General features: G+C 35.6%; 2 protein-coding genes across 3 annotated transcripts in view; both read left to right on the top strand.

Moving 5' to 3' along the window:
• LOC149795805 (uncharacterized) overlaps nt 1-47,758 on the top strand; it is a 52,081-nt gene extending 4,323 nt beyond the window's left edge. The window contains exons 2-8 of one of the 2 annotated variants that reach the window (XR_016422416.1): nt 2,786-2,926; nt 10,382-10,504; nt 14,734-16,326; nt 21,717-22,111; nt 35,970-36,187; nt 38,910-38,985; nt 41,665-47,758. Coding sequence is in view for 1 of the 2 variants with exons in the window: in XM_089965707.1 (XP_089821833.1) it covers nt 2,905-2,926; nt 10,382-10,504; nt 14,734-16,326; nt 21,717-22,111; nt 35,970-36,187; nt 41,665-41,743 (2,430 nt within the window). In the remaining variant the exon portion in view is untranslated. The remainder of the gene's footprint in view (nt 1-2,785; nt 2,927-10,381; nt 10,505-14,733; nt 16,327-21,716; nt 22,112-35,969; nt 36,188-38,909; nt 38,986-41,664) is intronic. The other variant, XM_089965707.1, reaches the window with a different exon arrangement.
• A 31,924-nt stretch (nt 47,759-79,682) lies between these two features.
• LOC149795804 (uncharacterized) lies at nt 79,683-138,328 on the top strand. Its single transcript, XM_089965706.1, has 9 exons — nt 79,683-79,727; nt 86,354-86,497; nt 93,128-93,871; nt 96,544-97,938; nt 120,017-121,027; nt 122,614-123,369; nt 124,432-124,976; nt 126,266-126,483; nt 134,422-138,328. Exons 2-9 carry the CDS (start codon nt 86,422-86,424, stop codon nt 134,510-134,512), a joined length of 4,836 nt encoding a protein of 1,611 aa, XP_089821832.1. The 5' UTR covers nt 79,683-79,727; nt 86,354-86,421; the 3' UTR covers nt 134,513-138,328.
• Nucleotides 138,329-144,179: the final 5,851 nt, after the last annotated feature.

Raw genomic sequence — 144,179 nt, 5'->3', positions numbered from 1 at the left:
AGCCAAGGGCCAGATTGTATTTTCTAAGACTACTCGAGGGCCGCAAACTCAAATTTCTTTAATATAATCAATATTCACAGGCCAGATTTCTGTGTTGTTTTAGTGAGCCCTGAGGGCAAGACAGAACACTTTCATGGGCCATGGGTTGTGCACCCCTGGTATATACAATTGATGCAGCTTTTTGATGCTACAATAGCAACACCAAAAAAGCAAAATAACAAAGTAAGATAATCAAAGACAACATCTTGGTCGTAGCATTCCTCTTTCAGCAAAGGGGTGCTCAATAGCCCTTTTGTTTTGCTTGGAAGTCTTGAGCCTCCTGTGTTGGACAGCTTGAGAAGAGACTACCACATTCCAAGCACAGGATATATAGTGGTGGGCAACTCTGTCCAGACAGTTCATTTAATTTGTCTCACCCAGACCAAAGGTTGTGATGGTAGATAACTTCAGTCTGAAGTTTAATTGACTCCTGCATAACAATCCATACCTTCTCCATCTTCATGTTTGCCAAGATAAGTATTTTGAGCACTGGGTTGCCTGCTGTATTGACTAGTTGAGAAGGCAATTCATTTCCAAGGTTTACAGCATCAAGCAGAGAAAATTTTGTAAAGGGTACATTAGGAAATACATTGGTCCCGTCTGCCTGTTTTAATAGTATTTGCTGACTTTCTTCTCTTTTGAGACAAATGGCAAATCAGTAATCAACTTTAAAAGGTTCCTGGGCAGCCCTCTTCAATATTCCTAAGATTTTTTTGTGGACTCATCATAGGGTTGGACCCTCATATTTCAGAAGTTATCAGATTTTTTGAGCTTCAAAGAGAGTTTGATGATTCCTCAGTGTCTAGATGGAACATTTTGTATTTCTTAGTTGCTGTATAAACCATCTTGTGAATCTTTGAGAGAATGTCCTTTGAGAACTTTACCCTCAAGGCAGTCTTCTTGTTTAGCATTGGTTAGAAGAAGGAATGGAATTCATTATCAGTGGAAAAGGGATGTTCACCATTCAGTGAAAACTATAGGATAATATATATTCGTTGTAAACAAGTCTTTCTGACCAAGAGTTGGCTACATATCTTAGCCCCTCATCCAGGTGAAATATCCAGTGATGTCTCATTTGCATCTGTGCTGGCTATGATCAAGATGTACCCCTAAATTCAAATATTAGGACCTTGGCTTATATTTGGCTAATTCAGATTGGGGGAAGATGGTTCAGACCATCCCTTTCCCCATTTCAGACCATATATTTCTCCCTCTTACTCTACCTGCTCTGTGTTATTCATTAACCTTTTACCTCACAGAGCATAGTGACAAAGTGCAGTGTGCTATAAATAGAACACCTGTTACCTAGTCGACTCCATACGCATAGGCCTGCCTGTGAACTGTTAAGCAATGTAGTATATGTTACATTTAACAGCAATTTTAATCATTTTACATTTTTGGTACACATCTATTGTATGTGGAAAAATTTAAGAGTAAAGTCCGATTGTTATAGCTGTGTAATTATTTTCCATGGAAGAATTTTTATGTGCTTTAAAATCTGGAGAGAACTCGTTCACCGTCATGTCAGTGAGGCCGCGTGACCAACCGTAGCTGCCATTTCTCATACTCGAAATTTACAAGTTTTTCGTCTGCGTCTACATCACAAAGTCATCTGAATTTGATAATTTATAAAAAAACTAATTGCTGCCTACATCAATATCAGAGCCTTTACCTGTGTTATTGAATCTTTCATAGTTGTGATTCTAATCGTGAAAACTTTGTAATTACTGAATGAAATCCTTGACTGCCATTTTGGAGAGTGGAGATTATGGCCCAGTTACTTTAAATAGCAAATATCGACCAGTGCATTAACAGTGACCATGTGATCTGACGTAATTGTCATTCACAGAAATGAATGGAGTATCTAATGGGGGGGTTTCCCCAAAGGTGGTGCTACAAAAACCAGTTAAAAATGGCTGATGTTTACAGCATGCGTCAAAAGGCGCTTCCACGTGAATGAAGTAGAGGCGTCAAAAGGTGCTTCCATGCAAATGGAGTAGAGGCGTCCAAAGACGCTTGCATGAGTGAGGTAAAGGGTTAAGGCCGCGTCATACTGGAGTGAAAGGATTAATGCATTAGATTCATTTGTGTCTGCCAAAAAGGTTGTCAGGCTGTACTCCAATCTGCTGTTGAGTATCATAATGAAAGGAAGTGATAGTTCAATCCAGTTTTTATACTGGGATCATCATACTCCTATTTGGCTGATAAATTCATCAATGCATTAGTAGCATATTATATATTTAGTGCCATTCAGATGTATGGGGAGGGGAGCTGGGGTAAGTAAACTAATTTTAATTATGTAATACCTACATGGTTAATATTGCCTAATTCCCTTTTCCCAATCCACACTGATGTCCTTTCAGTCTTGTTCAAGTCAAGAAGGATGACATTCCAGATAATTGAAGTAACCATCAGAATTCTGTCATGTTTTTATTTTAAGACTTCAAGTTACTAGTTGGAAGAGGGAATTCAGCTTGGGCTAATGACTAGCTCCAGGAAAATGACAGTAATGCAATATTAGCAGGTAATTAATAAAGTTTGTTTTACCCAAAAAACTTCATTTTGTTACACAAATATTTCTCAAAATACTAAAGCAATGGATTTCATAAGTGTCTGTTAAGTTTATTATTAGGTTTGTCAATATTTAAAAATTATTTTCAGTCTTAATTAATATATTAATAAATCAGGAGAAACAAATATTTCAATAAAGTTACAGCTTACATTAGGATCCTTAATCATTTTTCAGTCATTGACAGAGTGCTGAGTCAGACACACAAGATTGATGGTGCTGATGTTGAAGTTCACCTCCACCATGAGTGTCTGGGGAAAAGATCCTAAGCTAGGAGATCTCAGTTGTGCCTCAAGATGTCAAACCTAGGAAATAAAGGTAATCTTGTAAACAATTGTTCAGGTTTAAAAAATGTATCTGTGTATTATTCTGAATTATTGAGTTTTTAAAATCAATAATTACATGTCTTCAATACATATATATGATATTTCCCAGAATTTCTTGATGTGTCCTGAAAAATCTTTCAAGCGTCTTATTTCCTAGTTGTAGACTAAGACTCCGATTTTGTTAAAAATAACATTTAACCATTTTTTGAAATTGTATGATGTATTTAATATATTGACCCTAACATAACCTTCATACCAGCCTACAGGTTTTACATTGTGTTTTACAAATGCATCAGTTGATCAGTCTTCCAAATGCCAGTTACCAACATCATTCTTTAAATACATAGGACACACACAGTATCAACTTTTCGAGCTTGGGCAAAAACATTTTGGGTGGTGAACATGTTACACCAGCTGTTTTATAAGATGATAGGTTTACCACTCTCCCAAAAGCTAGCATAGAACATATTGATCCACACTTATTTTAGCATAGAACATATTGATCCACACTTATTTTATGTTAGATCTGGTGGTACTAGTGATTTTATGCTGCTGAAAAATTTGACAGTGATTATGCATGAAATCCATGGCCTATATATTGGTAGGGTAATTAGCAGGGACATGCATATTTCCGTGGCTAAGTTGCAGGTGCTTCATTCCTGTCTAGACAGGCTTTTCCTTCATGCCTGGCATAGAAAGACATTTAAACTGTCAGACATAGAGAGAATCTCACCAGGAAGACTGCTCATCACTTTAGAGGCTTAAATATTGGCAACATTTTTTAGGGACTGGTGCAGGGGCAATAGCATCATCGCTATGAGTACCTTAATACCTCAACTGACTAACTGTTTCTCTCTATCTGTTTGATGAGAAGATTTTATCTCCTGTTACTGTTACAGGTTTGGGCTCAATGATTTTTGACACATTCAGGCATTGTGTTAGAGGGGATATACACCATGATAAGGACATATCAGACTTGCTGGCCAACATTGACATAAATAAGTCCAGATCACTAACCTTGTTTTCTATATTTGGTCCTTGCTGATGACCTCGCTGACGCTACAGTCCTATAAAACATGTTTTCTGAACAACCTTAGGCATGCAGGGTGAGCAAGTTGCATGTCCCCTCAGTGGAGCTGAACTATCTCCAGATCAGGTAGGAAAGCTGTATGATCCTAATGATGCAGTCAGGCTTCATAGCTAAGAATTGGTTTTGCCATTGGCAGCACTCCATATTTGGTCATCTGCTTCCTTTCCACAACTGATATATTGAGAGTAGCCATGATGGATGACCTGGTTCATGCTCTCAGTATTATTTGAAATCAAAGAGAAGGATCATGGGGTTTGATGTTTGTTTATAGTGATGAAGGTGGGAAAGATGGGTCCAAAGGCCTGAGCATTGTGGCATAAGTGGGTAATACATGTGGCATGCTCTGAGGTCTCTTATGACCAGATACACCTGCTGAAAGTTTCAAGCCATGAGATTTAATTGATTTCTATGAGCCTCATATCTAAATGCTATGTTTCAGTCTGAGATATTATAGAAGCTGGTATGCTTAGTCAGCCTTCTCAAGTTTTTGCCTACTGAAATCTAGTTTAACAGTTGTAAAGATGATAATTAAATCTCATTTGCCCAGTGGCAGCAGCTCAGATGATCGCCAGATTTATTTGATAGTTGTTATACATTCTTTATCCGTATGGTTGACCCTTCATATAAAGACTTAAAGAGAATCTGTGGTATAGGTTTGATTCTCATGCATTTTCTCTTTTGCCTATTTTCTAATGTTAATGTTAATGGGGGTAAATTATGCTTCTCTAAAATTACACTTTTAATCCCTTCAACCTGTCCCCTTAAGCTTGAGCATCTTCATCAATATATTTCTCAGCTTAAACTGGCATACATCAATTGATAGATAGCCATCGGATGGTGGTGGTAAGGGGATGAAATGAATAAGTGTTTCTTCCCTTTGTTTTCATGTTGCATAGATTGAAAATAATTTTTTAAAAAATCTTTTGTGGAGAGCTGGTTCAAGAAGTGAGCTTATTTTCATCATGTTAATTGGTTAAATATTTTCTTTCACCAAATGAAAATGGTGCAGTAAGACAATGCTATTGATACTTCCTTTGAATGGATGGTTATATCAACTTGGAATTTTCATTAAAGACATGAGATTGTTGCTAAATAAAAATACTGCTGATCTGACATATTTTCACTTATGTCTTCTATGGTGGCCATCTTTAAAATCTTGTTATCACTATTTCTTATTAATGGATGGTTGTAGTGACATGGAAATTTTGCGGAAAGACGTGTCAAGTTGGTTCGAAATAAAACAGTATCTCTTGGACATCCAGTATAGCCCCCATGGTGCCAATATTGAAACATTTATAATCACTTCTTGTTGAGAAGGGATAGCCGTATTGACATGGTGTTTTCACCAAAACACTTCTGACTATATGTATTGGTTTGAAATGAAAATGATGGAAATATGACCTCCCTAAATTCTGAATAATCTCATGGCAGTTACTTATCTTCATGGATGACCATACTATAATCTAAAACAACAAAAATAATTTTTTTTTCTTGCAATATGTTAACATTCTATATATTCCTGTACTAAAATGGTGCTTGTCAGACCTCTAAAATGGCAGTCTGATGGCTACCATACAAATCATTACATGACTATAGGATCTGAGTCGATTGTGTTATTAATATCATTTTGTTTTCTTCAGCATAATTATATCAGTATATAGCTAGTTCTGAATGAACTTGATGTTTATCTGACCTCCAGCACAGACAGAAACATGTGCCTACAAAGGGAAAATTTCAACACATGGTGGGCATATAACACATCATTTGTATTACACTTGTTGTTTGGAAGAACTACTGCACTCATTTGATTTGTGTTATAGCTGTATGCAATGTGACAGTTAGTCTTACTTTTAATGATGGATTTATCTCTTTCTTGGTTTCAAATTATGATTATTTTCTGGAAATGTCTATTTTCTCTGTTCTGCTATCACATCATACACCATTTTTCAGCTTCTGAAATTAGTCAGATAATGTCTCCATCTTACTTTTGTAAAACTCTGTAACACTGAGTTTAGAACATCTGTGCATTTTCATATTAAACAGCAGAAAAAATAAAAACATTATATCTAGACCATTTGTCATTGATTTTTTAAAACAATACAACAATCACTTGGTTATTGACTTTGTGGACTCAAATTTGGTAATCTGAAAAAGGATAATGGCTGAGTCTTTCACACTTTTTAATGAAATTCTGGTTGATAATACTCCGATATGCAAGGTCAACAATGGATCAATCACTGTAGTCCCACTGAATTATTACTGGCTTCATATTTGCAGATTGGTGCACTATATGACTACACAATTGTTTGAATGCAATCATTTAGTCTAATTATTTTCTAACTGGTTATCATATAAAGATAATTTTGTTTTCATGATTTTCTTATTAGAGTTATTTTCCTTGCTGACTTGCAGCTGGAGACAACTTTTGCCACACAGTTGCCTTCTATTGAAAGCATACATTCAACTTGTCTCCATCATGTGGAAAAAGATGAGATGTGCAAGAGATAAGGGTTGGGGATGGGGGAGGGGTCTATATAATGTGAAAGTTACCATTCCTTACCACAATGACAGCAAATATTGGAACACTCTAAGCTTTGGGTCACTCTTAATTATTTTCAAAAGTAATTTTTTTCATGACCTATGAAATTTGGGACATGTAATTAAATAAAAAAAATTCTGTACTATAAGTCGTGGGACATCTTGGACATTTTTGTATACTAATTGATGTATGTATTTTATCAATTTTAAGAACCATCGACCAGCTTGCCAGTAGCTTCTCGTTGGTCGGTGGTTCTTACCAGGGTTTTCTCGGGTTCTTCCTCCACCATTAATACTGGTCGCCATGTATAGCCTATCGTGTGCTGAAAAATGGCATCAAACCCTACAACAACAACAACAACAACAACATCATTATTAAAAAGAATGATTTCATGGTTCTCAAGGAATTATCATTATGAATTATTAGATAGGAGAGTTATAAATTAATATAATTTATTTTACAAGTCAATAAATATGTTTAATTTTCTGTTTTCTAATTATTTCTACCTAATTCAAATGCAACAACATTTGCGCATGAGCAGGTTAGTGTATTTATAAAAGTAACCTGTCCCTTTTGTATCCAGCTTATTGTTGTTTAGTTTTACATTACTGCATTAGAATTTTATATCAACTCACACATATTTACATTTTTATTTTGCCTTGAATGTATATACCTAACTAATTAATGTGTGATGCCAGAATAACAGCAAAGAACAACAATATTGTTTGGTTCAATGCCTGCATTTAGGCTATAGTAGGTGACAGTGTTTGAGACACCCTGTCTAAAATCAGTTTAGAAATTTTAAATTGAATAGTGAAATAATTAAATTGGGTGCATTTTTTTTAAACCCCTGATACTTTTGTTTTTAAAATAGGGGTGTTACACACAAGTACGAGGCTGTGAAAATACTATAGTGAGCATGTTTACATAATGGCATCACCACATGTACATTGACGATTTTAACTTGTGCTGACTGAAGTACATTCCTTGGATTTTAATTATAGGTACCAATGAACTAAACTGAAATAATATCATCAGGAAGCAATAACAAAGTTGAGTGACCTTAAATAAGTACCTGCTTACTCAGCTATGGTTATTGTGCTAATATTATGGAGTAAAATACAATTATGCATTAAAGTACTGGCATTGCCACTCTTTACCTGAGTGTGGCTTGCCTTTAGAAAACAAGGACAAACCCACAATTATAAAGGAAGGAGATTCCAAAACAACAAGCTTACCAATTCAAAAATGGAAAGAACAATAAGTTTAAAAGTATGAGTTTGGTTAGCCAAACACATGTTGTTGTTGTTGTTGTTGTTGTAGGGTTTAACGCCATTTTTCAGCACACGATAGGCTATACATGGCGGCCAGTATTAATGGTGGAGGAAGAACCTGGGAAAACCCCGGAAAGAACCACCGACCCACGAGAAGCTACTGGCAAGCTTTCTCACATACCCACATTAGCCGAATCCGAGACCCGAACCCACGCAGCCAAAACACATACTAAATGACTCAATGATCTTAGTCAATATATATTCAGAATTATAAACTCCATATATATTATAATTGTTCCTTTATGACTATATGACAGATATGTGAATATATGCTGGTTATGTGCCTTATACAGTTAAATGTATCTTTCCTTATGATATGCTCATTTTTTTCTCTGTTAACTTTACATTGTCAGAATCGTTCAGTATTTTACGATATTGCACACCTTCATATTGCACTCATGTGCAGGACACGTGTGCCCAATAGTGTATTAGGAATTACTTTGTAAACAAATCATGTACACTCGTGTAGCAGACGCTTTACGTTTTGGTTGATTAAATCTGTTTCTGAATGAACTAAAGCAGATGTTTTGTGGACTGCCACATACCAGCTGCTTTGCCACATTCCATGTTAACTTTTTGGATACAATGTTTCGGATTTTGGCGATAGATGCCAGATTTCATAAAATTGCTGGGTACCTACAAATAACGTGCAAGTTACAAGGCATAAACTGTCTCTTTTAGCTGGTAATTAGAACGGCAAAAAATATACTTAGTTTTACATCCTGAATTTCCTCAAAATGTACTTTCTTAGTTCTGCAAATCTGAATTACATGAGCCATGTCATCATTTCTCAAGCTTGATTACACATTTCGAAATTGTACTGTAATGTCTTTATTCCAAGTGCAGTTACATCCTCCTTATTGCACTCAAAATGAAATAAACATTAAATTCAATAGCATCTTTTTGATAATTGCAATTGAAAGACTTCATATTTTTCCCACATTATGATTTCAAATAGTCAGTGACAGAACAGAACAAACGCACTTGCAGATGTCAATACGCTTCTCCCTGGCTGCTTCAATCTGATGTATTTCATGTACAATTTGCAAAGATGAATCCAGTCCATAATCACGAAATTTGTTAAAATTGACAAAAATACCAAAATCTATTCATTCCAGATGAAATGGAAAAGTTGTTGCAATGCGCATTCATTCACAATATGACTCCAAATTTCAATTTTAAGTAGAGAGAAACACCATTTTCTTTCGAAACTTATGTCAAGCATGTGACTAAGTTCAGATTTATCTGGGTGGAGTTATGTGCGCTTTAATAATGTTGTTGTGTAATGATGAATCTGTGCTTGTGTACTTAGTTTGGAATACGGCATACATTCAGTTACTTTGTTTCTTGTAGTTGTTTATATAAGTAAGCCTTAGGTAGAATAAGAAAATGTCCATATAATAAAAAGGTTACTGCATTTGTATGGGAAAATATGAACTTGTTTTGTCAGATGGATATACTCATGTACTGCAATCCCAAGGTCTTGCAGTATTCCATCCAAAAAAACTCGTTCATATTTTCCCATACAAATGCAGTAACCTATAAATATAGATTGCATCACGTTGTGGAATCACTTATGTCAGTGATAAACAGTAACTTGTGAGCACATGGATCAGAGAAACAGCAGTGTATGTCTAGCTGATATGTCATATGGAAAAATGTGAGTGGTAAAAAGAATGAATAAAGCAAAATCTGTATCTAATATGTTGGGGAATAAACAAGGTGATACGTGACACTATGCATGATTGCAGTATGTAAGTACCATACACTATAGTACATGGGCTCCTTACAAATAAAATTAAGAGTATCCGCCAATTGATAGAGGGCTGGGGCATCAAACCTGCAATATTACTACAGGTTTGACCCTCCCGCACTTCTTCTGTCAGTTGATGGATACTCTTAATTTTCTTTATAACGAGAATCTGTGCACTATAGTACAGGACTCCAGGGTAAACTCTAAGTGGCCATGAATTGTGAAGCATTTAGTTACCTTTATTTTACTTTATGTTGTGAAAATTGGAAAATATTTGCATGTAAAATAATGACAAAAACAATCATGGTAGTTTATAATACATGTAGTTTTTTGATGTGGTTATTGAATTAGCTGGTCATTGTAGTGTGATGTTGGTCAATATTGCCAATTTTATATTGACATTGTTTGGGTTTTATGTGTTGGGTATCAAAAATATTATATTTTTTTACATGCAGGTAAGTCCTGTCACAATGATTATCATACTGGTATTTCAAAATACAAACAATTTATAAATCTTTAATATTAGAAAATGCTTTGTACAATAAATTTCAGTAAAAAAGTAATTATGTTTTTTATGCTGTATGGGAATGTGCACAAATTACAATCAATGAAGTATACTAAAACAATTTTATTGCCTGGTATTTATATTTTGAGAGAGATACACCTATAGTTCTGATGATTAACATAAAGGACACTTTTAAAACGTAAACTTTGCTTCACTTTAATTTCAGACATTGCAAGACTTGACAGTAAAACAACAGAAACTCCCACAAATGAGACACCAAGCAGTGCTTCCAGTGACCATGATAAAGAGAGTGACTTTGTTGAAGTAACAGAATTGCAAGAAAATGATGGTAAACTACAATACATTCTTCTAATTCAGCAAGGGCCAAGGTTGGGAGTAGGGGATGTGGGTGTGGAAAGACTTTTACCTTTTTTATAATTCATTGTCTGAAAACTTTAGTGTTTAAGCCTTATACTTAACATTTATTAATGTTTATCATGTACCCCATAATGAAGCCATTTGATACCATTTTATAAGAACTATGATGGGATTGATAAGTGTTTTGCCTGCTAGGTATATAACTCACTCAGAGGCTAAAAATATGGTTCAGGGTCATTATGACTTAAAGAGGAAATGATTTCTGCACAATAGCTCCCAGTCTCACGGTCTACAGTTGTGAAATGTTATGGATGACTTGAACTTGAGTAAGGAAGAAGCATATAAATTTGGGGACAAAAGGTAAAAATTTGTGGTTAATTTGACTGAAAGATGAAAAATGGTTTCTGCTCAGAACTTCAACTCTCCGCCAAAATAATTTGCACTTCAGTAAGGAAGAGAAAGCTATTGATTTGGGGCGTTAAAACATCAAAGGTCAAAGACACTGATTTTAGCATAAAAATTTAATTTATCAGTTATATACCTTTACCAAAGCTAGTGAATCACTTAAAACTTTGGTAAATAAGAAACACATTAATATGGGGGTCAAAAGGTCAAAGATCAAGATTACATTGTCTGAAACAAGAACATGGTTTCTGCATGATAACTTCAGTTCTAGACCACATACCTTGACCATCATTTGTGGTGGGCTCGCACATAAAGTGTAGAATAAATACTCTGTTGACTTTAGAGTCTATAGGTCACAAGTAAAGACCATTGTGGTTCAAAGAAAAATTGATTTTGCATAATAACTTTTATTGTAAACTTCCTTGACCAAACTGGTGGCCTACACTCTTATGGTAATAAATAAGCCTATAGGTTCTGGATTCTTAAGGTCAGAGATCATAGTTATATTAAGACTAATATATAAATGGTTCCTGCACATTAAATTTCATTTGTGTAGTGACCAGAAAGTGGGCTATTAAACACAGGATGGGCAAAAAATATGCTGTGTGCTGTTCCTTTACCATTTGTTTCTTGTTGTTAATTTAAGGGCTATTGGTAATGCACTATTAAGCACAGGTGGTTGGTGATGATGTTCTGATTGTGAAGAAATGGCTGCAGATTATGGTAATAATGATGTCCCAATTCTTTCATTCAAGTATCCTGCAAAAGCTAGCAGGAGTTTGGAAAAGAGTAACTTCTAATAAAAGATTCCATGTATTTTAGCCACATAATTTGATGCAATGTACAGCAATATGGATTCTGTATGTTGTGAAGATGAAATGCCATGGCTGACACTTATGAATGTTCCATTTAGTGGCAACAAAAACTGGATTTTTTTTATAAAAGTTAGAGAAACTGAGCATGATGTGTTTTTCTTAACTTACTGTATGCAAATAGAATGGATTCTAATCAGTCCTGAACAACCTTGACAGTAGTTCCTGAAAAGTTATGAAGGCCTATATTAGCCATAATCAGTAATTTATGATAAATACAATAACACAATTCTCCATATTTTTTGGTAATAATAATAATTACATAATTTTTATTCCCAAATATTATGATGATCCCCAAAATAAGCAGTCTATAACATTTTCATATTCTATGCTCATATCTTTCTGTACATCTATCTATTCTAGCACAAATCAGTTTTGTATGCCTTATTAATTAATGAATCTTGAGCTAAAATGCCTAGCCACTTTCTTTGTATCCTAGTAATGGGTTCGAGGCAAACTATGACTTTAGTGTAAAACTTCCTCTTTTTGTGGACCACCAACCAATTAGGCTGCCGCCTTGAATCCTGCTTTCTTAAGCACTCCATGTCTTTGTAAATAACTACAATGTTTAATGGTAAAGGCTAATTTACCCTTGGTTTACATGTCATATATAAAGTGATATTATTAACTGCCTATAACAAATGCAGAAAAGTGTAACTAAATCTCCACTAATATGTATATAACTAATTGTAGAAATAAATATTGACTATTTCCCAGACTGTGGCATAGTCAACATACAGTATAATCCAATGCAAAAAAAGATATGGTTATATAAATAAATAAACGTGTGTGTGTGTGTGTGTGTGTGTGTGACTGGGGCATCATGCTGCAGATATGTGGCATAAAATTGTCCCACCCAGTCACATGATCTTGACACCAGGCCAACCAGTCCTAATACTGACCTCTTAATGCTGAGGGCCAAGTGAGGCAGCTGCTAGTACCATTATTATAAGTCTTTGGTTAGGTTCGGCCGGGGTTCAAACCTGTGACCTCCCACATCTGAGGCAGATGCTCTAACCACTTAGGCCACCAGAGAGGTCCATGCATATATACATCCATACATGTCATATACACCGTTAGTAACCATGTTGTGCTGTACTTTGTATAACATTCATGATTAGTGACAATTGTGACATCCAACAGAACTGAATGAAGTAAGATCTTGTAAAGTATGCAACTGCTCAAATATTTTGATTGATCAGTTTGTAATTTTGTTAAAATTTGTTGTTTCCTTAGTTCGAGGGACTCTAACTTAACAGCTAGTGCCTTCTCACACACTAACAAATTCAGTATTTATCCCATGTATGGATACATGCAAGGATTATATAGGATAAGTAGCTAATGACAACTTTTCTCCATTATTTTCAGACATGTAATTTAGAATGAAATACTGATGATACCTGAAGATTTACACTTTGATTAATATTTAGAGACCAAAGAGTAGTGAAGTAAGAGATGAAAAGAAGTAAAATGTATGCAAGTAAATAAGTCATTTTATAGTATGCATTTCCAGAATGTCTTGGAATTCTCTTTGTTATCGTCAGTGCTAACCACAACCGTACTTTCAGTATGGAGAGTTTGGTAGCCAACAGGTTTCAGGGATGCATATAATATTACTGTGAGTCAAGGGACCAGATTGACTGGATGAAGACTAATATGGCAGCCCCCATTACATGGCCTCATGGTTTTGTGCCATGTGCATTGTATACAAGGCCCAATATATATGAAACATGTAATGCTCATTGCATGTTACTTAGCCTTCATGAAACAAGATGATTATGATGAAATAGCTCAATACTGTTTCAGTGCTGTGATAAAATGCAATGTCAGGCTGCTCCATTTAGCTTATATAAATACATTTACCACAAAACAAATTGTCCATGAATATTTTCTATGACATTTATGCTAATCTAATTGATAAACTTCAAAATTATTATGTACTATACATCATATTTGGCTACACCACAACCACCCACCGTTAAAAAAGATTGTATTGACAATAGACCAATAATTACTTCCCTTCCTTTTTTCTACCATTACTGGTGCCACCAATAACATGAAAAATAAAGGCAGAGAACTACATGTTGGTCTATATTACCAACAGCCCTTAATATAGCATTGGTAGAAAGAGCATATTTTAGCATTTTGCCATGAACTGAACAAAAAATGCAAGATCTGCCATCAACTATTCTGAGTAAAACATCTTGAACAATGCAATAAGAATTAAAGATGACAAAAAATCAAAATATTTACTATAGTGTGCCTGACAATGTAATTTATTATGGTATGTCTCTCTGTCTTATCTCCTTTCCAGCAATGGTGTGCGGTGTGCCGAATTTCTTCAGAAGACCACTTTTTATTCCTTTATTACTCATAGCATCTCAAAAGTCAATTTGCATTTGGACTTATACTTTCCATATTCTAACAGTAAGGTAATCAGTTAATAGCTCATTGTACACATGTCAGCCATTCTGGAACATTTGATATGGCATGTGTCATTGCACCAGTTGTTCTTGTCATCGAACATTTTTGGTCCTCAGTAGATTGGTTCTGGTTGGTGCCTCTGATATCTTCACATAATACATATAAATGCAGTATTTGATTATATTTGTTAAATACAAAATATTTTATAACTTTTCGAAGTGGTAGAGTTCAACTGTAAAACATTATGTAAAGTAGAAGGTCTTACAAATGGTATTTTTTCTTACCACTAGTAGAATCACACACACATACATATGTGTGTGTGTGTGTGTGTGTGTGTGTGTGTGTGTGTGTGTGTGTGTTTGTATATATATATATATATATATATATATATATAATAATGATAATAATGCATGTAATAATAATAAAAACATGAGTAAATATTTAAATAGTTCTTAACATGGTCATTATTATTAATTGCAGTTTCTTTTCGTTTCTTTAGGAAATGCTCAAGTCCTTCATCTGTTGATTAAATATCTCAAACAACATGGAAAAAAAGATCTAGTTGATGTTTCAAAACACATGGTGTCATGCAGCTTCAGTTTTCATTTAATATGGAACTTTTACACTCAAACAGATTGTGGAAGAAAGATGTTAGATGACATAGTAATAAAACATGATTGTAAGGTATTTGTAGATGACCATTTCAAAGAGTTTTTCATAGTTCAAGTCTCAAATGCACAGTTTAAAGAAGAAACAGATGTAAAACACTTTGTTGATGGTGTGCTTGACAGTGTGTACATCTCTGCACAGGAATCTTTGTCCATTGACTCAATTGGAACTGATCCTAGAATACAAGATGATGTTAGAGATAAACTAAAAGAGAGAAAGGAATTAAACGGTTATTGGATTGAAGTGGTTGTTGAGGGTAATCTGGTAACTGTATATACTGTATGTAGCAAGGATCTTCAGCAGCTTGTGATGCAGATTATTACAGAGGTTATAACAGATGCTACCAAATCCTTCAACAGTCATAAAGAAATAGTCACTGTAGACTTCATGTGGCAAAGGGTGATGACAAGATTTGAATATCTTAAGGAACTATTCCTCAAATTTCCCAGCACAGAGATCATCAATGATAAAAACCTAAATGCGGTACTTCTGAAGGGTCCTAGGGATGAAGTCAACGCTGCTGCAGGACATCTTGAAGAACTCTTGAAGATTGCTCATAAAGAGGTTCATGAGGAAGTCTTCTCTCCAGGTTACCATTTTTTTGAAATTTTTGCTTCTTCAGAAATGTGTGACTATATTGACAACTCCTTACCAAAGCTTCCAGTGGTGTGGATACCAAACCATCTGACAAAGGAAATACATCTTTTTGCCAGAGATCCTGAACAGTTAAAGGGTATAGATAAGAGTATCAAAGGTTGTATTGAAGAAAGACTGTATATGTTGTCAAGAGACTGTTCCAAGCTGCCTTCTGAGAAAATCCTCTCATTAGAAGAGCTAAAGAAGCAACACAAAGGAAAAATTGTGATTTATCTATTAGAATGTCCTACAGGCCTGCTTGTGACTACAGCAGATAATATATTTAAATGTGTTGATGTTGCAGTCCAGAAAATTATCAGTTGTGAAATTCATCCTGAAACTTGTGTCCCAGAGAAACCCAGTGGAAGAGATACACAACCAGGCCACCAACACCAATTAAGTGCCACTAATCCTGGTATGGAAATGAAAGATTTGTTGTTAGAAAATGTTTCTGATTCAGCTAAAAAAATTACAAAATCACTTGAAGTGAAAGATAAAAATTTATTTAGAAAGCTTTTGAAAGAACACATGGAAAATTTTAATCAAATAGCAAAAGAACATTGTATCAGAATTAAAATAGCAGAGACACAAAGCAGAGTTGGATTTATGCTCACAGGCCTCGAGAAAGATGTGCTGTATATTTATGAAGTCATCATAAAAACAACAGAACAGCAAATACATCTCCAGCAAGATATCAGGGACATGTATGGTGCTGGTGAAAAAGTTAATAAACAGATAACACCAAGCTCAGCTGGAGCAAGAAGTTCAAAGAGCAGCAATATACCAGGTAAGAGCTATTATACTCCTTTAATAGACACAGGTTTCAGCTAAATTATTAAGGACAAAAGTTACAATTTCTGTAGGTTAATAATAATCAGGACTCCAGGACATTCACCCTCCCATAAACTTTTAAAAATTGGACATTTGTTCCCCAACAAGTTTGATGGGAAGAATTCATTTGCCTCTCACGCAGTTTCACTGAGCAGATATTTGCTGCCCATCTTTCTAATTTCAATGCCCTTCCCCGGAAACTCAAAATTAAATAAAGTAACTCAAGAAATACAATTAGTCCTAGTTCTTTTTGATTTATTACCAAAGTGAAAACATTTCAATAATTACTTTAATAAAATTAAATAAAATATGTAACTTTTAAATGATGATTCAATTTAAAACATTTTCTTTACAAATCATATTACTGTCACACGAGATAAAGGATAAGTTCTGTTTGAAAAATTATATCATGAAACTTACAAAATTTAATTGTGTTTCATGGCATGCACATAACAAACTCATGAGTCAATTTTTTCTCCATGGAAATGACTGCATTTCTTCAAGTATTTGCATTTGTATAGGTCTCTAATAAGGCAAAACATATTATGTTGTATTGTCCATTTGTCTGTCTGTTCCCAATTTAGTTTCCTCAGTAACTCTAATTTTCCACCACTTTATCTGACTTTGTGCATAGCTTACACTTAGTGTGAGGAAAAACTTTGAGTTGAAACATTAATGGTCAAGTTTCTTGCACTTGGAGAAAGGTAAAAGGCTATTGATTGTCTGATTTCTAGGTCAGTGATGGCTTTTGCATAATTATATTTCTGGATGCCATACCATGACCAATGTTTGCGGAGAGTTTGTGCTGCAAGTAGGGGAGAAGTCTATTGATTTGGGGGTCAAAATTCACGGTTATTGCAGCTCAAGAAAGAAAAATGTGTTTTGCAGATTAACCTTTGTTGCTGATTAATTTCCTTGAGCAGACTTTGTGGATGGCTTGCACTTAGTAAGAATTAAAATATATCCTAGTCTCTAAAGGTCAGAGTCACAGTTATGTTAAGTCTAATAGGAAATAATGGTTTTAGACATTAAGTTTAGTTCCAGAATGCATTCTTTGACCAAAGGTTTTGGACATTAAGACCCATTGGTCAATAATTTCTGGAGTCATCCATGCTGTCAGAAAAAGATTGGGAAAAAGAATAGATTTCATGTGACCTGGAAAATAATCTTTAGTTTGCAAGTATTGATTAAATTCAGCAGAAATGGGGAGTTTATAGGCTCCACTTCATTGCAGACAAAATATGTTGTTGGATCATAATTGGCAGATTGCCTGTTAAATGAGTACATAAAGAAATTATCAGTAATTTGGGAACTCTTCAGCCATTTGAAGTAAAATTGCTGCATAGTTCATTTGATTGCTAGCCTTAAACATAGTTATATTGTCAATGCAAACATTCAGATCATCAGATTACTCAAGTGGACTGGTTACCCCATTTTCAGCTCCAGAATGGTGTCTTTTCAACTGCAGAGGGCATTCAAGACCTGTGTGTTGTGTCTGATTGTGTCAACATGTCTGTGACTCATGATCTTTCCTAGCTTCCCTGTTGGTATGCAAAGTTAATGAAAATGTTTTGTAATATATATTTAGTTATTATTTGGTAGTTCACCTTCAAATTCACTTTTCATCTGAATAGTAATATCAGACCTGGCTAAATATATTAAAGTAATTTCATTGAAGAATTGTGTGCATTGTGTGCTCTTGACAATGGTTGCATTAAATATACAACCTATTAGTTGGATTACAGTGAAGGTAGTTGTTAGTACACAAAACAGATAGAAGTTGATTTTGTGTATACAAGAAGAAATACCTTCTTTTTAAATAACAATAATAATAGTAATATTGGCATAGTAAAGTGATTAATCTTTAAAAGCTGTAAGCATTTTACAATAAAGTCAACAGGTAAGGACATACGTAAACAAGAATACAAGAAACATCATACTTTGGTATTACAAAGTATGATAAAATTACTTAAGGGTAAAGAAACAGTGCTAAGTCTTGTTAAGCCTGTTCTTGCCACCGAAAGATGCAAATTTTAAGTGTGCTCTTGAATGAGATCATGGTATCATTGTGTCTAAGTACAAGAAAATTTGCTATTAGGTAATTGGTCCTTGGTATATACTGCCAGGCAGTATTAGGCAATAAAGAAGATGGAACAGATGTTTATTTAGCTTTCCTATATCAAAAGCATTTTCCACCTGGAGGTAGCTTAAGCATGTGCTCTGTTTATCTGGAATAAATACAGATGTATAAATACTGATGCATTTGAGGCTCATTCTTATCCTTGGGCATTAGCTTTTGCATCTTATAAGAAAGTGTGTTCCCTTGCAGACACTCACATACAAACAAACTGGCATTCTGGTAATATTATTACATGTACATGCATGGTTTAGAACCATCTTCAGTAGCAAATATGTACTTATACATGAGATGCTATACTGTAGGCCTGATCAAATTAATGAATTCCTCATCCAAAGACTTATTGTGCATTATTGGAATTAGGCCATAGAAGCCATACATGTATTACTATCAAATTATGCTTTTTCAATGTCATAGGTCATAGTATTTCTTAAAACAACCCGTTTTATTTTTGGGGGATTCCAGCTATTTGCTTTCAAGTCAACATGAATTACAATTATGACTAGTTTGACATTGTGCCATATTTATATAGTCTGGTAACATGATCCAATTTGTTTTTGGAATTTAAGTTTAGGCAGCAGTGTAATGTTAGGTCCATCTAGAATAACATGCTGCTTCTACATCCTCTGCCCTCTGCCTAATTCTAATAATGTCCTTGACCCATCTCAGCTAGTGTTTGGATGATAAATCTATTTTTCACGAATTTCTTCACTTCCAAAATTCAGTGTCATTTTGATACGTATATTCAGATAAATTTATATATATATATGCTGTTTGTATCTCTGGAATACCAGGTAATATTAACTTACCAAATTACATAAAATTACATATACAGTACACAAAATACACTTTTTATGACAATTTTGCAAATACAATTGCTTTCATCGATATTTTCTTTCCCTGTCACACAGTCAATGCACACAAAAGAAGGCACTGTGAATGAATGCATGTTTCATTTTATTTAGTTTCAGTTATTTAAAATACTTGAAAAACAAAATTGCATAACCATTGTCAGTCAGTTGTAGCTTCAGCAGAAATAGCTAATGTCACATTATTTTATATGCTTTTTGAACAGAATGTGAAAATCTTACAAAATCATTATTGAACAAGAAAAAGAAAACCCTCTGTGAAATGTTAAGAGCTGGAATAGCTTGAAGAATCTGTACTTGTAATATTTCACTTTTTATAGAAACTTGAGAAATTAAGGTTCTTATAATAGTTATTTCTTTATGTTTTTGCATTCATGGAAAGACCATGTGCATGACTATTGGAATCATGAGCAGAACATGAGGTGGTAAATGATATTTGTAATTAATATGCATGCGCTAAAGAATTACATGAATGGTAAATGATGCAACAATAATACACAATAAGATTGTAGCAAAATCTCAAGCAGTGCACAAATGCACGAATGGTAAATTATGCAACGATACTTGATAAACAATGGGAATGTACCTAAAATCCAAATGTTAAAGAAATGTATTTCAGGTGTATCTTTTGAGTGTATAACTGCTTCAGTGGCTGTAAATAGCCATTTAATCTCTTACAATTTCTGAGTATGCTTGATTTTGATGACAATCAAATTCTGCGGAATTCCCAATGTTTCTGAACTTTATTTTTGATGTATTATGTGACCTTCTCATCCATAATAAATGATTGATGATGTTTGCTTACATCTTTTTTAAGTTTTTCACTGCTTGGAAAGTGTGACTCAAAGGATAAGAAAAACTTTACATTTCAAACCTTGCTCTTTGACTTTTAGCTCAGCTTGTCAAAAACCAGTATGGTCACCACTGCAGTCATCTTCAAAAGCTTCTTATCACTGTGAGTATTAAATTGAAAGTCACATTGACAAAGGGGATTCAGCAGAAGACTTAGTATGATTTCTAGATGAGCTTAAATGAAAATGAGGTTGATTGATGTCCAATATGTCCAACATGGCATATATCTTGAACATCAAATTGCCACTTGTCCTGAATGGAAATTTTTTTCAGCCAGTAAAGCATAGCCCATTCCGGAGACTAATTTCCATCATGTTCTGAATTTTAGATGACACACCACTGCAGACTTGTCAGATTTATGTTCTGGTCATGTATCTATATCTTGCAGCGGCTGCATTTATGTTACAAAAAGCATTTGTTAATGAGTGTTTTCTAAAGATGGCAACAGTGGCCATCTAGAAGATACTGCAAAGCAAGAGAAATGCAAGAAAATAACATTAATACTATTATAAATAATGAACTCACTATCTTTTGGACACAATTGCAGGAAAATAAGTTTTATAATGAAATGTACCAATCACATTTAATTCAGAATTTAAACAGGAAAACCAGACATTTAATTTAAATTTATGGAAGACATTTTGCATTTCTTTTGTAAGTATTAGGCTTAACATTTGTTGTGTATGTTACGACTCTGTGGACACAAAGTAACTGAAAGAAGCAAAACCAACAAGTTTTGTGAAACTTAACAACTAATTTAATTATCAAAGTTATCATAAAAATGCGAGAGGAACTATGAAGTATTATGAAGTGAATTAAATATAATCCTGATAAAAGTCTTTGAAAATACAAAAGAATGAAAAGTTCCATATTTCATATGCCATGAATCAAGATAGTGTCAAGATGGCATTATTCAGAGCTCTTTTGAATTAGTCACAACAGGTTCAGAATAATATTATGTTCCAAATAATGATCACTTTCTTTTTGCACTGAAGAGTCTAAACAAATGTTTTTCCACTGTTTAATAATATCTGAGTACAATATAAACACATCTGCAGAGTTACAGAAGGAACAAAAGAAATGGGGATGACTCCAAAATAGGAATGAATCTGATTGCTCAGTTCTCTTTTTATATACATTTCTATTACCCGGTACTACTGTATTTCACAGCATACCCCACGTGACAGATCACACTACTTAATTTATTTCAGAAACTCTCCATTCATTAAGTATGATTATTAAGATCATTATTAGTAATTGTCTAAATATACATAAACATCTATATATAGATACTATGTAACTTTATGCTTTTAACAGACGCAGTCATATGGGCAAAATCTAACTAAAGATATTCTGGACAGTTAAAAAAATTATATCAAAATCATGTACCAAAAAACATAGATACAGGTACATAACATGATAAGTAATATCACTTTGATAATGTGATTTTATTCTAATGCAATACAGCAGCTTCCAAATGTTTTACAGATGTGCCTCAGGTGAATCTTAAAAAGGAAGGTATTGAAAAAGAAAGATTAACAAAAGAAACCACATCAGAGCGATCAGATTTTGAGTCCAAATCATATGCAAATACTGCATGGTTATCAGATACTGAGGGCAAAGAGGACTGTGTTCTTTGCATGGGGTTCATCACAAATCCTACAGTGCTATCCAAATGTGGTCATACCTTCTGCAGGGAATGCATTGAACTTCATTTCAAGTACAAGCCTATTTGTCCCTGCTGTGGAGTCCTGTATGGAATTATCACTGGTGCTCAGCCAGAAGGAACCATGAATATTGACTATGAAAATACTAGTTTACCTGGATTTGAAACATGTGGAACAATTGTCATCTTTTATAAATTTAATGGTGGTACACAGAAGGTAAGAAACAATCATGTCACCATAAATGTAATTGACACGTTTATATGAGGCAAGTGTATAGAAGATTTATCCTATTCATTTGTGCAGCATCTGCCTGATATATGCAGCCTTTGAATGCAACCAGATTACTATGAAACTAGAATATATTATGATTATAAATAACTATTCTCCAATGATTTTTGTCAGGGTTATCATCCGTTTCTTGTTTTTCTCTTCCAACTGGATGTCATATATGCATCTTTTGAATGCAACTATTCTCACGGGGTTTATTTGCCTGCCGTGAAACTTGGTGCTTATTATTCTTGTGAAACAAGAGTGAATCACGGCACACTTATGCTTCTCAGTTGATTGCAGCTGACGTATCTCTCTCAGGTTGTATTGTCATGGCCAAAATCAGCTTTTTTTAACTCCTTTCCTGCTCTTTGAGGCTCTTTATGATAATAGCAATGAATTTTGATTACATTTGATGTCTCAGCCCAGTAACTTTACAGCCCTGTCTTAAAGGTTATTATCAGATCACATGCTCCTGACCTATAACCCTTATGGAAACAATATGCCTGCTTAAAGTCACTTATATTCGATTAATACATATAAATGATATATAAGTGACATATGTGAGGTCTCTCTCTTTCTCTCTCACACACACACACACACATACGCCCGCGCTTACTGCATTAACTAAAACGTGATTTCAGGTTCTTAATTTTTTATTGCAATTTGATAATGAGTTTATTTTTAATGTAAAATACAAGTTGCACTTAATTTCATGACAATGTGGTCTCATATCGTTGCAAACAATTTACCAATAAATAATACCCATATCTATTACATGTTCAAACCATCTTATATCTTTTGCCAACATTACACAACATAACAGCTACATATGCTCTAAATGCAGACAAGTTTGCACATAATCCCCCCCCTCGTTCACTAGTAACAACAAAAATCATGGAGTACTTTTATTTTTATTGTAATTAGATTCATGAGTTGAGAGCAGAATGAGACAGAAAATATACGTTTACTTTGTACATTTGTACCGTTACATTGTCGAGTAGCATGTGTTCCATAGAAATTGTTCAGATACAATCCCTTTATTTTTCGTACATGGTCAGTACCACCAAATGATAATTATTTATTTTACATATAATGTTTTGTACACTGAAATTAATAATTATTTTTTCGTGTACAAAATATAACATGAAATATGGTAATCCCCCTGCCTCAGATTTGGAAATTGTGTCCCTATATAAGCACATTAGATTTCAGTTTTATAAAATGTATACATTTAAAGTGCTACCTATAAGTTCTGACCTTATTGAAATCTTATAAATTTCCATTTAAATTAAGGAAACAGATAATAGCAACAACAGCTAACTTTCATTTTCATGATACAAGACTTATTTGGAAACCTGATTAAATAAAACTTCACCATAGAAATTTGCCAGAAATGTATAATTATGTCTTATGTATATTTGCGGTAGTAAGTCAGCTTGTTGTTAACTAATAATTATCTTTTTTAAATTTGTAGAATGGAAAATTAGTTGAATGTTGTGGGGAGAAATTCTATAATATACTTTTCGAAACATTTTTTTAATAAATAAATAGTTTGAAAGGAAACCAGTAAATCATGGAAAAATATTACTAACATGAATTTAAATAAGTGTTTATATCAATGTTCTCTTTTTTGTCACAATTTATTATAACTCCTTTTAACGTTTTTTTCATATTAAATTTCACAGAAATATTACTGCCAGGTTAATATTCACAAAATAAATCTGGCAAGAACTTGGGTTGAAGCTATGTAGCTTGTTATTAATGTATTTGCATTAATACACATATTGCACTGAGAATATGACATTTCATCTTTACCGCTTGAACAGGAAGAGCATGACCACATCCTGGCAGACTGTATGGTGGAACAAAATGCAAAGCTTAACAATTGTTTACTTTACTGTTAAATCACTTATAAGTAATGTACAGATGATTGGTTAGGATTATATATGCAAATTATCCATTTCAAATGAAGTTTAATTTGGCTTATAAATTAAAGTATTGTTAAAATTGTGTGTGTGTGTGTGATTTGGATTTTTAACGTAGCTTTAACAATTTTTCAGTCATGTTGCTATGATTTCTGCAGTGTGGCAGTTTATAGCAATGTCTAGCACTGGGGCATCGTGCCGCAGACATGTAGCATGATGTCCCACCCAGTCACATTTTCCAGACACCAGGCCAACCAGTCCTAACACTAACCTCTTAATGCTGAGCATCAAGCGAGGCAGCTGTTAGTACCATTTTTTTAAGTCCTTGATATGACTCAGCCGGGGATCGAACCCACGACCTCCCGCCTCCAAGGCATGCGCTCTAACCACTAGGCCACTGGAGCAGTCTTTTTAAAATTGGTTAGCTTATCTGTCTCACATCTAATCTGTAAGTGTTATAATTTAAATATTTTATTAATTTGTAACAATTGTATGTCACTCTGTTAGTCACTAGCTGCACTTGTGTGTACTAGCAGGCATTCACTTTGGTAATGTCTTTCTTACATAAGGGATTAATGGTCATGGCAGTTTGATCAGTTTGGTTATATACCAGTAAATGTATATGAGCACATTAATGACTTCTTGGGAGTTAAGTGAAATGTTGAGTGAAGTGGCAATTTCACTGGAAAATTAACAGTTCAAATTCAGCCTTAAAACAAAAATTTGAGTTGCAAAAAAATAGATAAAATTCATTGATAAATTGATTCTTTACTGAGCCATTTTTTCCAAACCAAGCTACATACATGTGACAGGAAAGATGTGTTAGGTCAGGATAGATCATGAGATTTTATAAAAAAAAATTGTTCTGGAGATTTGACTTCCAAAACAGGATTTTCATCAACTGATTTTAGCATGCAAATGGAAAGAAATTACAACTATTGAACAAATTAACATTTTGTTATCATTAAAATATGCACATCATCTCATCAAGTCAGTCATTTCACAATAGCTTGTTGCCATTCATACTCTTCTTATATGTATCACAAACATTTTTAGCATTTCTTAGGAGATTATTGTGGATTATATTCTTAGTGGTATACCTGATCACTGCTGATCTTAACACTTAGATCTCTTCTTAGATGTACTGTTACTGGATCTAGGTTTCTTCTTGAGTCAGCCTGAAGTTTTTCTCAGAATGGAAAATGTCCATTATACTTTTATGAGATGGGGTTTCTTTGTGACAAGATGTCATTCTTTCTACAGTAATGTTTTAAAATCAGCTTTGAATTACAGGATGAGCAGAATTTATATTCATGTCCCCTTTGAACTTTGATTGCAGCCACTTATGATTCCAATTTCCACCCATTACTGAATTTTGTTTAATATTTCAGTTGCTTGGATTTTGGTATTTTGGCACTGGAAGATAATCATGCCCAATTACTTTTGATCATAAATAGTATAGACTCTACTCCATCTTGACAGCTTTTGACCTTCACTGTTCATTTTTGTAAACATAAGGCTGACCTGGTTCCTGATCTTAATTCTAAATTAGTAACAGCCACGTGAACAGGTTATTTTTAATTTATTTTTATTGTGGGAATAATAAGGTTGAGATTGAGTCTGTGTTGGATACGTGACCCATGACTTGTAAATAGTTTTTAGTGAAGTAAACAACTTTTTTTTTGGAGTAAAATGCTTGGTTCTTATCAAGGACATACAGGGGGGCTACGTGATTTTTTATATATTAACATGATCACGTGACCCTTATCTGTGCACCTGTTTTGCACAAATTTGAAGTTTTAAACCAATGTTTTAGAGAAATAATCTCAGCTGGGCTTCTAAACACTGAGATGTAAAGGTGTTTCTTTTGTTGTGTCATTTTGGGAAGTACATTTTAATGTTTATTCAAATTATTTGGATTCAAAAGGATTAATTTATTTTTCTGGAAATATTTTTGAGTGCTCATACAGAATTATTGTACAAAGATATTTCTTAAAAAATTTATTCGGATTTCAAACACCGGATTACTTCCTGTGTTTCTACAAGGGTTACTGTAGACCACAACACAATACAGGATACACTGCTGCATACATCATCGTCTTCCATTTTGGATTCTTTGTTGGGACTCGAACTTGAAATCATTGGAACATTTCAATATTAGGACTTATACAATTTTATTCTTGGATTATTTTTGGATTTGATTCTTTAAAAAAACGTAAGTTCTTATTTTTCATTTTTACAGTATTTTTCCAGAGGAATAAATAATTTGTTAAAATTTTTAAAGCTTGCTGTATTCACTCTTTCTTGTCTTACTGTTCATTCAAGCCTAAACATGTAACAATAGTCAATTAATATCTTTAATCCTCGTAGAATTTTTTTTGCTCACACATAATATAATCCACCTTGACAAACTTCAAACTATGAAGCCTCTCAACCGTGCCAACTAGTTTGGTGAAATAATTTGAAACTACATTGCCCTGTTTAAAGCCAATTCACTGTCAAATGATCATACACAATATTACTGTAAATATACCATACTGGAACAAAATTATTTTGTATTGGAGCTACTAAAATAGGTTCTTTGTAAAGTACATTATATGCACTGTCATCCATTGGATCTAGATGAGGAAAAAAATATATTTTCTGTCAATTTTAATTCTGCTTAAAACAATCTTGCAGATTCCTAGGTCTTCTGCTTGAAAGAATCAACTGGCTTAAATAATAAAAATATTGTATGCTGTTTTAATTTGATAAGTTGAGGAAATTGCAGTATTTATTAATTGTAAGGTCCGTACATGTATTAGGTAATGAAGGATTATATTGTATTGTTAAAGGCTTAATAGTGTTTTCTTGTATACATTCTACTGTGTTTAAAGTTTTATTTTGAGTTAGAATAAATGCCTGATTAAAAACAGAATCAGTTAGATAGTTCCTGCTTGGAAATATCTTTTTAAATCAGTTAAAGAATCCTGCAATTTACAATAATCTGAGAAGGTATGCCAGTATATTTTTGCCTGGTTAAAATGCATGCCATCTGCATGCAGTATGTTTGTGTGCAATGATGTTACATCTAAAGAAACAATGAGGAAATTATGAGATAGTTGAATAGATTTTGAGTGTTTAATGGCAAATCAATATTATCTTTAATGCTGGAAAGCAGAGCACCATACGTTCTCAATGTACAAATTATATCCTGATATAGTAGGTTGTTCTGGATTATTTCAAGTGTATAAGGTATGGAGGGCAGGACTTTTTTGAGTTTGGGGCAGTATGTAGAATTGTGAAAATTTATTGGCATTTGTGTTGTTTTCTCTTTCAACATTAGAAAAGATATTTAACATTTTAATGAAATTAGCAGCAGGGTTTACCAAGGAGAGCTAGTTAGGTCATTTTAGGATTGCCAGATCTGATTGTGTAGAAATAACCAAACAGAGATGATCAAAGTGATGATTCTACTTATTTTCTTTTGCATAGAAATGCCCAAGAGTGTTTTTTGTGTCGTATCCATGAGCGTTTATTTGCAAGTCAGTAACCATTGGTCTCTATTTCTTGCAAGATTTTGTCATGTATGATGTTTGTATGATTTATTAATCACCATTTTGCTAATTCCTCACAAATTATTACACAACTGATCCTTCTGCAAGTTACCTTCTATAACTGGACCAGCTGTATATATAGTATTAAAACAGATCAGTATAACAGTTTTCTGCATAAAGTGGTTGATCAGTAATGAATCATAAGAATAAAAATGGTTAAAAAATATGTATGTATTACTTAAGGACCCATATTGTATTTTTTCACAATAGACTTGACCATGAAAAGAAGCATTGCACTGGTTTGGATAATTCAGTTTAACAACCAGAATGCATCATAATACAGATAAAGCCACTAGTGATGTCTTTATCACTAAATCTACATACACATACACAAGCTCACACTCAGCTCTGCCGTCTCAACTGAATTTCACAGTACACTGTAACCATCACACTGTTATCACTGACAATGGCTCTCATTTGCCTGATTATATTAACAAGATTTCCATGGACAAATGAATTCTGTGTGCAGAACCAGGTACCAGTTACAATACCTAGTCATACATTGTCTGAAGCACCTCAAAGATTTAAGTTACTTTAACTTGTTTTGCCATCTAAGCAGCAGTTATCAAGGCTCAGCATCCACAATGGAAGCATCACAGAGTTATATATTATTTGGGTTTGCCCCTAATGCATCTTGGTTGATCTGATATAAATTAATCCAATGGCACTTATGTATCACAATACCTGGTTGATGCACCTTGTTTAACCCTTGTGGACCAGGATGGGCACAAATTAGACCTTGGTGGGGAAACTCTGACAATGCAGTTGTAAATTAGAGATCAACATGATATTTATTAAAGAATGACATTTTTATGTGGTCATGTGACACCAATGCATGTTGTTGTTCATGTATATTTAATTTGCTTTGTTAGGTTTTTAAAAAATATTCTTTATATGCTATTGTAATGTAATATTGTGTTTTAGACTTAACTTTGTCCAAAGTCAAGCTTATTTTCTACTTGATCTGAATTATTTTTTTAATTCTGTAAGCAGCGAATACAAAGCTAAAATATGCTTTATATATATCCTGCGTTTTATATTATCATTATTAATACAAGTCAACATGTTTGTTTGGGTCTGGGTCTAGGTTATTGGGATTCCCCTGATGTACCTGACATATTCCAGGTTATATATTATAATTTTAGTAAAAGACTTTCTAATTATACTAACTTTTTATTTTGTAAACATTAAGACGTTTCTAGATGTTTTTTGGTCATTATGCAAAAGGCTTTTCTTCGAAAATGCTAATTGTGACCTGATGTCAAGTAGAGGACAAAATAATCTTGTGAATGGACAAAATTATTCATTTGTGCTTTAAGACCCAGCAGAATAAATTTTATATTATTGTTTTGTCCCAAAAATGGACTGGATCTTATTTTTTTAAATTATACAATTCTGTGATTTTTTAATTTGGAAATACAGAGTTCTCATAAAAAAAGAAAAATTCTTGGACAGAGACATTCACTGATGTTTATAGTGAATTCTAAACTGGAATTATATAATTGTGTTTTAACAAAAGACTATTGGTACAACAACTTGATACAGGCTGCCACAGGCACATCAGTACCTTCAGCATTGGATTTAATTTGGATTTCCACTAATGTTTATTCAGAACTTTTATTATTTTGACTTGTGTCAGTAAGTCTATGTCTGTAATTCTAGGATTATTTTGGGATTTAAATCACAATACTGTAAATTCATTTTTTTTGTTTTCTCATTGTATCTTGGGGAGAAATAAAATTTGAATTCTACAAGCACGATGCTTGTCACTCTTTTCTATTACTTATTTTATGAGCATAGACTCATAACAGTTTTCAACGCAGCATATCTTGGAAATCACAATGACGACACAATCTAGGGATTGTCCATCAGAAGCCCGTAGGTTCTTGCATGCCTGGTCTAACACAATGCATGATTGCTAAGCAAGTTGCAATGCAAACTGCTGATAGTACCAAAAGCGCTGCTGCAGATCATTTGAAAAATCTGGATTTTGTCAATTGAAGATCAACTGCAACAATTGGAAACTTGTGAATAAAAAGCAGTTACACTTCAATCAACAGCAACAAGGCCTGTTCCGGTTTGTGAAATGATCGATGAAACCACTCAACAATGACTGTCAGATTCAGTTATTGCAAATATAGCAATGGATTGGATTACAGTTATATTGCAAAAGGTATTAAATGAAATCAAAAATGCATGAACAATGGCTCAGCTAAAAAAAGAACCTGATTAAGTTTGGACATAAACATAGATGCATCTGTGTTGCAAGAAATTATACACACTATTACAGCTAAGACGGGGGCCCTAAGTGGCCGAGTGGTCTAAAGCGCTCTCCATTACGGATCACTGCCATCTCACCTCTGTCTGCGTGGGTTCGAGTCCAAGGCTCGGCTAGTGTGGGTATGTGGGAAAGCCTGCCAGTAGCTTCTCGTGGGTCAGTGGTTCTTCCCTGGGTTTTTCAGGGTTCTTCCTCCACCATTAATACTGGCCGCCATGTATAGCCTATCGTGTGCTGAAAAATGGTGTTAAAACACTACAACTACAACAACAGCTAAGACGAATGACTTTCAGGTTCATGACATATTTTTTGTCCATGCAAGGCATTCTAGGAAATCAATGAAAAGCTTTTATATGCTACAGAACAATGCAGCATATAGCACTAGTGACAAAATCTGATATGTCAATAATGGCTTATTAATTTTTTTTAGCTGCAAACATTATCTTTCAGTGGTGTGGAAATGAAAGCAGCTCTCAACAACACTGATGCCACATCAACAATTTTCAGACTCACCTGTTACAATGATGGTTATATAGGGTCTAATGACTGGTATGTAATGGTCATCAAAGGCACAAGCAAACACCCTGATAATATGTTTAAGCTACATATTTACACATTCTGCTTTCGTGAACTTTCAACAAGCTGGTGTGCATAACAGAAACAGACTTGGTCCCAATGGTAGCCTTACACTAAGTGGCATCAAGCCAAATGTCAAGAGTGACTTGTACTGTGTCTGATCCAGTTTTAATGATTGAGGAGCTTTCCTACATGAATCTACGCACATATTTGGGTTTGTAGTGGCTTTTGTAAGGCAGATATCAGGGCTAAACACAGTCATGTTTAACTGAAAGGGAAACACCGATAATTCAATTTGATATGGTGATGTCGCTGCTGATGGTAAAGTTGAGTTATCCAAATTTACACTTTGGATGACATAAACGAATCCATCTGTTGCCATATAAGCATGTATAAAATCATTTGTGGAGTGAGCAAAACATGATTTCTAGCAATGACAACGGACTAAATACCCATCAACTAGTCATCAAAATAATAAGTACTGAGCAATGTGTCACTGCACCATGGCATATATATGTAGCCTTTCAAGTCAAAGATAATCTAAGGACCCAAACAGAAAAACCAAGAAAAGTTATCTCCATTCAGGTGAATTAATAATACATAATCCAAAAGACATCAGTAAAAATATGCTAACATATACGATGTTGAAATTTAGTTCTGAGGACTCAACATATTTCCAGTCAGGTTCTAAGATATCTTTGGCCTTTGTGTTGCTGGAATTGAGACTACAGCAACCATCATCATTATATTTGCCAGATTTGCTGCCCAGGGAGCTATATGGATAGTCAAGAAGTCCTGTCTGCCCCAGAGAGCTGCAATGGCTGTATTGATCTGACAGTGGCACCACATGGGAACTTAAGGCTTACTCGAGATAGAGTCATGAATGCACACTTATGCAACTATCTTTGGTATAGAATAGTCATGGGATATAGAAGGTGTTGAACCTTCTCAGTAACAAAACTCTCAAATGTCTACTATAATATTACTTGTAGTATTGTAGAGGGTAATGACAAAACGGTTCATTTGACTTCTTTATTTGCAGTCGAGTCCTTCTATTTGTACCATACTTTAAATTGTCACCTCAATTTGTGGAGAAATTGCATATTATATATTTATCTGATTTTCAAATATCCCTTTTGAAACTATGTGTTTGGTAGCTTATTTAAATGCTTCAATACTTGCAGTACTTATGGGTAGTTTTATTTGTCGGCCAGCTGCTTTCTTCATGTGCAATTTTACAGAGGTATTGTCCTTGTTTAGCTCATAGGATATGTGGAAACAATAAGGGCAGGATGATGATGATGCTGTGTCCACATATTATGAGGAGTTAAATTTATATTTCTAATTATTGACAACCTGTTATTATTCCCAAGGTGCAGACAATTGAATAGCCATGCGTGATGGATGGTATTCTGTATGATATATGTATATAATTTCGACCACACATCGTTTGAACTAGTCCAAACCACACTCACACTGGAGCAAAGGTCAGTCCATTTTTTCTGCCTATACCGCCCTCCTCCTAGTAGAAAAAACAAGTTGGCTGACTATCTCTTTTTGGAGCAGTTTCTGAATCTCCTGGACTATAGAAATTCGATAGGTGGCAACCTGGTTATTCTTGGAGACTTCAGCTTTCACTTTGACTGTCCCGGAAATCCAAATACATCAAAACTCATAGATTCCATTAATGTTTTCAACCGGAAACAGTTAACCAACCCACCCATGAACACAGTCACATTTTAGACTGGATTCTTCATAGACCTGATAATAACATTCTACGGTCTTCCCTGGTATCCCATGACCTTGCATCAGATCACCTCTGCATTATATGCCATCTTGATGTATCAGTCACTAACCCTCCACCTTTATTTGCTACTAAGAGAAACCTTCATATGATAAATAGAACCAAACTAATGCACGACATCCAAGCTAACTTAACAACTTGCTTACCTCTTACCACAGAACAACTTGATAACTGCCTGCATTCATTGCTTGACAAACATGCACCAGCTACCAAGTGCAGAGTATCAATTCAAAAGTGTTCTCCATGGTATAGCAGTGTTAGGGACCAGCTTCACGCTGCTAAAAGAGACCGCCGTAAAGCTGAGAGGCTTTGGATTTCCACCAGACTCACTATTCATAAGCAAATTTATGAAGCCTCTAAGAAGAATGTCACAAATATAGTCCATGCAGCGAAATCAGCCCACTACACTATTAAGATCATGGAAAGTTCCTGCTGCAAAGAGCTTTTCGAGATTACTAACAAGCTAATGTCAAGGAACAAATCTACACCACTTCCAACTACCTTCTCTCCAGTCGACCTTCTGGATATGTTTGCAAATTTCTTCTGTGACAAAGTACAAACCATTAGAGATAAGCTTCACACCACAATTTCAATTGACTCGTCGTCACCATACATTTGGGATACAGAATTTGAGTGGCAACCATTAGCAGAATTTGAACCTGTCTCTATGGATTTCATATGTACAATCATGATGAAGAGTGCACCAAAGTCATGTGAACTTGATCCAATTCCAACATCACTGCTGCTTGAGTGCTTAGATCCAGTATTGCCTTCACCAACTGATGTTATTAAAACCTCTCTCTCATCTGGGGAATTCCCATTATTTTTAAAAACTGCCATTGTAAAGCCTCTGCTGAAGAAACCAACACTAGACCATAATGATTTAAAGAACTACTGCCCAGTTTCTAATCTCCCATTCATATAAAAAATCTTAGAAAAGATCATTCTATCCCAGCTTGTATCTCATCTAAATTTAAACAGTCTTTTTAGCAATGTACAATCTGCATATCGCCCTTGCCACAGTACTGAAACTACTCTTCTAAAAGTAGTTAATGACATTCTCTCTGTGTTGGATAGCGGAAAGATTACAGTCCTACCCTCCTTGATTTGTCTGCAGCATTTGACACAATAGACCATGATATATTACTTCACTGTCTCTAGCATGTATCTGGTAGTCATGATACAGCCTTACTGTAGTTCAAATCCTACTTGGTCAACAGGACACAAATTGTATCTGCAAATGGAATACACTCCAGCCCAGTTGATCTATGCTGTGGTGTTCCACAGGGGTCTGTTCTCTTCATTCTGTACACTCGCTCTCAAGTGTCATAGATCATCATACAGTGTCTCACCAATTGTATGCTGATGACACCCAAATATACAAATCTAGCCACCCAACTGAAGTTGATGCTACCATCCAAGGTGTAGAGAGGTGCATTTCTGATGTGAAATCATGGATGACATGTGACAAGCTGCAGATGAATGATGATACAACTGAGGCCATTCTGATCACAACACAAAGACTTTCTCATTCACATCCTTTACCTCAAACAATAAATATCAGCAGCACCAATATTAAATTCACACAATCAGTACAAAACCTAGGTGTTACTCTGAACAGTACTTTCACAATGCACCAACATGCAGCAAGGCTGCATATCTTGAGCTGAGACGCATCAGCTCAATTCGCAAATATCTTTCAGTTGATGCCACTAAAACACTTGTGTGTTCATTAGTACTTTCAAGACTGGACTATTGTAACTCAATTCTGTCTGGTTCATCTCAATATCTGCTCCAGAAACTTAAAAAAGTTCAAAACACACCTGCTCGGATCATACTTAGAATACCACGATCAGAGCACACCTCCCCACTGCTCTGTACCCTACACTGGCTATCCATTCCATCCAGAATCAAACACAAAATTTCTTCTGTGTGCAACATTTCACTGTCAGACTCTAGTCCAACATACCTATCCGACCTCTCCCATTTGTACACACCAGCAAGATACTTATGCTCCTCTTCTGACAATCGTATACTCATTATTCCCACTATGAAAACAAAGTCATATGGACAGCATTCTTTTGCATACCAAGGCCCAGCAACATGGAATGAATTGCCCACTGAACTTAGACACAAAGACACAGTGATCACATTTAAGAGGGCTCTCAAAACTCACTTATTTCGACTGCAAGAACAAACTTAAAGATCTAATAATGTTTCCTACCTTAAATATTTTCAGCATGCTTTTTAATGTTTTTCTAATTTCATGGTGTTTGTTTTTGTAATCATATCATTATATGTTTTTTATCTTATAGGTAACCGCTCCAGTGGCCTAGTGGTTAGAGCGTCTGCCTCGGATGCGGGAGGTCATGGGTTCGATCCCCGGCCGAGGCATACCAAAGACTTACAAAAATGGTACTAACAGCTGCCTCGCTTGGCGCTCAGCATTAAGTGGTTAGTGTTAGGACTGGTCAGCCTGGTGTCAGGATAATGTGACTGGGTGGGACATCATGCTACATGTCTGCGGCATGATGCCCTAGTGCTAGACATCACTATAAACTACCACATTGCAGACATCGTAGCAATATGACTGAAAAATTGTTAAAGCTACGTTAAAAATCCAAATCACATCACATCACATCTTATGGGTGTTGTCTAATGTTGTAAAGCGCTTAGAGCTTCTAAAGACTAGGTGCTATACAAAGTCCTCATGTTGTTGTTGTTGTAGGGTTTAACGCCATTTTTCAGCACACAATAAGCTATACATGTTGGCCAGTATTAATGGTGGAGGAAGAACCCAGAAAAACCCCAGAAAGAACCACTGACCAACAAGAAGCTACTGGCAAGCTTTCTCACATACCCACATTAGCCAAGACTCGAACCCACGCAGACAGAGGTGAGATGGCAGTCACTCCGTAATGGAGAGTACTTTAGACCACTCTGCCACTCGGGGCCCCCAAAGTCCTCATTATTATATATATATATATATATATATATATATATATATATATATATATATATATATATATATATATATATATATATATATATTGATAACGAATTTTCTGAGTGCATACATTTAGTAATCACCTATAAAAGACTTTAAACCCTTGGGCTTAGTCTCTTCTTGCATACTCCAAAAACACACATGATGAAGTATGATCTATAAAATTGTGGTACATTTGTACTGAAAGAGCTCTATCACTGATTCTGAACTATATCATTCTCTCATTTTGTTAAATACCAGAACTTTGCAATATCATTATTAATATTTAGAAATGTACCTAATATTTATATATATATATATTCATATATGCAATAAATGTTGTATGATTACCATAATGACTTCTTTAGTAACATTGCCATCAAACTTATACCATTATTACTATTCAATGCCAATTATTATTCCCAAAATAGGTGACTACATTGCAGGGGACCACTTTCTACTCAGAATATTATATTTGTAAAATAGTGCACAGTATTATGTAGTAAACAATAAGGGAGGGGTTCCATAGTTACATTTTCATTTTAAAACAAAGCTTTCCAGCTCTTATATTTGCACAGCATTCTCAGAAAATTAATTTGCATCTATGCAACATTACACTTGTTACATGTCATGTTGCAGGAAGAGCATCCAAACCCAGGAAAGCCCTACCATGGTACCAGGAGACATGCCTACCTTCCAGACAATACAGAAGGACGTAAAGTGCTGGTTCTCTTGAGAAAAGCATTCGATAGACGCCTTGTATTTGCCATTGGTCGATCAGTCACAACAGGAGCAGAAAATACAATTGTATGGAATGACATTCATCACAAGACAAATAGAGCTGGTGGTCCTCAGAAGTAGGTGTCTCTTTGATATCAATATTCTCAACATTTTTAAATGTCAATATTACTCAATTAAATTCCAGTATTCATTGGAGATATAGTATTAACTATAATTTGTCTCAAAAGCAGTATGTATCTAGTATCTTTGTTATATTTTGCACATTTCTTAAGGGACCTGACTAAAGTGAATTTTCTTTGAACAATAGTACAGTCCTACCCACTTATATCAACATCACTTATTTATGTCGACAAGCCGCCTATTTCAACAAAAAAGCAAAGTCACTGTCCCTTTGTCTACTAATACTACCAAAATTGGCATGCTTATGTCGACATCGACATAAAAAAATAAATGTATATGCCAACAGAAGCCCTTGGTTCCAACTTAAACAAATCCTTTGTTTTCTAATCATTTATGTCGACAAGCTGACTATTCCAACCCATACTTTGTTCAACAATTAGTTAATCTTGCCGACAGGCTTTAATTTTCTCACCTAATTATTTATGTCAGCAAGTGGCCAGTTCCGACCTGTGCTTTATTCAACAATTTGTTGATCTTGCCACCAGGCTTTAATGTCACGGTTGGATAAAAAATCAAGCTTTTTTTTTCCTATAAAGTTGGCCTCTCGTGTCGACTTAAATAAAAGCAACAAAATCTAATTGATTCTTGCATTTTCCAAAGAGATTGGTGATTAAAGCAAGTTTATTGTGCTGTGACAGTTTCCTTTTAATTTTATTTAGCATGTGTCATTGTATACAATATTATGCCTTCATTAATCATATCAGCCGCATATCTCTTGTTGGCTTTTATGTACTTTTCATGATGACTTCTGTAACTAAATAAATGTTCTGTTTAAAAACAACTTGTTGATGGGTTTTCATTTCCCTGTTAAGCCCCATCCCCTTGGTAGCCTCAATAAGATGGGAACAGACTGACCAAACTCAAGGCCAATTTAAATACATGTACTTGAAGCATGTAATTAACAACTATGCAACCATGTGCTAATGCCGACATTGAATATCAACATTGAATATCGTAATGAATAGTAGATGCTATTATAGTGTTACTATATCTTTTCTTGGTGCTAGTCCCCATATCCAAGGATAATTTTATTACCTCATCAAGTTAGTAATGGGAAGTCTAGAATAAAATCCAACCCAATCCCAAAAACACATGCCATATTGTTGTGCACTGCAGAGCTGTAAGGCTTCTACCCAGTATGACAAGACCAGCAGGTCTACTCCCTCAGCTCTCCTTAAGCTCATCAAGCCTAATTCAGATTCACTGGTACAAGGAAGGAGTGATAATCCAGAGCATGACTTAGAACTTTGAGCAGAAACTTGTCCTGTCTTCTCTGCCAAATTAGATTAAGATGAAACTTGGATCCTATGGGGAACCAAGCAGACAGCAGTCATTTGATATCCACAGTTTGCCATAAGTAATAACTACAGGGTCCACATATAAAGAGTCCCTTTGGGAACTGTGTTCAGTGCAATACAATTCATCAGAGTCAACCATGCTTTCCTAGTGCCTATGTCGAAGAGTATTAAACATGGGGGTGGGTGGGTGATGTACCATTCATTGTACACTTGTTCAGACATTGATGGGGTATCTGTGAATACAGCAAACTACAAACATATATTATCAGACTGAATTTTAATAATCCAGATGTATCAGGTGGCTAGTTGATAAAAAACTAGTTCAAAGTGTGTTCTTAATATAGCTCTCTTCGGCTCAGTTTTCTCGCAGTGACCATGTATTATTACTTTAAATATGCATACAACACCCAGAACATGTCCTATCAACATTGCTTACATTGATCAAATGTATCATCAATATAGCACTGATTGCGCTAATAGAAAACATCAGAGTAAATACTTAAAGGTCAAGTTCAGTTTATATACAATGTATATTATATGAACTTCTTGGACTGTAAATATTTAATTTTTTCATGAGTTGGTTTGAATCATCAAGTGATATAGCCATTAAAACATGTTTTTATACAGTACCTTACCCATGGTTGAAATCAGGTTCTTTGTTTAATTCTGGCATGTTAAATATTGCTCTAAATCATCATTATGGTGCCACAGGGGAAATCATTTACTATAATCTGATTTAGCTATAATTGGGGGCAGCATCTTCATGAGTGTAGCCCTAAATTATTCCTCTACACACTAAATTGCTCCAATTAAGAAAAAGGAGATAGGCACAAAGGTGTAGGCAACAGGAGATAAATTATTTCCCTAACCAGCAACTTTCTAATCAAAGTGATGCTTAATGACTTTTAAAACATGATTGTGTATGCTGTTGCTGCATAGTTTCAGTAAACTGAGATAAAGTCACTGTAAATTACAACAGAAGAGCAGAGTACTTGTTATATGAATCCCATTAATAAAATGAGTGTTAGATCCTTTTGTAGTCTTTTAAATTTATCACAATCTCCTTTACATGAAATCTTGAGTTGTGATAATTGGTTCAGATATAGTAGAAGATAAAAACTGAGACAAACTTTTATGTCACTTTCACAAGTCTACATATTTAATCTGGCATCTGGTATTTTGTATATCCTTGTTTCATTTTTGTATACATTGCAATTTAAAATAGTGAAAAGACGTTCAGCATGTGAATATGATTTCAATAGAATCAGTTTATTGATTGTATTAATCTTTATGGAATATACTAATATTTGATGAAATCTATTGAAGGTGTTGCTTTCTACTACTGTCATTTTATCATCAGAGTTCAAACAAGTTAGTGTGAGAAAGCTTGCCAGTAGCTTCTTGTGGGTCAGTCATTCTTCCAGGCTTCTTTAAAGGTTCGTAATCCACCAGTTATATTGGCTGTCATGTATAGCCTATCTTGTGCTGAAAAATGACATTAAGACCTACAATAAAAACAACAAAAATCAAACCAATTAGTTTTGACATCAAAATAGTTCAAACAATACTTCCATTAGATATACAGATATGTAAAGTTTTGTTTTTGGTTTTGGTTTGGTTTGGTGTAACAACACAAGTAGGTTATTTAGTGCCCAGGCAATTGGAATGAAGTGCCTTGCCCATGGAAACACCATGGTAACTGATACCGGCTGGTCCCATGGGCTGATTTGAACCAACACTCTTTTGGTCATGAGTCTTTCACACATTCCAATGAGCCATCGCAGCTCCCGTAGAGTTCTGTGAATTCTATGCTTTGTCTTGTATTTATTATCTATTCTGTTTTTTGTAATTGTCTTCACCAAGAAGGTGGTGACACTCAAAAGTATTTAAGCTAGCTTAAAATGGTTATGTGTTCTTTGTTGTCAGTTTGTTGTTCAGTTCAAGTTTGTTATTGTTAATCCTTCTGAATGGATGGTTATATCAACATGGGAGTTTCACTAAAAAAATCCCAAACTTTTATGTAATGTTATGTTGGTTCTAAATGAAAATGGTGCCAATCTGATATCCGGTATGACTCCATCTTGAAAATCTTGTCACTTCTACGTATATCGACATCGGGTTTTCACCAGAAGACTTCTTATAATTAAAATTGTTTCAATCTTAAATCAATTGTAGCGGCCACTGTGGTAGATTTGAAAATCTTATCACTCAAAATTGCCATATTTGCCAACCTATAAGATGATACTTTTTGACCAGAAAATCTTAGCTTCATCTTATGCTCCAAATCGACTTATATATCAAATATGTCATCCAAATTGTTTTATCAAATGTCACGTTTTTTCCTAAGGAAAAAAACTCTTCAAAAAGTAAACCCCCCCCAAAATATGGAACAAAATATTTCATTTTGGGGAAGAGATTGTGTATGAAAAAATACAGTACTCCACATTAAGAAGGATTTGAAACAATTACATGATCGTCAGTATTAAAAATTAACGTAATCAGATGAATTGCACTAAAGCAGCGTGCACTAGTAATTTATGTTGTTTAAATTTGATTACATATACGTGCGTTAAGATTGACAAGTTAGAAGATGAATAACCTTGACAAAGATATTCCATCACATTTTTCTTTTTGCACCTCATGATCTAATAAAAGTTATGCCCCATTAGAGAGAGAGAGAGAGAGATGTTTTGATGATTGTCTTTCACTTGCCTGATGACTGTAATTTTTCTCATGTACATGAGTGCAGTACTCTATATTTCATTATCAATTATTACCACTGGGTAAGCAGTTTCTTTTAGTTTTAGTTACCACTTCCATTTACCTTGAGTACATGGTTTTGTAGTGGTATTTACATGCTAATTAAATATGCTACAGCTGTAGTCAGATCTTCCAAGCTAGCAGCTGTTTGAAGTCAATATTCGGAAGACCAGATCAGTTTAGTAAGGCCACCAATACAGAAATGAGGCTACCCATAGGGCATTGTGAATATGGTACCATATAATGAAAACAAATGCTGGTAACTTCTCAACCAGTGACGTCTTTAGAACTTACTGATAGAACTGAGCAATTTAAAGTATGAGCAAAGATCAAAAACAGTTGCCACCTAAGTACATGAAGAATACATGCCCTGTTAAAAAAAAATCCTATTTGTTGGGGATGGAGAGGTCATTGCGTTTGCCAAGAAAATTAAAATGTGAAATGGTCATTCTTGGGATTTAACCTAAATGGAGTGTATATGGATATAAATATTGTGAATATTTAAACTTTGAAGGAGTATGGTATGAATTTTCATAGTTTACATTTACTATTTAATTTATTAATGTTTTCTCTCTTTGACAAAAGCTTCAGATATACAGGGGCAGTAAGGTACAAAAAAAAACATGAAGTGCTGAAATCTCTCTCACTTTCTCTCTCTCTTTCTCATATTGGGCAATAATATTTTATTTTGATCACAAGGTGCAAGAAGAAACATGAAGTTACTATAGTTTAATTCCACACAGCATCATGAAATTTATCCTATCTGTCATTCAATACATTTTCACGTCAGCATCATTTTTTGTAGCTAAAAGTACATAATGCATTTAAAATATTTCGTGTGAAACAAATTAGGTACTTTTAGTTACACTTAATCATTCTGATCTGAGAGGTTACAGAGTTGCAGATAGGGTCAAATTCACGATGCTGTGTGGAATTAAGTGAAAAAGACGAAGCCAAGTTATTGATCTGGCCTCGTCTTATAATCGGCATTGACTTATATAAGGATGAAAGATGGAAAATTTGCCAATTTGCTCATTTGACTTATATTCCACATCATCTTATAGGTCGACAAATATACAGTATTTGGTGCAGTTTGAGCACATTATACAATTTTGTATGCATTTTAGTCTGTTTATTAGCTTAAAATATGCAGATATTATGGTGAAACTTTACCCAACACTTTCAATGAAAATTTTTAACTCCAGACTTGGAAATGTCATCTGTACTGACAATTGATAAATGCAGATATTGATTGGTCATAATATTTTCAAGTGAGATTAGGAATCCAGTCACATTTTATGATGAAAGGGCCCGGCAGCTTTATATATGTTTTAGTCTGATCCCTTTTGTTTCAGTTATGGATACCCAGATCCTGATTACTTGAGGAGAGTCCGGGAAGAATTGGCAGCAAAAGGGGTCACTGAGGACACATAATACAAAGTCGTCATGATTGATATACGAACAGATAATTATCGCTGATAACGTTTTGTCAAAGAAATGTTTTTTTTAGATGAATTAAAACATTTGCATCAGATTGAATTTCTATAAATCTAGTGCATTTAATATTTTTGGGACAAAACCTTTGTGCAAATATTAAAATATTTGCTGATACTATGATCCTGGATTGAATTTCATTTCAATATTTGTAAAAACAGGTTCTTTCCTAAATGTACTATATTTTCATGCTTATAAAAACTGTGATATACAATACTTAGATCTGCCAGAAGTTGTTTTGGTATTTTGTTTTCAAATTTCTGTCCAGCAGATCATTTTTGTAAAATATAAACATCATGTATCTCCACGCACATCCAAACGTGTATGTAGCAAATAAGCTAACGCTCTAGAATGCAAATTTTAAATACTGGTAGATAGTGCTGCATGGCTAAATTTCTAGATTAAAAATAAATGTTTCCAGCAAAAAATGCATAAGAAGATGAATATCATGGAGTTTTCATGATGCATTAAACTGCTATCACCTTTTCATTTGTTAGATAATAATGTTATTATTGCCTATAGTTTGTATGACATTAACAAAAGTAAAGTCATGATATCAATTACTTTCTATAATATTAATGCATTATTGATGTACAGCAATGAAGGAATACATCCAAAACAGTTGGTAGGGCAGTTTTAAAGAGCTTTTTCTTTTATCATTGGGACTACTGCATGATCAGAAATAAATATTAACCACACTTTTCATTATTCAGCAATTAATTTAGTCAAACATTCATAGGAATATGTAATGAATGCTTTTCTAACTTGTCTAAGCTGACAAATATAAATTTACATCGTCTTTATCCTGAAAATATAACAAACTTAATGTGCACTACATTCTTTTCTTCCACCTCACTTCAGCAGATTCGTAATTATTTATGCTTTGATGCCTAGTAATTGCCATTGATGTATATAAATTAACAGTAAATAGCACAGCAGGACATGGATGTATTGTAATGCTAATATTGTTAATGTACTTGGTAGGAATTACCCAACAACCTCCCTTCATTAGCATTTACTAAGTTATCTTTGAGAAACTAGATGAGTGATGCAAATGTTCATTGCTAGTTTATGTAATTTTATTGAGTTGATAAGGCCTCTAGCTTTTGATTGATACTATGTGCAACATGTTTATTTACCTCTTCGCTAGCCAAGGTTCGGATATGTTAACTCTATCTACATGTTGATAATTTATTGCTTTGTCCTAGCAACATCTGTTTTATTTCATGAGTTGCCTCCCTTAGTATGTAATGCCAACTAACCAATAGATGTGTAACAGTGTTGCACTGTATATCAACTGAAAACAGTGGATTCAGTTGACTTCAAAATGATACTTTGTTAGTGTAACATTGTAAGTATGACTACTTACCAGAGAGAAGTCATAACAGGTTTAATATCTGAGTTAAAGGTATTTGTACAAACACTGACTGGCAGTGGAAAAGTGCTTATTTGTGAATCCATTCAAGCTGTGTGCTCCCCTTGTCTCGATCTTGTGGGAATAGTGTCCAAATCTGAACAACTTCAAAATTTGATTGGATGTGGTGGCTTGCCACTATATCCAGTGAAATTCACTGACCCAAAGCACAGAAATATCTGCTCAGTCCGCCAAGGTGTCGATAGGGTTAACATATTGGAACTTTGGGTAGTAGGATGGTTTATGTAAATAGCTGCAATTGTTCTCAGTTAGTTATCAGTTCTCTCAGTTGTTTATCAAGATACAAATGTTATTTCTCCATGTAAAGAAGTAATTATGTACTTATTAGGAATTTGTGAATTCTCTGAAACTTGTTTTCCCTACAGTTGTCCGTATCTGTGAAACAAAGCTTTTTATTTTACAAAGTACTCATTTTGCTTGGATGCCTTGCTATCTTTAATTGGCTAGGGTTGAGTAGATTAATTTAAGGTAGTTTTATTAGATTACATACTAAATTACATTTATAACAGCGTTCAGTTGATCGACTGAAATGAGTTACCCGACATACGACTTGGGCCGCTGGTTCTTAAGCATGTAGGATTTAGTTTTTTGTTAATTCCACCGCCTTTGATTCGAAAGACGTAAATAATATGATAATAGAAAAGTAGGCCTGCTTTTTATTTAGTGCAACAATACAACAAATGCTTCTGCTAGTCTGATATCAAAACACGGTCGGCATTTAATAAGGTTCTCTGAGAAATGCTCACAGTGAGAAATGCTCACAGATATAGCTGTTATGGTAGATTGACACATTTTACATTTATTTACAAGAGGACACATTGCACTTATGATGATTACACTGAAAAGGAACTAAAAGATAGAACCAGAACACAAATTTCAGTTAATAAAACAAATATTTAATTGGTATTTATTTTCTAAAGTACTGCCTCCACTAGGCGTGCCATTTTCATTGATTGAAATTTCCTTGAATATCGTTAATTACGGTGTACTAAGAATCTCATTTAAAAAGAAAATGTAACAAATTTTATGACTTCTTTTTAATGTTGATATTTCATAATGTTGATTCAAATTTTCAGGTCCTATCTACCGTTTTTGACGATAAAACAAGCGACATACCAGTTTCTGTTACCAATTTTGATTGTGATTTTCTTCAACAAATAGGGATCAGTTTTGGGGTATTTTCTGATTTAAAAATGGGATCCATGCCTGACCCTGTGTTATAAGTGGGTTTGCGAGTAATCAGGGCGTAATTATCGAGGGAGTGGGGTGTGTGTGTGTGTATATATACATGTATATATATATGTGTGTGTGTGTGTGTGCGTATATATATATATATATATATATATATATATATATATATATATATATATATATATATATATATTAATATATATATATTAGTTTATCCCATGCTTTGAACATAAATCAGGACAAAGGAAAATTTATATGTGTGTGTATGTTGTATAGAAATATAAGTTTAGTCAGTGAAACCCATTGTATGAACCAACTCTGCTTTACTACCTAATAATGCTATATAGCCAGTGTACTTGTAATAATGCCATTTTGTTAGTTTACTTGTAATACTTTGCTTTGTGTATCACTGATTTATTTACCCTTTGCTTTAATGTCATCACATCATACAAACATATCATTGGTTTATTTAACTCATTGCTTTGTCATCATCACATCATGGAAACTTGTTATTGAAAAGTACCTAAATATACATCCAGAACATATATGGAAGAAACTCAGGTGCATAAACATAGCACACTGATTCTCAGATTATGATTGTTATGAAAATAATTACACAGATATTATTGAATCAGGGTTTCTATGGATCAGGAAAGTGTCAGGGAATTTTCAGTTATCAATAAAATCCACATAAAGTCAAACTTATTGGAAGAGTCAGTGAAACTTGAAATTTTAGTGTAAATTCAGAAATTAGTTAGAGAAATGTTTGCGCTCAGCAGAAATCTTGTATGAATTAGCTCATGGGGAAACATGTTGTATAGTCACACTATAGGTATCATTTCTTATCCATGATTTGAAATAAGCTTTGGTACAAAATATTTGGAATATCGTCAGAATTTGTTTAAGGGTATTAATGTAGATTCTTCTCCCATTCTGTAGTCTTATACTGTTATTGATAAGGAAAGAGACAAGGTGTAGTGTCCAGTAGACTTTTGGTTACCATGAATAAGAAAATACCTGTAGATCTTTGATTACCTTGAATAAGGAAACACATGTAGACTTTTGGTTATCTTGAATAAGAAAACACCTTTACAGTTTTGGTCACCTTGAGTCAGGAAACAGACAGGTGTAGTACACCTTGCTTTTCTTGCATTTTGTAACGTAAGCATAAATTCTATATTTTGTATAAATGTATTTGTGTTGATTAACATTTCACCATGCGCAGCATTTTTCATTGTTTTATTGTGAAACATGGTATAGGGTTGAATGGAGAGGAGGTGGAGGCCAAGTTTAATGACAGGGTCAGTTCCATTGTTCTATATGATTGAAGAAAGAATGAAAGTAAGATTTACATTTTTTCTTGATAATTGAAAGATGTATTTAAAGTGCCTTGAATTGTACAATTATAGTTTTTCTTTTGAATATATATTATTATATTATACTTTTTATTATATATTATATTTCATTATCGTATTTAATATTTTCTACCTGCCAGTTCAAATGCAGCATCGAGTATTGCTGATTTATGCATCTGTCCATCAACCCATACCTACAGTATATGTACATCAATATACAGCTGGTTCTGTTTTTGGAAATTCTGGCATGCAGATTGTTTGATTTTCAATTTATTACAAAGTGAAAATAAAACAAACAACTGTATGTTCAACAATACATAGCAACAGTATTCATGCTCGGATAGCACCGTCCAGAGACGTTTGAACTTGGTAGAGTAGCGCACGCTCAATGTTTCGTTTAAAAAAGAAAACTTGTTTTTGTCTACTTAAAATTCAAAGTTGGACTCTTAATGTGAATGATTGCGCTTTGAAACAACTTGTCCAATTGACCTGGAATCAAAGTAGTAAGTATATTTATTACCATTGTTATTACTATCTATAGATGACAATCGCGATGTTTATGCCCTGTCACTTCAATGATCTTTGTTGGACGGACACCAACTATTTACATGACCCGTGTGACTTATATCGCTACTATAAACATTTTCTCAACAAAGTAAATCTGGGAAAATTGGAAAGCAGCTGGGGCGTGAAAGCTCATTTCACTGGTGGAAATAAAGCTTCTTTATCGTTTTGACTTATTCATTATGAGGCTTTTGCTTTTGCCAAATCCAGCCTTCTTCAGCTGCCATTTTTCTAATTTAGTGTTTGGACTGACTAGTAAAATGGGTTGTAACTGAAGGAGACGGGATAGCCCTTGTCCTTTATATGCTTTTTTGTAATATTTCTAAAGATCCCAGATAGTACTGCTTATACTCTGAACCATTCAGATTTTGCGAATAGTTATGAATATTTACCATAAATAAGTGTTTTAATGAGCAGAATAGTATTATCAATATTGAAAACATCGAGGATATCACGTTCAGCCATTTGCCAGGTCGAAAGTTACTTTAGTTTATCATGTATACTTTCAAACGACCAAACAACTTGGGATCTTCCACATAGAAATCTAAAAAAATCAAACGCTCCATCGTCTTCTACATGAGAGTATTTTTTTTTTTACTATCAAATGTAGTTCCTAACATACATAACTATTTTTAAGCAGGTATCATGCGTATGAGGCTGTCTAGTATGTAGAAATATTGTACAATTCTAACAACGTCAAATTTATGTGGGGGGAAAAAATGAGCGTATCATAATAAACCTTCTCCGTCAACCTTTCAGTTTTTGGTGAACATGATGACATGTCGTCTAGATAATGGCAACGCGTATATAAATGACATCATCATATACAAAGGGGTGCTCTACATATATTATTAACTTCTGTGCTTGTATGTGTCTGATTTAGATTTTTAATGTAGCTTTAACAATTTTCCAATTATATCGCTACGATGTCTGCAGTGAGGCAGTTTAAAGTGATGTCTAGCACTGGTGCATTATGCCGCAGACATATAGCCTAATGTCCCACCCAGACACATTATTCTGACACCAGGCCGACCAGTCCTAACACTAACCTCTTAATGCTGAGCGCCTAGCAAGGCAGCCGTTAGTACCATCTTTAGAAGTCTTTGGTATGACTCAGCCGGGGTTCGAACCCACGACCTCCCTCATCCGGGGTGGACGTTCTCTCCGTTGGGCCACCGGAGCAGTCCCTTCTCACAGAGTGACACGTGTAAGGTGAAGCTGCTTGCATTTACAACATGCACAATGGAAAGAATGTTGGTATACCTCTTTGTTTTTTTCTTGTACTCTTGCTGAAATTTCTATGAATATTGTACGTGTGGAAATTGTACATTATCTATGCACACAACTAACCAAACTGAATGATCCAATATGCTAACAAAATCAACATGAATAAATCTAAAGTACACTGTCTTCAGAAGGTATTAAAACAGGTAAACATAATTTTGTCAGGAAAGCAATTACCAGCTTCTGAAAGTGCAATGACTAAATTCCAATATATATAAAAAGTCAAAAACGTTATCTGCCTTTTCCACTATTTACCGTATAGGTCCAGGAAGAGAGAATGACCAAGTGGATCTAACAGCATTTTTATTGGTGCACATATGAAATAAGGCCAAGATGAATGCTCTGTAACCCATGTTACACCCATCAATAATACACCAAAATAAAGGAAATTAACAGGTTTTTCTAACAATACATAAGATACACAAGGACATTACATAATATACACAAGGTAGTTTTTTGAAAAGCGAATCCAGTGAGGAAAACCTGCGAAATTCTTTATATTTAAAAATCTAACCCTATACCAAACTGAAGAGCGTCATCAAATGTAAAAGTGACCTTTCCGTGCTCGTGTTACTTATGCAGGACATACTGCGCGACAATGTCAAGATAATTCTGTAGTAATTAAGATTAAGGTTATCTACAAATTTCCAATAACAGTTAGTAAAATGCAACTGATGGGATTTTGGGTATGGCCGGATATTATCAGAAAGTTTGCTCCGGTTTTTTTTTTCATAATTGCCGAAACTCTGACAAAAAGAAATGCAAGTTTCTTTGGTCTGACAAGTGTCATGAATCTTTTGAAAACTTAAAGGCTATTCTTATAAGTGCATCTGATTAGTAATATAAAAGGGGAATTTGGCTCCACCCCCTCGACTCAGAATACAATTTCAGGATTTTTTATATTTTTGTACTTGTTTCAAGATTTGTATTTGTGTACCCCCCCCCCCATAAAACCCAAAAGAAATCAAGTTGTTTACACCATAAACTAAATCAATTACCGTACTAAACATATAGTGTTTACATTTTCTTTTACTAAACAAGCACCAAATTATAATCATTATTCTGTAAAATATCCTGAAAATATACTTGATTATAAACTTGCCGACAAGGGTTAAACCTAATCCCCTTTATCTATTACTATTATTGTACTTTCTTTGTTGACTGATTATGTCTCAGCGCTATCATTATTTTTATCATACTACAACTTAAAATAATTTTTCATATCTTCTCTTCAACAAATACAGGTTCACTCTCGTCCTCAATTTCAATAATAATAGGCTCAACAGGGCTTTTAATGTTCTCCAATACCTTCAATATTTTTTCAATCTTGCTAGTCAACATCATGTTCAAGATTCTTGGCTGCTTCTTTGTTGATTTCCTGTTATCTTAATCACATGTTATACTTGACCAGAAAAAATCTAATATTATTTTCTCCAGATTGGTTAGTCAATCGCGTGATTTTGCAACATCATCACTTATCTCAATAAAATGTTCAGCTTGCTTTGCAAACTCTTTCAAGTGATTTTCTATCTTGCTCATTATTTACTTGATTCGATAAAATTTACCCGGGCCTTTAACTCAAATTCTGATTGGTTTAGCTACTAGATAGATCATGTTATCAAATTTATAAAATTTGAGAAAGATTGGGGCGCTTTTCCTTTTGCTCTCATTCAACTCTTCAAGAACCTCTGGAATTGTCATTATATCGTTGAACTCGTGTGTACGTTTCTATTATGTTCAGGTCCATAGTCAATTTTGTGTATTTGTTTTGGGATATTAGGCAGTAAAAATTGCTCACACCCCCATCAAGTATCAAACATTGAAGCACGTCAAGAAAATCAAAGCACTGGCTTTTGCCATTAGCCTTAACCATGCTAAATTTTATTCTGTTTGAGTCTCTTGTGATGTAGTGTACCCTCACGATAAAAGGTCTGTTATTATATTTAGTCTTTCTGTTTTGTAATCTCTCACACTTGTCGTACAAACTTCGTTGTATATTGCATCGATCATGTCTTTCGCGTTCATTATACTTAAGTTTAGACAAAATTCGTGTCATATTTTTTTCATGTCTTTTCATATTGTCATGATCCTGTGTGGTAGTATCTCGTTCAGCAAATTGTCCTTTATTTTAAACTCTTTGATCAAGTCGTCTAAGCTATAACTAACTCCACGAAAATAAGATTTTACGTCATTTAGCATTCATGTATAAACAGTAAACGCTAATTTACACGACGATTTGTTCTATCTAATAGTTGGATTAACCTTTATCGCAATGTTGTTCAACTGCAACACCAACACCAGACAAAATTAACAAAAATGGGTTAACAAGAGCTCCAGTTGTTGTTAGGTTGTTATTATCGATGGAAGGTACTCAGTTATCTTTAGTACTCGACCATAATACGCAATCGATTTTCTTGCGCAGTAACATTTTTTGTGATAGTGTGCATAATACGCGATCAACCTATTTTTGTCATCAACTGGTATGTCTTGGGATATGTGATTGAAATCTAGAACCTTTTTCATTATTACCACGATTTTATTGTTGTCGAGGCCACAATACAATTCAGATGCTGCTTTTCTAATAACTGCAGCAAATCCAACGTTCTCTGGTTGATTGAGAAATAACTTGTAGTTGTCGAACAACGCTGAGTTTTTTCCTTAAGCAGCTCTTTCTCTTTTTCTTCTGCTGTAAACTTTCGTTGAACAACCGTTCCCAAATCGGGCTCTATTTCATTGTTGATGAACGTTGATAGCAAAAGCACCGGCAAACCTGCTTAAATACAACGTGAATGGTCTGGCATGCTCATTCAAATTATTGTCATCAATAAAGATTGAATCATTTCTAGTATCTCCTATTCTGAGAAATTCTGTATTGCTATTAACATTCTGGTAAAAATTATGCGTCACCATATTTGATTTGCTGCATCAGGAGCAATATCAGGAGCAACAAAGAAGGCCATGTCAAGCGACAGATCCTTCGGGACATTTCGGCATCTAGGTCCAATCGGGTCAATGATTTATGAAATTGGCCGGATTAAAGCAAATAAAGCTATTGCTGAGACAAGAATAAAGAGAATATTATATAATCCAGTTAAAAAATGCCAAAGAGAATGAAGAAAACGAAGTGACCAAAGGCCAAAATGAAGTCGAGGTCGATGAAGGGAGGCTTCATCGGACCGCTACTGTGGATAATAGCTGTGAGTCTTTTTCCCAACCTATTGGGCATATGATGAGGTATAATACTGATTGGGACTCGGGAGACCATTTACCAATTTTGATATTGAAAGATAGTTAAGTGGGGATTAAAAAGTTTATTGGTGTGTTCAGTTAAGATCAACTACGATGACGACGACAATCTGTATCATGTTGTGTCTTTAACACGCACGATTATGACGATCGGTCTGGTACATACTGGGTAGCACTCTACATTAAAAACTATTTTGATTCGTTCGGTCTACCAACTAGTGAGAGGATTACGTGGTACTATAAACTACTAATCAAATCAACCATTTGGAACAGCAGCTTGTGGTTATTACTGTGTTAGCTTTATCAAACACAAGAGCAAAGGACCGACAGTTGCAAGATTTTCAGATTATACTACTAAATTCGACCCTGTACCAACAATAAACAAAGATCGTATTGTAATTGTATCTAAACCGTAAATATACAATGTTGACGTATTGTTAAAGTGCTAGGAACCAACAGAGAACGTTAACCCAGAAGAAATTGCAACGAAAAATAGACGAAGAATGATGAGGAGCACCTGTGAATAATGTGGTAAGAGAAAACGTGTTTGTTAAAAAGAGAGACCATACTATCACCAACACCAGCAGAGGACATGAGAGTGTAAAACAATAATACTAATACAAAAATTAGCTTTAATTGTGATGTTGATTATCAACTAGCGAATGAAGACAACAAGATCTTGATTTACTGCAAAAAGTGCAAACGCAGAGAAATCTTTGGTGAAATGTGCCAGCTAGCACCAATAGTCAAAGAGATACTTGTGGTAAGATCTATGTACACAGTTTGATGGGTAAATCACCAAGACCTACAGGCGGTTGGACACTGTCAAAACACAAGTACACAGGACCGTGGAACCCATTGGATAAACAACTTGACAAAAATGATCGACCACCACCTGGACAACAACCTTGCAATCAAGTTGATGCAATAGCACTGATACATGATATTTGCTACAGAGACAACCCAGAAGAAAAACGTAGTTGCGACAAAGTAATGTTAGCTGAGTTATCAACGATGAAATCAAATGGCACAAGAGAAAGCATTGATCGAAAATGTGAACAAGGAATAGTCAGGACAAAGCACAATATATGTATCGGCTTGGAACAACTAGCAAGGAAGCTCCACAAACCCCAAAACAATTTCTACGAAGAAAGGTCATTCCAAACGCAATAGATGATATCTGGGCTGCTTATCTAGCTGACACGACACAATTAGCCGACTACAACCAGGGTAATAAGCACCTGTTGAATAATGTTGATGTATTTAGTGTACCAGTTACGAATAAAATAGGCAATACAATGACATCTGCGTTTCATGATCTAATGAAAAAATTCGCGAAACAACTGGGCAAGTTGCGGACTGACAACGGTGTTGAGTTCTTCAACAAAGAATTTGAGGATTTTCTGGTTAAACAACACGTTATAAAGTACACGACATGTAACGAAGACAAAAGTGTTATAGTTGAGAGATTTAACAGAACACTAAAGGAAAAGTTATACAGGGAGATGACAGCCAATAACACAAACAATTACTTTAATATGTTACAAAATATTGTTGATGAGTACAACAACACTAAACATAGATCAGTTAAGATTATACCAAAAGAATCAATGACTAATCCATTATTAGTTGACAAAGCCAATTCGAGCAGTATCAAACTGACATGTACAAGTTATCTAAGAAGAGTAAATTCAACAACCATGACTGAGTCAGGATCTCACTCGTAAAATAGTATTTGAGAAAGGATATAAAATAAATTGTGACTGAAGAGATATTTATCGTTGACAAGGTGGTAACAACTATGCCAATAACATACAAAGTAAAAGCTCTTAATGGGAAGGACACAACGGTGTCATTCTATGAACAGGATATGTAGTGTACACGACAATAGGTTTTTGTTATTGAGATTATATTGATGAAACGTGGCAATATAAGCCTAGTCAAATGGCGTGGTTATCTTGATTTGTTTGATTGTTGGATTTTAACTAGCACGATAATGAAATTGTCTTGAGAGAACATCGCTAAAGATCTTCTCGTACTCTAGTAATATTGATTAACATTTCACCGGCGTACAGAGAATGCTGGGTGATTACGTTTTGTTGATTCATAATAGCAAAGATTTTCGAGAAAATATAATCGAATGTTATGTTTTTCATTTTACCTGGTATCGTGATGTTCATGAACAATTGCGTGACAGTATAGAGAAACTCTTTCTCGTATAATGTTAAATCGAATATTTTAAACGTTTCGGCTGCGTGGTACTTTGAATCATATTTATTTTTCGTTTTATGCTGAACAACATAATCGTCGTCAACAATCTCACCATATTCTGGTGTGTAGGCTAATTCATCAACAGTAGTTGGTGTTGGTTGTTCTGCTGTAATTGGTGTTTTACTTGATTTATCACTCATCTTGTGTACGCTTGAGAGAGACATGATATATTAAATGCAGTTAAACTTTTAGTTGAAACTGTTTTGAGATTGTTGAATTCGTCAGCAACTAACTTAACTGAATTCACGCAAATATCAAACTACCAGACTGCCGCAGATACTGAGGTAAACTAAATCTTCTCACCATTTTCTAAATTTATTGCTGCGACAGGTTTCGAGATTCTGTTCTTTTTCCATAGTTTTCCTCGTAAACAATTATCTTGTTGTATCACAGACTCTACATTAAAATCTACATTGTCTGATTTAATTCTATTCAGCAGCTCAATAACAAAACCTTTTGAAATTAAACCGTTAAATGTTTCGTAAACGAAGCAACGAGAGTAACAGGTCCTTTTTTATATTTTCTCCAATAACAACAGCAAACATATACCCACTGTGGATGATCGTTCCTACTGTTGTTGTTTTGTTTTTTTGTTTCTCGTATGTCGTATCATTCCGTCCTCGTATTATTATTGTTTGTTTTGTTACATCAACGTGGTAGACGCTGTTGCCAACAGGTACATGGCTTTTAAAAATTTCCCAAATAAATCTACACAACCACATTTCATTAAATATATCATGTTCAGTTGCTCTAACCAACATAACATAGCAGTAGGGAGTCAATCTACCACAATTTTTCTTCGTTTTAACGTTTATGATTTGCCAATGTTCATTTCCCGCACATAACAAGTACTAATACTTTTGGTGAACACCATTATACAATAATCTCAGTCTCTATTTAATTTTTCCCCCTCCTTACAGGGAATAGCTATACAGTATTGGATTATACCAGGGAAAATGAGGACAAGGGCTGATCTTATCCCAGCTAAAAATATTACTAGAGACGAAAAGATAAGAAGATTGAAGAAGCTCTATCTCAATCTATCGAAAGAGAACTACCATCCAGTCAAGTCAAACACCGACCTCTACAAGATTACTAAATCAATTCGTGACATTGTTGATGCATTACCAAGTGGACCTCGATGAGTCAAGTTCGCTGAATAATTTAATAAGCTGGTTAATATAAAGGTAATCACAATATCCCAATTAGCTAGAGGTCTTACTGAACAATATCTCAACTTAGCGAAAACAGTTGTTAATTACCCAAGAACAAATGCTGACATTATCAAACTGCGTGATGACATTAAGCAACTACAACAACAAAAACAAAAGATAATAAATTGAACACGAGATAAAGAAACTGTATGTCAAACTAAGAGATTAGCATACGAAGAGAGATTATTGCACGAGAAAGTAAAACGGCTTTCGTCGGACTTGATAGGTCGCTCTTGTCTGACAATGAAAATATACTAGCTGACACATCTGATCAACCCGATTTACTTAATCTAATAAAACCAGTTGTTGATATTGAAGTATAAAAGCGTGTTGTCATCAAACTAATCGTTGATGTTAATGCTCTAATGAAAAGACAAGTTAAAGAGGAGACTAAAAAGATAACGCCCTGGTTAAACACAAAATCAATTTCAATTTACTCGAGTAATAACATTGCTGAGTTAGCTGATCCGTTGTACCAGAAGATAATGAACAAAATAGAATCTTATCCACAAAATGTCTCAGGATATGTCTGAGAAAGTAACAAGATCATGTTTCACACTGGAAAAACAGCTTCATTAAGCGGACCATCTGACGTCAAGTCGCCTCAATTTATTAAAAAATCTGGACTGTGGTTTTGAATATTCAAAACAATGACGATTATTGCTTCTTGTGGTGTGTTCTGGCTTATCTTTACCCGAAAGATTTTCTCCCAGAACGAGATAACAAATATAGAGAGCATCTTGTTAAAGTGAACATCATTGGACGGCAATTTTTACTAGCTGAGCGAGATATACCGAAATTTGAAAGTTAAGTTGAATCATGAGATCACAATCAACGTCTTCAGTGTTGAGGAGAAAGCTGACTCAGAAAGAAAATGTGTTGTTTACCCATGATTGATCACGAAAAACGCTAATGATAAAAAGACACATCTATTGTTATACAACAATCATTACGTACTCATCAAGAACTTTTCCAGATTAGTCAGCATGCAATACAATCAACACAAGATAGCTAAGTACTTTTGTTTCAAGTTTCTTCAAGGTTTTCAATCAAGTGAGATGTTAGATATGCATAACGAAAGCATGGTTTTTGTCGTGAAGCACAAGCAATTGCAATGCCCAGCGAGTAAAAGGCCTTCGTTGACAGTACCATTTGTCATCTATGCTGACTTCGAAGAAATACTTGAGACAGTGGAAGCACCAATGAACGACACTAGTAGATCGTTTTCAAAAACTACTAAAAATCATATTCCATGTTCTGCTGCTTACACACTAGTCTGCTCAGTTGACCAAAACAAATAAAAAACAATAAATTGATATCGTGGTGTTCATCCAACACAGTGGTTATTGAAAAACTTGTTTAGTGAGCTTAGCGAGATAAAGAACAGAGAGCCAGCTAAGATGATAAGATTAACCAAAGAGCATGTAATTGATTTCAAAACAGTATTAAACTGTCACATTTGTGAAAATCCACTTGGTTATGATAGAGTAAGAGATCACTGTCACATCACAGGACATTATCTTGGTGCGGCACATGGTAAGTGCAATCTACATTTCAGATACCAAGTTTCATTCCAGTGGTGTTTCATAATCTTCGTGGTTTTTATAGTCACATGATCGTCAAAGCACTTGGTGATGAGGAAATAATCAAGTTTATGGGCGAGAGCAAGATAACCGCAATACCTAAAATCTTTGAAAAATACATGTAGTGGATTGAGGTTTATCGAGTCATTTCAGTTTATGGCGAGTTCACCAGAAAGCTTAGTTAAGTTATGTGATGTCTTTGTTAATCTTGAGGAGTATTTTAGTGAGAGAGCAACTGCTCTTAAGCAAAAAGGAATGTACCCATATGAGTATGTGGACAGCTGTTCTAAATTTGATGAGACTAAGTTACCGTCAAAAAAGTTTCTACTCGAAATTGTCAAATGACGGTATCATAGATGATGATTATGATTTTCCTAAGATGATATGGAATAAATTTAATGTAAACGATCATTGGCAGTAACATGACTTGTACTTGACCAATGCTGTTTTACTGTTTGCTGATGTATTTAAACAATTCAGAGTTGTCTGCCAAATATATTATCAGCTAGATCCTGCATGGTACATTTCATCACCAGGAATCAGTTTGGACGCGAGCCTCAAGATGAGCAGGATAAATTTGGATTTGTTAACTGACCCTGACATGTTTATGTTCACTGACTGTGGGATACGTGGTGGTATCAGCGTTATCAAAAAGAAAACAGTTGAAACAAACAACAAAAACTTACCGAAATATGATAACAAACCAGCAGAGTACATCATAAATCTTGATGCAAACACTTTTTATGCATACACAATGAATCAAATGTTGCCTGTTAGTGAGTTTAGCTGGTTGAGTAGGGATGAATTTGAGAAAGAAAGTAGCAAAGTAGATGATAATGTTGGTTATTTATTGAAGTGGATCTTGATTATCCTGAGAAACTATAAAATCTTCATAATGAGTATCCATTTTGTGCAGAAACATTGTAAGCAGCCGACAACATATTGAGTGATGAACAAAGAGCAATGACAGTTAAACTGGGTCTTGGACCAAGAAAAGTAAAGAAACGGATTCCAAATTTGATGAACAAGAAGAATTACTTGATACACCACACAGCATTGAGACAAAACGTTGATCATGGATTAATCGTACTAAAAGTACACACAGCAATAAAATCCAGACAAGAACGATTGATGTCGCAGTACATCAAATTCAATATGGAGCAGAGAAAGCTGGCTGGGACAAATTTTGAGAAAGATTTCTTTATGTTGATGAACAATGCAGCTTTTGGTAAAACAATGGAAAACATCAGAAAACGTGTTAATATTGAGATAGTGAATAACGTTGAAAGCAGAAATAAATTAGTGTCAAGTGATCCTTTAGTAAGCATGAAAATCTCTGGTGAGAACCTAGTCGAAATGCAACTTAAAAAGACCAGTTTAGTTCTTGATAAACCAATCTATGTTGGCGCAGCTGTACCTGATTTCTCTAAGATGCTTATGTACGAATTTCACTACAAAACAATGAAAAAGCAATTAGACGATAATGCACAGCTACTGTTCACTGATACATATAGTTTGCTCTATCAGGCTAGGACAAATGATGTGTATTATGATATGAGAAGGAGCAAAGAGCTATTCGATCTATCTGATTACCCAGTTGGATCTAAGTTTCATGATGACACAAACAAAAAAGCTATTGACAAATTCAAAGATGAGACAAATCTAGTGGCGATTAACAAGTACATTGGACTAAGATCTAAAATGTATTGCTTTTTGTTCAGTAAGAAAATCAAAAGAAAACTGGCAAGGGAATAAAAACTCTGTTCTCATTTAAAAATTGTTTCGTATAACGTCTATGATCGAACAGTGATAAGCGGCAATGTTGAGAACTTAATTATAAAAGCCATCAGATCAGATCACTATGAGATAACAACTAGAGTACTAAAAGAAGGTCTATCATCATATGATGACAACAGATATCGCTCTGATGAGGTAACCACATCAACTTATGTTCATTACAAAATAGTATCTAGTACATAATATAAATGTCAAATGATTTGTGAAAGATTTTAGCACAAACCAAAAATACATGAGTTAAAAATAATTTCTCAGACTCGAATGTTAAGCTGGATAGGCTGGAGAAAAAAAATAGTAAAAGTGAAGACGCCTTAAAGAAACTTGACAATGAAATTTATGAGTTGATTGATCGTGTAGACAATATTGCAACATTGCTTAAGTCATAATCAGTCAACAAAGAAAATGCCCTAGGAGTAATGAAAAAGGGGGATTAGGCTCAACACTTGTCGGCAAGTTTATAATCAAGTATATATTCAGGATATTATACAGAACAGTGATTAGAATATGGTGCTAGTTTAGAAAGAGAAAATGTAAAAAGTATGTTTATTACGGTAATTGATTTAGTTTCTCGTGTAAACAACTTGATTTGTGTGTGGGGGGGGGGAGTGCACCAATGCAAATCTTGAAACAAGTACAAAAATAAAAAACTTTCAAAAATTTTATACAGCGCCGAGGGGGTGGAGCAGAATTCCCCTTTTATATTACTACCTATTCTTCCATATATCAAAAATTTCATTCTATTATTTAAAATGTCTGTCGATTCAAGTGATGTTGGGTTTGATGGAGCATTGATTTAAGAAAGAAAGAATGGCGTGAGTAGTGAAGTGGGCCACCCTAGCCTCAATGGGAATTAGCATTAAAAACACCCCTAGCCCACTCTAGCCTCAATGGGAAATTTAACATTACGGAAACCCCTGGGCCACTCTAGCCTCAAGGGGAATTTAACATGGGAAAAAGTATTGGGCCACTCTAGCCTCAAGGGGAATTTAACATGGGGAAAAAGTCTTGGGCCACTCTAGCCTCAAGGGGAATTTAACATTACGGAAAAGTCTTGGGCCAGTCTAGCCTCAAGGGGAATTTAACATGGAAAAAAAAATCTTGGGACTGTTGAGCGACAAGGGAAAATGGAACAGGGTCGGGACCCTATTTTAATACGGTCCCGACCTGATGGGTCAATGGAAATGGAACAGGGGAGAGGGATAGAACACACACACACACACACACACACACACACATATATATATATATATATATATATATATATATATATATATATATATATATATATATATATATATATATATATATATATTTAAAATAAAAAATGGGGCTAGGCAATTGAAAGTCTATCTCTTTTCGAGAGATGTGGGTGGCCCTGAACAGGGCCTTTGGTTTTCTTCTTCTTCTAATTTCTTCTATTTCTCCACCAGCTTCTTATTTTCTGTCCTACACTTTTTCTCTTCTTTTCTTTCTTTTCTTCCTCCTTTTTCTTCTTTTTCTCTTCTTTCTGCTTCTCCTCCTCTTCTTTCTTCCTCTTCTCATTTTCTTCTTCTTTTTCAATTTTTTCGTTCCATTCTATCATCCTTATCCTTTCCTCTTCATCCTCCTTCTCCTCCTTTATTTCTTTCATCAGAGCACTGATCATGTCCTTTACTTTTCTTAAATTGTTGATCTCCATCTTCACTCGATTGGGCTATAAGAATAGTGATCCTCGTTTAGCCTAACTAACATTTGCTACATCATACCCAAATTGTCCAGGACGTCTTGCAATGTTTTCATTTGATCAAGTTGGTATGAAGCCATCTTCTTTTTTATTCTCTGTAGAATGGTTTGAACGACGAATACTGTGGGTTCTTATACGAAAAGCGCGGTCGTGATGGAAAACATCCCCCTAAAGCCCAAAAGTTATATTACCTAGATCATCACTTAAAACGTGCGGACGTGAAGGAAAACATGCCCTACTTTTCTCATTTCATATTATCTACTATTCACATAAGTGAAGCAGCAATTAACAAATCCCAAATCTACTATCCACACACGCAAAACATTATAATGAAACCCAATAATCTACTATCCACACAAACGTACGTGAGCGCTTACAAACACACACACACACACACACACACACAAGGAAAAAAAGAGTCAGCGTTTATATTCACACTACTCTACATACACACACTGGCAAATGGATTACTATTTCTTTTCTAAAGGTTTGGGTAGCCCTGAAAAGGGCTGTTTGTTTTTAACTCCAGATGCACCTATCTAATGCTGGCACCTTCCTGGTCTGGCACCGCACACGCATCTTCGACTCCAGTCTCCTTGCCAATTCACCCTTGTTGCTGTAAGCGCAGAGGCGGGTTGAGTGGCTTCACTATTCCAATCTTCTTTCTCTGGAATAGTGAAGATTTCCATTTCTCTTCTTCTATTTCTAATTCTAGGATGAATCGGCATCCTTACCTCCTGTTGTAACTGTGGTGCAGCTACAGGTTGGGGAGATGTCCTTGCCTCAGGTGTCACCTTGCACACAGGGTGTATCATAGGGTGACACCTGATCTCTCTCTTTCTTTCCTCCTCCTCTTTCATTTTTCTCTCTTCCTCCTCCTGTTCTATCCTGGCTTCTTCCACAAGGGCCTCCGCAGCCAGCTCGTTCAGGAGGCATCTGGCATATTCCAGGTGCATCTGGAGTTCAAAAAGTTTTTCAAGTCTGCTACTCATTTTTATTGTTGATCAATCAACAAGGGTAGCTAGACTGCCTAGCGATTTTCAATTCATAGTGAATGCGCGGACGTGAAGGAAAACATCCTCCTAAAACAAACGTTCTATTACCTAGATCATGACCAAACAACGCGCGGACCTAAAAGAAACACTCACTCACTTTTTTACTATCCATTACTAATTTAAAAATTTTCCATTAATCACTTCAATATACTATCCACATACGCAAAGCAATCCAATCAAACCCCAAATCTACTCTCCACGCACCTCAAACAGCAAAAAAAAAACACGATCATTATCTACTATCCACACCAACACATACACTCACATCACAAAAGAGTCAGTGTTTATATTCACACTACTCTACATACATACATTGGTAAATGGATTGTTATTTCTTTTCTAGAGATTGGGGTAGCCCTGGAAAGGGCTATTTTTTTGTGTGCGAAGTTGAAGCTAGGGAGTTTCTATGAATGCGATGTCCTCTGACGATAGACTTTCTGACGATAGGTCTGCTTCTTCGGAAAGAGAAGAAGAACTCTTCGGTGTCGATACGACAATCGACAAAGCCTCTGTCAGGTTCAGGTTGCTGGTGCTGCTGTTGTTGCTGTTGCTGCTCTCTCTGCTGTTTCTGAAGCCTGTACTTCTCTGTCCATTCTTCTTTCTCCCTGTTCACTTCTTCTCTGAAGAGCTCTTCTATCAGGTCTTCAATGACTTTTAACATTCTCACATTCTCTATCTCTTCTGGCTTCGGTATCAGACTGTGTCTGATCCTACGCAAATTCACGTAGGCTTCGTTTAGCTTAGCTAGTTTGGAGCACATCTTCGTAGGAGGATGAGTCGATAATGGATGGTTAGACTGAAGGCTACCCCCGGCTTTAAAGTCAAAGCGCGGACGTGAAGGAAAACATCCCCACACGGTTTTCGAGCCGGAACGTTCAATGAGTGTCATGAGAGGGATAGTAAGAAGTCAAAGAGCATGAATCAAAATTCTTATAGCCAAACAAACGACAAAGGCATTTTTTTTTCAAAACACAACATTTTTTTAATTCAAAATCACTTAACACTAACAAACAACTCTAACTTTTTTTAACAATAACCCAACAATATAACAGCAAACAGTTTTTTTTTAAAATGACAAACATTTTTTTTTGCAACTCACACATTATTTTGGACAAGGCTGACAACGTTGTGAATGAAATTGTGATTTCCACTGTTGGAAGTCATTAGGCCATTGATGGACACTACGTTTCCTAGCTTGAGACAAAAGATAAGCATAATGGTCACAAAACCATCGATCTACTTTCACATCGTTTCTAGAAGAAGAACGAGGATCAAAATGAGTCACTAAATATTCTAAGGAATAACCCAGGCTGCGATGATGCAGAAAATACACACAATATTGTCCACACACCAATGAATCTGTGCCTTGTAATTTCACATTATTGAATCGGGTGGTCTGAGCATTTCTTCTCATAAAGTTAATGATATCGTCTTCCAAAGGGGGCAATCCATACGAATCGAAATATTCCACACATCCTTCTTGAGGAAAGTAGACGGCTACCCAGTGGGTTCCTGGGAGATGACTGTCGTCCGTGTTGATCACATAAGCTTGATGGTCTTGAGGTTTGCGATGAGGGAGTTCATCTTTAGCACAGACGACAGGATTCCAAGAAGCCGTGTACGAACTGTGGTTCAAAAGGTAATAAAGTTCCCAGGTATCCATGTTTTGTGTGGGTTTTTTTTCTTCACAGGTAATGATAAGTGATCAATTCGATCCTGACTTTTTGCTTGAAAATGTCTGACAAGTAAAAGGCGTTTAGATCCGACTTCTTACTCTGGTCCAAGAGAGATTCGATGCGACGGCACTCCAGAGACGTTAATGGAGGAGAAGAATGTTTATCCAAGCCTTTATACCACGTGATCCCAAGCTTTGTCCAGATATTCGTCCAATTTTTCTTCTTGACTCAACATCAGACATTTGTCGTGTTGAATTTGACTGGGATGATCGTTGTGACATCCATAGCACTCTTCCTTGATTAATTCTTTCATTATATCTGCCAGGACTGTAGCAAAACAGGAAACTAAATGGGCTTCTTGTTCTGGCCATCTTGACTTCATCATGATAACTTCTTCGTCTTGGGATTCTTCTTCTTCTTCCCCGGTCTCCTCAAATTCCATCTCCAAAGTTTCTCCACTAGGTAAAGAGGGATAACAGTCTTCCATGGCTTCTAATAGCCTAGAATGACTTCTCTGAAACTGTTGATTTCTATGGTATTGTCAAATTCTGCATACAGGAGGACGTTCACTGTGTGATCTGGAGGTGGATTTGCAAACTGAAGTTCCACACGAATCTGACCCGATTTTATAGGGTGGAAATGTCCCTCGTCGCTGCCTTGGTCTGGAGTGAAATCAAAACCCCACAAAGCATAGCCTCCTGCATAATCGTCGTACCAAATACCGTGACTGGTGTTGGTTCCTAACTGTCCAATGGCTTCGTACAGGGACAAGTACGATCTCAAATAATTCTTCGCGACACCAAAGTTGGGCTCAAAGGGTCGGGTACACAAGGTCTTGCCGTCGCGACTGACTTCGATCTTGGACACATTGTAATGTTGAAACTCAAAAGGATTTTGATCGTGGGTTCCATTGAAGGCTGAATTCCTGACGATACCAACAATCAAACGCTTGGGTAACTGTCCTTGGAACAGATGATCTTCGATCATAGATCGCTGTCCAGCGGGAATGGTGAACGTTTTCACTTCTACGCGTCGTATCGGATACTTGGCGGTCGTTCTGCTCAACGTCTCACTGACGTCGTTTCCCACTTTAGGTAACACTTCCACACGACGCACGTAAAGTCGGGCTTTTTGAATGATAGTTTTGTATTCATTGGCATGGGCCATCAAATGGAAAGCGGCACTGCTACGATTCAGTCTCAGACGGATATCCACCCCGTTCAGCAAATACTTTTCTTGTAACCACATGTCCAAATGTAAACGATCCATCAGTTCTAAACTTCGCCCTTGCAGAATTTTCTTACGACGGTCGTTAAATCCCACATTGTGAGGATTGTCATCTTCTGTCAGAACTGTGTCGCTAAACGTGGCTACACCTGCCGTGTCAGGTTTCCATACCACGCAAGCATCCAGATGAGTATTCTTGGCTTCTTTTCCGTACGTCAAGAGATTTTCCAGGTAGGCACGATATGGGTAAGTATCCATGCTGCTTCTGACCAGTTTGTTATTCAAGTACAAGTCCACTTCGCTGAACAAGGAATGCATGAAATTGTTGACGGGAGCTACTCTAGCATCGCCTCCTGGATGGGTGTTGTCCGTTTTGATGACTTTCACTTTCAAGTACAGGTAACAGCTATTCAGATTGATGTAATCTTCTGGCTGTCCTTTGATTTCAAACTCGATGGGAGCGGAATCCGTCAAAGAGGAGACGGGGTGAAATTCCACCCACTGGGATTCTTGTATGGTCATCATGGTGGGGGGCATGGCAAACAGATCCATTTCCGACTTGGAACAAGCGCAAGACTCTCGGTGCATCATTTTTCTCTGTGTCTCAATAATCGAAAACGTCTAAGTCTCGGACGGTTCTTCTTTTCTTTGCCTTTCTAGCTTTAGATGTGTGAAGTCTGGTGAAAGGGTGTTTTCTTCGTCGTCTCTTTCTGCCTTGTCCTTGCTGAATGCCTGACTCGGTAGCGTGCAGGGCATTTATAGGTGTTTCTCGTCGGCCCAAAAGGTCTTTGCCCGTTTGCAGCAAGACATTTTTGCCTGCCCTCATGAAGGCTTCTTTAGGGTTTTGTTTGTCGATGATGACATTTTGGAGAAATTCTTTGCCTTGCGTCAGTGCCGCATCTTTCAAGGCGTGCAATCCGCGTGTCACCATCGGTTTTAACACCGGGGCCACCGAACGAAAGGCCGATTTCAGCATATCTCCTAAACCGTGTCCTCGCTGTCGAGCAACCCCTCGGTACACTGGATACATGACTTACGAGTCGTGAGAGAACCGTTTTCGAAAATGGAGTTTCACCGTGACTTTTCCTTTGGTGAATTTAATATTTTGTCCCAGATCTCCTTTTATAGCAACGTTGACCGTGTCCAAATAAGACTTGCTGACAGGCAAATAGTGAGGATGTACAAATTCGCGGTGAACGTGGTAAGTGTTTCCACCTTCCTCGTCAGCGTTCGTGGCAGAATCCACTTTGAAAGGAATGACACGCAGTAACGGTACGTAGGTGTGTCCCACCACGTTGTACTCCACCACATCGGAGTACACAAATATCAAATTCAGTCCTTGGTTCAGTTCTACCGGGGCAAGAAATAACTTGCTAAAAGACTCGTTGTCGTAAATGATTGGTAATTCGTTTTTCTTGATCATGGCCATTCTCATGTCCATGTCTCCGCCCAACATGTCAAACAATTCAGGACAAAATAAAATGGACACGATTTTACTCCCGTCAAATTTCATCAAGAAGCGACGAGCTGCTTTGTGGTATTCCATGGTGACACTTTTTTGACACTTTCCAAAGCTTTCAGAAACACGACATTAAACCTGGAGGTTATGGTGCTCACCAAATGTTGACCACTAAAATAATAGCCTGGGGAAATGAACAAGTGATAGGTGGTGTACTTTTGATTTTTTGTGCCAGGGGTTTTTATGTTATATGTGCCATAGGTATCCAAGTACTGTTGCAATTGTTCGTCATGAACTTCCACATCAAAAAAATTTTGATTGGGAAGGATATTGAGGACTTGAGTCGGGTGAATGATTTCTACTAAAGCCACTTCCCAGTGGGCTTCGTGATCTAATGGGATGGTCTGAGATGATTTGGCCGTGTAACAGCACAACGTGTTCTTGGGAAACACCTCCATGGAACTGTCACTGGGTAAGGTTAAGTAAAATTGGTTTTGGTGACTCATAATTCCAGAGTTATGTGGCTGTCCGAGGGGTTACTGACGTCAGAGGCGTGTCTCCGCTCAAAATAGGGTTGTTGTTGTTGTTATTGGAGTGGTGACTGACACTGGCACTAGACACAAGGTTCCCGTTGTTCCCGTTGGAAGAGAATTTCAGGGAGGGATTGGTAAGCAGGTAACCGATGCAGCTGCTCAAGAAAATGGTCCACAATTGTTTGTCTCCTTGTTGCAAACTTAAATTGGCGATGGCTGCCCCGATGACACAATACACCACGAAGATTTGGCAGAAAAAGACGATTTGCGTTTTAGGCACACTTTCTCCACACCACACCCACAAAGGTTGTTTTTGTAAATCTTGCAGAGAAGAACTAGGTGAAGGAGTGGTCGACGTAGCTGCGTCTGTGTGAAAGGGCATGATGGTCACTTCTTTTTATAGTCGATGACTTGCGAAATGTCGATCCAAGAATCCAAACTGGGTGGAAATCCTTTCCAATGTACTTTGACTTCTTTGACACGTCGTTTGCCCACTTTACGGGTTCTGCGTTCGAGAATGATTTCGATGTCGTACACGTCGTCTTCTTTTTTGGTGACACATTGTAACTCGGGTAAGTAAAACGTTCCTTTGAACACTTCTCCGTTCATGTCTTCTAATTTATAGACGGCAGGATGACGGCCATGCACTCGTCCAGTGACACGAAAAAATTCGGTGGTCCAGTTAGGTACGTAACCTTTGTCGAAAGTGCGTTTGGTTTTGCCAATGCGCACCCAATCTCCTACGGACAACACTCCACTTTCATGGGGACAGCCCACGTCGGGGACGTACCAAACAGGCGCTCAAACAACAACACTTCGTTCTCGAGAGTCACTTCTTGCGGGGCACGTCCGATGCTTCGATGGTAAGATTGGTTGTACGCTTGCACCAGGTGCGGTAAGATGTCGATGTACTTCAGAGTGTGGTGATGCGTAAAATATTTCCACATGCGTTCTTTCAAAGTGCGTTGAAAACGTTCCACGATGCTGGCTTTGGTTTCAGGATTGTCGGTGGTAAAAAAATGAATGTCACGTTTCTTTAATTCTTTTTGGAAAGCTTGGTTCAGAAATTCGGTGCCTTTGTCCGTTTGCCATCGAAGAGGGTGACGACCGCTTTGTTTCAACACTCGTTGCAGGGCTCGCACTAACTCGATGCTCGTTTTGGAAGTCAAGAGTACGACCCAGGCAAATTTGGAAAAGACGTCGATGACACAAAACAAATATTTGTTGCCGCGATTGTAGCTGGCCAAATGAGAGACATCGGCTAAATCGGCTTGCTATTGATGATCGATGCCTTCCACTCGGGTGCGACTTCTGGAAAACTTGAGTCGAATGGGTTTGTGTAAAGTGTAAGTAGCTTGTTCTTGTAACCATCGTTGCACTTGAGGTAAACGGAGACTTTTCAGTCGCGTTTTGGCAGCACGATACAATTTTTGAACTCCTGAGTAACCTGCAGGATGCGAGGGATCGTAGTAAATGCTGGCTAAGACTTTTTCCATTTTTTTGTGTTTGTGTGTTAATAAGGCACCCACTCTTGGAAGATGCTACTCTTTTCTCTTGGGGTACTTTCTTGGATTGTAATGCTTTGCGTGTGCGACCGGCAATAGGTGTCGCAGAGGAGGATGTCTGAACAGGGGATATCGGTTCTTGTTTCACTTCTGTCTTCACTTTCTTTTTCTCTTCTGATGAAGAAGGGGTGGTCATCATCTTTTTAATCCATCCAATTCTGGAGGTAGGTGGTGTTGTTAACTTGCGTACTTTTTCTGGTGGAGTTTGAAACCCTTCTTCTTCTTCTTCTCCTTTTTCTGTCTTGGTCACTGGTAGTGATGGTAGTGGTATTGGTGATGGTGCTGGACTTTTCATCAAGGTCTTAAAATGTTTCAGAGTGGGAAGAGCTGTTTCGTCTGAGGCTTTCTGGTGAAAGAGTTACAGTCGTTGCAAGAGTTGACCGTACTTTTGCGATTTTTCTGTTTCGGACAAATCTTGGCGATTCATCAAGGACTGCAATTCGTGTTGTATCTGGGACATTTCGCTCAAATGGGTATTGGGAGGTAAATGCGGGGTGCGTTGTTCTTGCCAACGATGGTATTCCATCCATCGTTTGTAAGGCATTAAAGCTAGTTTTCGTCCTTCCATGGGATGTCAGGGGTCGATTCTGAGATCGTGGGACTTCAGAGGGCCTTTTTATCTTGCTCCCATCGGTCCTCCCAACATGGTTCCCAAGACTCCTTTCAGTGAGGGGCCTAGCAAGAGGGGTAAAATCCCTCCAAGTTGGACCAACATCTTCTTTTGACGAAGGTGAATTTTCTTTTGAACCATTTGGCGAAGAACGTGACGATGTTTGCCTAAGCATTGTTTCTGGTGTTTGGACAAAGGGATCGTACCTTTCAAGTCGTTCAAACAACATTCGCACACGGTATCAATGACCTCTTTGGAGGCTGATTGAATGAGTTTTTTTCGTAGGGGTGATGAAGCTTTGGACATGACAGATAACATGTCCCCATGTTTGACTAAACATGGAGGCAGTCCTTTCCTTTTCTTTCCTTGGGTTTTCGAAGAGGGATGTTTTCTGCAGGGTGACATCTTTGAGTCTTCAGGAGCACCAATAACACTGATACCCCGACTTGGTCACACACACCTTTTTATACTGGAACGCGTCGCCACTGATTGTCTTTACGTCGTATCAACTTCATGACAGGTATGACACGTCGTGCAGGTGTACGCAACGGACTAAATCGAGCCAGTTCTTGCTTGGACAAATCCAGTAAACTTTGTAACATACCCGATCTTTCTTGGACTTTGATTTTGGGAGAAGGTACTTTGTGAGCAGAAAGCCACTGCCACTAAATTGGAGGGTCCTGCCACTGGAGAAGTTCTTGGGGTTATCAACGGAGAAGTTCTTGGTGTGATCAACGTCTCTAAGTACTCTTCAGTTCTTGGTGACATCAACGGTGAATGAACCTGAGGCTACCGGAGACGCGGTTACCGCCGTTGGTGGTCGTGGTTTGCGAGTGTAAGGTTGCGTCCTGGCCGAAGTGCCTCTCTTACAACTAGTTTTCTTCTGTGGACTTTTCTTTTTCTGGGGACTTTTTCTCTGTTTCTTTTTCTGGGGGCTTCTTTTTTTTTCCGGGGTGGTGACTGGTAAGAGGAGGGTCCCGCCACTGGAGAAGTTCTTGGAGACACGGGTCTCCTTGGGGACCTGGTCTTTTTCTTCTTCTTGGAGCTTCGTTGGACCTTTTTCTCGGGGAGAACTTTGGGGGCATTAGGATCCCATTTTAAGAGAGAGCGAATGATGACCCCTCCTAGAGTATCGCTCCCTCCAGGTTTCAAAATGATTTGTTTTTTGGTTTGATTGTCGACGCGAGGATCGGCCAGTTGGGTCAAGGCGACTTTGTTTCGATCAAAAAAGCGTTTGGTTTGATGAGGAATCTGAATGATCCCTTGTAGTAATTGACGTGCTGTCACCGTGAACCATCGTAGACTAGCTTTGAGACTAGCTTCTAAGACACCACGAGCCCGTATTTGTGGATTTTTTTTCTCGACTGATGCCATACAAGGCACGAATCAATTTGACGGGAAGATGCGACTGAAGGGACGTCATGTTCAAACTGTGTGTCAGACAGACGAAAAGTGTCTGAGGTTTTTATAGATTTTTTTTGTGGTGTGAAGTTAAGTCGAGGACGGAGACGTGTACAGGACAGGCCCTCCATCTTGGCACCAGTGGTGAAACAAGTGGGTACGAAATCGCAAATCATCGGTGGTCGTAGGTTTCAAATCGACGAGTAAATAGGCGTGTGGAGTTTGAGTGGCATCGTCGTAGGACTGAGTCTGCCAAGGCGTTCCTAACTGTTTGGCTAAGACTTGCACTTGTGATTTATCTCGAGGGCTTTTAAACAAGACCACGCAATGTGCATTGAGACTGATGGTGCGATGGGCTTTACTTTGTCGAAACAAATTTTGAGTGATGTAAACGACACTGGCATTACGATGATGCCCTTTGCGCGTGAACCACAGTTTAATTACTTCTTCGTCTTCTCCTAACATGTCGTCGAAAATGACCAAATGGGTTTGACGGGAGTCAGAGACGATGCCGTCGTCTTCTTTAGGAATGCCTTCCACAAACACGATGGAATCGCCTTGACTTTCTCGCAAGAGGCTGTACGCCGATTGCCTCTCCTTGTAACACCACACGATGCGTTGAGGTGGACGATCGATCAAATGATGTTTATGTTCGATCAAACGTTTGACGAATTCGGTTTTGCCTGAACCGCTAGGTCCAGCAATGAGAATGTTAAAGGGATGGCGAAGATACAAAGCCTCCCAGCTGGCACGATCTAAGTGTTCGTCGATGACTTTGACAGTGAAGGAAGAGGGAGCAGAGACAGCAGAGGTAGCCATAGTGTTAGGAATGTCACTTGTGGCACGAAAACAGACAAGACAAGAGTTTATATACTTTTTTCAGGACACGTTTATTGAATGTTTCAAATATGAACAACACGAAAGACAAAAATACATAAAAGCCAAATAGTTATGTACAGGAATAAAAAACACATCAAAACGATCAAGGTGGAATATAAACAAGTCTCTGTACAACATGTTTTGGGTAACCAAGATGTCCTAGGGACAGTGTGTAATGTTCTTACAGTCTCTACATGAGGTATTGTCACACAAGTGTCCTCCCGGAATGACCTTTCAGGAACGTCCATGACAGTCCTGTCATGAAGCGAGTGGTTGTTTTCGGTGACGGGCTCTTCTGGCACTCTCACTAACACAGGTTGAAAAGTAACTTTTTTCCTTGAACAACTCTTGTGCATACTGGGCCACTTCTTGGGTCCAAGCCTCAAAACCCCCCTTTTTCCAGGCACGAACATCTGTCCAGTGGGGGTGTAAGTCACAAGCTACACACACATCGTCATACACTTCCTCGGTAGCTAAAAGTTGACGAATCTTTTTTTCCTGTTGAGGTCGAGAAGTATCCAGATGAAAACGCAAGGCTTTAAGCAAAAGGAGTGTTTCGTGACCATTTAAGGCCATTGGGGTGGTAAGTACTGATGGTAAAGAGCCCACAAAGAATCGGCTGGTAAACGAAATCCCAGAAAACAAGTCACTAAGACACACACTATGCCACGTCCCAAATTGAATGGATACAGTTCTTGTAATAATTGATGGTAATGATCCACGGTTTGAATATGGTCATTGAGTTCCTTCCACGGAATCTGTTCAATCACTTGTGACATAAGCCGTGGCATGGATTCCTGATTTTATAGTCTCTTTGTTTCGGAAGCAATAAAGGTACTTTCTAACTAGACATCTTCGTTCTCCAGTAGGGAATCTAAATGCTCCAAACTGTAACCTACACTTCAGAGTTTGTCTAGATGTTTCGTCTTCCGCTAAACAGATTCCACATAAAATATGTTTGTAATCCTTTAACTCGTCTTCCTCAATACGTTGCTCTAGGTGAATCTCAAAGTAACCAAAATTACGAACATTTACATCATGCATTAACTGAAAGTGTTCAACAAGGTCTGACCACTGAAACAATTTCTGACGAATCAGTTCTCTTATACCATTCAGGTACCAGTGGTTAAAGATCTGGTGACGTAACGGATGCAACTGTTCTTTACGTTTGACTTCTATTTTGACCAGCTCTCGGTAAATGCGTTCTCTCAACTCCACAGGCAAAGCACGAATGTTCTCTTGTAAAGTATCCATTTAAATATATTGTCCTACTAAGGGTAAGTAATGACAACTGGGAGACCATCGAGCATGTTCCAGGTAGGGTGAATCTTGCGGTTCCCAGTGATGAAGTGACACACCGCAACTGAAGCACTTGACTTTATCCCCTTCGCCCAAGTAGAAAAATCCGGCTCTGGCTAATTCTTCGGGGGTCGGTCCTCCCAGATACTTAGGCCATTTTCCTTTGAACGATTGAAAACGATTTTCAAAGTTGCAGTATTCCGACAAACGTACAGGGAACGAATATTCGTCTTTCACAGGTTCGTTTCGATGAGGGTTGGGTGACATGGACAGGAGTTTGCTCAGGGCTGGATGACATCTGTAGGGGGTAGACGTGAAGGTGAACATCCACATTGACCATGAAACCCAGTAAAGTGTCCAAGAGGACGAGCGGCATCGCTTTCGCATCCCTCAGGTTTGACACGCACAGCATCACTTTCCATGATAGGGGTAGTGACACTAAAGTTCCCATGGTGCTTTACGGCATCGCTAAGGTCACAGCGTACAGCATCGTTCCCATCGCAAGGCTCACAATCGCATTCCACTTCAGAAGCCCCACACTTGAAGTGTGCCTTTCTGAACTTGTTTTGCGTTTCTCTGAAAGTATTCATCTTGTTCGCTTGGTCCTGGTAGTCACAATGAACTATCGATTTTGCCTAGGGTTCCTTTTTATATACAGACCAATACCAACGTGTCCATACGGTAAGGTGAAATGATTGGGAAGTCGCACTCGCTTCTGGTACACGATTTGATAGACTTTTTCCAAGGGTCGACTGACGATGTGGTGAGTAGGTAAACGTACAATCTTGTTGGGTTGATAGGTGGTCACTTTAAAGTGTTCATCTTCTCTAGACTGCAAGACTTCTTTCAATACCCCAAAGTTCACCACTCGACTGGTACGATAATTCAGAGTCAATCCTTTCACTTTACACGTCGTGTGCACTTCTCCCTGTCTGTCCCGGTATTCGTAGCCGTAATGTTTAGGACCACCACTGGCGAAACTTAGAATCTTGTCGTCGGGGTGCTCGTCTGTCCAGGCTCCTAAACGGTCTCCTTCGATGTCAGGGTGCTGTTGACTCGGGTGATGGATGTAAATGCAACTGTCCGTGTCAAAGTACAGGACACGTTCCCCTAACAGTTCTAAAGCTTCGTACAATTTTAAGCGAGCATGAGCTGTCACGTAAGCCGCAATGATGACATTTCCAAAGGGGTCGTCTTGTACAAAGTCCAGATCTTCTTCGTAATTGACCAAGATCAAATCCTCGCGAACGACGTCCACGTGTTTCATGAATTTGGATTTGTCGTGAATCATCTGGAAGGAGCGGGAAGGTTCGGTCAAATATTCCGTCTTGGGTAAACACGGTCGTTGTGCCATTTTGCCCCACAAGCAATTTAACATCACTTTGGCAAACGATCGTCTGCCTTCGTTTTTCTCGATGTCATCTAAAGTGATGCCTTCTTGTTCATAGTATTTCTCTTTGAATGTCTTTTGGTCTTCGGGAGTGTGACACCAGGACGGATAGCTGCTGGTTTCTTGCTTCAGTTTCAAAAAGGCATCCACGTAGTCTGCGAAAATGCCTTTCTGCGTGGGGTCACCCTTGTGGTATTGTTGTGTCTTGGGAAAGTGGCAAATTTCGTACACTTCTAACAGTTGGTATCCCATGTCCAGAGCTTTGAACAATTCTACGCTGACCCACGTCCCCGTCAAGGCACGTTCTTCCTGGGTGTGCTGACAAGGTTGATCTTGGTTGCACGTTTCGGCACAAGTACGGCACAAAGGAAACATCAGTTTGCCTTGAAAATGTTAAGGTAGTATGGGATGGTACAAGTCCGTGGGAGGCAAAACTTTGCACTTGATCAAGCCTTCATATTGTCGAATGTGGTCCAGGTCGATGTGTTCGGTGAACAATTGTGGGTGCCCTGCAGGAAAGCGACAATATTTGCACACGTAGGGATACAGCAAACACACGTCCAAGTATTTGATTTCTTCTCCTTTCTCTTCGTCGGCTTGGTACAGCAAACAGGTGGCATTGGTCCTTCCTCCGTACAAACTATCCCTCGGGTTCAGGGGGTCCATGAACTGGTAACTTTCCACGAGACGTTTAAACTCGGGATCGGTTTTCAAACGGTGATCGTATTCGTGTTCATACATTTCCACCACTTGGTATCCTTCCTGTTCTAACTTTAGGCGTCGCTGACAAGTGGCCTGGTACAAGTCTTCCATGGTTCGTTGTAAAAACTGATTTTTAGTGCCGCGGTCAGGGTAACAGACCGGACATCCGTGAAATAAGCAGCCGTTAAACTCGTACACGATCTTGGGGTTTTCTAAGTCCCAGCCATCGACCGAATGCGTTCCGATGGTCTTTTCGCCTCCTTCGTTGCGGCCATGCTGAATCCATTTGTCTTCCTTGTCGCACAAGTAACGTAACCAGCGTAGGGCTTTGACCAAGTATTGACGTTTGACATAGTTGGTCGTTTGAGGACTGATGACAGCCACGGTGTTTTCAGGCATGAATCGTTGGCGGTACACTAAGGAACACGCTTTGGCAATGGTGCAAGCTTCTTTCAAAGGATCGACCCCTCCGTGTTCCATGAACATTTCTCGAAATTTTCCACAGCAACGCCGTAAAATGTCCACGTCGGAACGACAATACTTTAGCATTTCTTCCTGAAAGTCAAAAGGGTCTGAGGCGTGAGCCTGGTACCAAGCGTAGAAAGCGTCTCGTTGTTCGGTACGCATGTTGTCAGGGTCGTAATAGTGAGCCTCAGGCAAATGGGGTAGAACGGCGTGTTGATTGGCTTCGGTATTGAAAAAGTGAGGAAAGTACCCTTTAGCCATTTCTGTCATTCCAAACGTTTTAGGCATTCGGCTCAAAGGCATGGCCAAGTAACTCATCGAATCTTTAAACTGCACTTGTCCCACTTGCATGAAAATGATTTTGTCTCCGTTTAAAGTGACTTTAGGACGCTCGGTGCCTTGTTCCATATAGTATCTCAAAAGAAACTGTCCATCATATCCGGAGAAATTGTGAGCCATCACCGTGGCATGACGATGACAATCTCGGTAACGTTCGATGTCCTCTTGGCTCCACGTCTTGTCGATGGGGTCTAAGACCCATTCTGCGAAATCGGCTAGCATGTTCGGTCCCCGAAAGATTTTTTCACGTCCTCCAGGAATTTTGCTGCAGTGAGGGCAATGACTGAAGATAGGTTCTTGAATGCACTTCTCGCACGCTCGATGAGCCACGCAGAAATTAGGAATGTGAATACCGGTCTCTTGCATGCATTCGAAATCGAAAAAGATGAAATTGCCTTTCTTCTTGTGACCATCCTCTTTCTCTGGTTGGGATTGGTATTTTTGCACGTAGCATTGATGTTCCAAGTCCACGATGTGGTGACAAATGTGACATTTTTTCTTTCCTCGACATACGTGTGCCTTGGCATTATTGGTACATATGCCTTGGCCACACGTAGGGCACAATCTCAGGAGTTGACAAGCACATTTCTGCTGTGAACCTTGCGTCTTCAAATGTTGTTGGTAACAGGCAGGGCTGACAAACGTGCGCTGACAAGTTGAACAATGCACTGGTTCTTGCCCTTCGTTCAGACAGGGTGGAGAGGACAAACATCCTGAGCATTTCGATCCACAATGCTTGTGTTGCTCTCGATTGTTATATCCATAGTCACATTTATCACAGTAATATCTGTATCCCAGGAATCCGGTGATAGTGGTAATGGTATCGAAATGGTCATCGTGATGATAGACATGAATGTATTTTCCATCCTTAAAGTCTTTCCCTCGAAACAACAGAGGCCCACACATTTCTTGAGGGTGCACTTTCAAGGTGTAGCGTAGAGCTAAAATATCTTGCAATGTTTGCATCTCAGGAATGCCACAGGATGTGTCTTTGGGCAAGCCGGCTTGTTGTAACAGGAGTTCTGCTTCACTTCCTTGTTTGGCTCGGTCCGATTGTCGAATAGTTTTCCAGGCTCTTTTCCATTCTACCGTGTCGTTCTTGTTGGCATAGGTTCGTCCCACCACGATAGCCCTGGCTAAACACATTTGGTCTTGAGGGTTGTGAATTCGGACGAGACTTGTTTTGGTGTTGCGAAGGTTGTCCACCAATAACACCTTATTGCGTCCAGTCCATTGAGGAGGAGAGACGTGGGTCATGTCCAGTGTGGCTTTTCCATCGGTGATGTCAAACTGATCATTGGATTGTTGTACGTGTTGAATCTTGTCCATGACTTTGGAAGCGGTCAATTCTGCAGGGCTGCTAAACTCGATCCAAACAGGGGATTTCAAGCCGTCGTGTTGTATGGAAAGTCTCAAGCGATCGTATTCTTTGGGTTGACATTGTCGCTTGAGTGTGGTGAGCAAAGAATCCCACGTTTCGGTGATGAACCCTTCTGCTTTCTCCATTGGTACTTCGGACTTGAAATCTTTAAACTTCACCGTGTATTTGTAAGCCGTGGTTCTAAATTTTCTAGAGGGACGCTTTTCCGTCTCTCGAATGGAATAGTATTTTTCAGGGTTGACTAAGGGTGATGAACTTTGTTTAGAGGGTTTGGATTCTGGTTCACTCATGTCCTCTTCAAAATCACTGGCATGAATTTGTGCCAAGACTTCAGCCCTGGTACGAAGCGATAGATCACGTTTCTGCCTCTTACTTTCTTCTTCTTTCTTCTCAAATGAATTGGATCGTTTCATCTTGATAGCAAAACGTCAAATGAGTAACGTTTAAACACCATGGACTAATTTATAGTCATAGCAGACCAGCGTATATAAGAGGGTGTGTGTCTTGTCCTTTCACTATTCATTTCACTCTCAAACCGAGCACAACGATGGAAGCGACTACCCAAATCGAACGTTTCATCAGAGCTTTGAGAGAGGTCATTAGAAAATTTTCTTCAGACCAGCCGACGGACTACTCTCCTTCCTTGCGAGATAAAAGTGAAGATACTTGCTATATCTGTCAGAAGAAAGGGCATTGGTCGTCAGAGTGTCCAGACCGTCAAAAAAGAAAAAGAGGGGTCAGAAAAGACAAAAGTCAAGATACCCGTTATTATTGTCAAGAAAAAGGACATTGGTCTCCAGATTGCCCAAAAAAGAAACAAGAGGAGTCAGAAGAAGAGAGGGATTCTTCAGGGAAAGAAGAAGAGGAAGAAGAAGAGGAAGAAAGCAGCCAGGTAAAGAAAAAGAAACAGGAGAAGAAAAGAAGAAGGGAAGAAAGTGAGGAAGAAGAGGAGGAAAAGAATGTGACGGTGAAGAAATTTAAAAAACAAAGACACTAAACAATGAGACAGAAGAAGTGTATGAACTTTTTAAAGTGTTCTGTTGAGAATTGTGAATTGGATTGTAAATATTTATAAAAGAATAAATTAGGTATAAAAAGGTAAGTGTCTTTGAGTTTTGATTTTAAAATAAGAACGTACACTCACACATTCATACACACGTACTATAGGGGTAAAATGTTCTTTTCTTGGAGTTATTGGCAATTGAAAGTCTATCTCTTTTCGAGAGACGTGGGTGGCCCTGAAAAGGGCCTTTTTTGGTGTAGGGGTGAGTTTAAGCAATCAATTTTAACTGTCTTAAGCCTTTGCCACGGCCAAGGCCTACTTCATGACTGCGTACTGTTGATGATGATGATGATTTGGTTGAAATCACTAAGGGTGGCACGGTAGGCTTAGTCACAAGGATGGCGTTTTTAGCTCGGGAAGGTCGTATTCTCTTCGGTCGTAATAAAGAAGTCTGATACATTTGTTTCAGACTTCTTAACTCCGCTAAAATGTCTAACAGTACCGTGACCGTTTGATTTTCACACCCTTGTTTCTTTGCTGCTGCTGCTTCTTCTTGTTGTTTTTTTCTTACCTCTTCTTCTTGCTGTTGTTGCTGTAGGAGAAAAGCTTGTTCCGCTTCCTTTTGCTGTTGTATAAATTTCTCCAATTCTTCTTTCTGTCTCTGTCTAAAATTCTCCACGTGCGGTAATGAAGGAGACGAAGGTTCCGGAACAAATTCTTGCGAGGTAAGAAAATCCACAAAATCCCAGTTTACCTCTTCTGAAAGTAAGTCCGGGTTCCCTTGGGCGGTCTCCACTGCTGGTGCACCCCAATTGATCGTTTTCTGAGTTTCCGTCATGTTGAATGACTGTCCCATAGATTGACTGCACACAGGCGCTAGCGAATCTATATAGACCACGTGACGTCACAGACTGCTCTCTTCCGATTGGACGATGGCTGACTGAATTTTGTAACGCGTGTTTGGATTGGTTAATGAACTCAATCCGTTTCAATCCTACCTCTACCTATAAATAAGTGCAGTTCACTGCATTGATTCACCTGTTATCGGCGCCTCAAGATGTGGACCGACGTACACTCTTCCACCCTTGTGTCAACGATGATGTTCCGGACGGACATACCCATGTATGTCCGATCCAACTGGACAGTTGTCCATAGGACAGACACCAGTCTGTGGATACGTAGGATCTACGTAGAAAGACAAGGATGCCTCAAAAGAGTCCTGATTTACGGTCCTACAGTGAGACGCAGCCTAAGGACAAGAAGAAGACCAATGCGGTGCCCCTTATGTTAATGGATACATTAACATAAACCCAAAGGCCCTTTTCAGGGCCACCCACATCTCTCGAAAAGAGATAGACTTTCAATTGCCTAGCCCCATTTTTTTATTTTATATGTTGTGTGTGTGTGTGTGTGTGTGTGTGTGTGTGTGTGTGCGTGCGTTCTATCCCTCTCTCCTGTTCCATTTCCATAGACCCATCAGGTCGGAACCTTATTAAAATAGGGTCCCGACCCTATTCCATTTTCCCTTGTCGCTCAACAGTCCCAAGATTTTTTTTTTCCATGTTAAATTCCTCTTGAGGCTAGACTGGCCCAAGACTTTTCCGTAATGTTAAATTCCCCTTGAGGCTAGAGTGGCCCAAGACTTTTTCCCCATGTTAAATTCCCCTTGAGGCTAGAGTGGCCCAATACTTTTTCCCATGTTAAATTCCCCTTGAGGCTAGAGTGGCCCAGGGGTTTCCGTAATGTTAAATTTCCCATTGAGGCTAGAGTGGCCCAGGGGTGTTTTTAATGCTAATTCCCATTGAGGCTAGGGTGGCCCACTTCACTACTGGCGTGGATCATCCTGAGTGTTTTTTTCTTCTTCTAAAACACTGAGCAAGTACCTTAGAAATTATTCTACAATCAAGAAGGAATGTTTGGCTTTCATTTTGGCTCTACATCAAGTTCCAGTTTTCAATTCCTTCTTCAGTTATTGTACCCAGTGATAGTAACCCCTTATATTTTATTAATAAAGTGGGAAAAATAATTCGCATATTGGTTAGGTGAGGTGAGTTTGATGCTGCAGTCATAGAATATTGACATTAGGTACATCAAGGACAAACATAATGTGATTTCAAATGCATTCTCCCATGTATAGAAGTACTATATTGCTTTATGTATATTTTGTCATTTGTTATCCTATGTAGTTTTAATTATTATAGTGTAGCTTGCCTTTATTTTACTAATAGGTAAAAGCAAGCTTTATTGCATAAATATTTATTTTTTCTTTATTGTATAAATCTTTAGTTTTTCCTCCCTTACGTAGGGAGGTATAATGTATATCTTTACTGTGTGCTTATTTTTGTCCATGTTTGCAGAATGTGTTTTCAGACAATGTTCAGATGTAAATAGCATTTTTACCTCTAACTTGCCAGACATTAAGATCTTCTGAAGTGAAAGCATCTTTAAGAAAAGAAAAAATAAAAATAAAAAAAAATAAAAAAAAATAAAACAATAAAATAAAATAAAGAATATTATGATTCAGTATTTGGTGGGAAAGGAAATTTAGGATTATAATGCTCTGGGTTTTATTTGTAAATCTGTGTCTGGTTTGGAATTAAAGGAATTATGGTTAAATAAAAACACACGCGAAAATATAATTCAGAAAACTTCAGCTTCAGAAAGAAGTAATTGTAATACAAATTCAAAAAGAAGAAAATGAGATGTGAATGCAAATGCAAAAAGAGGAAAGGGAGAGGCTGAGAAAAATTAAAGAGAGGGAAATACAAATGTAGAGAGAGAAGAGAAGGAAATACAAATTCAGAGAGAAAAAGAAGAGGCGAATGCAAAGAGAGAGCGTGATAATTATTTACTCTGTTTCCTTCTTGGAATCATTTCATTTCTTACTATGTCATCTGTAATCTGAATTCACCATTTCATTTATTGGTTAAATCTTTTCATTTCGTCATTGTGGGTCCGTTGATTATTGTTGTTTTAGCGGGGACTGCAGCCCTTATAATGGCAAGTTTTTAAAAACATGTAAACATTGATTATTTAAATATTGAATTATTGTCGTGCTCAAACTATGGAGAAAAATCTGCATCTATTGGCATGCTCCTTTGGGAGCTAATACAGTTTGAATATATAAAATTCCAATCGAAAAGCACGGAATTTCCTGTCCGTTATCTTAGCATGCCTCGGGTGACGACTCTTCTGTTTGGAGGTAGTATAGTCATATCACATGCACCATACTTTCGTTTTCGACGCCGGTAGTGGGCGTGGTGGCTAAAGACATGCGGTAAAAATTTCTTAAAATTGCCGATATAATGATATTTCCACTCGCGCTACTAAAGTATATTTTAACTAATTTTGAATTAATATATTTCTTTACACTTGAAGTTGACGATATGTTCAGGTCGTAGGAAAGTAAATATAGGCAAGCAGTATCTTGACTAACAATTTATTCTCCGCCTTTATTATGACATAACAAGACAATGTCAGAAAGAGACAAATGTAAATGGCATGACTAGCCATGTCAAAAACAAAAATGCAGAGAACAACTTGTTGATCTAAGGAAGTATCCTGAGTTTTCTGCTACCGTTTCCACCCATTTTAAAGTAGGGTGGGAAGGGCCAGAGAGAACTGGGACTGACCAGGCAGTTACTTCACTTGGTTCATGTACATGCAAACAACACTCGATAAACTTTTGTAAATTTATAGAAAGTATTCAAGCTTCTTGTTTGACCATGAATATTTGTTTGATACAGCCAATATTTTTCAGTAAATGTTCATTTAAAATGAAACTGCAGTTTGCAAAACATTAATCAAATTTAGGACATAATTGTGCATATGAAAATCATACATTTCACAATTAGTGTTTGATAGTATTTATATAATTTTTTAAAAATCTTGATTTAAAAAAAAGTTTGTGTAGATTTTTGGTGGGCTACGTTTACTTTCATTATGGCTTGACACCTGTGCTTGACTTAATACAAATTCTGACTTTTGCACTGCTGGTTTACACACATTTAAATTCCCAACAATACAGATGGTGTCTGCTGAAGAGTTGTAACTGACATAAATATTCAGGTAGCCTCCTGGTATTTATGATTGGAAAAGTGGATGCTAGGAATGGGTACAGGGGCTTGTATTAAGCTATGAGTAACATGGTATTTCATTCAATTGAGGTACATTATTTAGCCAACTGAATGGAAATGGTTATGAATCAGCAGGATGAGATACAAAGCATTATGACATGACTCCTAAATATGGACAGATGTCTTCACAAGATAAGTGTACATGTAATGGCAGAGGGGAGGAATATTCAAACTGTGTATGTTGTTGAGCCTAGGGGGATTCATGCATGACACCAAAAAGTTACATCATAAAATTGGGAATAAGTTATCTTTTCATAATAGTTCATAGAATGTAACTGAAAATTCAAATATGAATACATGTTTTATTCAAAGTATTTAATACACTTTGAGACAAAAAGTTGTTGCTGGTCATATCATTGTCATATAGCATTAACAAAATATGAACACACACATGCATTATGATATAGACATTCCAAAAAATACATCAAGTTTCTGTCATTATAATTCATTAGACAGTGGAATACAATCATGACTAGATGCTTGTTTTGTTGCCCACAGTGGTTCAGCAAAATGTTTGAAGGTGATGCAAGTATCATCTGGAGTTCATCATTGCTATCATTAGAAGATGAATGGTACAGTAACTGTTGTTTGAACTACTCTAATTTTTGTTGAATTTTTCTCACCACTGAAAACATAATCTTTCTGAATTGCTGTGAGGGAATATTAAATAAGCAATGGCCACATATTTTAGGGATTGATTATTTAATTTTGACAAGTAAAATAGAGCACATAATTAGTTCATTGCTAAAAATTTAGTGCAGTAAATTTTCCAAAGCTGTTTTATGGCCCCCAGATATTTTTTTTAACAAACATTAAATGGCTGGTCCCTTAGAATGTCAGATCTTGGCATTCTGGAAGGTAGATGCCATTAACATGCCAATGTTAGTATGGTATATGCATTAAGTGCAAATAATCAAATCCCCCTACTCCATTGTTATTCCCAAGTCAAACTCTGTCAACCAGGAGTTCACAAATTTAATTTTGTTGGACTTTGCATATATCCTGTCCTTCCCTCAATTAGGCACAGCTGTGTTTAGATATTTTTCCTTAAAATATTAATCTGACTTCACCTTTATTCCAACTACCAAAATATTCATGTTGTGTATTTTATATATGGAGTAAGATCCAACTTCTTCGAAACATTGCTGCTGATCATGAACTGGACACTAATCTTTAATTAAGATGGCTTCAGCATTCTCATTCAAGGCAGTGCAGTGTAATATCCTTTGTTTCTTCACACACATCACAGTACAGTGTACTGTGATTTACTGAACTTTAAAAAAAATATTTATGCAGATTTGTCTAATGGGCTCAGAATCTCCCACAGTAGTGCTGAGTGTGTGTGTGAATGTGTGTGTGTGTGTTATTTGGATTTTTGACATAGCTTTAACAAATTTTCAGTCATATTGCTATGATGTCTGCAGTGTGGCAGTTTATGGTGATGTCTAGCTCTGAGGCATCATGCTGCAGACATGTAGCATGATGTCCCACCCAGTCACATCATCCTGACACCAGGCCAACCAGTCCTAACACTAACCTCTTAATGGTGAGTGCCAAGTGAGGCAGCTGTTAGTACCATTTTGATAAGTCTTTTATATGACTCAGCCAGGGATCGAACCCACGACCTCCCTCATCTGAGGCGGAAGCTCTAACCACTAGGCCACCGGAGTGGTCCAGTAGTGCTGAAAGACCTGCAATACACAGTCATGCTAGTTATCATCAGTCCATCAAGCAGTCTGATTCAGAAATGCCAAATGATGATGGGATGATGGGATTAAGAAGGGTCTTATATCTATATCTCTGTCTTTATTCCTTTTATCAGAAAGGATAAAATTTACAAGACATTGTCTTTTAATGAACATGCATGTGTGTGTGTGTGTGTGTGTGTGTGTTTCTGAGCCATTTAGGAGTTAAACCATAGTGTTTTTGCATGTGACTGGCTAGATTATGGCAGACATGATGTCGTTATTAATTCACTATTAGTGGAATTCTAAATTGATAGAAGATTTGTAATGCAGTATTATTTATTTTGGTTAGGGATGTTGCAGGCTCATAATACAATAATATAACACTCAAAAATTGTATAATTTATAAACTGTGGACTTTGTGCTGTTCATCAGACCAGCGTTTATCTAAATATTTTTCATGAGCATCATGGTAATTTCTGCAACAAAAAAATGCATGGCATTCATTGTCAGCTCATGCAGATGTGCTCTGAAACAATGACACATTTGTGTTTATGAGGAAAGAGTGTACCAGAAGTGCAGTGCTAGTTCTCATACACACTTAAGGTACAGTCTTCCATCATACTGTTTTGTATGCTGCTACCTTACTCCACTCTTTCCAAAAATTTATGTAAAATGTATTTTTTCTTTCTGGTAAGATCACTTTAGATCAGTCGACTATCAAAACAATGGCACCTGAAAATAAATACTAATTAAAACTTTAAGTTTTTCCCTGTCACTGGTAAAAGAAATTATATTTCTTTTGATAAATCTTTAAAAAGTATTTAGAGCTAGTACCATTGTACTAGTGTTATGTTAGCCGTAATTATCTTCCTGACAGTCATTTCATATAATATATCTTGTACAGTATAGTCATATAATATATGGTATGGAAAATGATATATAACATGGTCATACAATATCTGATATGATATTAATATCTTGTATATTATGGCCAAATTATATATGATATGAAAAATTAATATCTTGTATAATATGGTCATATGATATTTGGTATGAAGAATTATTTCAGTAGAAGGTCCCTCACCGAAACTAGTTTTTATTTTTCTGCTAATTTGTTGAAAATTAAGTTTACTGATTCTTCCTGGTTGCTTCTGAATGTTTTTCTCAGTTACTGTGAATACATGATCAGATATGGCAGTGATTAATAAAGGAAAATATATTTTAAAGGGTGATGTTTTATATTGCAAATTATATTCTCATTTCAATTTTGCATTAGAGGTTTAATGAATAATGATAGTATCTGGTCACAATTTGTAAGTTGATTAATTCAAAGTTTTAAAATTGAGAATTGTATTCCCTCCCCTAGGGGTATGTAAATCTCTTGTCCCCTAGGGGTATGTAAATCTCTTGTCCCCTAGGGGTATGTAAATCTCTTGAAATGTTTATTAAGCATGGTATTAGGTATCCGTGCCATTGAATATGGTAATTTAGATCTCATGCTAAGTTTATTAATGGTATGGTATGAGATATCTGTGTCATTAGTATAGTAATGTAGATCTAATGTTAGGTTTATTAACAGTATGGTATTAAGTATCCATGCCATTGAGTATAGTACTATTGATGTCATGTCAAGTTGCCCAGTAGTATGATATTTACAAGTATCAATGCCATTGATTATAGTAATGTAGATTTCATGTTTCATGTATTAACAGTATTAAGTATTACTATCATTAATATGTTAGTGCAGATTTTGTGTTCAGCTGCTGGTATTAAGTACTTGTATATATATATATATATATATATATATATATATATATATATATATATATATATATATCATTCAGTATGGAAATATATATCTCATGATAAGTTTCTGAACAATGTGGTATTAGGAAATATGCCAGTTTGCCAGTTTTGTGTGGTAATAATAAGGTAGATAGGTTCAATCTCATAACAATTTGTTACATTAAGTATCAGTACCATGCACAGAGATGCAATTTATATGAAATGAATACATTTTATTTCAGAGAGATAAAAATAGTGCTTGTGGTAATTGGATATATTGGTGACCTTGCATGATGCTAACCCCTAGATAATATTAGACACAAGCGAATAACAGCTACTAACATTAACCTGTAGATTGTGCAACCCATTATATGTGTATGTGTAATGATACTGAAACTACTTACAGCTTCCTGACTTTTAAGACTTATACAAATGGAACTATAGCAGCTGCCTTGCTTGGCGCTCAGCATTAAGAGGTGTTAGGATTGGCTGGCCTTGTGTCAGGATAATGTGACTTAGTGGGACGTGATGCTACATGTCTGCGGCATGATACCCCAGTGCTAGACATCACTGTAAACTGAAACATTGCAGGTATCATTAAAATATTGCTGATTTTTTTTAAAAGCTAAGTTAAATATCCAAATCACACACACACACACACACACACACACACACAGAGCTTCCTGAGCACTGGAAAGAACTAATTGTTTTGTGACTATGAAATTCTTATAATGCAAGAGACACATACTTGAGTTCTGATGTTGTTGTTGTTGTTGTTGTTGGGTTTAACGCCATTTTGCAGCACAAGATAGGCTATATATGGCAGCCAGTATAACTGGTGGAGGAAGAACCCTGGAAAACCCAGGGAAGAACCACCGACCCACGAGAAGCTACTGGCAGGCTTTCCCACTTACCCACGCTAGCTGAGCCTTGGACTCAAACCCATGCAGACAGAGGTGAGATGGCAGTGATCCGTAACGGAGAGTGCTTTAGACCACTCGGCCACTCGGGGCCCCACTTGAGTTCTGAAGGTCAATGTCTAATGTTTCTATCCAGATTACAGATGAAAAGGAATATGATTTTTAAGATAAGGCCCTGATTATGGCAGAAAGAGGAACATGTTACTTATATATTCATTTTAATTTTCTCTGTTTCTTAAAGATTGAAAAATTATTCATTTACTTAAAATGTAGCACTATATATATAATATTCTGTTTTAGATTCATCAATTATAATCAAAGATAATTTCTAATTTTTATTATGTCATTTATGTCATTACAAGCTCTTTGTATTACATCAACAATGATGTTTTTGATAATCATTGTGATGCATTGTCTTCTTTTTTATAGGAGAAATTTAGCAAATATAAGATAGAGTAAAATTGTCTCTTGAGCTGTCTTGAGTGGAAGAAGAAGATAAAATGGTACAACAAAACACATTTTAACAGTGTAGATGTTTGTATCATTTTCCAGTGATAGCTTGTCTTACATTGCTAACAGTGTGTCAATAAAATAAAAAGTGTTAGACAAAATAAATTTATTAAAAATACTCAGTTCTACTAAAGATGATTGATTTTTTACCTCCTCTTGCTATTAATTCCATATAGAGACAGTGAAATTATTGATATAAAATGGAACAATATTAGCATTCCCAAGAAAATAATGATGTGTATCACACACAGAAAGAACTGTATTATGAATGGTCATTCAGGAAAATAAGTAGCTTTGGACATTTTAAATCTCATATTTCCATAAAAAATAATACAAGCTAAAGTGCTGAATCTCACTCTGATAATAACCAGTACAAAAATGTAGGTAGCGTTAGACAGCTGATAATAGGCTTTTTTGATTTTCAATGAACTGACTATGATGGTCATTCATTAATCTGAAGTAGAGAAGATTTTGATATCCTCTGAAAGAGCTTTAGTGAAAATCTTGGTACATTGAACTGTTTCCAGTTTTGTTCTTGCATTTCTTATATTTGACATGGATATAAAAATGAATTCCTTCAGTAAAACATACCCTGTCACACTCTGTCTCACCATTCATATTCGACATAAAAAATAGATTATGTTACAGTTGTTGTGCTTTCTCATTTAAAAATCTAGAAATAAACTGCACAAGTGTTGACCAGTAGGGTACCATGCCAACATTGTGTTTAAGGAATTTTACCTTTTCATTTCTACATTTGCCTTATTTATGTTTGTTTAGAGTGAAATTTTCTGACCTGAAATTCATAATTAAGGAATAATACCACAAAATCTTTATGCAAACGAGTATTTTATACCATTCCAGAAGCATGGTGGTTAAGCAATTTGGAAGATGAGACTAGAACAAATGATGGTGGAACCAGCTTAAAAACTATGGAGATCACAGGTTATAGGCGATCTGGAGGAGGTGATATAGAGACGATAGGGATCAAAGATGACGAGACTGAAGGTACACATAGCAGCTTTAGGAAGTATTAAAAAAATCCTGTTAAAACTTTAGTCAGATAAAATAAAAATAATAAAGTAAACTGCTGCATTTATTAATCAGTATATTTGTGTAACATTTTTAAGGATGGCTTAATGTAAGGTAAGCTTATTTTAAAGTAAAAATATTGGTGGATGAATACAAAGAATTGCTTCCATGCATCTAAAATTACTTATGTAAAAATGCAACAAAAATATGAAGATTAAAGGATATACTTTTCAGTTTTCAATATTGATAAAAATATGCAACTTCTGTTTTCTTTAATGCATTATTTGTACTGTTAGAATTTCACATACATTTTAGAATATGTTTTCATGGGTCTAACTGGGCTAAACATTTTGGGTAAATTGGGTTCTGTATTCTATCAAAATAATATGAAATACTGTGAAAATTGCTCGAAACATTTAGAGGCCATCTTTTATTGTGGCAAAATAACTGCTTAAACATTTGTTGTTTCACTGGCCATACAGAATTAAAATAAACGAAATAGTTTTCAGTCATTAAGAAAACATTAAAAACATTCTACAATAAATCTGAAACACGGCTGCATGACATCTTTACCCTAAGTCTTTTGACACAAACAAGTTTTTCTGTAAACAATAGTTTGATGCACCCTATATTTCTAGACAGTCATCTATAATTTTAATACCCTAATCTGTGAACACTCTAAGTAAGATCAGGTATAGTATCTTAGAGTAAGCTGGAAGGAAAGCTGAGTGTAAATTGATACAGCTCTCAGAAAGACTGTTATCTGAGACAAAAAAAGCATGTCAGCATAAGCTGCCCAGATCTGACTGTCAGTATTTACTGTTTTATAATAATAATAATAATAATAATAATAATAATAATGATAATAAATTAATAATGATATTTAATAGGTTGACTAAGTTTGTAACAACTAATTTCCCCTGAAACCATATACTATAAGAAGTAAAATTGAAATGAATGCATTAATCCTCATACTGACATGTGCTGCAGCTAGTACATTCACACAGAGCTAAATGAAATATCCACAAAATAACCCATGATATTAGTTCTTTACTATGTCAATTTACTAAAAATTAAACAATGATAGTCATGATGGAAATATTGTTCTATCCATTCCCATAATCACTATATGATTTTCACCAATAAACTTCTTATTAGTTAAGTCCTTGATGAAAATGGTACCAGTTACATATGCAGTATGGCTGCCATGATGACTGCCTTAACAATTTTGCTGTCACTACTCCCCCTAAATGGATGGTCATATTCAAATGGAGTTTCCATCAAAAGACTTCTAATGATGTCTGTTCAATCCTAAATGAAAAAAGTGGCAATTAATCTGAGATCCATTATGTCCAGCAGAGCAGGTAATTTGAGAATCTTGTTATCGCTGAAGTATGTCAGAGATGGTTTCAACACTCAACAGTTAAAAGAAGTGGTCGTATCTTGAATTCCTGAAAATTTATTCACACATTAGAGCATCTGTGGGGGCCCCGAGTGGCCGAGTGGTCTAAAGCGCTCTTCGTTATGGATCACTGCCATCTCACCTCTGTCTGCGGCTGTTTGAGTCTAAGATTCAGCCAATGTGGGCATGTGAGAAAGCTTGCCAGTAGCTTCTCGTGGGTCGGTGGTTCTTTCCGGGGTTTTCCGGGTTCTTCCTCCACCATTAATACTGGCCGCCATGTATAGCCTATCGTGCTGAAAAATGGCGTTAAACCCCACAACAACAACAACAAAAAGAGCATCTGTCTTTTCCAGGGAATCTTGTTTTTTCTGTTTGTAAAATTACAATTTAATATATGCTTTTTCACATTGTGTAAACTTAGATTTAATCAAGAGAATGCATATTATGTGATGGCATTGAACAATTGAAAGATTGAACAAGTGAAATAATACATATTCATTGGGTGAACTTCCAAATGATTGACTGGAATCTGCTGGTGAGGTCATCCCATGGGCAACTGTGATATCATGTTGCATCAGAAATGGATCACCATTATAAATCAATTTATCATACATTTTTTTTGGATAGTTTTGTTGTTGGATGTTGTTTTTGTGCACAGAAGTGAATGTTAAAGTATAAGAGAGTAGTTGTCTTTGATACAAGAGAAGAATTTTATTCACATTTTGAATGAAGGATCATCTAAAATGTTTACCTAACTCAATTACAGTAAATATAACCTACCATAGCCATGTTGAACAAAAGATAGATAATATGAACATCCACAACATTTCTGCTTTCTGGACACTCTGCAGCAAAAACACACCATAAGTCTTCACATAATTTTGTATTATAAATACAGAACACTTAGGACAAATATGCCTACTGTGAAAGTGTGAATAGTTAGGTCATTGCATACAAAGACTTTGAAAAGTTTGAATGAAATTGCTTCCTAATGTTTGTATGACTGCTTTAGACAACATGACTACCATTTTAGATATTAAGGTACTTTTAGCTGCCAGAACATTATTAGAATTTTCACATATACCAAAAAATGTTATATTCAACTGCAGAATGAATCATCAGGTCGTGTTAGAGAGGAATCAGATGTCGATTTATTTAGATCCTTGATTTTATCCTGGAATGGTAAAGACTGTAAATGTAATGTCAAGTGACCTCCTCCCCACCAACTCAAACCACCCAAATCACTATTCAGTACTTATGCCATGATGAAGACATGTAAACCCTGTGTCACCTTTTGTATAACTGTGTTTCTTATATACAGTTAACTTACTTTCTTTTTGTTAAAACCTAAATTGTATATTGGCATGCTTCAGATTCTGGTCTTTGTTCTCATTAACTTTTAAGATACCTAGACATTTAATTGTGCATCTCATTTTTAATTTATATCTTAGCATGATTCAATTCTAACCTTTGCATTGTTGTAGATATCTGGACAAAAAATTCACTTTTATTTATATTTACTGCCTCTTTTTAAGTGCTTTGCTTATTATACATTTAAAGTTATACGCATAGTGATTTGTCTCTTATTGAAATTGTGTATTATGCAATAAAGCAAGTCTAAACTCACCCACATTTTGTAAAAATTCAAAATTATTGTCAATAGATTTTAAGGATTATTAATATTTTCAAAGCATCACAAATAAAATATGATAAGCAGTTTTAAGCACTGAAATTGTAACAAAATCACCCAGATAATCCTGTATTAAAATGTAATTTAAACTCTAGCCATTTTCATTTCTTAGTTTAATAAAAGATACTGCAAACTTTGAATGTTTTCTACATAAGTGACAAGATCATGTAAACAAATATGAGTCTTTCAAACTTTTTTAGTTATAAAAGCAATATAAAGTTTTATATATTTGTATGAAACAAACATATAGCAAAAAGGTGGAAAATTTGTATTCAGATCATCAATTTTCAGACTTTTAAACATATTCTCTGGTGTTATTTTGTTTTAAAATTTTTGCATTGTCTGTAGTAACTTCTTTCCACTAGATGTAACATCATCTTTGCATTGTAATCTATGATTGGGTGAAAATTTGGGATGCAAAAATCTTATGTTGTATATAAATTACCTATTTCCTGTAAACTTGTATAAACTTGTCATATTAACAGCTATATTGCTGATTTAAAAATAAAGCAAATCATAAGTTTAATAATAATTAAAGGGAAGTTTAATGCAGGTATGAAGAAAAAGATAATTTAATTTAGAAAAATTAAATATGTAATATAAGGTTAGATTGAGCATGATAAAGTGGATAAACAGGTTTTACTTCATTGACTAGTGTGTTTGAGGAAAAGCTAAATCTTATCTCAATTCTTTGACAATTTAAAAGATTTTGATTATGTGAGTCAAGATTGTGCAAGTCAGAAAATCAGTTAGTCTTGAGAAAGGTGTCCTATTGATAAAATGCTGAGTCAGTGTCACTGCTCTGGTGGTCTAGTGGTTAGGGCATCTACCTCGGATGCGGAGGTCGTGCATTCGATCCTCGGCCGAGTCATACCAAAGACTTGAAAAATGGTGCTAACAGCTGCCTCACTTGGCGCTCAGCATTAAGAGGTTAGTGTTAGGACTGGTCGGCCTGGTGTCAGGATAATGTGACTGGGTGGGACATCATGCTACATGTCTGCAGCATGATGTTCCAGTGCTGGACATCACAATAAACTGCCACACTTCAGACATCATAGCAATATGACTGAAAAATTGTTGAAGCTACGTTAAAAATCCAAATCGCACACACACACACACACACACTGAGTCAGTATCTAGTTACTAGTTGGTTTGCTGGGTCCACCCCTCAGTAACTGTTATGCAGTCATATTATGTATCCAAGAGAATTGAGTATTGGTGTTGTTAATTATCTCTAAATATCTATATCTATATTATGTGTTTAATTTGTTTTATGATTATACATTGTAGGGGTCTGTTTTGTAAACAACATTTCCATGATTATGGGTTGCACTTTAAGAGTATGGTAAACATATTTACATTTTCTTTTGACCTTGGAAGTTTCTAGAAGTGATCATGTTGATGAATGTTTTGCAAAAATAACTCTTATCCCGGTTCTCTTGTTGTGATTTAGATTTTTTTATTTAAAGTTAGTGATAAATATAGTTATTTATTCCTATCATAACATCTGTGGCAGAGTCAGTCTATAGTTGTGTTCAATTATTTAAGAAGATTTATTTATTTAAATTATTCATTAGAATTTCAAAGTGCTCATTAGCTTTAGGATAAAATCACAATTTTGAGATTGTTGTGAATTTGTTGAAAGATATTCAGGATTATATCATTGTGACTCAACAAGACAGTTGACACAGTTTTAAGGCTACTGTCACATCAGCATATTAAAGATTGGACTTCACTCAAAAACATTACTGGACTTCATTTGGAATACTCTATATGAATGGACTTTTGATAGAAATTTTAGGACCATTTATGACTTAATTCACAATACTGTAGGTTCCTTTTGAAAAATCACTTTGTGTTCTTGGGACTAATTTTGTTTGTTGAAGATAACAAAACTTGATGGTTTTCGCTCTTTTCTATTACTTAGTTGAAGACCATAGAGTCATAACAATGTGTTTTCTGATAAATGTTGTACAGAAATAGTTTAGATTTCAATGTCAAAAATGTAGACAGATTGTAATATAGTATATTTGGACAGGTCAGTAGAAATCAGTGTGCATATAAACAATAAATAACTACAATGACTTATTTGGAGATATTTGTTAAACCACTGAGGTCCCCCACTCCTGAACCCATATAGTCACATAAACAAGCTTGAACTGCTGAAGAGATAAAGATAAAGACACATAACACTTAAAGGTAAGTCATAGTTTTACAAAAGATGGTTGAACATCAGTGGGTTCTGTAAGAAAACCTCCTGGGCAAAACCCCCCTGGACAGCCATCCCATTCTGTGGATAAACCTCCACTGACAATGGCCCCTACATCATTAACACCCACCCCTATTTACCAATAATCTGCTGTACAATGACTCCAAGGACAAATCCCTCTATCTGTACAATAATGTTAACTTCTCCTAAATGCAATGTCATAGTGTGTGTGCATATTCTTCTATGGAATAAACAATGAGCAACATACACTGAAATGTTGCATCAGATTATGCAGAGTCACCACACTGTAAAAGCCAGTCAGTATTCTGATAGATTTTGAAAGGGAGGTAATTAATACCATCTATGATTCTATGATGTCTTTCCAAACATTGATGCAAAGGGATTCTTCTTCTGCTGGAGTCAGTTAGTGCTGAAGAAACAGTAACATTAGTACAAACATCATCGTTATGAAGCAATGATACAATATCTTCAAAAGACTATATTCTTCCAGTGTTTGGTCTCCAATAGCAGTTCCTCAGCAACACATTAATCCTTATTATGAGCCTATTCCAGGGTCACACAATGTTTAGTTAGTTGCTTGATTCATTTGGTGTGGTCAGTAAGGTGCCAAAGCACTGTAAATCGTATTTCAGAGATAATATAAGCAATTTTTGAAACCAGTTTGAGATATTTTCTGTATATTTGTAGACACTTTATTAAAAAATGTGAACCAATTATATAACAATTATTTGTCTAATTGCAATTGATTGGAGTAGAACAGTTTTAGACCATACAACAGGTTAGCAAAAATTTTGAACATCAACTGATTTTTTAGTTAAAATAATATTCTGGACTTAAATAATATTCTAGAACTGTAGTGTATTAATTCAGAGACATTTTGGACAGTGCCATATTAATGCTTTAGGACTGTCGGTACATTAATATATTTCAGTTTTGTGGCTGATGTTACCAATAAAACAGTGTTATAGATTAGCAAGAATAGCTTAAATAAAAATAGTTCTTGAATAGCATGAATAAATCTCATAATCACACACCTGAACATCTAATGAAATCTTATCCTGCCTGGAGCTGTATATAATTTTATACAATGAATGTGTCCTGAATGAAAAAAATCAACAGTCAACACATTACAGACTATTTTCATGAAATTATTTCACTTGATAAACCTTCATGATGAATTGCACTTGACCACATCTGTCAATCAATTAAGAAACAAATCAGATATCTTCGGTTTGTCCTGTTTGAAAATAAAATCATAAAACTATGCTTATATGTACATTTCAGACCAATATACAGGATGTGACTTTGCTGAAACCCTGTTGAAAGCTGAAATTTCTAGCAGTGGTTCCAGTAACCCTGATACAGGATGTGACTTTGCTGAAACCCAATTGAAAGTCAAGACTTCCAGGAGTATTTCCAGTAACCCTGATACAGGATGTGACTTTGCTGAAACCCTATTGAAAGTCAAGACTTCCAGAAGTATTTCCAGTAACCCTGATACAGGATGTGACTTTGCTGAAACCCTATTGAAAGTCAAGACTTCCAGAAGTATTTCCAGTAACCCTGATACAGGATGTGACTTTGCTGAAACCCTATTGAAAGTCAAGACTTCCAGAAGTATTTCCAGTAACCCTGATACAGGATGTGACTTTGCTGAAACCCTATTGAAAGTCAAGACTTCCAGAAGTATTTCCAGTAACCCTGATACAGGATGTGACTTTGCTGAAACCATATTGAAAGCCAAGACTTTAAAGAGTATTTCCAGTAACCATGATACAGTATGTGACTTTGCTGAAACATTCTTGAATGTTGATACATCTAAGAGTATTTCCAGTAACCATGATACAGGATGTGACTTCACCGAAACCTTGTTGAAAACCAAGACAGCTAGGAGTATTTCCAGTAACCATGATGCAGTATGTGACTTCGCTGAAACCCTGTTGAAAACCAAGACAACTAGGAGTATTTCCAGTAAACATGATACAGAATGTGACTTTGCTGAAACACCAAAATGGCAAGAAGATGATGGTAAACATATTTAATCAATCAGCTGCATATATTCTTCTTCAACTCTCTACTTACTATTTGAGTGATTTTGTTGTGTTTTTGTCTTAATTCGATCAGTCAGGAAAGTCAATAAGCCATACCTAGGTGACTAGTCAGGGCTGTATTATAGATAAGTCATATGTAGCAGATTAGTCAGGGCTGATTTGGATAAGCTATATCAATAAGATTAGTCAGGGCTAACCTATATAAGCCATATCTAGCAGATTAGTCAGGGCTGATTTGGATAAGCTATATCTATATGATTAGTCAGGGCTAATCTATATAAGCCATATCTAGCAGATTAGTCAGGGCTGATTTGGATAAGCTATACCTTAAGATTAGTCAGGGTGTATTTGGATAAACTAAACCTATAAGATTAGTCAGGGCTAACCTATATAAGTCATATGTAACAGATTAGTCAGTGCTCACTTAGATAAGACATATCTAGGAAATTAGTCAGTGCTCACTTAGATAAGACATATCTAGGAGATTAGTCAGGGCTGAATTTAGATACGTTATATTTAGGAGATTAATCCAGGCAGACCTATATATGATATATGTAGGAGATTAGTCAGGGCTGAATTTAGATACGTTATATTTAGGAGATTAATCCAGGCAGACCTATATATGATATATGTAGGAGAATAGTGATAATATTACCGTTAGTTTTTCATACATGAAATTTTGTCATGAACCATCAATCCATGAAATTCAGAATATATTCTGTAATTTTAATTTGCTAATGTTGATACTTTGAAAAAGGTATTGTTATTTTGAAGAAAAAATTTTCTTCATATTGATGTTATTTTTTGTCAATAACTATCATAAATTGCAGCAAAAATATCAGAAAGTATATTTTTTGTTTGCTACTCTCACTATCAAACTATTAAATTTTCATTTAAAATAGCAAAGACAGAAACAGAAGTTGCTATCAAACAAAATGTTGTTAATGATAGTTTCAGTTAGGTTTTGATGATTTTCCAATCCATATTATATAATATTGTTAATGATAGTTTGAGTTAGGTTTTGATGATTTTCCAATCCATATTATATAATATTGTTAATGATAGTTTGAGTTAGGTTTTGATGATTTTCCAATCCATATTATATAATATTGTTAATGATAGTTTCAGTTAGGTTTTGATGATTTTCCAATCCATATTACATAATATTGTTGGTCGGTAAAGAACATGAATAGTTTTAGAGAAAAAATTTGAAATATATCTTACATTATGTTATGGATCATTTGTTTTGATGTTACCGCCATAAAGAATGTATTATGTTACAATGTTGCCTCTCTGTCTTTCCATCTGTTACAAGTTTGGTTTCAACAGCTTTGGTGGGCTCGTGGTAAGAGCCATACCAAAGACTTATAAGTATGGTACTAACAGCTGCCTCACTAGGCACTCAGCAGTAAGAGATTAGTGTCAGGACCAGGTCAGCCTGGTGTCAGGATAATGTGACTGGGTGGGTCATCATGCTATATATCTGCAGCAGGATGCCCCAGTACTATACATCACTATAAACTGTCAAACTGCAGACATTGTCGTGATATGACTAAGCAGTTTTAAAGCTACGTTAAGAATCCAAATCTCTCTCACACATACACACACACAAACAAACACACAACTTTAGATTCTGCACACTAACTTCAATTGTCCACCATAAGTGGTTACCAAACTTTGTGACTGGCTTGTACTTTGAGTATGGATGGAAAATCAGTTTCATACACCCAAAACCTTAAAAGTCAAAGCCACAGTGACAACATAATTATAATAGTTTCTGCATAATGACTCAAGTTCTTCACTATCAAACATCCTGAATATCTTGGACGTGGGATAAGGAAGAACCCTATTACTTTACATTTCAAAATATCAAAGGTTAAGGTCACTTGCTGGAAGAAGAAAAATGGTTTCAACATAATAGCTGGCATTGTCCATAAAGTCTGGTTACCAGACCTTGTGGTTAGCTATCACATGGTGTAAGAAAGAATTTTATTGATTTTGGCTTCCAAAGATGGAATGTAAAGGTCTTTATGCAACATTAAACCTCAACCAAATTTTGTGGATGGCCTGCATGAGGGGGTATGGAAGAAGGCTTTTGGTTTTGGAATCAAACGGTCAAAGGTCAAAGGTCAAATCAGTTGATGGAAATGAGTGGTTTCCTCACAGTAACAGTAGTTGTACAAATCAAAACTGACCTAGCCTTTGTGAATGGCTTGCACTTTTTGGTAAGGAAGAAACCAGTTTATTTCAGAGTCAAAAAGGTCAGAAATCAAGGTCATTCTGACTGAAAGACGAAAAGTGGTTTTTGTGCAAAAATGTATGTAAGCTACATATGGGGGGGGGGATGCAGGTGGCTAAGTGGTCTAAAGTGCTTGCCTGTATCAATCATTGTCATCTGGCCTCTGGCTGCGTGGGTTAGATTGTCGGGCTCAGCTAGTGTGGGCATGTGAGAAAGTTGCCAGTAGCATCTATGTTTATCCTCCACCAAAACAATAACTATATCGAGGACTATTAAACATGTGACAGACATATATTATGCCATTATGTGTGTGCTTGTGTGTTCAATCAAGGACTTTGAATTGTGATATGTTTGATCAGATTTGTGTGTGAGTTGTTGCTTTCCTTAATATATTACAAACTTATTTGCAGGAAAGAACTGTATACTTCCACTCTGGATCAAGTATAAGAGAGCTTCTGACATGTCTAAAAGAATAAAAACAAATGTACCATGTAGTTGGCATTTCCATGTATTTTGGAACTTTTTTACAAAAACGAAACAAGGGCAACATATGTTAAACAACATTCTAAAAAGACATGGCTCTTTCGTGACAGTGTCAAGCGATGATGATGATTCATTTAATTTTGAAATATCCATAAAAAGGTTTAAACAACAATTAGAAGTGATACATTTTATAAAAGAAGCATTTGGCAATGTGTATGCTTGTGCACAAGAGTCTTTGTTCTATGATACCCTTCTGATTGATCACAGAATGCTGGATGACATCTTACAAAGAGTTAAGCAAACAAAAGAAATGGATAATGCTTGGATTGAATTGATTGGTGAGCAGGAACCTGATGGTGTATGTGTTGTGTGTACAGAGGAAGACAAAGCATCTATTCTTCAAGTGGTAACTGCAATAAAAGCTGCTGTTGAGGATTGTTTTGAAAATCATGAGGATGTAGTGACCATTGACCGAGTGTGGCAGAAGGTGCTGAAAAAGTTTGGTTATCTTCAGGAAATGAGTGAGAAGTATCCCAACCTGACTATGACACCTGATGAAACTAAATCTATCATTATGTTGAAAGGTCCAAGAGATCATGCCAGTGCTGCAGCAGGACATCTTAAGGAACTCTTAGCAAATGCACATGTTCAGATTCAGGAGGATATTTTCTCTCCTGGTTGCCACTTTGACATTTTTGCTTTACCAGAAATGTGTGACTATATTGATAATATCATCATGAAACTTCCTATTGTTTGGATACCAAATCACCAGACCATGAAAATACATCTCTTTTCCAAGAAGTCGGAACACATGATGGGTATGGATAAATTTATCAAAGGTTGCATCAAAGAAAGATCATATCCACTGACAGAAGCCCAAGCAGTGTGTTGCCCAAAGATATATAGGTCCTTAGAAGACTTGAAGAAGAAGCACAAAGGGAAAATTGTTATTAACCAGTCTCCAACACATATAATTGTGACTACTACAAATGACATTTTTGAAATTGTTGATGCTGCAGTAGACGCGATTATCTGTTTTGAAACAGGTACATCTATGGCTGATCATGATGCTGAGAAACATGGCAAAGGTGATGAACAGTTAGTTAACATATCAGATTATAAAGCAAATAAGAATCAAAGAAAAACAGAAGCCATGCTACAGGTAAAGGGAGATGCTACATCTGAGCAGAACACAAATGATTCAGAGGGTTCAAACAGTAAGCCTGTTGACTTGGACCAGTTGCTGGATATCATACATCCTGAGATGAAGGTGAAACCAGACCCAGATGTCATTGAGAAAATTAAAGAAATAAAGAAGTCAAGTAAGTGCACACAAAACTTGATGGAACAATTATTTGTATTCCCAAATGGCTTTAGGTGCCTGATTCCTCTCTTTCCTTGTAGTAGATAGTGAAAAAATTTAATCAGTTTTGAATTTGGTTTAGCAAAGATCTAGAATTGTCTCAGTAAATAACAACATACATAAAGTCATTTTGCTGGACTAGTTTCTTACCTTGTTCAAGACCATTTTATCAGATTTATATGACACTTTATAATAATGTCATGCATAATGTTTATGTAAAAGACACATTACGGAACATAATTTGGTCAAATTTGGCGGAAAGCTTCCTGGCACTAAGACCTTTCTATCTTAAACAAATGATACCAGCCTTCCTACATATTAACACAAATACCAAACCTTGAGAAACTCATCTGCCATCCACAAACAAAAATGTTTTTCATGTATTAAACTCATATGAAATTTTTTGCAGTTTTCATTTGGACTTTAGGTGCATTCAGGGTATATTCCACTTAAAAGTCCAAAATTTCGGACTTTAGGCAGACAAGGAATATGGTCATGGTGATAGACTGAATAAGAGTAAAGTGTACTATTTCTCATATTCTTCTGAAATGATACTGTTAGATTTTAAAAGTTTTGACTGTCCAGTTTTTTTTTTCTTACTGTAAGATGGTTTTTGGACATAGACTGATTTTAACAGAAATGTTAGGCATAATTTTGAAGTCTGTCATTAGAACTACAAGCATGGACTGATCTGTGGGATTTGATGTGAGATGGATTTTTGATTCAATCTGACGTTTAGTAGGATAAATCATTTTGTGTGTAATTTTAACTCTGTTACGAACAACATGCAAATACACGTATAGAGCTTAGCTTTCGATTTTGTACCTTTCTTGCTGTTGGGAGAATAAATATTTCTGTTAAGAATGCCTGTAAGATTTAATAAAAAATTATATATCTCAGTGTAGGCAATAAGCTGTTGTTATTGAGTAAAAATAGAGCCTGAATACAGGTAGAAAGTGCTTGTCAATGAACCACAAATATTCTAGTCACCACATTGTAAGTATAGCAACAGACATATAAAAAAGGGAGATAGAGTTAAGGCAAATCTCAGATATGGAGATGTTACACTCTAGGACATTAAGAATAGAAGTGTAAATTACTACAATATACATAACAAATCGAAAGTGGTAATGTGTCTGTTTTATAGATTATATTATGAATTTTATTATAAATATTTTTTTAACCAATTTATAGCGTTCTGTTAGTAAATGACGCAGATGGCAATATTTTTCATAATCTGTTTCATTTAAAAAGATAAATAGGTAAGTATAGTACTTATTTGCTATCGACTCTTCCATAATACAGTATTGTTCCTGTTACTGAAAGTTCTTATACAATATCATTAAAGAAGGTACATATTTAACTTGGAGTAGAGTTCACATCAAACTGAAAGATGTCCTAACTTTCTTAAACATAACAAAAATTAATATTGCATCTACTGTTAGCAACTGAATTATTTACATACAAGCTTAACTTATATTAATTCTCTTAGTTCTGAGACTCGCTTAGTCTGTTTCATACTGTCTTCATTTTCCAGCTTGGTTTATTTAAATTTAAATAAATCAGTCATGTTTTGAAAGAGAAAACAAAAACAACAAACATTCAGAGACATAAATTAATAGTTAAGCTAATTAATATATGGCAGATTAGAAGCCATGTATATCAAAACTCGACCGAGCATGTGTTATCTAAGAATCTAATGATGCCAGATTAATTCCAAATTATGTGATCACAAGCATCTGAAGACTGCAAACTGTATAGAATATGCAAACTGTATAGAATAGTATCTTAACGTGTACTGTAAATATCACAAAATTCTTCATAGGAAATCTCCAGTCTTGTTTGTTATTTGCAGAATCTACAATGGATTGATTGGAGATTCTTCAGTATGAAACAAAGTCTCTGTCACGCTCGATTTTATTCTAAATATCCCAAGCTTTTGCAAAGGAGATGCTGTTTTTCTACAACCAGAGTCATTAGTAAATGAGTATAAATTGGCAGTACACAGGTCATAGCGATTGATTATCATGATTTTCGTCATACAGATTATATGGTTAATCTAAATGTTATTTTAGTCGAATTCAAGCTTATTTGGAAATTTACACATATATGATGATTCCCACCATGAAACAACACAAGAAAACAAACATATATTAATTTGTTCAGGTGGACAACCTCACGCTGAGATTAGCGGGTCACTGCGAAAATGTTTTTAGTTGCATCATACTCACTGCACTTCATTGTTTTAATAAATTCCTTTATTCTGTATGTTCACGGCCAATCATACATGCTGTGAAAGTTTTATCTGTACTTGTAGGCAACTTTGGGATAACACACTTGTATCGGAATACTTGTGTATGAACCAAGTCCAGCTGCAGCAAATATACCCTCTTGTTCATTCTTCCAGCATGACAAAGCGCTATTGCACGTGATCACACATGTTTCTGGCCGGCAGATCTGTGCTTCCACACAACAGTATTGCTTTACCTTTAAAACAGCCTATGTCTGGAGACGTACGTTCTATTCCCCGTCCCAGCGTCTTCATAGATTATTGAAATAGTTTTAGATACTTTCCCATGGAAGTTTTCTTTTTCATACTAACAAGCAAATGCTGGCCAAAATCGTGTTTTTATTTTTCATTCTTTGTTTGTAAGGCAGTTAATTAATTACATGATATATAGACTTCTCAGACACCTTGCTACTCTAAAACACAAGTTCTCCATCGGTGTAAAATGCAAAAGAAAGTTTTCTGGAAAACTTAGGATTCCATTATATTTTAACAGATATTTGTAAAGTTTCGCATCGTATATGTCCTCAGATCTGTCATCTACAACATTTCACTTCAAGTAGTATTCCAGGCTCTCATAAAAACCATTCTGTACAAATAAATGTTGAATTTGCTCATCAAAAAGGTATGCAGCCTGCTTCCTATTAAAGTACGCTGTACAAAACTCATAAGGGCAGACTTACACAAAAATTGCGGTAATGTTGTTCAGTGTACAAAAATGTGCTAGTGAAAGCAGATTAACCAATACTCTAGAATTTATATATTTAAATGCAATTAAAATAAATCACAAAGTTCAATTACAAAGAAATTGGGAATGAAAGCGGTTCGAATTGTAACGTCAGCCTATTAAGCAACTTAATCACCACATTTATCATCCCCGTGCATTACTGAGCTTATGCTAGTACTAATATTAGTACCCCCACTTCGTCTACTGGTTACGACATCGTAGTTAATCTTATTTTAGTTACAAACAATTAATATAAAATATTTGATGACAAAATGATTGATGCTTATATTTTAATTTGTCTGTAGATGGACACACCTGCGTTAGGTTCAGTCCGACCTCTCAGGTCAGGAGAGAACTTGTGTAGTACGTCGTTATATCTTCATTGCTGTGCAAAACAGTTTAAATTTAATTTTTTAAAATCTTTTTAATATCATTAAAATGAAACATTGTATCGGTGATTTCGCTTGTTTATTCTTTCTTGTTCATTTTGTTTTTTCTTCCAGTCTGACGGAAAGTCCATATGCCCATCCTCCATATTTTGTATTATTTTATGGATAAGTTAATATACTATAACGTCTTTCATCCAATAATGACACGTGACAATGCAAACGCAATATATTATTTCATATCTAAAGTAAAATACTTTCATTTAGATCTTTCATCTACTTTTCATGCAAAAACATATGAGTAATTTTCAAATTGTTTTGAGCGAAAACTTGGACCAGGGACCTTCATAGTTCCGTCTCTGAGGTGTCTAGTGGGGATTACAAAGAACCACACCCAATCTAGAGTATTATTAAAATGGTTTAGGAATGTTGATTCTAAGATTCACATATATATGGATTTGATAAGAGTTTATTGAACACTTGATACTTGACACAGAAACCCGTAGAACCATTTAATATTAATATGAATAAAGTTTAAGTTGCACGCTTCCAGTTTACCCCAGTTAGCTTCACGCTTATTTTGAGAGAGAGCGAAATTTGGATTTTCATACCACCACCTTCCACAGAACAATCATTGGGTCAGTGTGCATGTTAATTATTATGGTCGTTGAGATTTTTTTTTTTTAAAGTCAGGAAAAGTGGCTGCTATGTATGTCATGCACATATTCCTCTGACAATTTTCTAGTCATAGCGTTGTGAGTGAAAAATCCATGACTCTTCACCTTCTGAGAGAATTCCTAGAATGAGAAAATGTGAAGATGCGATGGAGTAGAGACATTTACAGTGGGACCATACTCAAGGTTCATGGTAAGAAAATGAATACAACTTTATGCACAGGGGCACACAGTTTATCTCTGTATCATACATGTACTAGTTTTGTGCAGTAGATCTTGTGGTAATATATGATTTTATCATTCTACTGATACCATTGATCCGATTATGAAATGTACCTACATCCGGGTCATATAATTCTGTCTTAGCCTTTTTATATCAATGTTTCTACTTGAAAAAATTAATCATTCCTACCTTAATGTCCAAAGCTGAAGCAGTCTTATTGTTGTATTCATTTTTTTAAAAATTTGAATGATTTGTTTTAAATAATAAAATATTATTTACTGGAATTACAAAGTGCCCGTTAATACGTCATGGACTAAATCATTAATCTGGAATTATTGTGAATTTAGTCCAGGACATTTTGGATTATTTTACTGTGATATGTTAAAGGACTGTCGGCACATTGAAACATTTAAGACTGCAGGCACTTCAGCTTATTCAGTGTTTACATTTATTTGGTTCACCCATGGAATTAATTTGGAACATATGGTCTTGTCATAGAAAGTTTCAACTGTTTGGGATTTAATTCATAATACTGTAACTTTTTGTAAATGTTCACTTTGTATTCAAGGAATTACATTGTTCGTTGAATTTTACAAAACTGATAGTTTTCGCTCTGTTACTTAGTTTAAGACCATATAGCCGTAACACTATAAATTATTGGTCAGGATAGAAGCGTTCTTTACATCACTTTTACATCTGAAACCAGTGAAGCTGAAGACGTTGATCCACTTATCAAGAAGTTAGAAGACTAATGCAATTTCAGCAGTACATTATGGTACAAAGGCACAGAGTCAATACAAAATTCCAACAAAAGAATGAAACCATTGACCAATATGTATCCAAACCTAAATGCATTGCTAAGAACTGCAAATTTGAAAATCTACAGTATGAAATGATTCGAGAGACTTTTGCGCGAAGATCAAGTGATACTACAAAAAACACTGGCTATATGCAGAACAGACGAAGAATCCTAAAAGCAGATTCAAAGGATCCCAAATGAAGTAGCTGCTTATGATATTTATGGTACGAAGACGGTAACAACAGAAAAGCAAAGGGCGCAACCAAATCAGAAAGCAGAATTGACAAACCTGAAATTATGCTTCAGATTATTTACCTATTGTAAATTTGGCAATCTGCATGCAACAGATGGTTATCCAGCTTATGGACAAAACTTGCTAAAGATGTAGAAAACAGTATCATTTTCTGGAATGCTGCAAGAGAAAACGGTTTTATTGTGTGCATGAATACTTCAGTGAACAATAAGAAACATCTTTTGTAAGAACTGTGATAAACACAAACACTGAAATCAATGATCAAGAATACTACCTTACGCTGACTCCTCTTGGTACTGATGTCCAATTTAAAATTACTATTATTTAGTAAGTAAACATTCCAAGTCACATTTCTGAGACAATTAAATATTGCCTATCCTGAAGTAAACCAAGCAAGATCTTTCTCACGAGCTACTATGGTGACTAACTAATTGCCATAAACAAATGCTAATTAAACTGCATGAATCAAGACCTTGATTCTTATATCACAACAATAAAACAAACTCCTATTTTTTATTTAAAGCACCTTAAGAATTTCACATAATAGTTTGCAGTGTGCACAAGAATAAGGAAAATCATATCGCAAAAGCATTTTCCAGTGTAACCAGAGGTTTAGGATGTTTAAAACAAAACTATCATATCACAATTGACAACAATGTGGAACCTGTTATTAATCAAACAAATGAAGATATATGCAGCTTTACGAGAACCACTTATATCAACTTTGGAAGAGATGAAACTGAAAAGGTAATACGGAAAGTAGATGACCCAACATAATGGATTAGTTCATTAGCTATTGTTGAAATCCCAGCTCGGAAAAATCTACGAATTTGTCTTCATCCGAGAAATTTGAATCAAGGTATCAGATGAGAACATGATCAACTTTCTACAATCGAAGATATAATTACAAGCATGACTGAAATAAAGATTTATCTCCAAACTAGATGCCAAATATGGTTATTGTCAAATATCCCTGCGTGAGGACAGCCAGTAATTGACATTTAACAGCCCGTTTTGTAGATATTGCTACATGATAATGCATTTTATTACTAAATTCGACCAAGATGTGGCCCAAAAATGCATATCACATTGTTTTGAGAATCTGCCTGTGGTGGAGACTGACATGATGACAAAATCGTTTGGGGTACTTGAAAGGAATATCACAATGGAAAACTGAATAAAGGTTACAGCGATGCCAGGAAGTAAACCTGACGCTGACCTTGGAAAGTGCTAATTTTTATTAACACAAGTGTGCTATGTGGGTCACATACTGACATCATCAGTTACTAAACCTGATCTAGAAAATGTAAAAGCAATCACAGATAATCCTCCTCCGATTTATAGGAGCGGAATTTAAAGATTACTGGGCACAGTCAACTGCCATGCAAAATTGATCCCAAATATGTTTACAGTGACAAAAGCAAGCAGAGCAATTTTGAAAAGTGACACTGAATTTGTTTGGGAAACTGCGCATGACGATATGAAACAGGTTCTAAGCAAAGAACCTGTGTAAAATATTTTGATGCATCCAAATCAGGACTTGGTGCAAAGCTAATGCAGTTAAGCCAATCGGTGACATATGTAGGAACAAGATATGTGTTATTTAGTTTTGAATGATTTAACCAATATCCTTATGGTCGTCAAGTACAAGTTGAGTAGGATTATAAACCTCTGGAATCAGTCCTCAAGAGACCTCTAACTGCTACAACGACTAGACTTCATATAATGTTTTCAAGACTGCATAAATGCAGTTTTGACTTAACTTATTGTCCAGGTAAAGTTAATTGTAGCAGATTGTCAAGATAGTTCAGTCAGATTCATGTGATAAGAAGATGGATAGTAAAAGTGATTGCTATGTGCACATGATCATATCAATTACACAAATTGCAGATACACAGTTAGAAGCAATGAAGAATGTAACAAAGTTTGAAAAAAGGGCCACATAACGAGAAATGATTAAAACAAGATCTACCGCTTTAAATCAGAAACTTGTGGAACTGGAAAGATGCGCTTTGAGCAATAGATGGCTTAGTTATAAAGGAGAGAAGATTGTAATAATCTTCAGAAAGAAATTCAAAATGAGTTACACAAGAGTCATATTGACTATTGAGAAGACGAAGCACAGAGCAAGTGACATTATGTAATGGCCTTGCAGGAAAGCAAAAACAGCATACACAGTATCGAATTGTTCTACTTGTCTGGAATACAGAACGTTAACTAAAAATTAACCATTGTTGTCTACACAGCCTACTTCACCGTGGGAAATGGTTGGAACAGATTTATATATTTGGAATAATTACATCTATGTCTTGATAGTTGATTACTGCGCCATATATTTTGAAGTTGCCAGGTTAATTTCTGCAAGACATGGAATACCGAAAGTAAGGAATGATAATGGCCCACAGTTCTCAAACGAGTATCGTCAGTGTGCAAATACCTGGCGATTCAAACGCGCTACGTCAAGCCCAAAGCATCCGTAGTCAAATGGCTTAGTAGAAAGAACGATTCAGATTGTCTAGGGACTTCTCAATAACGCAGGGTTAAATCGCAAAGACCTATAACCATTTGATTGGAGTTTCGAAATTCATCAATTGGTGCTATATGATCTCCCGCAAAAATACTGATGAGTCGAAGACTTCGATCAACTCTGCCTACTGCTAGCATACATCAACGTCCTTAAGTATTAACACAATGAAACCTAATGAGGACACTAAGTGAAATGATACATATGCAAACGAAACAATATGATAGAACAGATTTAGAGCTTTCAAACTTCTGGAGACAAAGTAAGAATCAGAAGACAAGATCATTGGGAACCAGGTATAGCTTTTGGAAAAAGTACCACTCAAATTTGTATGCAAACTCGGTATGGTGCTGCAGACATGAGAAACTAAATACATCGTTTACAAGCAAAAAAGACGTTACAATATATATATATATATATATATATATATATATATATATATATATATATATATATATATATGATACACACGAAAATACTAACAAAGAGGTCACCTGACTTACAAGACATCATTAATTATCGGAGGAGTCAGATTAAAATGCATTTTAAAATATATGACTAAAAGCAGTTTTTATCAATAATATATTCTCGAAAGTAGACAAACATTAATAAATTTTGGAACAAATTAGGATTAAGACAAATCAGCACAAAATCAAAAGAATATACAGGCACACTTTACAGATATGAAAGGAATATAAAGTTATTACTAGAACTAAAATAACGTTGTGACCAAATTTTCCAAGTCCTATTGAGTAGACTTGAACCAGTATACATCTGACTCAAAAGATAATGATAGTAATCGGAATGTGTTTCTATTTATATATTTTGCAGCAGTTGATCTGTATGTATAGAAAGTAATGAATATAAGAAGCTAAAGACCAGATAAAGATTAATGATTGAACTTATAGTTGGAGAATTTGATATATAAAACAATATCATATACCGGTAGATGTTTTCATTCATCACTGCCTGCATATATACTGAAGCAAAAAGAAAATCGTTTGTAATGTTCAAATAAATTTAGTTATGTAAAAGACAATAAATTTAGTTTTTAAAACAGACATGATATATATTGTTTTGTTTTGTTTGCTTGCCCGTTTTGTGTCTGAACAACTTCTATGTAAGAAAATATACTTTAATGTTATGAAATAGTTTTGAAGAATGTAAGCATGTATGAATCAGTGATTATTAACTAAATTTATCACATTACGCAAGTACATGTATACTTGACTATCCTGCTGATTTGAAAAAATGGTGGATTGTGGAATTGTTAACATAGTAAATGCCTCAGTAACCAAGTATCTGTATTCTACTTGCAAACCTCATTACGAAGAACATATATGTCAAGGTCCCACCATAAGCTTACAAATTTGCTTGATGTAATTTCTATGAGAACAGCAATTAAAGATGGTTAAATTGTTAATTGTTAAATGTACATGTTGACTACGACATGATTCTGGTATGAAAATAAGTAAGGTAGATTTCGAATTGTAAAGATTATAATAAGTTCCTGATGATTGAATTTAAAATCTTTGGAGGTCGAGCATGCCACCAAAGAACTGTGCTAAACCAAAGAAGGAGCATTAGCAAAACTGGAAAATGTGTCAGGTCAATGTTACGGTCATTCATATGCATCAGTATGATAGTGTATATGGCCATGTGTATGTACATGCCTATCAAACATTTAGATGGACAAACAACAACAACAGGGAAGAAAATGTAATGGCTTTATATCACTTTTTTGCTAACCTTTCAGTTTATGGCTTTATGTGTTACCAAATTATATCTTCATTCCATTCTCTATCGGCTTGTATCTGATGTACTTGTTGTACTTGGTAACTTTACAAGCAATATCATCAAAACTATTCAAATTACTTATATCAGACATTACAAACCCATCAACACTTAAAACTGATGTATACCTGCTTGCTTTTAACGTTTTCAACAAACCCAAAGTTGCATCTAACCCACTTAAAGCTAAGGGGATAAAATGTGTTGCTAGTCCTGCAGCTCAACGCACATATGAACTGTTGAATTTGCTTTGCTAAGCTATACCCAATTTAGAAAACTAAATAGTTAAGTATACTTACTTCTAACACCTCTACATAATTCGATCTGTTTAACCAGATATTTCCTTACTTTTTAAAATGTTTATCAGCATAAACTTAATTTTATTTTCCTTAGGTGTTCATATTCGATACAATTGTGATTTGCTTTGTATTTCTTCCATACGAAGGTAAGAAATAAATAGTTTATGCTTAGTGTTCGCTGATGTAGATAAAATGTCAATGAAATACGAGTTTTGAAATGTATGACAAAGAGAAAGCTGATAAACAGAATATATTTGCACTTCAGTAGCTTACATTGCAAGAACGTTGCAAGCTTTTGAAAGTAAATGATTACACATAACTGGACATTTAACTGATTTATAAAATAACTCGTGTTAACATACTCATAACAGTTATTCAAAAGTTAAAGAAAATTTACCATTAGGAGAAATTTTAAAACAACTGCTTCAAGCAAAAGCACGAGGGTTGCTGTTAATTTTACAGCTAGAAGTATAATAGTAACAACTCTTGCTATAACCATATCAAAGTGTGTAAAAGATTTAACATAAGATGGAGGAGGAAGTGCTGGTGAAATTATTGAGATGGGTAATAAAGATGACACATTTAAACAAGGTATGAAAAGTATGCTTGATTACGCTAACCAGCGACAGCGATTTACCTGGTATCATGGGTAATATAATAGGCAAGCATGTTACATTATATGGAAACATTAACAGCTGATAATCCAATGTCGCTTATTCTTGCATATATCAGCTTGCACTCTGCAGTTGTTGAAAAAAATTATGACATTTTAAGAACAGGATTTCAAGGAATATTGATTTTTGATGGCACGAGAATAATTTATCTCAAAATGTAAATTGCTAAAGCTTCTCTAACCATGCTCGTATTTATTCACACTTTACTCCTTTTTCACGCTAATTCACGTTAAATTTTGTTCTTTTGAAATAAAAAATACTTTGTAGTTCAGTTTATATTTTAATACAGTACCAGACAACCAACAAGACTATACCCAGACTGAACATGAAGACAATACAGATCAAATTCCAGACCAAAAATGGCCTGGACGTAGAGAATTCAAGAACCTTTTAGAAATTAGTAAAATTCAAATGTTCAGACAAATAGAGTATTCTTCCAGTTAGGAGGATTTACTGCTTAATAAACTATGGCAAGGATAAAGACTTCTTTGACCTATTTTACTTTGTATTGGCCAAATATGATGAAATAAGAGACAATAAACCTTATTTAACATTTGTAGCCAGGGAACTGCACAGCAATTGCTCCTATAAAGCAACTTTATCAACATGACATCAACGTAATATGACATATTAAAAACATAACACAGATAGTACATATTTACCATATTGCAACATAGATCAAATACATTTAAATGTCACAAGTAAGAACAGCTACAATGGATATAAAGCAATATACACAGCATTCATATATAAATATTTACGAAACTAATCAAATGTACGCAATTTCTGATACTTCACATCATGTGTACATACGCGCATTTAGATAACAAATGTGGCACTTTTATTCGTAAGATGCGTGCAAAAACGTTATATTATGAAGACCTCCGGAAACGATGGCATTACACAAACAGTTTTGACCCTAGAATCATAATAAAAGTGTGTAACGTTCATTTATAGAAAATGAGCATATTATATCCATTATATCATTTGAAGTAAATAGACTATCTTCAAGTACCAGATAAAACATCTCATTTCAAAAGATTCCTATGACCACTCCCCGACAAGGAAATGGTCTGTCCTTATATTAAATAAGACAAATTATGCATATACGCCGAGCCGCTGACCAGGTTTGAAATCGGCCGGCTGAATTCTTTACAATCCGATATTGGTTTAGCTCATTGTACAGAGAATGACACGAGCTATGAAAATCGTAAAACAAACATTTTTTTTTGCACTGTACAGTAATGTTACAATTTAGGCAGAGTTTAGCTTGCTGATAATATTCCTCTGCTCCCAGAACTGAACAATATAATTATGCTATACTAACCTTTAATACAGATAAGTAGTGGTTGAGAAACTTCTCACAAAAATTAACTATGGCCATGGACCAGATCTGAACCTGAAATAATGTATTGTACAACGTAGCACAAGGTCTACATGACTGTTTTAAATGTCAATTGATAATGTTATCGTCCTCCTGGCTTAACTCATAGACACTTGCAGGTCTGATTCCTTCATTGGATTCGGCCAAATCAGTTATTATGGTGCATACTTGCCAAGGAATTTTACCATCATGTACGTGCCTTAGAAGGATACAACTTTCTGAGTGTTTATGTACTGTTAAATGCAAAGCGAACACACCAAACGAATCACATTTGCTCAATGTAAATGTTGCTGCAAGGAGTTCCACCTTGCTGAAAAATTCAAAAATACCTTTCCGAGGAATATTTTATAATGTGGGTTTACATATTGTAGTTCAATGCTAAAACGTGACATATGATCATCGTTTGTAGCAAGTCATTCTTTTTCTGTCTTGTCTTATGAATGTATATCCCTCAAGGATCTACGATAACCCTTATCATGGGGAACACTGCCACATGACCAGAAAGCAGGTTCAAACACCAAGAAACTGACAAAAAGCGAATATCGGTCTACCACTCTTGGAGAGAAACATGAAAATATTTTCCTTCAGATTACATTAAATTGGCATACTGTGCATGTATGCAGTCAATAATAGAAAATGGGTTGATTGATTGTGGTCGTAGTATACCCTATGATATAGACCGACTAGAATGATACGTCTGGAACTATGGACTGTGTAACAGGGATATCAGAACCTAAATTTGACCTTTTTGGACTTGCAGTCTTCAAAAAAGTGAAATTAGGCTTGGTACCATTTGTTTTCAAAATCGTTGCAACAATAATATAGTATTAGGCCAGAATTATAAACATTGTTGAACAACCTGCAGTGTATGATACAAGAGTAATTTACAAAGCAACATAAAAACTGATTAGTTTCAGAATGCTTTCATTTTTAGAACTAGTCTAGATCAGAAGAACTTTGGTGAGAAACTTAGGATACTCAGTGGTGAAATAATGGAAGACATCACACATTCAAATTTTCTTTTTTCGTACATGCCTCAGTGTCAGATGCACTATGCTTTTTAATGATCTTGAATTGTACAAAAATAGAAACACGCAATTTCGAATTTCCCAGACTAAAGTCTGGTTTATGGCTCCAATGCACGTATCTTTTCTACTTTTTTATTTTAGTAACATAATTGTTTTGACCATATCTCGATTAAAGACCCAGCCCGAAGATGGACGTGACATAAATCAATTGCAAACCAAAAATATGTGTTCAACCCAGTTCAGATATTTCTGATTCTGTTGTCTAATACCAGACAATACCCTGACCATAACACGATTAAATATTTTAGTGCCACCCAGACTGAAAATTGATTCAACTAAGATCAACCCAAGACCAACAAATATCGGAACATTTTCATTCCAAAATACGGATTTCATGCAGACTAAAATCTCATAAGGGTAATTTTTGCAGATTCTGGCTTACCAGTCAGTTCCATTGCTGACCAAACTGCTCAACTACCTAGCAAGCCCAAACATAATATAACATATGATTTAGGCGTGATCAACAGAGGAGATAAAATTGGCTATACTTGTGGCAGGCCTTATACAGACACCATCCACCTTCTTTTGTCACTAACAACATTGTGACAAAGGTCAAGGGCACACGGGAGCTAATGCAGAAAATGAATACCCTTGATGGTAAGAAAGGTGGTGACCTGGAAAAGGATTTCACTTGAGATTTGCAGACTATACCGTTTTATCAGATATATTCAGTATGAAATGATCAATATATTTGTTTATTAAACGTTTATACTTCTCAGTCCAGAAAAAAATTGTTCATGTGAAGTAATTTATTCGAGCTAATTTAAAAAAAGCTTTGCTCTTTTGTTTGCGCAACTATGAACATTATTAATTGCTTGGGTTAATATATCCATCAATTCTCATTAGTATAGCATTGCCTGTAAACTTATATACCTCTCTTTTGATTATTTCATCATTTATTTAAACATTACAGAATTCATGAAATTAGTACAAATTTTATTTGTACATGTTATAATAATTTTAAACTAGCAAATTAAGTTCTAGGAAGGGTGGAAGGAGGCATCCTCCTGGAAAGTGTCGTTACATGTTGTTAAGTAAACTAGGATAAAACTGACATACTTGTTATTCTTATACCAATGAAATTCTTGATGGATGTATGTTTCTTCTTCAAGTCACTTAATCATAAGACCTACGGAGAACTACTACTACCTCGCAAATCCAATTCACACGAGTTAAAACGTTTTAGATTAAAGCTAAATGTTATATGCCTTTCTGAAATGGTAGATTTCATGTCTATACAGAGTTATCCATCTGTTTGAGAAGTCCTTTACATTTCGAGATTTGCTCTATGCAACAGCGGACATGTTAGTCCTAGTTCGCATTATTTGAATCCCAGGACAATGATACTGTGATCCAAAAGGAGGTCTAACCTTTGGCCAGTGGGCCAACGTTCACAATCTGCACAATATGAGGTTGGATCTGGAAGGCATGGAAATAACTCTTGACTACTGTCGGGGATACATCTACAAAAACAGCCTTGGACAATCACAATCACTACGGAGGCGAACGCAGAGGACTGGGAAGCAATTCTCTTACAATTTCTGGATGTCATATAAGTATAACCCGTTCATAATCATTATTTACATATCAGCATCTTCGAGAGAAAAACTGTTTTCAAAGCGTATCATGGGTTGCTGCAAAACCAACATGGGAACAGAGTTGACATTATGTTCGTCAAATCCACTGTGGTGACTTACCTCAAATAGCAAATCGGAACCAGGTCCCCAGGCCTTTGTACTCTTGTTTGGGATTTTTTAAAGTTGTGTCCTTAACGTTAAAGTTCGACATATCCTAGGCTGGCTAATGTATCGGCGAACACGGTGTCTTGCAAGAAGATCTAATGCAAACAGAATAGTCTCTTCATCTCCCAATTTTCACTCAATCGATCATCATCATCATCATCATCATCATCATCATCAGTCTCATGACCTAGTGTGGTCATTGAGGCACTGTGCTGCTGAACATCTGACCAGTTCCCTCCACTTGTCTTGATCATGTGCCAATGCCTTCGTCTCCGCAACACTTTTCCTGGTCCATTCTGTGATGTTGTCAGTCCACTTTTTCTCTGTCTACCTCTCCTTCTGTCACCCTGGATGCTGCCCTGCAGGACTGTTGTGGATAGACTGTTGGCTCTAGTGACATGGCCATACCATTTTAGCTTTCTCGTTTCGACGGTGGTGAGGAGGTCCTCATATTGGCCTACTTCGCGCCTCATGGTGTTACGCACTTCTTCATTTGTGATGTGGTCCATGTAAGAGATGCCAAGGATGGTTCTGTAGCATCTCATTTCAAGTGACTGGATTCTTCATTGTAATTCTGCTGTCAGGGTCCATGCCTCACATGAGTACAAAAAGACTGAGATGACTAGAGCTCGCAATAGTCTGATTTTAGTTTTCAGACATATTCTTGTCTCTCTAGATGGGTCTTAGCTTTCACAAAGCTGCCATTGTTTGTGCTGCTCTTGACAAAATTTCTGCTCTTGATCCCTCTTCAGTGATTATGGAACCAAGATATTTGAACTGGCTCACTGTTTCCAGTTCATGTCCTCCGACTTTAATCTTGGCTGAGATTTGTTTGCCACTGTTTGTCATCAGTTTTGTCTTCTCAGCGCTTATCTCCATGTCAAATCTGGAAGATGTTTCATCCAGGTTCTTCACTAAGGTGGCTAGCCCGTCTTCACTGCCTGCCAGCCCATCAATGTCGTCTGCAAAGCGGAGGTTGGTGATGTTACGCCCTCCAATGCTGACTGTCCCACAGTGGTTTTCCAGGGCTTCGCTCATGATGCGCTCTAAGTAGATGTTGAAAAGTGTGGGTGACAGGAGACAGCCTTGACGCACTCCAACCAGTCCCCCACAGCACCTTGGGCAATTACTGCACTGGTAGCCTTGGTGTACAGCTGCTTGATGGTATTGGTTAGCTTTTGACCCATGCTATACTTCTTCATTGTGGCCCACAATGCCTCATGCCACACTCTGTCAAAGGCCTTTTTAAAATCTATGAACACATGATAGATGTCTTGATGGTGTTGCGAGTACTTTTTGCACAGAACCCTGAGATTGAATATTTGTTCTGTTGTGCTTCTTCCACTCCGGAACCCGGCCTGTTCTTCAGCGATTATTTCTTCAGCTTGTGGTTTCAGTCTGTTCAAGATGATCTTCAGCATTACCTTACTAGCATGGCTGATCAAACTGATAGTTCTGTAATTTTGGCACAGCTGGAGATTGCCTTTTTTGGGAAGTTTTATAATCAGTGACTGGGTCCATTGTGTTGGCCATTCACCTGTCTGTCAGATCTTGTTGCAGATTTTTGTTAGTAGCTCTTTTACTGATTCTCCCCCATTCTTGATAAGTTCAGCTGGGATGTTGTCTACTCCAGCTGCTTTCCCATTCTTCAGTGCTCTTATTGCTGACTCCACCTCTTCTTTGAGAATGAGGAAGTCATCATCATTTGAGAAGTTTGGAGCTTCAAGCACCTCTGGGTCTCCTGTGGACTGATGGTTGTAGAGTTCTTTGCAATACTCAGTCCATCTTTCTGCAATGTCACTCGCTTCTGTGAGGCATTTTCCATTTTTGTCTTGAATGGTACTGACTCTTGGTTGTTTCTGTCTGGTGAGGTCTTTCACAATTTGAAATGCCTTTTTGCTGTTATTCTTTATCAGACTGTTCTCCATTTCTGTGCACTTCTGTCCAATCCAATTTTATTTTGCTTTGCTCAAGTTTTTTCTGATATTCTTGTTTATTTATCGGTACTTCAATGCCCCTGTTGTGTGTCTGGTGTTTTTTTAGTTCTCTTCGGGCATCACACAACTTCAGAATCTCTTCTGTAACACAGGGTTTTTTTCTTCGGGCGATGGAGGCCAATTATGTCCTTGGCAGTTGCTGTCTGTGTTGAAGGTGTATGTTATCTCATTGACATCACCATCCATCACAAGGAGTGGAGCAAATTTTCCTCCAATTGTGGCTTGGAATGACTTGCAGATGCTAGGGTCCTACATTTGTTCAAGGTTGAATTTGAGCCTGATGTTCTTTGGCTTGTTATTTTCTTCAGCCTCACTCGGAAGTTCATAATCACGAGGTCGTGATCACTCCCAACATCAGCACCTGGGAATGTCCTTGTTTTTGCTCAATTGATGCCAGATCGGTAACGGTTTTGAACCAGTATGTAGTCGATCTGGTTGTGATGGGTTCCATTTGGTGAGTGCCATGTCCAGCATCGTGAAGCTTTATGTTGTCCTAGGGTGTTGGCTAGTACCAAGTTGTTGTAGCTTGCGAACTCGAGCAGCCGTCTCACTCTTTCATTGGTAAGCTCATTGCAAGAAGGTCCACAATTTACCTCCCAGTCTTTTAGAGGATCTTTGCCAACTTTGGCATTCCAGTCTCCTTGGACAATGAGGATATCTTTCTTACTGACCATGTTTAGAATACCCTGTAGTTTGTTGTAAAACTCCTATATTTCTTCATCATCATGATCGGTAGCTGGAGCATAGACTTGGATAATTGTGATGTTAAAGGGAGATGGTTTCAGACGAATGGAAATGATTCTGCTAGATATGGGGCAGCATTCCAGCACAGATCCCTTGATGACTTTGTTTACAAGGAAGCCTACTCCATTTATGGACCTGTCACACTCTCCACTATAGTATAATATATGCCCATCTTCGGTTTGGTGTTCTCCTAGGGATTTCCATCTAACTTCACAGAGTCCCAGAATGAGCCATGTGTAGTGTTCCAGCTCATTTGTCAACTCTTGGAGCCTTCCTATTTGCGCCAGAGTTCTAATGTTCCAGGTGGCGATGACAATGTTGTCTCTCGCTCTGACTGCATGCATAGTACCAGTAGCACATTTGTCACCTCCGTCCTGGTGGACAACGGCAGGCGCAGTCCTTGTTGACCCAGGCGACGACCGATCCGGTATTGTAAGCTCAGATTTGTACAGCATTATCACTGTGACTTGGGCAAAAGTCATCTGGCGGTGCCCATCCCTCTCAAGACCAAGGAGTTGCCAGAAGCGGATATAGTACATCGTCCAGCTGCCTTAGGACCTCCACTCCGGATTTTCTTTTAGGGTTTACTCCCTTAGCCTTTGGCTAACCAAAGCCGACCTGTAAGGCAGCAGGAGACTCGTGGATGGGCGGGTGCGTCCATTTCCCGAGCAGATAAAGCATCTGCCACTGCCCTATCTAAGGTATTACACTTTGAATAACTTAGGCTTAAAGTTTAAAATTTAGATGATGGAAGAAAAGATGTGAAGGATAAAAACGCTAAAATATGGGATTTTTAAATTAATATCTAAATGGCGGGGATGTTATTAAGATAGTTGTATTCAATTTACTGACTTTGTGATGTTCACGCATAAAAGCGTTAGAAGTATATTTCATTTTGTATCGACATACGAGGCAAGTAAAATTGCATGAAAACTAAATTAAACGCTATCACTAAAGTCTTTTCGATGAATAAGTTCATAGACTTTAACATCCTGTTTCACATGCAGTGTGTTCACAGTATTGCAGTAACTGGTTAAAAGAGACTTTATAAAGGCAATGTGCGCTGACAATTTTCTTACATGTGCCCTGGGGAATCAATGAAATCAGAGAAATCATTACATATTGATTCTTTTCTTTTTCTTTAATTTCGAGAAACGTATCTACGTTCAGATACCTTCGTCTTGAAATTTAGCATTTGTTAAAAAGGATCGATTGTACAATATAGTCTTTGAAATGACTGAATTGCAAGATTGGAATGGTTTTTTTTAATTTTTTTTAATTATATATATATATATATATATATATATATATATATATATATATATATATATATATATATATATATATATATATATATATATTATTTTTATATATATATATATATATATATATATATATATATATATATATATATATATATATATATATATATATATATATATATATATAGTTTATATTAAGTGAACAATTCACATGCCTTAGAGAGAATTTGATTAATACTGACGAACACAAACCTGTTGAATCATAAGTCATTTATGAATATGATCGTCATGAAAATAACATATGAATATTGTAACACTAATCAAAATGATAACTATAGCCTTTGTAAACCTAACAAACAAAAGTGATAACTATCGCCTTCCAAACAGTTTGCAATAAGAAACAATCAAGGTATTCAGGAATCTAAACCAGAGCATGTACCTACATATTTGCCCCAAACATTTTTTCTGGAGAAGAGTCCTGTCAGGGGACTGCATATGACAAAACTGCTCTGTCAAATAGAGTCCTAATTCCCCGCAAAGCTGAAAGGAACGTGTAACCAGGGATTGTATTAACCTGTATATATCGCGAATAAAACAACCGTTAGTCGATTAGATCGACCTCTGATGGACCATTTGGCGACAAGGTGGAGTGACAAAGTTGCAGCCTTTGTCTCATTAGTCCCTGGTCCATAAATTCTTAAGTAGTTTATGATATTTCTATCGATCTGAATTTCCAAACGTACTCATCGTCTCCACCAACTTCAAGTTCTAGAAGTGATACATAGGAGTAAATGTAAATGTGAGCTATTGGATCAACCACATCAAGCTCTCAACAGAATCTCCAGGAATCGAGATATTTCTTCATCTGCGTTAAGCAACCACTATGACAGGTGTTTCATCCCATCCCATAGATTCTGAACCTGCTGTCTGGATCGTATTAAAATAGGCCCATAAGAACAAACGAATCTCATGAGAAATGATGGAAAATCACTCAAGTGATTTGGCTAACCACCTTAGAGGCTTACGAAGGCAATCGAATATAAGCTCAATAGAGTGCATAAGAACACTTTATACCAACCTAGGCATATATACTCCAATAGCTAACGTTCTATGGCTCTTGGTCAATCCATCTACATGCAGGTTCGACAAGATGAATCGGCATCATTTCTTAAACCTCGTTTTTTGGCCAGGAACAGGCTAACTTTCATAGGTAATCAGATATTGGTAACAAATCCTGTCTATTCTGGGTACGCCATCTCAAGGTCATTTACAGGACCAAGTGTGACTTCTGAAGTCGGATCTTATGAAGTCATATCCGTTGCATTGAGGGACCTAAGGCATTATTTTGCCTTTGAAGAGGGGATGGATGATAGACCAACAGTCACGTTCGTCCTGAATAAAGTTTGGTATCTTTTCCTCATATCTGATTAAATGCACATTAATGAATTTGCTTCGCATATCAGCTCATAAAGTAAGGACAGTCTCCGCATGCATTACATATGAGCGAAACTCTCCTCTAATATAATTAGCTATGCCGTGAAATGGAGATACGAGTACAATTCTCCAGTTTTATCAAAGATCTTTCGTTTTAAAAGGCTCGATATGATCTGGAGGAACCTTTCTCTGAGGAGCAAAGGTTACCTTTTCTGGTCGTGCGAGACCTTCATAAAGTTTCGGCTTCACGACTTTCGCTGCATTTGCTAGAGGGAAAAGTTTTCCCATTCGAAGTTTCTCTCCGACATAAGTAGTCTATTTTCCAGTCGGATTAATTAGAAGCAAAGGGTTTATATCTTCCTTAACCCATTATTCTACGATATTAGGATTTGGCAATGTATTTGAAGAAGAAAACAACTTTTTTCTAGTAAAATATTTCTTGGATAATACTTACCTAATCATGATAGAAATACACCCTCCCAGCCTGCCAGCAATTGCATCCTTATAGACAGCAAGCCTTTTACTCCAGTAATAACTGTTAATTTCAAGGGATTTAACGCATATCCCAGAATCAAGTGGAGATCGGTTTATCTAACTGCCATCTAGGTGGCAAAATACTGCTAGCATTTTAGCAAAGAAATATTTAACCTTGGAGGGTTGGTTGGATTTGCAAGGTAGTAGTTGTTCTCCTAAGATGTTATGATTTTGTGAGGGATATCATCCTCTGCTCCCTCAGTGAAGTCCTTGAGAGAGGGTCAAAGATGCAAACATTGCAATTACGGCAACATTTTGAAATTAAAACAGAACTACACTTCAGATTGATGATGAATTCTGCATTTGTACCGCTGTGTAGCTATCAAGGGGATGTGGAACAAGAATTGGATGAGTTCACAGGTGTGATAGATATACTGGGTATTTAGAATATTAGCAATATCATATCATTGCATTTGCTTTAATATAATTTAAAATCACAATTACACGTATTAATGTCAAAGTACAGTATTTTATTAAAGTAGCTAACAGAACTAACTGTATAATAGATTCCTTAAAAGTTTTAGTATAGATGATAACAAAGCATTATCGTTTATTTTCAGTTATCTCACCTGACTGAAAGTCAATGAGAATTTGTGGTCCCGTCTATTGTCTGTCATGATTTGTCTGTTGTCTATTCACAGTTATAATATACAGCTTCTCCAAACTGCTTAACCAATTTAAACATGATTTTACAAGAAGCATTCTGGAATGAAGACCATTCAGATTTGTTCGACTGATGGTGACCACTTGCCTAAAATGCCCGCCATTACTACATTAAACAGCCTTTACACAACTCCTCTAATCCTACTCTGCAGAACTTGATGAAATGTAACAAAAGTTTTGTCTTTAATAATCTTGTTATTTTGTTCAGTCGATGCTACCCCATCGACCTTGCAATACAAAGATATGTGCAACTTTCTTGACCAAAACAAGCTCTATCCAAACATTCTCTGTAGTATTCATTGATGGCTACCCAACACTTGCCCGGTGCAACACTTGCAAACTGTCTTGGAAGGGGTGGTGGTAGCGGTGGTGGGGATTTCTCCAAAGCTGGCATTAGCTTCTGAAAATTTGGGGCCAGACCACTATTGACTGGGCACAAATCAACAATTTATGCCTCTTTGATATTTTTGAACTTTCTTCCGCTGGGAGGAGTGGTGGTGGCTAAATGATCCCTTTTTCATCTGCTTTAAAGATTGTATTTGTGTATTTCAGGAACTATGGACCAGGCACTTTTATTGGAGGAAGTGCTGCCTTTGCATATTGAACAAGAAAAATTGAAATTTGAAGATGACCAAAACGAAAGAAGTTATTTTAATATCCCAGCAACATTTTATGAATATTTGGCCATTCTTCACTGCCTAGACAAAAACTGTGATTTAAGATCAACAGAAATTACATTTGTTGAAGATTGCTTAAGAATCAATTGTGGAGGAGAAAATATCAATAAATTTAAAGAAATGATAGTCTCTCTTCTGCATGAAATTCAGGCGTCGAACTGGGAAGAAATTTTGCTTAAACCAGAAGAAGAGATTATGTTTGACCTTCCAAAGGATGATATGGTTATAGTTTTTCATGTTGAAGAAGAAAGAAAAATAATTTTATTTAGCAAAAGTAAAACCCGTCTTAACCTAATCACGCACAAAGTTATGGTCTTACTTGGCAGAACAATTGTCGCTGGCCGCGGAAAAAGATATCAAGCTTCAATAAATACAGATATGTTAAATGGTTTACCTTTGGCCTTGTCTAAAGACTCTAGGTCTTCTGAAGATTCCAGTACACCTATGGATTCTAGCACATCGAATCAAAACAAGTCAACACAACCATCGGAGGGTACCTTTCATACAGAGAATGGAATAATGATCAAAGTATATATTATGAAAATTACAGAAACTGATGTAGAATGTATAGTCAATGCAACTGATCTATACCTGAGGAATTCACAAGGAGTCTCTAAAGCCATCGCTAATGCTGCTGGAAGGGGTTTTAAGCAGGCTTGTCAAAATCACATCCAGTTGAATGGACCTTTGAAAAAAAATCAGCCGTTGATTCTTTCTTCAGGATCATTAAACTACAGGAGCATTATCAATATTGCAGGTCCAGTAAAGCGTAAAAATGACGAAATCCAATTGGCTCTGTCACAGTTGGAGTGCATTATTGTAGAGAGTTTAAAAGCTGTGGATGGCAGCGGCTTGAAATCAGTCGCTTTTCCGTCTGTTAGTGCAGGTATGTGTTCACATGACTTTGTCCGTTGTATTTAAGTATTATGCAATATGTATTTTATTAATGCTTAGCTGTAATTTCGTAGACAAGAGGATCCTGTGCATTTTTGTGTTGTGCATCACCCTTTTCACCATTATCACAAGCCTGTCATTGTTACTCCTTCTAAACAACTTGGCAGATTGCTATGGAAATTGAAGCACACGTCCATTAAATGGTCCCTTTGGTCCTGAATGAAAATGATGCAGCTCGATGTCTTTTTGGTCCTAAATAAAAACGATGCCGACTTGATATCCAATATGGCAAGCATGATAGCCATCTTAAATAGTTTGGTGTGGCTACTGCTGAAAAGATGGTGATATCAACATTGGGGTTCACTCAAAGATTTCTTGTGATGTCTAGTTGGTTTTATGTGAAATCGGTGCTGATCTTAAATCAAATACGGCCACCAAAGCAGCTAGCTTGAAAATCTTATAGCTATGTCTTCTGAATGTAAATGTATACTACGACGAGGTTTTCACCAGATAACTTTTTATGATATCTAGTTGATCCTAAGTGAAACCGGTGGGAAAAAATCATGTTATTCCTACTCCAGAACGGATAGTTGTGTCAGAATGGAGTTTTTACTAAGCGACTTCTTATGACATATTTGTTTAGAAGAAAAAGGTGCTCTCTAGACTTTAATTAAAAATCGTCGTTATCATTATTCCTAATGCATTAAGCATATCAGAATAAACTGTCCGGGGAAAGACTTATTATGATGCCTTGTTAGTCTAAATGAAAATGGTTCCAGTCTGACTTCCAGTAAGTTCATCATGAAGGACAGCGTGAAATTCTTGAATTTATTCTAAATGCCTGGTCAGGAGATTTTTTTCGTTCAGCAGGAGACTTCATTTGAAGTCTTTTGATCTCCTAAATGTCAATTGTGCTTATCTCATATAGAATATGGCCACCATGGCAGCCATCTTGAAAATCACTTTTTGTCTCATAGACAGAAACGCGTATGAATTTGGTGGAAACCCCAATTGAATAACTATGATGCCTTGTTGGTCCTCAATGATATTATTGCTTCACAAACCTTTACAATTACATTCTTCCATTGTCTATGAGATCCTCAACAATAATGGTGTCATTTGAACACAGTTACCATATTGAAAACCTTGTACATGTAACTGCTACTTGTGTTTAATGGATGGTCTTCACTGAAAGACTTCTTTGATGTCTCTGACAGAAGCCATCTTGAATATCTTGTTATTGATGCTCCTCCTAATTGAAACATCATGTTGAACTGGGATTTTGCTCTAATCCCAAATGACAATGCTATAGATTTAGTGTAAAATATGGCCACCACATCAGTCATCTTGAAAATCCTGTAATAGCTAATTAGTCTAAATAGATGGTTATAATACATAGGATTTTCACACAAAGGTTTCTTTTGATGTTTAAATGAAGAAACAAGACTACAAATATACATAAAATAGAATTGAATCATTCAGACTTAATTGAAAAAAAAATGCGTTTGAAGTGAAATAAATTTAATTTATATAATTTTTATACCACTGACCTGATATGGTCTGTTGTTTATTTAACAGGATATGGTGGGCTGCAGACAGAACTATGTGCTCAAAAGTATTGCAGTGCTGTTGATAAATTCAGCAAAAGCTCAGGAGGTCAGCTGAATTTGAAAGAAATTCATTTTGTAGACATCAACGAAGATACCACACAAGTTATAAAAGATAAATTTGCAATGTATTTCTCCTCACAGAGGACAAAGTTCCCAAGCATTTCTATCAATGTAAGTCAATCATTAACCTCAGATGTATCACCAATGGAAGGAAAAGAAATGATTCACACAGAATGCTCAAGTCTGCGTACGGACAGAGCCTCTTACTCAGATGAGACCAATTCATATAGCATGTCTCCTGCAAAAGGAAGTAAAGATGCTACTTTAATATTGTATTATCTTAATAAAACTGCTATTAAAGTTATTATTGGTGACATTTGTGACATTACAGCTGATGCTTTAGTGAGCATAGAAGATGAATATGGGTCCGGAAATGGAAATGTTGCAAGGGCTATCTTAAAAGCAGCTGGCAGAAGATATAGAGAATTCGAACATTCAAAAGTCAAGATGGCGAGGAGATCAATAACGGAAATTGTTGTCACAGGGTCTGGTGAACTGAAAAGTAAGTTTGTTCTGCATGCTATAGCACCAGAGTGGAATTTAGAAGCCAAAGGAGACAAACTGACTTTCCGAAAGACTGTAACAAGAACAGTGATGAATGTTATGGATGCAGCTTGTAAACAAAAGCTGAAATCTTTGGCAGTTCCTTTAATTGGAACGTCCAGTAAGTAACAATAATTTTATGATATTTTCACTAGCAGTAGTGTAGATTGCCATAGCATACTTATAAGTAACTTGGAATATAATGAGAGTAGCAAATAACAGAAAAGAGTCAAATGAGACAGGTCTATCAATTTGTACAATCTGCTTGCCTGGCAATAAATCCATTTGCCTGACAACATGTCTTTAACTATTTTTGATACTAATATTTTCAAATAATATTGTTTTGCAACCAAGATCAGGATAAAACTTTTCTAAGGCAAGTTTATTTTGTTGTTTGTTACCCAGAAATTTATATAACTCATATGAATTCCCTGTCGGTTATGGAATGTAGAATATGTCCAATTTATATCCCTGCATGTCGTAATAAGTGATCAGTGTAGGCAAGAGCTGCATTAGTTTTCTAATTGTTGTGGTTGACTCATGAGTTGATGCTACCATTCCTTAGCTCTAAATAACATATGTGTATAAAAGTAATAGAAATTCAATTTTGTATTGAGCTGTTTAAACTCTATTCTAGTCATGTTAGTTGATATATGATTTTCGCGCCCCTGAACGTTTTAGAAAATAAATTAATTGGTCAATACGTCCATTGTTTCTCGCAGGTTTGTCAAATTGTCAGGAGCACAATGAAAGAACATCCTCATGGTGGTTCTTTGGAATCGATGGCACACACGTTGTCATAAATATACTTAGAAATGTTAGCGAGCACCTTAATTCAAACCTATTAAATTTGACTTCCATTCATGTATCTAAATCGTGGAGCAGCTGGACATGTATTCTTAAAAGCATTGTTAATGAGGCATTTCTAAAAACATAAATAGTTCTCAACCAATGCTCCAAATCAAATAAATGCAAGAAAAAACAGAGACTAATCAATGTCATGTAAATGATGTAGACATTTTTCAACGAAATTTCAAGAAAATCAGATAATCAGTAATGGACTGAATCAACGAAATTTAATTTAGATTTCAAGCACGACACAGAGGCATTTAGTAAAAATATGTGGCAGACATTTCGTATTAAATATATACTGTAATAATCTTTTACTTTGTTGTTTTCTTAGCCGATGACAAGTATGAAGAGCCATTGGCAACTTGTTGTGAGTCTATGATTGATGGTCTCCATCAGTGGATAAAATCACACTCTTATTTATATTGGTTCGATACGGTGATAATAATCTGCTCCAACGAAGCAGCGTCCCAGTGGTTTACGAATTTACTTCCTGCAAAACTTGAAAAGGAATTTCGTGAAAAGGGACGATTCACAAGCGAAACCCCATCAAAGCCATCAAATGTTGAGTCCAAGTCACGTGCAAACACACCAAGGTCATCCGATATGCAAAGAAAAGATAGATGTGATATTTGCATGGAGTCTATAACAAATCCTAAAGTGCTACCCAAGTGCAGTCATACCTTCTGCAAGGAATGCATTGATAAAAAATTTAGATGCAATCCTGTTTGTCCTTGCTGTGGATTGGTATATGGAAAGATAACTGGTATTCAACCGGAAGGAACCATGAACATTTCCTATGAAATGTATAGTTTACCTGGATTTGAAATGTGTGGAACAATTGTCATCTTGTATGAATTTAAATGTTCAACACAGAAGGTAAGAAATAGTTGCTGGATTGGCCACATAAGTGTAATTATAACATGCATAGGAGGCACGCATATACAGGATTTATCACAGCTGTCTGTCTGTAGCACAAGCAGTCTATGTCTATTAAATGCAACCAGTCTTGCAAGTTTCGTAGATTATGTCTCATCAGTAGATGAGAATATAAATTGCTCAGCACACATGATTTTGTTAGAATTATTGTCCATTGTATATTTACGTCCAGCTTGATGTCATGTGTAAAAATCTTGTGAATTCAAAAACTCTTACAATTTTACCATGCCATTCTGTGAAGTTTATTCTTGTCCTTTACAAATGGGTATATAACCTATACACCAAGATATTTACCTTTAAACCTTTTATAACCTTTTTAACATAGAGTTGGATACAATATTTGATATAATCTACTAATTGCAGCTAGTCTTCTTGAAAAGATTTGCTGCCAACATAATGTGTTATCTTTTTCAATTGCATGATTTAATGACAAATGTCTGGCATTTGTCAGAAGGATGAGCACACTTGGGCCAGCATTGACCTCTTGCTTCTTGTCATGAAGTAATTATTTTTAAAACAAATACTGAGTTTAACTTGCTCAAGATTTACAAAAAGACATTTGTTTTCATTCCTTTTATGCTGTACAATGAATGTTACCTGGGCAGAACAACATTAATTATGTACATCAGTTAGTTTTGTTTATACAGCACGAAGTGTGCATAATAAGTACGTTCAATGTTTGTTTGAATTTTAGCTAATCTGAGATTTGTTGAAAAAACATTTACCATCTGACTTTGCCAGATATGCCCTGAAATTATGTGTTACACATATTTGAGATAGTACAGTCATTAATTAGTACAACAGCTTGTTGTCAGCCATTAATTATCTTATCTTTAAAAAAAAGTAAAGTGGAATAAAAAAAAAACTTAGTTCGGTGAAATGCTTAATTAAAATTTTCTGAATAGAAACATAGTTTAAGAGGAAACAATTAATCGGGAAAAGATTACAAAGCAATACAAATCTTGAACGGAATGTGATATTTTCTGGTACATTTAATAATTAGGTATATCAATGTTGTTTTTGTTGTCACAACTGGTTCTATTGTCTTTAATATAATTTGTGTTTTATATTAAATTTCACAAATATATGGCTGCTACACTAATATTCAAGAACAAATAGCTGTCAAAAAATTCTGGATTCACGGTCACATTAGCTTAATTTTACTGTGCTTCAATTTGACATACAAATTTTACTGAAGGCAACACTTTGCATCTTTTCTATTTGGGCAGGAAGAACATCCAAATCCTGGCAGACTGTATTATGGAACTAAACGCACAGCATATCTTCCAAATAATGATAGAGGTAAATTGGTTCTAAGGTTGCTGCAAGAAGCATTCAAGCGCCGACTTGTCTTTACCTTTGGTACATCAAGGACCACAGGAAAACAGAATACAATTATATGGAATGACATTCTTCATAAGACAAGTAGAGATGGAGGACCACAAAAGTAGGAATAGATTTTATTCTCTCGTCTACATAAGGAAACATCTTACTGAAAGGGCACCGTTTTTTACGTGGGGGGGGGGGGGATAGGGTCTTTGTCCCGATATGCAATGTTATAATGATATTTATAATTTCACAATGAAAGTTTGCAGTAATACTTTCTTCTCAAACTGTAATCAAGCATATAAGGAACATTAAGTGTAACAAGCGCAATAACGTGGACAGATGGATAGTATTTTATTTAGCGAAGAATCAAGATATTAAGGAACAAGTTACATTTGGTCTAGTGGACTAATTTGCACATATTATCTTTAAATAATCACAGTGATATGCACATAAACAGCACAAAATATTAAACAATAATATTTAGTAGTGAACAAAGAAAAATAGTATAGTTCTAATTAAATTCCTACCAGCAAGAACTTACTTGGTCACTATAAAAATATTCAATTTTGACCGAATAATTACAGCCCCACTTACAGGTGCTTCTTAGGCCTTTACACTGATTATGCAATGGTGCAGAAAGAACGATTCATCTTTGGCGTTTGCCAGATTGAATTAGAAGCTTCTACTGTAGACTGAATGCATTAACACCCTTTGATCATAAAGTTACATTCATTCAATAACATACACCTGCCTGTGTTTTTTAATATCCATTACACATACCATTCACCAATATATTTATATTTGAAGGAAAAACCCTTTTTAGCTAAACAGGTATGTATAAATCTGTATAGTGCTTATGAAGACTCTAATTTTGCATTTGATGAAGGTAGAACAGTGCACAGAAAGGGACAGATGGGTGGACACTTTTTGGAGTAAGTCTAGGTGTCCCCATATTTCTTTCTAGCTGGAACACTGTTGTGTGCAATTATTGTTATTGCAATATTTTCCATTGAAATTTGATTAGACTGGGATATCTAACATTATTATATAACGTTATTATATAAATACTACCAGATATGTATTTTGTTGTAATAAATATAAATATTAAACAGAAATCATAATGCTGACCTCTTTCTTAGAAACAAAACCAAGCTCACGCAAAATTATATACTGTTGCATTCTTATGAGATTTTAAAAAGAAAATCTAAATTGAAAAAGTACAAGATAAGTGGCTCAGCATTGCCACTTGATCATGGGTTTATTGTGAAACAGGACAGTAATGTTACAAATTTGTTTCATGAACCTTTATGCCATAGCCTCAGGAGATGGGGCTATTAAATGTTTCCTGTAAACTTATCCATGGATTGTCAAGAACTTGGTAAATATTATATTTGTGGCCTGAAAATGACAAATCAGTGTGCTCCCATGCCGTTTAGCTCTACTGGCCATATACCGTAATAGCTTACGGGATGACCTGTTGTTCTTGTCCCATCGTCTATTTGTTAATTATCACAAATATGTTATTGCTGCTTATCTAATAGTAATTGGACGATTGCAATGAAGCGTTACACACATATTCATCCCACTGTCTAGTTGGTCCTAAATACAAATAGTGCTGCTGAAGCATTCGGTATGACTACGACAGTGGCTATATCGAAACTAATGTTTTCACTTGTCTTCCTTAACAAATTGCAGTAGCAATCAGGGGTTTTCATTAAAAATATTTTGATGATGATAGGTTCGTATAAGACTATATGGTCTCCAAATCATCTCGTTTTGTTGGTGTAAAGCCATAGGCTGAACATTTATAGCCTAGTAGCGTCTTCAAGCTGCTTTGTCAGATGGATGCTTTTTAAAGAAAACAAAGGATGTGACCATGTACATCCCATACAAAGTGAGGCCACACCTAGTTGTTTTGGAAGTGCAAGGGAACCAAACGATTTTGTTGTTCTATGTTATATCAATCAACCAGCAATGGGTCATGGCATACAATCACCCACAGAAATATAAAAACAGGGAGGAAAATTATTCTTGATTGGTTTCCAGCTTTAATACCCTTCATCGATCTTAAAATGTTTGGATGAGGGAGCCATTATTGTCTGTAAATCCTTGAGTCTTTACATGTATGCATTATCATCTTCAAAGAAAGACAACAAAACCTGACATGTACATGTTATAGCAGTAAACGGAAAGCAGTATGTAATTCTGGAAATTTTGACGCTGGTATCAGTGTCTTCATGATATGATTTTCACAATGATCAAAGGAAAGATACCAACAACAACCCACAATAAATTTCCACAATGCAGTTTTAAGGATTTTAATCAGGAATATTCAGTGCTGACTTACAGTCCACACCTTTTAATATATCATATGTAATTAAAGATCACGTTGACGTATACTGGTCATCTGAGCAACTGATCACAAATGTGATTGAAGACCATACGTCTCTTATAAGTTAAAAAGATGAAGAAAGCACTCATCTCTCGTTATCAATTTCAACCTTAGAAAAGCATTTAACGGGGAAGTTCAGCTACTTCATAAATACAAGAGTTCGAGAACATCAAAAGAAAACCCTGGAACAACTGCAAACAACAAACGAATTTGATTACCAAACTCAAATTAGAAGCCATAAAGGTCTACGCTGTAGAACGATTCTCAGGCGGAACAAGAAGTAATGAATTCTGTCCAATGATTAAGCCATTCCTGGTTTTAAAAAAATGTATTTTATCACAGAACTTAATTACACTCCAAGAAAATGATGCTAGTATGTGTGAATAGGCCTTAGTTGTAGAGGTCTTCAACGATTTTTTCGCTACTGCTGCTAAACACAGACGCAAAAACCACGTAACTTATGATGATCACTCAATCATTTATATTACGTCAATGAAGATTCTACAGCTAAAGCCATATCAAACATCTGTACTAGGAAAACGATAATGATGTATCTTTTTTCATCAAAACTATTAGACTTGAAATTTAATCATTTATTGGACGTATACCTAACTCATAAACTAGAACCTTGACCAGAACATTTTCCCAGCAAGACCCAAGGAAGCACAGGTGGTTCCGATATATAAGAGAAACGATCCACTTGATAAACAAAACTATCATCACGTCAGTATTCTCCCAACTAAATCGATACTCTTTGAACGAACTGTATGTGACCAGATCACAAGTACTTTGACAATATCTTACGCCCATACCTTTCTGTCTTTAGAAAGAGTTTTAACTGTCAAACAACACTAATGCGACTACTAGAAGACAGACGACAAGGCCTTGACCCAAACATATATGCTGTACCTGTTTTAATGGATGTATCAAAATAATTAAACGTTATCAACCTTCAAAACCTCTATAGTCTGGCAGCAAATGGATTCTCAGATTCGGCAGTAAATACTATGGCAGATTATCTTTCAAACGTAAATGCTGGATACTTTATTGTGACTAGTCATTGCCTAAATGTTGGATAGTGTTACGTAATTAAAGTTATTGATATATTTTATATCATATATGTGTGCATATTATGTTTTACATTGCCATTGGAAAACGGGGAAGGGTGAGGAGATTTTGTAAACATTGGAGGGATTTACTGAAAAAGCCAAAGCTAGCAGATATAGTTTAAAAAATAAAAGATCTGTACAAGATCTGTAAAAATGTGCTCGTTTCATACTTATTTAGCTTAATTCATCACTGCAGCCCTTAACAATTCCCATATCGTTTGCCATAGTGAAATTCAAGTAATGATATATTTTGGGATTATTTTGTTGTGTTCCAATAAAATACTTGGCGCATTGCCGATACACAGGCCACCACAATAAAATCAATACTTCCAATGTTGGACTTATTTTTGATTGCTACAAAAGTTTATTTAGGACCTCAATCATTAGAAATTGTGTTACATTTTCTATGAATATTTGGTAACACCATAAAGTATTTTTATATTTTCGCTTTGTCCTGTAGGGAAATAAATAATTTGTTGAAGTTTACTGGTTCTTACTCTTTTTCTATTACTTATTTTAAGACCTGAGGGGCATAATAGACTATAGGGTAACAGTCACTTTGAGAGATTCTTGTTATAGGAGTTATTGTCATTTTCGACTCACGGGCTAATGTAGTACATGTATAAAAAAAATGTGAACTCAAATTGTCTCACGGATTTCGGAAGGTGATAATGAACTTGGAAATTGTTACGGTCTTTTTCTGAAGCTTTTTATCAGGAGATTTGTATGATGTATATTTCAGCCTAAATAAAAATGTTGCCAATCTGATCCCTAGTATCAAACCATGGCGATCATCTTGAGCATCTTGCCACTACTTCAAGATGAATGGCCCTATCAATATGGCGTCTTCAACAAAAGCCTTCTTATAATGTCTACTTTGTTCTAAATTAACGTAGCGCCAGTTTATCAAAGAATATGGTCACCATGATAGCCATCTTTACCATTTTGTTATTGCTACTCCAAAAAAGAAAGTCGTATTAACATGCAGTTTTAAACAGAATACATCTTACGATATTTAGGTAGTCCCAAAAAAATAATGGTGCCATTCTCACCTCTAATATGGTTACTATGGTATCTATCTTTAAAATTTGGTTTTCACTACTTCTAGAAAGCAGGTAACAGCAACATGTGGGTTTAACCAAATTAATTTTAATGGTGTCTAGTTCGTCTTTAATAAAATTGGTGCTGGTCTTTACTCCAGTATGGTCACTACAATGGTCAATTTGAAGATCGTGTTATTACACAAGAATATAAGAGATGATTTAAACTTAAAGCATTTCAGATATATAAACTTTATTATCTGGGATATCTGGACATGTATTCAGCCAGTAGAGGTTCAGTCGCTTTACATGGAAGGAATGATATAAGTCCCTTTTCTGATTCCAGATGGAACACACATTCAAGATAGCATGTGCATATATTGTGTTACCAAAACTGGGACAGCACCATTTGTATCCAAACTTGCATTGAAGATGTATCAAGTTATGAAAGTGTGTTAGAGATGCAAATATTGGTTACTGTATCATACTTTGCAAGGCTCGTTCAGCTTAACTTAAACTCAGTTATTGACTCCTACGTTGATACTATTACACTAATTGTCTCTAAACATGCAAATAATATGTTTCATTGGATCTAGATTTATTATGCACTAAAACTGACTTACTGTATTGGACTACTTTTGCATTAAAGTTGGTAATTGTAATTCTTTCCACATAATATTGTAAGCTCCTGTTCACTTACAACTCCAGCTGTATATGCCATAGTTTTAAATCATAAATCAGATTCACGCAAATTCTGTTAAAGCAAAAGTGTACTTGAAGTCTTTCTTTAGCTTTCAACAATAAGTGCACACTCTTGTGTGCAATAGACAACTTTACAAATCAGAACACTAAAACTCTTGTATTCATCACGACCGTCCATTGTTGGAAAGCTGATTCAGTCAATACTAAAGTAATAGTTTATTTGTTTCAGGTTCTCGTTTATCATACCACATCATAAAACGTCCAGTTTTTAATGCTCCCTGGCTTACATTTTATCAATATAGATATTTATAATTATTGCTTTTGTCCAGGAATGACCATTTATGTTCCTATGGAGTTCAGACATTTACTTTCATATCAGTATATAATTCTCTGCCTCAATAAACGTGTTTTTAATTAACTTAATGGGTATAATAAGTTGTTTTGTTCCTACAAATCAGAGTAAAAATATGTTTTTCTCCTCATTGGTGAGCCAGAGTTATTGTGAATTAATTAAACCCCCTCCACCCTTTAGAAACTAAACGCTCCGTCTTTTAGACTTGATTATGATAAGATAATTTTTTTATCATAAGCTACACTTATTAAGAAGAATGGTATACAGTACAATAAGAGCAGATATCCTGAATGTGCTGGAAATGATTGACAGTTCAGAGGTTTTCACCGTTATTTACTGTGAGGAACAGCACATTAATAAAGACACATCAGGCATCGTTATAGCAAACTGGCTTTGAATTATTCATCTGTTACATCATAAGATAAATACCTTGACCAAGTAAGGTTCAAATTTTATAAGGATTACAAATTGTTTATCTATAAAAAAAAGTAAATAAAAGTATTGCTGACTCAACACTCAACTTCCAGCAGACCATCTCTTCCAAGGCTGTCTTGCCAATAAAAAACTGGTCGGCAGTTATCTCATAACACCATGTGTTCTGGTCATATGATTATTTAGAAACTTAAAATGTATTCCAAAAACTATACATTATCATGTGTTTTAACTGCAGGTACTGCCTAGGTTACATTATGGTTATTATAAATAGGTAACAATATTTCATAAACTCTGTCAAGGACAAGCTATCTAGTTTTTGAGTTTTAAAAAATTTCCCAATAAATGATACAGTTCAAAACATTCTGATAACCATAGGAACTGACCATTCAAAGTCTAGTAGCAAAGCTGAGGTAACTCACCGCTACGATCATCTACCACTACTCAAATTATGGTCAGAATGCTCACCACTAAATTGTAACAATATCTATGCGCATTGTTACGATTCTACGGTCTTAAAGCAAATAATAGGAAAGAACGAAAACTACCACAGTTAGTAAAATTCGACAAATAATTTATTTTCCTTGAATATGAAATGAAAAGTTAAAAAGAACTTACAGCTTTGCGAATTAAATCCCAAAATATTCCAAAACGTTATATCACCAGTCCTGTTGAATACGTTTCTGATTAAATTCCAGTTGTGTTCGAATTAGTTCCTACGCTGAAGTTGTCTGTGGTGGTTAGTGATGTGGAAATGTGAAAACAGTTTTTAGATGAATCAAACTAATATAATGTGAGATATTCATACTACTGCATTTACTATCATCCTCAAAAACATCGTTGAGAACCTGAACCAAAAACGACGTCACCATCAGAGTTTATTAGAAATGCACATCAATAAAGTATTATGTATTTTTTATGCAGTCACTCTGCTTCTTGTAATGTTTCTGAATGATTGAGTAGCATCGTATAATGTTAGGTTAAATTTTACATTATGGTATTCTGAAAGTATGCAAAAATTGTTTTTACGAATAAATGGTTTGAAGGAAAACTTGCGTAGTATGACAGGATTATAGCAACAGCTGATCCTGAACTGTAAATTGCATTTTCAGATTAGGCTGCCAGGTTTCCAAATGTAAACTTCTTAGTTTAGTTTACAGTTGTTAAACGTTTACGAAATTGGTAATTTCTGCATTTGGTCCATCTGGTGATATCAGATGTTTATATCTAGTTGCATTATCATTTTTTAATGGTGGATATTTGTAGCGGTATGAAACAATATGATGACAATTATTCCTAAAAAAGTTTTGTTTTGGTTGTCAGAAATGGTATATTTCACAAATGATTTTAAAAAATAGAATGATAAGAGTTAAGAGCTGCATGGCAAATAAAATCATCAGAAGTTGAGCGATCTTCATACACAAATCGTTAATGGCTTGAAAATCAGTACATGTCACTGTAAGTCCTTTGATGAGATCATAGGAAAGAATGAGTTTTATTACTATTCTGAAATTATATTGTTTCCGTTATTACATACCATATACAATTTTAAAATTTTGATAATCACTGTAGTAATATTGTCCAATGCATTTAATAATTCGGTATAAAGATGTTTTCTTATTTTTTAACGCTGTTTATACCCATGTGAATGTTTTCATAATACATTTCAACAATATATGGCCACTACATTAATTTCAATGAAAACAATGGTTGTCAAGAGCCAGAACAACTTCATGGTCTCTGACTTAGATGTAGAAAGACATGTAGAATGTTAAACTATTTTTTAGAGACGAATATACGCATGAACAAATGCTTTGAGTTTAAATTATGTAGCAGATACCAACATTCTTGGAACTTAGCTAAACTTACTCATTTCTATCTTCTGTCTTGTTTTCTATATTTATAACTGAACCTTTCTTAATGATGAAACAGAAACAAATGCAATTACAATTTCATTAACACGATTAACGACAATGATAAATGTGTAAAATTGCATTTAAATATGATGATTTTGTTATTATGCTGACAGATATGGATATCCTGATGAAGCCTATCTGAGTCGTGTAATAGAGGACTTGGCTGCCAAGGGAGTCACAAAAGAAAGCTTAGAGGAGATGTGAACTAAATTATGTATATCTACATTTTTTTATGCCGTCAAATATGATGAACAGTTTAGTGTTATTAAAGTTATGTTATTAAACTCTAAATAGTTGAAGTACTGTATACAGTATTGAGAGAGAGAGAGAGAGAGAGAGAGAGAGAGAGAGAGAGAGAGCGCAATTAAATAATGCAAAACAACCTCTGATTGATAGAGGTGATAACCATTTCGGAGTATATGGAAGTATTAATTTCATGTACAAATCTCGAATTTTGTAATTATATTGACCGCATTCCTGAAAATCCAAATTTGGGGATGGGTGACTTAGTTCTGAATAAGTGTTATTTGTGCACATCTACAGAGAAACATGTCGCCAATATAATAGGATGGTAACTACATTACAATATTGCAATTTGAAAAGAAGTATGGACGCGAAACTTGAAAGGAGATCAGTTATTAGCAAATGGTTTTGGTTATTGTTTTGATCTAAACATATAAAAGAATTCAAGTGTTTGGAATTAGAGGAAATACTACATAATTTCTTCTCATTTGACCTTTTAGTTGTTCCTGACTTTGTCACATGTGTCAATTTTATAGACGTTTGTTATTTTCAGCCAGTGTGTTTTCATTCCGTATTATCAACTCAGATTTAAAGCAAATAATTCTAAGATATCTGATAAATATGCTTATGGGTTGGCATCTCTGTTGATAATTTAGTAAAAGGAAGGAACAATAAATATCTTTACTTTACATTTCAAACATAACCCACTAACTACAAAGATATGGTATTGATTGCCGGATGGAACAATCTTGTAACAATAATAAAGTTTTCATGGGACAAGTTGTGGATATCACGTGTGACTTTGCACACACTATACATTAAAATTATGTTTTCATTTTCATGTTTATATTATTGTTGCTGTTATTTGTTGAATTTGCTTACATTTGAATTATTTTCTAAATTACCATGTTGATATTTGTTATTTGACTAATATGGAAACTCTTATTTAACTTAATATGCAAAAATATATTTTGCAATTTTCATTCCAACTGCCAATGTAGCCTACGTAAGTCCTTGTGCAAGCAATTTATGTCATTCTGTGCACTTTTAAAAATGAACAAATCAAGCAGTGTTTCATAAATTAGATCAGCTTAATTTAATGTTATTGTTGGAACAGCTATCATTATATACATAGATTGCTCCAGGATATTTGACAGCTCTGGTGGCCTATTTGGTTAGAGCGTCCACCTCGGACGTAGGAGGTCACTTTCGAACCGAACCAAGTCATACCAACTACTTATAAAATATGGCATGAGCAGCTGCCTCACTGGGCTCACGTCATTAAGAGATTATTGTTAGGAATGGTTGGCCTGGAGCAGGATAATGTGACTGTGTGGGTTATGATGCTACGTGTGTGCATCATGATGCCCCAGTGCTAGACATCACTATAAACTGCCACACTGCAGACATCGTAGCGACACAATGGCTAAGCTACATTACAAAATCGAAAGCAAATCAGTATTCACTTTTAAAGTGTTATTTATATAATTTAATGCTGTATTTTAATTTTTAAATTACACATGATATTTCTTTTATAATACATATTTAAATTTGAAATGTGCAGCAGTCCATGCATTGATACAGATTTTATTCTATAATAATAATAATAATAATAATGATAATTCTATAATAATTTAAACTCAGAAATAATATGTCTATAAATACAGTTGTTTATATCAAATAATAGCACTAAATTTTGTATTTTATGGCAGCATCATAGAGCATATGAAGTTGGTAAATCGAACGAAGTATAAAAGTGTAGATAAGGTGATTGTACGACATGGTGACAAGATATATTTTTATGAAAAGAAAATAGTAATACGATTATAACAAATTAAAGATTTAATATCATCATGTCTGTTTGCAGTATGATTAATACTTTCAGATTTTAATTTGATTGAATAGAGGTTTATTAAGTTGCTTATGAAAAGTGTTGTAAAAGGAAGGAAGTAATCAAGTGTTTTTGCGTTCTTTCTAACAATCCTTTGGAACTCATACCTTTTGCATCTCAAGCAGCATTTTTCTTTGTTTAATCATGGTAAAGCATTGTTGCTAAATACACTGAATCGCGAGCAATATCTTTATACTATTTTACAAGTTGGTACAAGTAAGGATACAGTTGTTGAGTTTGTTTTAGGAATATTATTTATTATTTTCCTCCATTCTCAGCGTTTTCAGATGAGATTTGTGATTTGCAGCATTTAGCTTCTGAGATTATTATAGGAATGCTCACATTATTATTTTTTTACATTTTTCAAAATACCTGAGCAGATAGTTTCTATTACGATTTAAGTTTATAAGTTTAAGGTTCAAACTTTGCAAATCGATTGCACTTATGATAAAGAACAGGACATTAATCCTGGAATCGAAATTTTCACAGTTCATGGTAAATGAGAAACAAAAAATGTTTCCACCAAACGGTATTGGTTCTACAGCATTTAGGGGCCCCGAGTGGCCGAGTGGTCTAAAGCGCTCTCCGTTACGGATCACTGCCATCTCACCTCTGCCTGCGTGGGTTCGAGTCTAGGATTCAGCCAATGTCGGTATGTGAGAAAGCTTGCCAGTAGCTTCTCGTGGGTCAGTGGTTCTTTCCGGGTTTTCCCGGGTTCTTCCTCCACCATTAATACTGGCCGCCATGTATAGCCTATCGTGTGCTGAAAAATGGCGTTAAACACTACAACATCAACATCTACAGCATTTAAGTTGATCAATCTATGTAGATGGTTTACACTTGGAATAACAAAATCTGCTGATTCGCACGTTAAAATGTCAAAGATCATAGTAACTGTGAATGAAAGAAGGAACTTTTTTGTAAAATATCTTTAGTTTTACACCACAGACAAGGACTAAACATTTTAGATAGCATTCCCTCAGATTTGTTTTGAAGGATATATATATTGTAGTCACAACACTGGTCACTGTTACTAAAAAAATGCTTTCTGCACAATATTTCAGTAGTGAATATGTAACTACATTGAAGTACAAAAGGTCAAGGTTACTTCGAGTTTACTTCTGTACACGAACTAGAAGATTGTGGGTGGCTTTCTATTAAAGCAAGAAGAGTCCTATTGAATTCGGTTCGAAAATAACAAAGGTCAGGGTCATATTGAGTAGTATCAGATTCATAACATTGAGCACTGGTGCAAGACTAGGTACGGCAGTAGTTTATATCTAATTATCCTCAATGTGCGACTTAAATACATATTTTCAGGTGTATATGCTTTGTTCATGTTACCAAAAGGTGTTGATATCTGTGTATTCTATTTGTTGTTCATACCATGAGTAGACATAATTGTATTAAATTATATTTACTATATTATATTATTAGTCCCAATCAGCGTGTTCCTCAGTCTAAAACATCCAGTTTTGTTACTGTACATAGTGGTTGATTTTTGGTTAACTGGACTGCAAAAATTCAGAAGCTGGTAATATTAGAGCAAGAGATGTCAGAATTGCATTATTTCCAACAATCGTTCGTGCAGCAAATGTGTATTAAAATCTTAGGAAATGTTTGCAAGTTTGACTACAGCTAAAATGTTTTAGATGACATGTAATAATAGATAATACTGTAACATCACTTTAAAACTTTAACTGTCCCTATACACCGAAACATGGTAGAAACGATGCATGGGACCACAAATTATTGCATATGATAACAATAAGCACTAAGTCAAATCAAACTTAAATTTGTTTAAACATTTTGGGCCTTGAGATAAGGTCTGTAAATTCTTTTTGTTGAGGCCCAATTTTAGCAAACTCCTGACTTTAGTGGCTTCCCAAAATGGCATATATATATATATATATATATATATATATATATATATATATATATATATATATATATATATATATATATATATATATATATATATATTAAAGTAAAAGTACACTTAATTATTCAACAGTTTATGAATTTCCAAAATATTGTCTTATCTTTCACATGATAAATATTTAAGTAACTATTATTTACTTTAGATGACCTGGGGAGTTACAAAATAATTTTCATCATAAATACTATAAATGAAATCGATCTGAATGGTCAACATTACTGGGTAGTCACCTGTTCACAAGGTTCATTCTAATTGCACCCACAGCAAATTTCTTACATAAATAATCTGTATATACTGCTCACATGCCTTCTTTGGTGAGCATTTGGGTAATTCTTAAATAAACAGTGGTTTTTGGTTCAGGAGCGATTAATTGTTTAGACAAAGGAATATCATTTAAATTGGTGTGCAAACGTTTCTTTATCTTGTTGATATTCACATCTTCTGTCACAAGTCAAATTCAAAAGCGGGGATGTTGTTATCATTAGGTGTAGAGGGTTGAAGCTATTCATTTGTTGGATTGTGAAAAAATTAGTTTTGTTATCACAACAGAAATTGAAGTCACATCTTGTGCCAACGTGACTGGCATAGTTTAAAATCTCTCGCAAGAAACAGTTAATCATTTTGAGTCGAGAAATTAGTTACATACCTTTCCATTAGGCTAAAATGGTCATTTGGTATTCAAAACAAGTCTGTAAAGTCAAGTAAAGTTTCAGTTCTTGGGTTACATCAACTATCCGTTACGACTCATTTTGATGCTCTAATTCATATCATGCGTCTAACATAAACCGACTCTTTTTATCTTTATGAACTGAGTAACTGACTATTCCAGATATTGTTTCTATAGAACGAACAAAAAAAGAGACCAGTATATATTTTTAAATTAGTGATGGTTTCATATATAGGATGGACTGATGTTAGCATGATAAAGTAATCTTGTGGAGCAAAAATTTGGGACAGAACAACATATCCCATCATTATGATTTTGTTGTACAGAGCACATAAAACATTCTTAATACTACTACTACTGCTACTACTACTACTACTAACAATAATAATAATAATAATAATAATAATAATAATAATAACAATAACAATCAATAATAATAACATTGGGTAAATGGTATTTGTTCAAAATTAATTTTTTTTTTTGACCTGTGGACAGCAGTCACCTATAATAATCGTAATTATAATAACAGTAATAATACTATTTGGTGTATGGTATTCGTTCAAAAATTAATTGTATTAGGTGAAAATGTAGACAGCAGTCACCTGTGTGTAGCGGCCAGTCTTGCCTGTTCCAATAGATGACTAAGGTATGCATGCTAGCAGTTATGAAGGTAGCACATTTGTTGAACAATATAGAATGGGGTATCATAAGTACCAATATATCATTGAAGAAGTATGGCATTAGATTCGTGTATATCGCATGACTACTGTAATGTTATTACAAATCATTAACACATGTCAGATTGATTTCTGGTGACATTACATATCTGAAGCAATTATATTATTGAACGTGAAGGATTAATGTTGAATGTATTGAGTCATGAGAGTACACTGACATGAGGAGTTTTATTGAATACAGAATGTGACTGTTCTGTTTTACCGTGTATTAAATAAGCTCTTATATTTTATTATTCAAATATAATGTATGAAATTCATCAAATAATTTTAATATTTTTAAATTTAATTGACAGTTCTCAATCTTACATAGGTGTTCATTGTAAGTGAAACTTAATGATAATTCTATTCAAATTTCAGTACAAATTATCACTCGCGGATGATAATCTATTTTGTGTTATACCTCAGAAAGAAAGAATGTATAAATTATCAGACTTGGAACAAATATTCACTCGTCTTAGCACATCATATTTATATATTATAATAAATAATTTGCTCTTGTACAAAAGTATCACATTTAAAAGAGTATCAGTAATTGTTGGTTGATCTAGAAAACTGCAGAAATATTGCATGAAAATTAGTGAAGTTGTAGCAAATTGTATTCTGTTCAGTAATATATTAATCAACACCTAGATGCCTAACCATCAGTGAGCAATGGTACCCCAGACATGGATCAGCTCAACAACCGTGACATAGTTACAACATGACTAATATATAGTCTGTCATAAGATTGGTTACTTGTCCATGATTATACCAAATTAATTATTCTACTTTGACAGCTAGTGTTAGGTAGCTGCATCTTGGCAATTTGTCAAATATGTGAACTTTTGATCCCATGTAGTATCAAGTATTTATTTTGATATAATTGCGAATCCATTTTCTTTGTATTATTCCATTATTCTTAAAGTTTAATGATCAATACAGTTTTCGATAAGTGCAAATTATGATATTAGTTTTAATTGTTTGCATCTATATGTTTTCCTAGCCTTGTTTCAGATGGTAAATCTAACGAACATTTTCTGTTAAGCTGCTAAAAAGAAATTATAAACATCATATTCTTCACAACAATGGACTTACATTGTCAGAGCTGGAAGAACTATTCATTCTTATTAGCGCAACATTTATTACAACAAATAAATTGTTCTTGTACAAATTATCACATTTAAAAGAGTATCAGTAATTGTTGATTGATCTAGACAATTGCAGAAATATTGTATGAAAATTGGTGAAGTTGTAACAACTTGTATTCATATCAGTAATATAATAATCAGCACCTAGGTGCCTAACCATCGGTGAACAATGGTACCCTAGATTTGGATCAGCTTAACAAACCCGGCATAGTTATAAACATGTTTAATATACAGTATGCCATGAGACGGGTTAGTACATGATTATATGAATTATAATGGTTGACAGCTAGTGGTGGATAGGTGCATCGTGCCATTTTGTCAAAAACATTAACATTTGATTCTATGTATTGGTAAGCAATTATTTTAAAATTACTGTGAATGCATTTTTCATTTTATAATTCTATTATTCTTATAGTTTAATGATCAATACGGTTTTCAATAAGTGCATATTTTATTTTATTTTTAATTATATGTATGCAGATATATTCTTATCAATTGTTTCAGATGTTAAAACGAAATTATGTGCTTGTTCTTCTTTTCAGAAATAGACGTTATTGATTGAAAAATATTTATACGTACAACACCAAATTGGCCAGGTGGGTTATTGCAGACTTTGCATATATGAACAAAGATTACTTTTCCAGTAGGCACTCATTACACTGTTGACGAAAATAATTATATGTGAGTAATTGACCTTTACATCATATAATTTTGTCGGTGTCTTCTTAATTTTCATCTCCTCTCCTACACAAAGAAGGAGAATCATTGATGTGAGAGCTTCAAAGTTTTGCAATTGGTGTGTTATTCATTGTATTTTGTAAAGTTACATATGCCGTAATTTTCATCATTTGCATACACAGCGTTAAATGTTTCCACATATGCATACATTTGTCCATTCCCTTTGGATTGGGCACTATGCTACCAGACGTCACCATACTAGAAGTGTTCCATTGGGAGAAAAAAAGCAATGATAGAATAGTAAGATCATATCAATCTGATATTAATGAAATAGTCCATGCCTATGAATAATAGTGGGTTATTCCATGCCCTGTCAGTCCATGTTCTATACACTACTTGTAATATTTTTTATTGGGGGAATAATATCATGTAAATGATTTCAGGACGATGTTTCCTGAAACATTCATGGGCAAGCTTAAAAAATAACAAAATATTGGTCATGGTTTAACACCCCAACCATTTATATTAGGACTTAAGACAAGGTCAAATTTAAGGTCACATTTTATGCATTTGTACTGTGAAAAAAAGTATTGTCAATGATAGTAAATATAGCTTAAATGAAAACCTATTTTATCGTACTTTGTCATGTGTAATATACACTGCATTTTTCTTTTTTGCAAGCCATTCATGAATGAATCTTTCAAAAGCTATACTATTGGCCATGATAAAAAAAAACTTACCTGGGTATTACATTTATGACAGCGTAAAGTTTCTGAATTTTTTGATATTTAGTTAAAACGCTGTCATTTTTTTCAGCATGGCATTAGAGTGGGCTATTCAGTCTGAAGAGTACGTTATTGTTATGTTCCATTGCTATTATAAAGGTCTCATATGATGGCATGATCTCACATTATTGCATGACATAACCTGGAAAAGCTTGACACTTTCATTTATAGTGTCGGTCACTTCACCAATGAAACAGCTTGAACACCATATCATGCCTAGCCAACATTGTTAAAAGTAAAGTTGTTTTATGAGGCAGCATCCTTCCATGTTTGTCATTTATTTCAGTTTATATGTCAGTTTAATAATTATAACTCCTATCTAAAGAATCCCTGGATCAAGGAAATTTAATTGTCTGGTCTTCTAATTTTAACGCAATGCTTAATTACGTTAATATGAGTGCAAATTATACAAGAAACGTCGACCTCTACAAATACTGCATGACCGCGCTCGTTGCGATTGACAAGAACTTTCTAATAGCAGAATTAAATGTTTACACCTTTTTAGCATCTAATGTGTTCAAAGTCAAATTTCACATTAACATGTTTGTTACTGCAGAACCTAAGAATGGATCTATCATTTAACTGTAGGAAAAAATCATTTTCTAAATATCACGGCAAGCCATACTTACTTATATGCAGCTAAATAGTCAGTTTATAACCTAGGTTTCTTTTAGTAATGCTGGTAATAGACTAGAATAACTTATAGGGCGGCCAGTTGTCAGTTGTTCATATGTCCATTTGCGCAAGTTTTGTATTGCTACTACTTGTGAACTACATTGAAATTTGCCATGAATTTCTAATCATGCATTTAGGACAAAGCTTAGCTAGCCCTAAAGGATAACGATGGCACTCAGATAGAATATTGGATAATCAAAGCAGCTACTTTGAAGATCTTGTTATCGCAACTTGTTCTGAATTGATTGCCATATCAAACTGGATTTTCATTAAAAGACTTAATATGATGCCTAGTTAGAATTTTCACCAGAAGACTTAATATGGTCTCATGTTGGTCCAAAATGAAAGAAAAAGAAATTAGGAACTAAGACAATGTCCAATTCTGATCTGATATCCAATATTGTTATGATGGTGGCCATCTTAAAGATCTTTTTGCTACTTCTATGGAATGGATAGCCATATCAACACTTGGTGTTCAATAAAAGACTGCTAAAAATGTAGCATTGGTCCTAACTGAAAATGGTACTAACCTAACATCCAGTGTGGCTACGAAGACAGCTGTTTTAAAAAATATTATTGCTACTCCTCCTGAATGGATGATCATACAGACGTAAAGTTTTTATATAAAGACATATAATTATGTCTTGTTAGTCCTAAACGAAAATAATATTAATCTCACATCAATAAGATTATCATTGCATCGATTTTGAAAATCGTATGATTGCTACTTTTCCCGAATGAATGGTCACATTGACATCACGTTTTCACATAACAATCAATAGAGCCACTTAAGTGGCCAATTTAAAAATGTATAACTCAAGAACATTTGAAATAGTCTCGAACTTCAGCAGTTTGAAGAAAAATTTGGTCTTATCTTTGATTCCGGGAATTTTCTTTCAGGCCTGTTAAAGAATCTGTCAGTTTGAGGAGCTCTATAGTTATTGCATAAATCCCCATTTTTTTTTTACCCCCCCCCCCACCGATTTCAATAGCGAAAATCTTTAATGTGACCACAGAAATGTACAAAACTTAATAAATCAACAAATCAACTAAATTCTGTGCATTTGGTTTATCTCATTTATGCTTTTTGTTTTGAAATCGGTAGAGGGGGGCATAAACATACGAGGAG

Source organism: Sinohyriopsis cumingii, chromosome 7 (genome assembly GCF_028554795.1).
Source record: "Sinohyriopsis cumingii isolate HCF-2022 chromosome 7, ASM2855479v2, whole genome shotgun sequence".
Classification (NCBI taxonomy): domain Eukaryota; kingdom Metazoa; phylum Mollusca; class Bivalvia; order Unionida; family Unionidae; genus Sinohyriopsis; species Sinohyriopsis cumingii.
This window is presented reverse-complemented; position numbering and strand designations above follow the sequence as displayed.

Coding starts and splice junctions, on each gene's coding strand:
- LOC149795804 (XM_089965706.1), top strand. CDS start 86,422: ATGGAGATCACAGGTTATAGGCGATCTGGAGGAGGTGATATAGAGACG. Junction 93,872..96,543: donor AAAATGGCAAGAAGATGATG/GTAAACATATTT, acceptor ACTTATTTGCAG/GAAAGAACTGTATACTTCCA. Junction 121,028..122,613: donor TTTTCCGTCTGTTAGTGCAG/GTATGTGTTCAC, acceptor TTTATTTAACAG/GATATGGTGGGCTGCAGACA.